We start from the raw sequence: 102,404 nt of genomic DNA, 5'->3' as shown, positions 1-102,404 counted from the left end.
GAGGTGACGGTAGGTGATGCCATCATGACCAGGGGCAGTGTTTCGTTTGGAGCGGAGGACGAGTGTGATGTCTTGCATGGTGATGGGAGTGTTGATGTCGGAGGGGGTAGCCGATCCAAGTACTGGAAGCTAGGGGCGAGCGGGGGGACAGAGGTGTCAGTGCGGTCAAGGACAGTGGGGAAGAGGGAGTAATCAAAATGGGGATCGTCAGGAATGGAGAAGACCTCGGACAGGTGGGAAGCAAAATGGTTAGCCTTACTGAGGTTGTCAGGAAAGGGTGATCGTCATGGAGGATGGGGTAATGTGGGGTGGGATGGCTACCAGTAAGGCGGTGGAAGGCTGACCAGTACTTGGAGGAGTTGACAGGGAGGGTGGAGTTGAGGCGTGTGCATGTCTGACGCCAGTCCTGGCGTTTCTTTGCTGTAAGGAGGTTCCGGATATGCCGCTGTAATTGCCGGTGGCGGGTGAGAGTATCCCGGTCACGAGTGCGGAGGAAGGAGCGGTAGAGCCTGCGGGATTCACGCAGAAGAAGGACGGCCTGTGGAGGAAGTGTAGGGCGGTGAGGGTGGATGAGTTTGGTAGGGACATGAGCCTCCACAGCGTCAGTGATGGTCTTCTGAAGGAAGGAAGAGGCATGGGTGATGTCATCGGGGTGGTGGAAAGTGAGGGGGTGGCTTTCGACCTGTAAGGCAATGGATTCCCGGTAGGCATCCCAATTGGCACGGTGGTAGTCATGGACAGATTTTGGAGGGGCAGGTGGGCGGGTGGCTGCAGTGGCAGGACGGGTAGAGGAGATGGTGAGAAGGACAGGGAGATGGTCACTACCGACGGGATCGAGGACATCAACGGCAATGCGACCAAGGAGGTTGGGGGAAGCGAGGATAACATCGGGGGTGGAGTTACTTTCAGGACGGGTGGGCTGTGGGAGAGGAACAAGGTCACCATGGAGGGTGGCAAGGAACTGATGCCACCGCCGAAGGGTGGCAGGGTCACGGCTGTGGATGTTGAGGTCAGTGGCGATCACATAGGTGGAGAAGGTACGGTCAACATGGGAAATGAAGTCAAAGGGGAGAGGAGCTGCGGGGCGAATATAGATAGTGGCACAGGTGACGGTGAGGGAGGGAAAAAAGAGGCTGAGGAGAAGGTGTTCGGTTGGGTCATTGAGGAGGGGTTGTGGCCGAACAGGGAGATGCCTGAGGTGGCCGATAGCGACCCCGCCTCGAGCTAGGGGAAGGGGATTGTCAGTGCGGTGAAGGAGATAAGGGGAGATGCGGACCACATGGTGGGGTTGGAGGAAGGTTTCATTAAGGTAGAGGAGACGATACTGTTGACGAGCCATGGGGTTGGGTATTGGAAGGGTGTGGGAAGGGGAGAGAGGGGCTTAAACGAGGGTGTCTAGGCGGGTGAAGGTAAAGTGGGCCTGGTTGTGGGAGTATGTGGCGTAGGTGTTTAAGTGGAAAACAGAGTGGGCAGCGAGGGAAATCTGCTGGAGTGTGTGGGGGCGCTGGAAGGGGTGGATGTTCTGCAGGACGACGGTGAGGAACCGGATGATGTCTTCTGCTGTAGGGGGAGGGCGGAGGGAATTGTTAGGGTGGATAGGTGGGTCAATGGGGCGAACGGGGACAGTGAGTTCAGGGTTGGTGGGAGGGGGGCTTGGCTTTGCATTTGGAGGAATAGGTGGGGTGAGGTTCATTGCAGGTGTTGCAGGATGGGGGGGAGGCGAGGTTGGGACACTGTTTGAGGAAGTGGGAGGCTTTACAATGGGGGCAGGTGGGTGGGTTCTTGCAGTTTTGGGTGAGATGGTCATTGTACAGAAGACAACACTGGCAGCGGTAGGTTTGAGGAGGGGAACGGGACGGTACAGAAGACAACACTGGCGGCGGTAGGTTTGAGGAGGGGAACGGGACGGGTCAACAGGGTGGCGGCGGTTGAAAATCAGAGCTCCCTGTGTGAGGAGGTGGTCGATGGAGCAGGCAGACTCTGTAAAGATACACATGACGAAAGTAGGGCCAGAGGAGTTGTAAATACGGCGGGCAGAGCGGACTTCCAGGGAGGGGTGGGCATTCAGTTCCGCCAACACCTCAGTCTCCGTGACCACAGGGCTGAGTTTTGTGATGACGGCAGTGAGGGTCGGCGGACGACGAGGCGGTTGGGGTTGACGAGGAGAGGAGGATGTAAGGAATGGGGTGAGGGATGCGTGGGGCCCAAAGGTGATGCGGGGAAGGCGCCGGAGGAGATCAGTATGGAAGGACGGAGAGGAAGACTTGATGAGGACAGAGTCTCTGCGAGGGATAAGTTGGATGATGGGTGCACTGGGGATGTACTTCCGGATTTCAAGGGTGAGGGTGCGGGCATCCAGGAATTTCGGATCAGGGTTGGCTAGGACAAAGGTATACAGGGAGGGGGCTGGAGAGGAGGGAGGTGGGGTGGTATCCATAGCAGGGTCAGTGGGAGGTGGGGCGGGCAGTGGCTTTTTGGAGGAAGGAGTAGAGGAGAGGTCGCCACTGGGCCGTTTGGAAGATTTTTTGGCGGGTGTTGGCTGGGATGAGGGATGAGGGACTGGATGGATGGGGAGGTGGTGGGCGGCAGGGCCCTCCTGTGAGGCAGTAGCACCGGATGAGAGGGTAGGGCGCTCTGTGGCGGCGAGTGTGGCGCGGCGGGCGGAGACTCTGGCAGGGGAAGCAGCGGTAGTCGCAGGGGGGAGAGGGGGAAAGTCGTCGCGGCGGGCGACAGGAGGGGGAGGGGGGGTTGGGAGCAGGGACAGAGGCAGGAGCGGGAGAAGCAGCAGGGGCAGCAGCAGGGGTAGGAGCCGGAGTGACGTACAGGTGGGGATACATCGATGGAGAGGAGATAGATGGGGAGGAAACTGTGAGTAGGGGTGGTGCATGAGACGGGTGAATCCCAGAGGAAGCACTCCATGACGTTACAGTGGGGGCACGTGAAGGAGAGGTGTAAATGATGGTGGTAGTTGGGGCCTCCATGATCGCAGGCGGCAGCGAACACCGAGAGACGGCGGCACCGGCGAGCACCAAGAGACGGCGACAGCGGCTTAAGAAGCGGCGACCAGGTGGCGGCGGCAGAAGAGGAAGCGGCGAGCACCGACAGACGGCGACCAAGCGACGGCGGCGGCGGCGGCGGCGGCAAGCACCGGGCGGCGGCGAACAGACGACGACGACGGCGGCGGCGGCGGCGGCGGCAGCGGCGGCGGCGGCAGGCAGCAGTGACGGCGCGCAAACGGGCAACAACGCGACAAGCACGGTTGGAGCTCTTCCACGTCGAAGATACACCCTGAGAGTAGCCCAGGCAGGGCGAGTCCTCGATGAGGAAATGAGGGAATCCAACCCTCGAATGAAAGCAGCAGTTTTTTTTTTTAACTTTATTGTTATTTTAAAACCTGTACAACAGGCAGGCTGTCAGCAGCACACTACGCCGCTCTTCAGCCATAGAAGACACAAGCAGCAAAAACAGTGAGAAGACACATAAGTCACAGAGCGGTGGGCAATAAAACAGGAGACACATAGAGACAATCACGGAGCCGTTCACACTTGACGATAATCCACACTGCTAGCTGATGAGACGACGCACAACCACTGAAGATGATGATGGCACTGGTGAACGATGGAGGGGACGGTGAACACTAAACACTAAACACTAAACACACAAAACACTGATGGCGGCGACCTCCGGCGCGCGAATGTCCACGTAACGTGTGCGAGTCCGGGGACCTGCCAAGAGGGGTAGAAGGGGGAGGTGGGGGAGAGGGGAGAAAAAGAATGCCAATGGCTGAGGAGTCGGGGGCAGGAGGAGAGGAACAGGGAGGGGAGGCCCGGGGGAGGAGGGGGGGGAGAAAAGGAGGAGGGAGGGAAAAGGGAGAGGAGGCAGGGAGGGTGCACGGAGGAGTAAGTACAGGAGGAGGGCGGGAGGATCAAAGTTGGTAGGAGGGGTAGATGGAAGGGAGGAGGGCATCATCAGGGAGGGGGAGCTGGCGGAAGCCACCTTGGGAGAGGGTAAGGAGGGTGGAGAGGTGGAGACCAGGTGGGACGTGCGAATATAGGCGCGGCAGCGGGCGGGGGTGGGAGAGGATCGGGGAGACGAGCGGGTGAGGAGGATCGAGTTTGCGGGAGGTGTACAGGATCCGTATCTTTTCAAGGAAAAGGTGGGGGAAGGGGATGAGATCGTAGAGAATCCGCGTGGGGGAGGGGAGACGGATGCGATAGGCGAGGCGGAGAGCATGGCGTTCAAGGATTTGGAGGGATTTATAAAAGGTAGGGGGAGCGGAGATCCATGCTGGATGGGCATAACAAAGGATAGGGCGGATGAGGGATTTATAGGTGTGGAGGATGGTGGAGGGGTCCAGACCCCACATACGGCCGGAAAGGAGCTTGAGGAGACGGAGGCGGGAACGTGCCTTGGCTTGGATTGTCTGGACATGGGGAGTCCAGGAGAGGCGACGATCGAGGGTGACGCCAAGTGTAGTGGGACGAAATTAAGCGTCACCCATACACCAAAGTCAGCCCAGTTTGCAGGTGACTATAAGTTTAATTTAGTTTTGTTTATGTGTTTTCTTATTATTTGTAATAAATGTGAATTATCTAAAAGTTTGTATTTTTTTATGTGTTTCATGTACGGAGAGGTCGGCGCAACGAACGGGGACAGCATCTTCGTTGCCGCGACCAGAGAGGAAATTGCTGGCCGCTATACGTCGCGGGTCGACAGCCAAGGAGCAACAGAAGATCCTGGAACCGAGTTGTTGCGTCGTGCTTCTAAAAATTAAAAATGGAGTTGTATACTCTTTTTGTACAACAATGACATCATATAGATCTTAATCTTATTGAAATGTTAGTCACTGTCTGTCAACGCTCAAGTTCACATCTGTATGTGGAGGAAGCTAATAAAATAGTGTATGCTACTAAAGTTGAAGCACGTGTCTTGAAGATTTATTTATGAAGAGTTATGTGAACGGATTAATAATATATTTGACAAGATTATTGATTCAGACAGCGTTGGCCGAAACTTTGAATCTAAAAAGTTTATTTAATGTGTGATTCTGATATCGATTAGATCAAGATAACGTGTGTCGATATAATTTTCTGAGGAGAAACAAACGAAATTTAAATTCGAAAAAGTTACGAAAACCAATTGGCCCAAGTGATGTAATTCTCTGCACACGACTCGACTGATGTTTTACAGTTTCGTTCAAGAATCATTCTATGACAATTTAAAAAGAATATGAATCATTTTTGAAGTGGGCTGTAACTGACGTAGGTGACGAAGTCTGCACATGGTCATATATCAAACGAAAACCTAAGGCGTCGTTACACCGCACCGTGGCGACCGTGACAGGACTATCAATAACATGTCATGTGGAGTGTTCTAGATGTCAAAGATGGGGACATTAAACTGCTGCTGTACTACCAGCTTGTTTCACTGGTTGTCATTGCTCTACTCTTTACTATTTTTTATTGTTGTACATCAGTCAAGTATGAGTGAGCAAAATAAAAATGTTGGTTGATGAAAAAAAAAAAAAAAAAAAAAAAAAAAAACGGTGCGGTGTAACGACGCCTTAGGTTTTCGTTTGATTCGTTTGATATATGTATGACCATGTGCAGACTTCGTCACCTACGTCAGTTACAACCCACTTCAAAAATGATTCATATTCTTTTTAAATTGTCATAGAATGGTTCTTGAACGAAACTGTAAAACATCAGTTGAGTCGTGTGCAGAGAATTAGATCACTCGGGCCAATTGGTTTTCGTAACTTTTTCGAAACTAAATTTCGTTTGTTTCTCCTCAGAAAATTATATCGACACACGTTATCTTGATCTAATCGATATCAGAATCACACATTAAATAAACTTTTTAGATTCAAAGTTTCGGCCAACGCTGTCTGAATCAATAATCTTGTCAAATATATTATTAATCCGTTCACATAACTCTTCATAAATAAATCTTCAAGACACGTGCTTCAACTTTAGTAGCATACACTATTTTATTAGCTTCCTCCACATACAGATGTGAACTTGAGCGTTGACAGACAGTGACTAACATTTCAATAAGATTAAGATCTATATGATGTCATTGTTGTACAAAAAGAGTATAAAACTTCATTTTTAATTTTTTAGAAACACGACGCAACAACTCGGTTCCAGGATCTTCTGTTGCTCCTTGGCTGTCGACCCGCGACGTATAGCGGCCAGCAATTTCCTCTCTGGTCGCGGCAACGAAGATGCTGTCCCCGTTCGTTGCGCCGACCTCTCCGTACATGAAACACATAAAAAAATACAAAACTTTTAGATAATTCACATCTATTACAAATAATAAGAAAACACATAAACAAAACTAAATTAAACTTATAGTCACCTGCAAACTGGGCTGACTTTGGTGGATGGGTGACGCTTAATTTCGTCCCACTACATACCCCACCCACAAGCTCAGTTTGTCAGGTTTTAACCGAAATTAAAACTGTTCAATATACAATATTTAACTGTTAATCCATTTTCCTCACATTTTACGTAACCTAGAGTCCTTGCTATTAGATAGATTTAATCCTTTTAATACGATATCGTTGTGACTATTTGTCATTTACTCTTAATTGTGCTCTTATGGTAATTCGTAACCGAATATAGGGAGATTGCTCCTCTTCAGTTAATAGTTGCTAATAAATACTAATTTAGTACGTTCTTTAACGTTGTACATTAGGACAGAGCGTTCAAATTGTGATAGATTAGTTTCAGTTTCATTTATTTACTAGAGTGATTCTTTTCAAGAATGTATATTACTAATAAGTTTCTCACAATAACTAATAGTACTATTTACTTTACGTCATCCTCTTCCCTAATGCCTTATTTATGCCTGAGGTCAAGAAGAAATCAAGCAAAACTTTCTTTGGAATCTCGGCACGGCTTTCTTTACCTTCGGACACCTTGTTGGGTAATGGCCATTTATTTAGGAGAAACAAGCGAGAGAGCCCCATTTGGTGTGTTCTATATTAACACTATTACAAACCTCTATTAAAGGCACTCTGCTATGTTCTCGTGAGCCATATAGCTCTGGACGCCCATGGTCCCTAAAACTATTAACCATCCCCTTTGGTTCCTACTATCCGAGTAAATTTAAAATACGCAAAATTCCTTTAGACCTAAGAGCAAAGTTTCCTCCATATAAATCCCCCTTTTGGTTATCTTTCTCTTTTTGAAGTACCAGTAGATTATTGTAGAACACATGTTTAAGCTTTCTGTCATTTATTTAAAATAACACGTAACTATCACGAAAAACTTCACATGAATAAACTATGAACGCTCTTCCGTGTGTAACATATACTAAATATTAACTTATTTAGGAATGAAGGGTTTCATTTGATCAACACTATATAATCCTTTAATTACACCTGATGAAGGTTCCATAAGAAGTAATGCTTTGGGATGTACAATCTTATGTACAACATATGGACCTTCAAAGATCAAGAAGAATTTTCTACATTCCTTACCGATCTTAGAACTTTTAGGATGAGATCGTACTAACACAAGATCTCCTACCTGAAATGAGGGTTCTATAGCCTGTTGATTATAACTTTTAATTCTCCGTTCGGCATTTTTTTACAATCTGTTCGCAAACTTTTTCGTCTGGGATACATTGTTGGATCTCATTTACTGGTGGCCAAGGTAAAGCAGCTAGTAAAGGCTCACCTATAATTCGTTTGCCTAAAATTTCTATAGGTGATAATCCCGTCGTTAGGTGAGGCAATTCATTTAATATCTTTTCGAATTCAGGCATTAGTTTGGCCCACCGAGTATGTTTATGTGCACAATAAGTTCTACATAATCGTCCTAATTCTTTCATGACTCTTTCTACTAAATTACTTTGAGGGTGATATTTCGAAATTAAGATATGTTTGATTCCATATTGTCTTATCATATCTTGAAATCTTTGACTAATAAAGGCACTACCGTTGTCAGACATAAGTCGTTTAGGAATGCCCCAGTTAACAAAGTAATTTCGGGTGAGGCAGCGTATAACGCTTGCTGTATTCGCTCGTTTCAAAGTATATAGTTTCACATGTTTGGACCAACATTCCATTACAACAAACACATATGTTAATCCTCCTGAACTCCGAGGCAGAGGGCCGAAAAAATCTAATGATAGTAGATCCCACAAACCTCGAGGAATTACAGCATATAATTTATAACGCTTGGATTTGTTATTAACTTTAACCTTTTGACAGGTTTCACAAGCCCTCATAATACTTCTCACAATACGTGACATATTTTTGAAATAATAATACTTCATTAGATGTTTAATACATTTATGAATTCCAAAATGCCCGTAACCTTCATGAATATAAGTAATTAACTCGTCCACAACAGGTTTCGGAATGCAGATTTTCCATCTCTGGTGTTCCCTCTGTGCTTTCCAATACAACAAGTCGCTAAAATATAACCACACACCCCGGGTGTTAACTGTTTCGTCCCCATTATTAAGGTTTTGTATAATTCGTAGAATAACATTTTTCTTTCCTTTATGTAATACGGTAATCCACTAATTAGGACTCGCATTAGATGACTTTCAATTAATTTAGCACGGTTTAAATTCCATTCAAAATAATTCCTATAACCTCTCCACCGTTTAGAATATGGAGGAGGGGCTAACAACTCTAAAGTTAAGTGTTGTTGTTTTCGTCTTGACCAATAATTTTGTTTAAACTGCTTAACAAAATCATCCCAATCCCTGAATTCAGTTCTATGCAGTACTGCCCATTCCGCAGCTTCTGCTTCTAAATGTCCTATTACAAATTGAATGCGTTTTTCATTACTCCATTTAGGAGATAATTATGTTTCAAAAGCTTTTATAAAGATTATAGGGTGAAGTTCGCCTCCTGGTTTAAATACAGGAAATCGACTTGCTACATTTGAATTTGTCGTTATGTCATCCAGACATTCTGCGAGAGAAATTGTCGGATTTTGTTTAGATTGCAGAGACGGAGTTGCATCGGATTGGCTTGCCGTGATTGTTTTATTCATATTGTTGTCGTCCGAGCTAGCAAATTCGATGCGACTGTTGTCTCTGATTATGTTATTACCTCTGCTACCTGAAATGTTCTCGTTATTATCTAATTCCGATAACCGTCTAGTAATTTCCTGTATCCGCATTTCTATATTGGATACGCGATTAGCTAATATCGATTCTTCACTGTGCTCACGATGTGAACGCTCTGTACCTTCATCAATGTTATTATCTTTGGCAGTCTCAAGGTTACTGCATATTTCAGTAATTAAAAATTTCATGTTTTCGATTTCGGTATGGTCCTTTTCTACTTGATGGGTTAATGTCTCTAATTCTACATTATCTATTGAAGAAATCTCTACAGGTTTGGTAGAGACCTCTTTAATAGATTTCAATAATTCTCTGCGAACAGTTTCTGTTTGCATAGAAAATTCATCTCGTAACATATCGTTATTTTTCTGTATTTCATTTACAACTAAGATATTGACACTATCTAGTCTCTCGGATAAGTCAGTAATATCGTGTCGCATGCGAGCTTTTTCCTCGCGCGATTCCTGGATATGTTCTTCTAACCTTTTACAATTATCAGCAATCTTATTACTAAGTCCTACTAATTTTTCCTGCATTTCAACTTTAGAAGACTCTATTTTATCCCTTAATTCTCGACTGGTTTCATTAAGATATTCCTGCAACCTGTCTGTTGATTTTGTTAGCTCCCCTTTAAGTCTAGCAGTAGATTCCTCGTTAGACTGTTTTAATTCCTGTTTTAGTTCCTCTTTCAATCTAGCAGTAGATTCCTCGTTAGACTGTTTTAATCTAGCCATAGATTCTTCGTTAGACTGTTTTAATCTAGCCATAGATTCTTCGTTAGACTGTTTTAATCTAGCCATAGATTCTTCGTTAGACTGTTTTAATTCCTGTTTTAGTTCCTCTTTTAATCTAGCAGCAGATTCCTCGTTAGATTGTTTTAATTTAGCGATCGCCCTAAAAAGGGCTCTCATGCTCCTATCGGACATAGATTGCTCTTCGTCTGACATTTCACTTCCCGACATTATTGTAAGATATTAACTATTTACACACGCAGACTTGTAATCAACAATCCTGTAAAGCACACTCCCTATGTACAACACTCCACTTCCAACTTGAAACAAACTCACCGGACACTAATATTGTAATTTGTAGTTCTCGATGATTAGTGTGCTGCTATGGGCTGCAGATGTAACAGCCGTCGATGCAGCCGCTGAGATGCTGCGACCCCGCTTCCGCAACCGGCAGGACGCTGAGTCGAACACCGGAAACGTCGCTAGCTGCAACCACGCCCGGCACCGCCGTAGACAGTCGAAGCCCTCAGCAACACCTCTAATACCAGCCGGAGGAACGTCCCGCAGCTGACGTACTGGGCCTATTAGTTTAGGGGGAAAAAGGGTTGTCGAGGTTTGCAGCGTTCAGCTGCTGCCCAACAGATGCGCCTTCTCGTGGAACAACTGCGTGACCGTACTGCTTGGCTGCACTCCGTCAGATGCCCACACCCACGAAGTCGCCGCTGGCTGGCGAAGGCTCCACGAAAACTCGCGTTGACTTCCGAAGGACTCTTGATGTTTTGTTTCGTACCTGTGTGCCTTAGTTGCACACAAGTCCTGTTTCTAAGGTCGCCACGGTGCGGTGTAACGACGCCTTAGGTTTTCGTTTGATATATGACCATGTGCAGACTTCGTCACCTACGTCAGTTACAACCCACTTCAAAAATGATTCATATTCTTTTTAAATTGTCATAGAATGGTTCTTGAACGAAACTGTAAAACATCAGTTGAGTCGTGTGCAGAGAATTAGATCACTCGGGCCAATTGGTTTTCGTAACTTTTTCGAAACTAAATTTCGTTTGTTTCTCCTCAGAAAATTATATCGACACACGTTATCTTGATCTAATCGATATCAGAATCACACATTAAATAAACTTTTTAGATTCAAAGTTTCGGCCAACGCTGTCTGAATCAATAATCTTGTCAAATATATTATTAATCCGTTCACATAACTCTTCATAAATAAATCTTCAAGACACGTGCTTCAACTTTAGTAGCATACACTATTTTATTAGCTTCCTCCACATACAGATGTGAACTTGAGCGTTGACAGACAGTGACTAACATTTCAATAAGATTAAGATCTATATGATGTCATTGTTGTACAAAAAGAGTATAAAACTTCATTTTTAATTTTTTAGAAACACGACGCAACAACTCGGTTCCAGGATCTTCTGTTGCTCCTTGGCTGTCGACCCGCGACGTATAGCGGCCAGCAATTTCCTCTCTGGTCGCGGCAACGAAGATGCTGTCCCCGTTCGTTGCGCCGACCTCTCCGTACATGAAACACATAAAAAAATACAAAACTTTTAGATAATTCACATCTATTACAAATAATAAGAAAACACATAAACAAAACTAAATTAAACTTATAGTCACCTGCAAACTGGGCTGACTTTGGTGGATGGGTGACGCTTAATTTCGTCCCACTACACAAGGTACTTAAGGGTGGGAGTGAGGGCGATGGGACGGCCATAGACGGTGAGATAGAAATCAAGGAGGCGGAAGGAAGGGGTGGTTTTGCCTACAATGATCGCCTGGGTTTTGGAAGGATTGACCTTGAGCAACCACTGGTTGCACCAAGCGGTGAACCGGTCAAGATGGGATTGGAGAAGGCGTTGGGAGCGCTGTAGGGTGGGGGCAAGGGCAAGGAAGGCGGTGTCATCGGCAAACTGGAGAAGGTGGACGGGGGTGACGGCGGCGGCATGTGCGCCGTGTACAACAGGTACAGAAGGGGGGAGAGGACGGAGCCTTGGGGCACACCGGCGGAGGGGAAAAAGGTGTAGGAATCGGTGTTATGGATGGTGACATAGGAAGGACGGCGGGAGAGAAAGGAGCCGATCAGACGGACGTAGTTAATGGGAAGGGCGAAGGTTTGGAGCTTGAAGAGGAGACCGGAATGCCATACGCGGTCATATGCACGTTCGAGGTCCAGGGAGAGGAAGATTGCGGAGCGACGGGAATTAAGCTGTTCGGAAAGGAGATGAGTGAGGTGAAGGAGAAGGTCGTCGGAAGAGAAGGACGGCCGAAAGCCACACTGGGTGACAGGAAGGAGGCGGTGCTGGCGGAGATGCTGGTGAAAGCAGCAGTTTCTGGTGCCTGCTTTAATAGCACCATTCGCACTATTCATTTGCGAGAGCATTTCTTAAATACCGCACCCCTTCATCAATCTTTTTATCCTTGACCGCTTTCTTCGAAAGGGCTACTGTAGGAGGGGCTGTTACAAAATTCATTTGCCTCCTGTGAGGATCGAACTCAAGACCTCTGGTTTACTAGACCAGCGCTCTGCCACTAAGCTAAAGAGGCGCCGCCTAGCGCATTTTTCGGGTACTTTGTTCTTATGGAATAGTGAATCGGAGCCCTTCAGCTGCAAACACACCGCATTAGCGACCATTATTTGCATTTAGTTAGCACAGCTGCTGCTTTCCTACACATCTCACACGATATCGATGTACACCTAAAATTCCAAAACAACACATTTATTTCATTTCAGAATTACTTTCAGCTTCAAATACCATTCCTCTGATATTCATACGAAGCTAGGCATCGTCGTAACCCGTTACTTTCATTACGCAAGGCTCACGAGAGGGGCGCAGGTTGCATCCGCGTAGACACAAAATTTTGCGCCGCCCAGTGTGGGGCTAGAACCCACGACCCTGAGGTTAAGAGTCTGATGCTCTACCGACTGAGCTAGCCGGGCTCCACACAACACGTCACGAGCCATACAATACTGATGAGACCTGGGACCATCTTTGGAAGATCCTTTTGACTACAGCTTATTTCCTGCTGCCACAAATGAGCTACAATCCTTTTCAATGAAAAATTGACTCCGAAAGGCATCAAATCTACTTGAAATGATACGTGGCTATCAGCACCATTGTTCAACACACATGCTCGACTGTGCGCAGACGCCTGTGGCGTAGCTCTTGGGTCCTGAATCAGACGCAGTAGTTCCAACAAAAACTCTCCTAATCGGCACTGTGCCGAAAATTTCGCTACCGATCACCCTTGTCTTGCTTGTGCTTCAGGTAGACGCCCGTTTGCAGCCAGGAAGCGGACAGCAGCAACTTTCAACTAGTTTTTCAGTACTCAAACAACACAGTAAAACAGCATGCATCTTCTGCAGAACTGGAAAAACGCGACCGTGACAGGATTCGAACCTGCAATCTTCGGATCCGAAGTCCCACGCCTTATCCATTAGGCCACACGGTCACTGGCGCAATATCCTTCCCCACACACACCTCATTTTCGCCATTTGTACACTTGCCGGAATGAATTTCCCATCTTTGACGCAATTCTCCATCTCCAATTTCAGTACTAAAAATGCGACGCTACTTCTTGCTGTGTCCCATCTCAAGTTACATTCAAGCCCTTATGACGCTGATCAAACAAGAGGTTGCAAATCAGCTTCAATCGCTTACTGCCATATCCGTCGGTTGCAGAAGGTACCTCACGCTATGTGATACAATGGCGAGTTGCCGCTATTACCAAAGTGGCGGGGGCGCCGACGACGACGACAACTGCGAGGGTCTCTATCAGGGGTAGAAAATACATCACAAGAACTAAGTATTTCACGTCGGCATTCTCCGGAGACTGCCAAAAGCAGCAGTTTCTGGTGCCTACTTTAATAGCACCATTCGAAATATTCATTTGCGAGAGCATTTCTTAAATACCGCACCCATTCATAATTTTTTTTATCCTTGACCGCCTTTTTCGAAAGGGCTACGGTAGGAGGGGCTGTTACAAAATTCATTTGCCTCCTGTGAGGATCGAACTCACGACCTCTGGTTTACTAGGTCAGCGCTCCGCCACTTTTTTTTTAATTTACTTGTTTTCCCGCATGTACGAAATTGGTAGTTTTGGAATATTTAAAATGCATTGTCAGATGTGGGGTACGAACCCTCGCTCCCCTTAGGGAACCAGAGCTTAAATGTGGCGCCTTAGACCGCTTTTTTTTTAGTCAGACGCCTTAACCACTTTTTTTTTTATTTGCAATCTTCGGATCCGAAGTCCGACGCCTTATCCATTTTTTTTTGCATTACCAGTGCTTTACCACTTTTTTTATTTTCAACTTTTTTTTCCGCCTTAACCACTTTTTTTTGTGTGTCTTTTCGGAAGCGTATCAGTAGGCGCATGACGGGACAAAGAGGGCAGGGGTCAAAGAACTTGAGGCCTGGCCACGATGCCCCCGCCATTACTCCCACCGAATGGTTCCTTCAGTACATTTTACATGTTATAGAAAAGCCGTTGTAGTCGTGTGTGGTCTTTGCCTGCTCTTTTTATTATTGTGCTGAGCACTGGTTGTACGACGTCTGGGTGGAGATCTCATTGGAAGGCTGTCATTCGAGTTATCATTCAACAGTCATTCGAGTAGGAAACATGTTATTTTACCGCAATATACATCGAACATTTATGAGACACATATTGGGGGGACCGACATAACAGAAATGTATAAAAGAAGAGGCATTTCCTTCATCTTGAACATAGATCTCATACTTCATTCCTTCAATACCCCTAAAATAGTAACTTTAGTGTTAGACTGTGCTTTTTAACCAACACCTATTCTTTCGAATAAAATGATCATCATTTTTCCATACATTTTCCTGTGGTCTGCATAGTGCTTAACTTTATTGTACTCCATTTTCATAAAAAGCTTGAATTCCGTTTCATCGTCACCACCTATTTTATTGATAATGTACTGGACAAACTGTCCCATTAACCAGTGTATTGCATTATTTTTGGTTTTGGGGTAATACTTAATTTCAGGCCTAAAAAGCATCATAGGAGTAATAGAATTGGGTGACGTTCGTTGCAGTAGTGCAAGACTTTTCCTGAGCCAAATCCAATTGTTGAAATTTCCACCACACGTGAATCTATGAATCACGGTGTCAACCAGTTTACATGTCTGACATAAGGGGGTTTCAGCTTTCCCAATTTTATAAAGCCGTTCGTTGGTGCTGACAATATCATTGACGGCTTTGTACCATGCCGTTACCACATGTGAATTGAGCCCGTTAAAACTAATATTCTCCCAAATTGCATCCCAGTTGTAATTTTATATTTCGTGGCAATTTTATTTTGGCCTTCGTATTGTTGTGTTTCTCTCATGATATCTCGGGCTGTAATGTGCAGTGAAGTTCTGAGTTTCTCGTTAACATAGCTCAATTCTGTGTACAAGATCTTAACGTATCGCAGTCGGGGGTTAATCTTTTGTACGTCTGCCGGTGGCTGAAGGCTTTCTGGTTGGACACATTGAAACAATTGTGTAGTAATACTGCCTGGGTTGGCGTGAAATATGTTTAAAGACCGTTTTATGAAAAGCGCAGAAGCTTTATTGCGTATATCCACCAGTCCGAGGCCTCCATTTCTAGGATGTAAGGTCGCAGTTTTTAGGTTAACCCTGTAGATTTCCCCCTTCCATAAGAAATTTGCAACTCTCGAGATTATTTTCTGAGCTATCAACTTTGGCAAGGGAAAAACTTGTGCCATATAGAATGCCTTTGAGAGAATGCATAAGTTAATGAACTTGACCCTCTGAACCTGGTTCATAACTCGTTGTGAGTTCTCAATGAGTCCCCCTTGAATCTTTGTTGAAACTTCTTTCAAGTTGAGGGCCGTCATCCTCATGGGACATGCCGTCAGGATTGTTCCCAGGGTGTTATGGGTGGTAACTGACTTCGCCCAATCGATGTGTATCCATTCAAGACCCCGCATTCCCAAGATTGTTCTTTTATTTTCGTTCTTTGTCGCACCCGATGCGCGGCAGTAGTTTTGAAGAATGGCCCCTAGTCGAATTACATCATCTTGCCCTCTTATGACGACACCAACATCGTCAGCATAGGCTCTCACTACAGTTTTCCTGCCAGTTATAGTTATGCCCTTTAACCTTTCATGAACACTTCGTAAAAAGGGCTCTAACGACACAACAAACAAAAACATAGATAAGGGACTTCCCTGTGGGATGCCGCGCTTTATTGGAATTTGCCGCGACAGCTGACAGTTGACGGCTAATTTAGCGTGCAGACCAGTAGCAATGTTTTTTATAACATTAACAGTTTTGTGGACGAATCCCATTTTCGTCAGTACCTCAAACAGGAAACGGTGATTCACCGAGTCGAAAGCCTTATTAAAATCTATAAAGAGTAGAGCACATTTGAAATTGGAAACTGATGCTAAGGCGATGAAGTCTCTATATTCAGAAATTGTATTAAAAATATTTCTATTTGCCGCACATGACTGATGTTGACTAATTAATTTGTCGGTCAGAGGGGAAAGTCTCTTTTTTAAAATCCGGCATACTATTTTGTAGTCAGAGTTTAAAAGTGAAATAGGGCGGTAATTGTTTAATCTTTTCGTCCCTTTGTTTTTCGGTATAAGTACAATTTTGCTATCTTTAAAATCTTCAGGTACCGTCTGCTCTTTAAAAATCTCATTGACAATGCATGTAAAAGTGTCACCAATTAAAAACCAGAATTTTAAGTAAAATTCTACAGGCAGTCCGTCGGGTCCAGCAGATTTATTTAACGGGGACTTGGTTATTATCTCACGAACCTCTTCGTTACTGACTTCAGAAAGGATATCGTCGTTTTCAGAACTCGTCAATTGTGGGGATAAAACACTGAGAACCTCTCGCAGAGACCCCTCGTGTGGTGGGCTGGAAGAATATAATGCATGGTAGTATTGGTATACTGCATTGAGAATCTCCTTCTGAGACGTTAGTGTTGTCCCATTGGATGTTTTAATTTCACTAATGACAGTTCGTCGCCTATTCTTTGCATGCCGAAGCAGATGGTATAAGGATGTTGTTTCATCCTCTACCATCGACTTCGCCTTGGACTTCAGTTTTAAGCCTTCCATCTGTTGTCTTTTAAAGGCGAGTAATTTCGCTTTGGTGTGTTTGATGTCGTGTAATCTAATGGTTGACACGTTTGCCTGTTCATAGAGGTCCCGCAACAATCTGTAATAAAATTCCATACTGTTTTTTAACTCCCGCGCTCTTTCTCTGCTGTATCTGATACACACTTTTCTCAGTCTCGGTTTTGCAACCTTAATCCACCAATCTAATACTGTGGGGTGCCTGTCGATCGATCGCAGACATAAGGTCCACGCTTCCGATACTGCGTCTGCCAAATCTTGCTCTTTTAAGAGAGAGACTTTTAGATGCCACTGGTTCCTAAAAATCTGAATCGGCTGTGGAGCTAAATTAATGCACGCTTTCATACTGCAGTGGTCACTAAAATATACAGGTACGATTTCTGAATTGAGTAGACATCGTTCTAAGTTGTGCGAAACATAAATTCTGTCTATTCTACTGCGCAAAGTCTGTGTTATATACGTATATTCAACATTCGTTGGATATTTTAGTTCCCATGCGTCCTTAAGTTGTAAGTCGGTTACTAGGCGTTTAAGTTCCAACGAACCGTTAAAATGTGGTTGTCGATCTTTACGATTTAACACACAGTTAAAATCACCGCCCATTATAAAACTGTTCGGATTTCGACGTAATAAATATATAATTTCCTCTTTATAAAATGCTGCCCTGTCCTGTCTATTACTATTTCCTGAGGGCGCATATAAGTTAATCAATGTGGTACCTAAAACGTTTATACTAATGGCCCTTCCAGATTCCAAACGCTCTACTTGAGACACGGGAATTCCTTCCCTGAGCAGAAACGCTGTTCCTGTATGTGTTTCACAAGATACGTTAACAATGGCGGTGTATCCTGGTATTGCAAGTGACGTCGTTACAACCTCCTGTAGCAACGCGATATCGGTTCCAGAGTCATACAAAAAATTCCTTGAGAGCAGCTAGCTTTAATGAGGTTCGAATTTTATTTATATTTATCGTTGTGATAGAGTATGCTTGCTAACTGGCTATTGGCCACCTACAACCTTGGTCAAAAACTGTTGTACTTTTGGTATGCTGAAATCCGTTGTAGAACTACAGTCGTTTAGAGTTCTGCATTATTCCTCGTAACACGTTGCTAAACATTAGCTTGTCTTCCATTGTCATCCCGTACCTTAGTACTGAGGGGCTGTTCGACATTGAGTGTATCAGGAGGCTCAGCTGGAGCACCTTCTCGGACAATGTCATATCGTATATTTTTCTGCGATTTTACATCTGACTTTTCGGCTTTTTGTTTGGCTGGGGTGCGAGAAACAGTAAGATTCGGTTGTGGTTTTAGCGTACGGCGGTGGACGCCCTGAAAACCCTGACCTGATTTTGTTGTGGCAGCACTCGGCGTGGCTGCTTCAGCAACAGTGTCTCGAGAGATCTGGTTTGTAAACACTGCCTGCTGTTTACATGCTACCTTCGTTTGTTGTGATGCTGGCGACGGTGTTTGCTTATTGTCCGGTTCAGAAGTAAACACTTCTTCTTGTTTACACTCTGGTGCCGGTTGCTGTGCTGTTGCGGTGCCGCGGTGTTGTTGTTCTACCGCTTCCGCGAACTTCCCGTCTGTAAACAGCTGATTATCACTGTTCACAGCTGGGCAAGTTGTCACTGCCTGGGGAACTTCTACTTTCTCGGTGTCGGCAGCTGCCGTTTCATTTTCTGGCAATGAGCGAGATGTATCAGAAACTGTAATTAAATCCACTTGCATTTCGTCTTGGGGCACAGGCAGATTTTCATGGCTAGCTTTCTGTTTACGTACAGTAGGAGATTGTCGGGAGGTTTCATCATCGGAATGATCATCTGTATGTTCAAGTGGTCGTTTCTTGTTTAGTACGTCCAACTCTCGGGCAGAGGAATCACAACTGAAGCGTGTTATCAGGGGTGGAAAATCACTACCATCAACAGCAATATTTACAGAACTAGGTACAGGATCCGAACCCTCACCCTGTTTGGCTGTACTATCAGTTGCCAAAACTTCGCTCAAGGCCATCTTGCGGCGTTGGACTAAATTTGTTTTTAGTACAAAAACACGACGGGGACAGTCCTGCCTTAAATGACCCTATTCATTGCATATATGGCACGTAGGGGTTTGACCAGTATAAATCACGTGTGCTTTATGCCCGTCAACAGTTATATGAGATGGGATATTCGTCTTTACTTCCATCTCTACCGAACGAATACCATTGAAGCTCTGAATTTTAAATTGCTTCGACCAACGTTCGTTAACTATATCCTTAACCTCACCATATTGAGAAAGGGCAACCTTGATTTTCTCATTATCTATCTCGATAGGTAAATTTAACACCCGCTCAGATCTATAAAGAGCATCAGCTCTCCTGATAGCCACTTTACTTGTAGTGCCGTCTCTATGCAAAAATTCTACATGATACCCGAATTTTCCAATAATTTTATCTACCGAAACGGGGCTCAAAAATTTTACGAAAACACAGTAGTTGTCAGTATCTAGCTGAGTGGTATGCACCATATCAGAATTAATGCCAAGTACCTGATCAAGCCAATCATGAATTTCCAGAGCAGTCGGCTGAACACGTCGTGTTTCCTTGGCGAAAGCAATAACCAGCGTATTCTTGCTCACAGTTGTAGTCATGGTATGCAGTAATCAAGGGGAGATTCCGGTAATTACCGAAAACTCCACAAACGATAAATAATCGTCTGTAGAAAACACAAAAACAGAACACAGTAGGCAGAAGAAACACAAGTTACACACGAAGAAAATCACAAAAAGCAAAGACACCGAAACGCAATGTAAACACTGGCGAAGCACTGACTACGCGCAGCAAACGGTGGCACGTCCGTACGCGTCGGCAGCTAGAGCCAGAATGGCCACTGAGCTAAGGAGGCGCCGCCTTGTGCACATTTCGGGTAATTTGTTCTTATGGACTCTTGAATCGGAGCCCTTCAGCTGGAAACGCACCGCATTAGCGACCATTATTTGCATTTAGTTAGCACAGCTGCTGCTTTCCTACACATCTCACATGATATCGATGTACACCTAAAATTCCAAAACAACACATTTATTTCATTTCAGAATTACTTTCAGCTTCAAATACCATTCCTCTGATATTCATACGAAGCTAGGCATCGTCGTAACCCGTTACGTTCATTACGCAAGGCTCACGAGAGGGGCGCAGGTTGCATCCGCGTAGACACAAAATTTTGCGCCGCCCAGTGTGGGGCTCGAACCCACGACCCTGAGGTTAAGAGTCTCATGCTCTACCGACTGAGCTAGCCGGGCTTCACACATGCGTTACGAGCCATACAATACTGATGGGACCTGCGACCATCTTTGGAAGATCCTTTTGACTACAGCTTATTTCCTGCTGCCACAAATGAGCTACAATCCTTTTCAATGAAAAATTGTCTCCGAAAGGCATCAAATCTACTTGAAATGATACGTGGCTATCAGCACCATTATTCAACACACATGCTCGACTGTGCGCAGACGCCTGTGGCGTAGCTCTTGGGTCCTGAATCAGACGCAGTAGTTCCAACAAAAACTCTCCTGATCGGCACTGTGCCGAAAATTTCGCTACCGATCACCCTTGTCTTGCTTGTGCTTCAGGTAGACGCCCGTTTGCAGCCAGGAAGCGGACAGCAGCAAGTTTCAACTAGTTTTTCAGTACTCAAACAACACAGTAAAACAGCATGCATCTTCTGCAGAACTGGAAAAACTCGACCGTGACAGGATTCGAACCTGGAATCTTCGGATCCGAAGTCCAACGCCTTACCCATTTTTTTTTTTTTGGAAAGGAAAATTTTCTAATTGGAATTATCTACAAAATAACATGTTACTCTAGGAAAATTACACATTTTTGTAGCCAAGAAAGTGGAACTACAAAACTAAAACAATGGAATTTTGACAGGATTACATTTTAACATCTTAACATTTTAGAATATGATCTTTTCAATACTGATAACTTTTTTCTGTTTATTTCAGAGTTGAGAATGTGGGGTTTTCAAGTAATGTATGTCAATACTAAAACAACTGATTGTTAGCGGAGTCGGAATTTGAAGATCACGTTGTTTTCAGTGAATCGTAAATTTAGAATATTTCGTCAAAGGAAAGATTCCTTCATGTTGTTATCATCACTCGTCTAAAAACTATACATGGAATAGTAAAGGTTAGTGAATTAGAGCACGGATGGGAATTTAACAATTTCACGTATTCATGGCATATGCATAAAGTGTAAAACAGAAAAGAAAAGGAAAAGCACTTATTTAAGGAGTGGAAATGTAACAAGTGTAGCTGCTCTACCTTGCTCCGTTTCACGATTTTTGGTAAGTCAGGAACATGGTACTGAATAATTCTACAAACTAGAAACTTCAGTATGTACTTAGTCACAATGAATGTCCTTTTTGTTTTTAAGGCGCTGACTATGTTATAAGTTTTTAATTCAATGTGGTCATTGTGTAGTGTCTACTGGCACTGTTGCTAAACCCGAATGCGTGCTGCACTGTTTTCTTGTTCCAAGCAGAACTTCACACTTATGATGGCTCTGCCAGAACCTACTGTGATTGTGCTTCATTCTTAGCCGAGACGTCACTACATGCTAAATGTAAAAGTAAATGTCGTGTCACTAGGACCTCCCGTCGGGTTGACCGTTCGTTTCGATGTGACGCCACTTCGGCGACTTGCGCGTCGATGGGGATGAAATGATGATGATTGGAACAACGCAACACCCAGTCCCTCAGAGGAGAAAATTTCAGACCCAACCGGGAAACGAACTCGGACCCTTTTTTTTGTTTTTTCGCTTACCGTTACGCTACTTTTTTTATTTTCGATGACAGAGTTGCCAAACATACCTTGCCTTTTTTTAATGAACTTTTTTTAATTTTTTTATTTAATTTCCTGGACCTCTTCCACTTCAGGCGTTGGCCCCTATCATCCATATCACCCCCAAAATCCTATCTAACCTAAAAAAAAATTTAAAAAAAGAAAATAATAATAAAAAAATCTGTTGCCACCGCCACTTTCACCCTAACTTAACCCACTTTTTTATTTATTTTTTCATTATTTTTTTCTAAATAATATATAAAGGAACTGAATAAATCTTCTTGCCGTGACAATCTGTCCAATACCCGTGAAACAGAAGAACACAAAATCAATCAAGCACTTCTGATTTGTTTTATGTTACGGCTTCTGGCAAAATGAGTTTTCCTGGGGCACTTTCACCTGCTGTACTATAAAAATAAATAAATGAATAAATGCCAACTTAATTATAATGAAGCACAATTAGTATCGACTCGCTGTAGTGTTATTCACCAACCCCCCCCCCCCCCAAAAAAAAAAAGAATTACCTCTTCATTATGGCAAAGTGTGAAGTAAGAAATTTTGAAACAAAGCTTTGTATTTACGACTCGTTTTAAGGTTGTGGTGCTCTTCCATTATATACTGTATGTACTCGTCTATACTCGCATGTGTATTCGTAACTGCAAAATATGCAAACTGGCCGATAATCCAGGCATAGCTATTGTGCTTTGTTGCAGGAAAGAAATGCCAGTCTGGTTGAAGTACATCTTTAAGTGTTATAGCAGAGTCTGCAGTTCTAGTAATTATTGCGAGTTTTTTTCTAGTCCAGTTCCATATGTGGTATTGGTCGCGGCAGATGAGAATGTGTGCCAAGGTATCTACAGTATGGCAATGATCGCAGTACGGACTCTGCTTCATTTTGATATTGTGCAACTTTTCACCTGTGGGGACCTTCTCGTTCACAATGTCATACCACGTGGACACTACTTTGGAGTGAAGGATGGGATTGTTAATGTTTTTCCAGACGTTACTCCAGTTGACCGCTGGATATTTCGCTTCAATTGGGTTTTGCCTATGGTGTCTCGTGAGGTGGTAATAGGTCCTTCTGGTGTTAAGCAGCTGTGAAGTATCTTGAATATAGCTCATTTCCAGGTAATAAGTCCGGACGTGATCGAGTTGAGCGCTGATGCGACCAACATCGACTGGGGCCTTTTTGTTCGTTGGGGCTAACCTGTTGAATAACGTTTTCGTAATTGTCGGATGGGGTGACTGCAGTATTTTGCGGATTCGGTCCATGTATACGGCAGTGCATTGGTTCTTGATGTCTTTGACGCCCAAACCACCAGCGGCGCGGGTTAACACTATGGTTGGCATGGCGACTTTAAAGATGTTTCCGCTCCATATGAACCAATACGCTGCAGCTAAAAGCTTTTGCGCTGTATCCTTAGGTACTGGTAACACTGCTGCGATGTGATATATTTTGCTTAGCGCATAGCTGTTAAGCAATAGAGCTCTCTGTATCCGATTGAGCGTTCTAGTTTTGTGTTCACGGAGAGTAGCCCTGAATATATGTAGTTTATGGTCCCAGTTGGCTACTGTCATCTCTATTGGGTTGGCCATTAGAATCATACCTATGTGGTTCGTCTTCTCTGTTCTTTGTAGCCACGTTCTTTGAATGGTCTCCATATGGGGTCCGACAGGTAAAATTTTCGATTTTTGTTCATTGAGTTTGGCTCCGGAAGAAGTGGCGTAAGCATGGATTATTTGATGAACGACTTCCATTTCTGAGTGCGTGTTAACTACTACACTGACGTCAGCATTAGCGTGACACACGGTTTTTGTACCCAACACCTGTAGACCTTGTATCCTGTGATGCAGGTTTAACAGTAACGGTTCTACGGCGATTGCGTATAGTGCCATAGAAAGGGGGCAGCCTTTTCTCACTGATTGCTTGATCGGGACTGGTGAACTTAGCTGACCATTAATTTTGATTCGAGAGGAAGTGCCGACTATACATTTGCGTATGATCTGAATAAAATGAGCACTGAATCCCAACCGTTGCATTACAGTTAGTAGAAAGTGGTGGTTGATGTGGTCAAAAGCCTTATCGAAGTCTAAAAACATGAGACCAACATTGCATTTGCATAGCCACGACAAATATATTATGTCTCTATATTCACATAATGCATTCGACATTGATCTCCCTGGGACAGCACTCATTTGATAAGGGCCAAGTACTTTCGACAGTATCGTCTTCAGTCTACAGTTTATGAGTCGGGTGAAGATTTTATAGTCGGAATTGAGGAGTGTTAGTGGTCGAAAATCCTTCAGCGTAGCGCTACGTGGTTTTTTGGGGATCAGTACAATCATTCCTTCGGTAAACTGAGATGGCATCTGCACGTCTCCCAATAATTCATTGCATATTTTGGTAAATTCCGGTCCTATGATGTGCCAAAAACAAGCATAAAATTCTATGGGTAGGCCATCTAAACCAGCAGATTTCTTTGTAGGCGAGTCTTTGATTATGGCACATACTTCTTCCTCAGTTATGTGGGCTACAAGGTCGGCGTTGTCAGTCGGATGGACCGTGGATTGAATGTTGGATAAAAGCGGCTCACTTGCCGTAGCGTCAGTCGCCGATGCGGAGTAAAAATCTGTATAATGTTGCACCACGTAGTTTTTTACTGTGACTTGTTGATCGTATTCGTTCCCCTGTTCATCACTGAGAGTGTGGATTAACTTTTGTTTACCTCTCTTGGCTTCCCGTATCACGTGATATACGGACGTATTCTCCTGCGTCAGTTCAATCGGAGGACGCGATCGAACTTTTTTCCCGTCTAGTGATTGTCGTACCAACGCCGTTATTCTTGCTTTAGTGCGTTTTATTCTAGAGCTGTTTGCTACTAATCCCATGGGGTCATCATATAGTTCGCGGAGGCAAAGAAAGTGATACTCCAAGGTGCGTTTTCGCCAGTACGCTTTCATGCGACCATATCGTGCGATGCATTTTTTTATCTGCGGTTTCGCAGACTGTAGCCACCACATGATGCGTGTTGGATATCTGGATTGCATCCGAATACAACGCTGCCATGTAGCATGGACCTCCTGTTTCAGTACTGCGTCCTCCAAAAGTGACACGTTTAGCTGCCATACACCCCTTCCCAGGAATGTTTTCTGTTTAGTATGCTTCGCGGTTATATGAAATGCGCAGTGATCCGAGAAGTTAAGAGGCCAAATTTCACAGTCAGTTACATTATCGATAAAACCTTTCGTTACATACAGCCTGTCTAGTCTGCTTGCCGAATTACTGGATACGTAGGTGTATCCTCGGGTGTGCGGGCGAAGGTGGCACCAAGCATCTATCGTATCTAGCCCGTTAATTAACAGCAACAGCTTCTCACAAAAGTTGAAGTTCGGGATTTGATATTCGGGACGCAATACGCAGTTAAAATCTCCACCCAAAATTATGTGCAGTCTAGGATCCGTTATTAATGGGACAATTTCGTCCCGGAACAGGTTGCCCCTTGCTCGTTTTCCGCTGGATCCAGAGGGAGCATATATATTAACAAGAAGCAGATCATATATTTGTGCAGTTATGCCTCGTCCAGATTCAAGTATTGCTTTTGCTGTACATGGTATGCCGTGTTTGAACAGTATTCCTGTTCCACATTCATTGCCTATGTTTAAGATCGCCTCATATCCGTACACATCCGCTATTTTGGTCGTAACTACCTCTTGTAACATCGCTATGTCAATGTCGGCGGCATATAAGTAGTCCTTCACAGATTGTAACTTTACGTCCGAAATTATTGTGTTTACATTGAGCGTGGCGATTTTATACGCCTGCGCCATTCGGTAGTCCAACTAAGCGCATTCAGTGTCGTCAGACCATGCTGTTCCCGTATCAGTTCAGCAGCGGTCAACAGTGTCCATTGGTTCTTCAATTGGAGGGGCGAGGTTCATCTGTACGTCCTAATTCGGGTTGGGCATGTCTGGTTTTCCGATGTCTACCACGCCTTGCTTTCCGCTTCGATCTGTTTTAAAGAATTCTTTTGGTATGGGAGAGTTTTTTCTCTAGTTCTTGAATCTCTTCAGGGCTCTGTTTTCGTGTTTGCCGTTTAGGTTTCACCGGCTGCTATCTGGTGTTGTCTTCCTCAGCATTCTTCAAATCTTCTAAGCGGGTGGTGTTTCGAGCTAAATTGTCGACCGTGCCCTTGGTGGATGATGGTGTCAATAGAGAAATCGGTTCACTATGAGGTTGCTCATTCCGGGATGGTTCTTGCATGTCATTCTCAACAGCGGAGGAATCGGAGAATTTGCTGTGGCTCCCAATATCTTTCGGTGTCTGTTGTGTTGAAACCGTTACAGCTGTCACGATTTCCTTAGGTTCGGGTAGTCTAGCTTCTGTTGTGTCAGTGGTGGCAATCTGGGCTTCTTCTCGGGTTGCATGGTTCTCCGAATTCACATCAGGGCTTGGGGTCAAGACTTGGCCGCGGGCAGCCGTAGCGTAAGTCGCTGGCAGCGCAGTCATTGCCGGCGGTCGCGGCGCCTCGCCAGCCGGCAGCTGCGCCACTCGCCGCTGTAAACACTCAGCGCGACCGTGGCCGGGAGAGTTGCACGCCGCGCACGTCCTCGGCTGCCCGTCGTATATAACGATACCTCGGAAACCACAGACGCTGTTGTATGACGAAACATGTTTGTGCAAAACGACCTTTAATTGCCTCGACGATCTAGAGGGTTGGATCCCCTCCTTCGAAAGCGTCAGATTGCAAAGCCTGGGCTACTCTCAGGGTGGAATCTCCGTCTTCGAAGATTGTGTGTGTCTGTCTGTCTGTCTGTCTGTCTGCCCGCTGCTGTCGCTGTTCGTTCGTTCGTCCGTCCGTCCGTCCGTCCGTCCGTCCGTCCGCCTGCTGACTGTCCATTGCCGTCGTCGTAACCGCTGCCGCCGCCGCCGCCGCCGCCGCCGCCGCCTGCTGTTCGTCCGTCTGTTCGCCGCCGACGCCGACGCCGCCTGCTGTTCGCCGCTGCCCATCGCCGACGCCGACGCCGCCTGCTGCACGTCCGTCTGTCCGTCGCCGTTCGTCTGCAATGAGTACTCCCACCTCCACCGTCATCTACACGTCCCCCTCCCCCTCTCCCACAGTCACTTCCTGGAGTGCCGCCTCTGGCCTCCCTCCTTCCACCTCCCCTTCCCATCCTCCACTTACCCACCCCCCTATCTCCTCCCCTGCTGTATACCCACACCTCTACACCCTTCCTCCTGCCTCCGCACCCTCAACAGCTCCCACTACTACCCCCGCCCTCACGTACGCCTCTGTTGCCGCCTCTGCTGCCGCCCCTCAGGTGGTTGGCTTCCCCTCTCTCACCGACCCCGTCGCTTCGTCTTCTGCATCTCCCGCACGCATCACGTTGCGCCGAGCCACCATCGCCACCACTGAACCAGCTGCTTCTCCCGGTGCCTCCACTACGCCACAGGGATCTGCCACCCGCCACCTCCCTCTCCTCCCCGTCCCTCTCCCCTCCTCCCAGCCTCCAGTCTCCAAAAAACCCCAAAAGCGCGTCCTTACCGACTCTGCTCCCGCCACTTCCCACAAAAAATCAACGCCACCTCCCCCTCCCCCTGCCGTCACCATGGACACCACCCCTCCTCCTGCCACCCCTACCTTGGCCCCCACCCTCCACACCTTTGTCCTGTCCACTCCCGATCCTAAGTTCCTCGACGCTCGTACCCTCACCAAGGAAATACGAAAGTACTTACCTGGTGCTCCCATCTCCCAACTCATTCCCCGCAGGGACTCAGTCCTTATCAAGTCCCCGTCCCCATCATTTCACACGGACCTCCTGCGAAAACTCCCACGAGTTATGTTTGGCCCCCACGCCTCTCTGACACCCTTCCTTTCCGCTTCCACTCCTCGTCAGCCCCAGCCTCCCCGTCGCCCCCCCACCTACACCGCTGTGATCACCAAGCTCAGCCCGGTGATCACAGAGGATGAAGTGTTGGTAGAACTGAACTCCCACCCGGACTTGGAAATCCGCTCTGCTCGCCGTATCCACAATGCCTTTGGTCCCACCTACCTCATGCGGGTATTCTCAGAGTCCGCCCCGTCCATAGACCATCTCCTCACCCAGGGTGCCCTGATATACCACCGTCGCCACCCTGTTGAATCCTCCAAATCCCCTCCCCAATCCTACCGTTGCCAACGGTGCCTGATGTACAATGACCACCTGACTCCCGACTGCAAAAACCCCCCCACCTGTCCCCATTGCAAGGCCTCCCACTTTCTCAAGAACTGCCCCAACCTCGCTGCTCCTCCTTCCTGTAATACCTGCAATGGCCCCCATCCCACATACTCCCACAAGTGTAAAGCTAAACCCCCTCCAGCCACCCCTGAACTTACAGTCCCAGTTCGTCCCGTCGATCCTCCTGTCCATCCTAACAATTCCCTCCGTCCACCCCCCACGGCCGAGGACATCATCCGGTTCATTACCATTGTACTCCAAAACATTCACCCTTTCCAGCGCCCGCACACCTTCCAACAAATATCCCTTGCTGCTCGCTCTGTTTTCCACCTGAACACCTTCGCCACTTACTCCCACAACCAAGCCCACTTCACCTTCACCCGCCTCGACACCCTAGTTTAAGTCTCTTCCCTTCCCTCTCTTCCCCCCCTCCTTCCCGTCATGGCGCGGCACGAGTCTCGCATCCTCTTCCAGAACATTCGCTCCTTCCGCTCCAACAAATACCTCCTCATGCACACCCTCTCCCACTACCAGGTCGACACCTTCCTCTTGAACGAAACCCTTCTCCAGCCCCACCATTCTATCCGCTCCTCCCCCCTATATCCTCCACCGCACTGATGCTCCTGGTCCTCGTGCGCAGGGTGGAGTCGCGATTGGCCACCTTAAGCATATCCCCGTCCGGCCACAACCTCTCCTTAATGACCCCACTGAACACCTTATCCTTAGCGTCTTCTTCCCCTCCCTCACCATTACCTGTGCCACCATCTATGTCCGCTCCACTGCTCCTCTTCCTTATGACTTCATCTCACACATTGACCACACCTTCTCCACCTATGTGATTGCCGCCGACCTCAACGTCCATAGCCGCACTCCTGCTGCCCTTCGGCGGTGGCATCAGTTCCTCTCCACAATCCAGGGTGACCTTGTTCCCATTCCCCAGCACACCCGACCCGAAAGTAACACCACCCCCGATGTTGTCATTGCCTCCGCCAACCTCCTTGGGCGTATCACTGTCGCCGTCCTTGACCCCACAGGTAGCGATCACCTCCCTGTCCTTCTCACCATAACGTCTGCAAACCGCCCCCCTCCAGCTCCGCAACCTGCACCCCCTCCCAAGGTCGTCCATGACTATCGCCGTGCCAACTGGGATGCCTACCGGGACTCCATCTCCACCCAGGTCGAAAGCCACCCTCTTACCTATCGCCATCCTGACGACATCATCCGCGCCTCGTCCTTCCTTCAGACGGTAATTACTGACGCCGTGGAGGCCCATGTTCCTACTAAAACCATCCACCCACACCGTCCCACTCTCCCTCCGCGGGCTGTCCTCCTCCTCCGTGAATCCCGCCGCCTCTATCGCTCCTTCCTCCGCACTCGTGACAGGGATACACTCCAACGCCACCGGCAAATACAGCGACACGTACGGAACCTTATTACAGCAACGAAGCGCCGGGACTGGCGCCAGACCTGCACACGACTCAATGCCACCCTCCCTATCAACTCCTCCAAGTACTGGTCTGCCTTCCATCGTCTTACTGGTTCCCTTTCCGCTCCCCACTACCCCCTTCTCCATAACGATCGCCCCCTTCCAGACAACCTCAGTAAGGCCAACCACTTCGCTTCCCACCTTTCCGAGGTCTTCTCCATCCCCGATGATCCCCACTTTGAATATTCTCTTTTCCCCACCGTCATGGAACGTGCTGATACCTCAGTCGCTCCACTTGCTCCTAGTCTCCAGTACTTGGGGCAGTTGCCCCCCTCCGACGTCAACACTCCCATCACAGCACAAGACATTAAGCTTCTCCTCCAGTCCAAACGCAACACGGCCCCTGGTCACGACTGTGTCACCTACCGTCACCTTCGAGAAAGCCCCTATTCCTTCCTAACTGTCCTCGCCCATCTCTATAATGTCATCCTCTCTACTGGCTTCTACCCTGACCTGTGGAAGACCTCCCGCATCCTCCTCTTCCTCAAACCCAACAAACCCCCTTCTGCCGCCTCTTCCTATCGTCCCATCTGCCTCACCTCTGTCTTCAGTAAGGTCCTTGAATCCATCCTCTCCCACCGTATCCATCGGCACCTTGCTCAACACCACCTCCTCCCCCTTACCCAGTGTGGCTTCCGACCCTCCTTCTCTGCTGACGACCAACTCCTCAACCTTGTTCACCTTCTGTCCCTCCAGCTCAACTCCCGTCGCTCCGCCATTTTTGTTTCCCTTGACCTCCAAAATGCCTATGACCGTGTATGGCATCCCGGTCTCCTCTTTAAACTCCAAACCTACGCCCTGCCTATCAATTTTGTCCGTCTGGTCGCTTCCTTCCTCTCGCACCGTCCTTCCTATGTCACCCTCCACAACACCAACTCCCGTATCTTTTATCCCACGGCTGGCATCCCCCAGGGTTCTGTCCTCTCCCCTCTCTTTTATCTCTTGTATACAGCTGATATGCCCAAGCCACCCCCACCAGTTCACCTTCTCCAATATGCTGATGACACCGCCTTCCTGGCTCTCTATCCTACCCTTCAACTGTCTCAACGTACCCTCCAAACCCACCTTAACCAGTTCACCACTTGGTGTAACCAGTGGCTCCTCCGTCTGAACCCCTCCAAAACCCAGGCAATCATCATAGGCCGTACCACTCGCTCCTTTCGCCTCCAAGATTTCTACCTCACCCTTTATGGTCGTCCTATCCAACTCACCCCCACCCTGAAATACCTTGGCCTCACCCTTGACCGACACCTCACCTGGACCCCTCATCTCCTGACCATCCAGCAGAAAGCCCATTCCCGCCTCCGCCTGCTGAAACTCCTGTCCGGCCGGACATGGGGATTGCATCCTTCTACCATCCTCCACACCTACAAATCCCTCATCCGTCCTATCCTCTGTTATGCCAGCGTCGCCTGGATCTCTGCCCCCACCCGCTTTTACAAGGCTCTCCAAATCCTTGAACGCCATGCGCTCCGCCTTGCCTTCCGTATCCGCCTTCCTTCCCCCACACGGCTCCTGTATGAACTGATCCCCTTCCCCCACCTCCGCTTGTTCCTCCAACATCTCCGCATCCTTTACATTGTTCGCAGGGTTGATCCCCCCCACCCTCTGGTTTCCTCCTTCCTCTCCACCCCTCGCCCGTTGCCGCGCCTCTATCGCTGTATCCCTCCCTCTCTCCACCTCCACACCCTCCATCTCCTTCATCAGGGCAATTTCCAACGCCTCCCCCTCCCGGATGACGAACTTCGCCGTGACATATACCCTTCCTTCCAACTATAACCCGGCCTTGTTCCCCCCCCCCTCCCCAGGGCCCCCTTCTCCTCTTTCCTCCTTCTCCCAGAGCGGATTTTCCTCCATCCCCCCCTCCCCTGAGACCCTGCACCCCATACTTGCCTCTCTCCTTCCCACATCCCTCCCTACCTGGCCCTCTTCCGAGCGCCCCCCATTCCCCTCCCCCATCTCTTCCCCTCCCTCCCTTCTTCAGGTCTCCCTCATCTCCTTGAACCTGGCAGATCCTCTGTATTGATCATCATCAGTGTTCCACGTCAGTGTTGTTTCGTGCTGTTTCTCGTGTGCGTCCAGAGGTGTGATTTTAATTGTGTACTGCCTTGAGGTTCGCCGTCAGTGTTACGTTGTGTGCTATGCCATCCGTCAACACCTTTATGCTCCAGTCATACTGTGCCTTGTGCTCTTTTAATCGTCGCAGAGTGTGGCTTTTTGTGTGTGCTACTTTTAAACAGTTTTTTTTTTTTATCTCCATTTTACAGTCACCCCGTTTTTTTGTATATTGCCTTCCATGATGTTCTCCCTTTTTTATATCTATGTTCGCCTTCTTCTCTCCTTTGCTGTTTTTAAATGTCTTCTATTGTTTTGTTCTATGTCTTTCGGCTGAAGAGCAGCGCATATGCTGCTGCCAGCCCGCCCCGATGGGGAATTGAAATACAATAAAGGAAAAAAAAAAAAAAAAAAATTAATTGCCTCACTCCGTTGAGAACTTGGAATTTGCGCGCGTTGGACCACCGTTCGGCAACATTGCTGAGAACTTTACCGTACGGCGCTATCACTGCGTTTATTTGTTCCGCCGGTACTTCGAATGATAGTTCGAATATCCTGATAGTTCGTATTCCAAACCCTGCATGTGTTACGGTGACTTCACCTACGTTTCCATCACAATGCTTAAATTTCATAATTCCTCCGCAAGACTCAACTACACTCCTGGAAATGGAAAAAAGAACACATTGACACCGGTGTGTCAGACCCACCATACTTGCTCCGGACACTGCGAGAGGGCTGTACAAGCAATGATCACACGCACGGCACAGCGGACACACCAGGAACCGCGGTGTTGGCCGTCGAATGGCGCTAGCTGAGCAGCATTTGTGCACCGCCGCCGTCAGTGTCAGCCAGTTTGCCGTGGCATACGGAGCTCCATCGCAGTCTTTAACACTGGTAGCATGCCGCGACAGCGTGGACGTGAACCGTATGTGCAGTTGACGGACTTTGAGCGAGGGCGTATAGTGGGCATGCGGGAGGCCTGGTGGACGTACCGCCGAATTGCTCAACACGTGGGGCGTGAGGTCTCCACAGTACATCGATGTTGTCGCCTGTGGTCGGCGGAAGGTGCACGTGCCCGTCGACCTGGGACCGGACCGCAGCGACGCACGGATGCATGCCAAGACCGTAGGATCCTACGCAGTGCCGTAGGGGACCGCACCGCCACTTCCCAGCAAATTAGGGACACTGTTGCTCCTGGGGTATCGGCGAGGACCATTCGCAACCGTCTCCATGAAGCTGGGCTACGGTCCCGCACACCGTTAGGCCGTCTTCCGCTCACGCCCCAACATCGTGCAGCCCGCCTCCAGTGGTGTCGCGACAGGCGTGAATGGAGGGACGAATGGAGACGTATCGTCTTCAGCGATGAGAGTCGCTTCTGCCTTGGTGCCAATGATGGTCGTATGCGTGTTTGGCGCCGTGCAGGTGAGCGCCACAATCAGGACTGCATACGACCGAGGCACACAGGGCCAACACCCGGCATCATGGTGTGGGGAGCGATCTCCTACACTGGCCGTACACCACTGGTGATCGTCGAGGGGACACTGAATAGTGCACGGTACATCCAAACCGTCATCGAACCCATCGTTCTACCATTCCTAGACCGGCAAGGGAACTTGCTGTTCCAACAGGACAATGCACGTCCGCATGTATCCCGTGCCACCCAACGTGCTCTAGAAGGTGTAAGTCAACTACCCTGGCCAGCAAGATCTCCGGATCTGTCCCCCATTGAGCATGTTTGGGACTGGATGAAGCGTCGTCTCACGCGGTCTGCACGTCCAGCACGAACGCTGGTCCAACTGAGGCGCCAGGTGGAAATGGCATGGCAAGCCGTTCCACAGGACTACATCCAGCATCTCTACGATCGTCTCCATGGGAGAATAGCAGCCTGCATTGCTGCGAAAGGTGGATATACACTGTACTAGTGCCGACATTGTGCATGCTCTCTTGCCTGTGTCTATGTGCCTGTGGTTCTGTCAGTGTGATCATGTGATGTATCTGACCCCAGGAATGTGTCAATAAAGTTTCCCCTTCCTGGGACAATGAATTCATGGTGTTCTTATTTCAATTTCCAGGAGTGTATTTTGTCACATAAGTTAGCATTCCTCAATTTCACAAATACAACGCTGCTCACTATCGAAAGATGCATTCCAATGACATCCTCTGAATCAACTTTCACATCGTATTCCAACCAATCTTCGATTTCGTGCAGTTTAGGTCGGGCGAAATTACGATCAAACGAGAATTTCAAAGTATCTTGTCTGTTCAAATGGGCCATCACGGATTCATATTTCAAATTTCAACATGCGTAGAAGTTATGGAACGATGCAAGAAGCACTGCGACTTACCACGCCAAAGCACAGCAGACCGCGGCGCACGAAACTCAGCACACGTCCGCACAGCACGGCTGACGCGGCGAGACTGCGTCCATTAGGCCACACGGTCACTGGCGCAATATCCTTCCCCACACACATCACAATTTCGCCGTTTGTACACTTGCCGGAATGAATTTCCCATCTTCGACGCAATTCTCCATCTCCAATTTCGGTACTAAAAATGCGGCGCTACTTCTTGCCGTGTCCCATCGCAAGTTACATTCAAGCACTTATGACGCTGATCAAACAAGAGGTTGCAAATCAGCTTCAATCGCTTACTGCCATCTCAGTCTGTTGCAGAAGGTAACTCACCCTATGTCATACAATGGCGAGTTGCCGCTATTACCAAAGCGGCGACGGCGCCGACGACAACCGCGAGGCATTCTCCGGAGACTGCCAAAAGCAGCAGTTTCTGGTGCCTACTTTAATAGCACCATTTGCACCATTCATTTGCGAGAGCATTTCTTAAATACCGCACCCATTCATCAATTTTTTATCCTTGACCGCTTTTTTCAAAAGGGCTACGGTAGGAGGGGCTGTTACAAAATGCATTTGCCTCCTGTGAGGATCGAACTCAAGACCTCTGGTTTACTAGACCAGCGCTCTGCCACTGAGCTCAGGAGGCGCCGCCCAGAACACATTTCGGGTATTTTGTTCTTATGGACTCTTGAATCGGAGCCCTTCAGCTGCAAACGCACCGCATTAGCGACCATTATTTGCATTTAGTTAGCACAGCTGCTGCTTTCCTACACATCTCGCACGATATCGATGTACACCTAAAATTCCAAAACAACACATTTATTTCATTTCAGAATTACTTTCTGCTTCAAATACCATTCCTCTGATATTCATACGAAGCTAGGCATCGTCGTAACCCGTTACGTTCATTACGCAAGGCTCACGAGAGGGGCGCAGGTTGCATCCGCGTAGACACAAAATTTTGCGCCGCCCAGCGTGGGGCTCGAACCCACGACCCTGAGATTAAGAGTCTCACGCTCTAACGACTGAGCTAGCCGGGCTCCACGCAACGCGTTACGAGCCATACAATACTGATGGGACCTGGGACCATCTTTGGAAGATCCTTTTGACTACAGCTTATTACCTGCTGCCACAAATGAGCTACAATCCTATTCAATGAAAAATTATCTCCGAAAGGCCTCAAATCTACTTGAAATGATACGTGACGAAGGTGACGGTAGGTGACACGATCGTGACCAGGGGCGGTGTTGCGTTTGGTGCGGAGTGTAACAATGAGATCCTGTGTAGTGATAGGGGCATTGAGTTCCGTGTGTGTAATGTTGTCCAAGTACTGGAAACCAGGAGCGAGGGGAGGGACAGAGGTGTCAGTTCGATCGCGGATATCCGGGAAGAGGGAGTAATCGAACTGGGGATCGTCGGGGATGGAGAAGACATCGGAGAGGTAGGAGGCAAAGTGATTGGCCTTACTAAGGGTGTCAGGGAAGGGGTGATCATCGTGGAGAAGAGGATAGTAGGGGGAGGGCTTAGTTCCGGAGTTGGATTCAGGACGGGTATGCCGGGGGATGGGGACGAGGTCACCTTGAAGGGTGGAGAGGAACCGATGCCATCGCCGTAACTGGGCAGCGGAACGACTATGGATGTTGAGGTCGGCGGCGATCACGTAGGAGGAAAAGGTACGATCGACGTGGGAGAGGAAGTCGAAGGGAATAGGAGCGTTGGGGCGGACATAGATGGTGGCGCAGGTAACGGTAAGGCCGGGGAAGAAGAGACTAAGGATCAGGTGTTCGGTGGGGTCAGGAAGGAGAGGTTGGAGCCGAACGGGGATCTGGCGGTGGTGACCAATGGCAACTCCGCCACGCGCAATTGGGAGGGGATTATCGGAGCGGTGGAGGAGGTAGGGCGAAGTGTGAATGGTGTGGTGGGGTTGGAGGAAGGTTTCATTAAGGAGGAAGGCATCCACGCGGTGGGTGGCAAGGGTGTGCAGGAAGAGGTTCCTGTTGGTGGCTAGGGAGCGGATGTTGTTGAAAAGGATACGTTGCTGTCGCGCCATGATAGGGATTTAGACGAGGGTGTCGAGGCGGGAGAAGGTGAAATGGGCCTGGTTGTTGGAGTAGGTGGCGTACATCTTGAGTTGGAATATGGAACGGGCGGCGAGGGAGATCTGTTGGAGGGTGTGTGGGCGCTGAAAGGGATGAACATTCTGGAGGACGATGGTAAGGAACCTGATGATGTCCTCAGCGGTGGGGGGTGGGACGAAGGGAATTGCCAGGAGGGGTGGGGGCGTCCAGGGGACGGACAGGGACGGTGAGTTCAGGAGTGGTTGGAGGGGGTCGGGCTTTAGACTTTTGGGAGTAGGTGGGATGGGGGAGATTGCAGGTATTGCAGGAAGGAGGGGATTGGAGGAAGTGCGCTTGCCGACAATGCAGGCAGGTGGGGGCCTCGCGACACTCAGCTGTGGGGTGCGCGTTGTAGCGCAGACACCTCTGGCAGCGCAGGGATTGAGGAGGGCAACGGGAGGGGTCGACCTTGTACCGCTGGATAAAAAGGAGGGCACCCTCCTTATGGAGACGGTCAATGGAGGGGGTGTGCTCAGAAAAAACCCGCATAAGGCGGGTGGGGCCGGCAGCGTTATGTATGCGGCGAACCGCACGCACCTCCAAATGGGGATGCGCCTGGAGCTCCGCCAACACCTCCTCCTCCGTGATCACTGGACTAAGCCGAGTGATCACGGCGGTGAGAGTTGGCAGGCGACGCGGAGGTTGGGGTTGGCGGGAGGGAGGTGGTGAAGGAGCTGGGGTGAGAGAGGCATGAGGGCCAAAGCGGGTGACAGGGATGCGGGAAAGGAGGTAGGTGTGGAGGGTTGGGCTGGGGGAGGAGATGAGGACCGAATCTCGGCGAGGAGTGAGGAGGGAGATGGGGGCACCAGGACAATGCTGGCGAAGGAAGAGGGTGAGGTTCCGGGCTTCAAGGAGAGAGGGATCAGGACGGGAGAGGAGGTAGCGGTAGGAGGAAGGGAGAGAGGAGGAGGATGAGGGGGCAGGGACAGGCGGGGAGACTTCCATGGCATCATGGGTGGGGGAAGGAGGACGAGGCGCAGCCTTTTTGGAAGCAGAGGAAGCAGGAGTGCCACAGGGGCGCTTGACGGCGGAGGAGGATGTGTGGGGGACAGGAACAACGGGAAGGTGGCGGGGAGGGGCAGGTCCCGGGGCCGGAGTCGGCGCCGGAGATGGTGACGGTGACGGTGAAGGCGAAGGCGACGGCGGCGATGACGATGATGGTGGCAGTGGCGGCGGTGATGGCGAAGGTGACGGGGAGAGCTGGGAGTGGGCAGTGGCCCGACGGGCCACCACCCGAGCCGGAGCTGCAGTGACAGGCTGGGGGAGTGGGGGGAAGGGATCAGAACGAGAGGAGCGGGAGGAAGAAGCGGGAGAGGGGGCGACAAAGATAGAGGGTGAAGGGAGAGTGAGGAGAGGCGGAATGGAAGGAGGGGGGTGGGACTGGGCACACCAAGTTATAGTGGTGGAGGCGGCGGAAGGGGAGGTATAGACAATGGCGGTGGTGGTAGTAGTGACAGTGGTGGTGGGGGCGGACATGACGGGAGAGAGAAACAAGAACGAGCAGAACGAAGAGGAAAGGATAGAAACTGGGGACAGACAAAGATGAAGACGGATGAAGACGAAGACGGCCGTAGACCAGGGTCAGGACGGCGGCGATGGCGGCGACCAGGCGGCACCGGATGGCGGCGGCGGCGGGCACCGGCGGCGGCGGCGGGCACCGGCTGGCGGCGACGGCGAGCACCGGCAGGCGGCGACCAGGCGGGGGCGGCGAGCCCCGGCAGGCGGCGACGGCGGCGGCGACCAAGCGGCGGCGAGCACCGGCAGGCAGTATGGACGGCAAGCAGACGACACGGCAGGGAAACGGCGGGGATCTTCCACGTCGAAGGTGCACCCTCAGAGTAGCCCAGGCAGTGAAACTCTTCGATGAAGAAGAGAGGGAATCCAACCCTCAAATGAAAAGCAGCAGTTTTTTTTTTTTATTGAATTTCAATTCCCCCCCAAAGGGGGCGGGCTGGCAGCAGCTTAGGACGCTGCTCTGCAGCCTACAGATTTTCTGACAAAGAGCAGGAGAATAAATAATAATAAAAAACAGGCGATAAAATCGGGGACTTAGTGAGTAACAAGGTGAAAAGAAAATGGGGAAATTAAAACAAGCAACAGAGGGATGATGAAGCGAATAAAAATACATACGGAGCAGACAGGGAAAACAATAGACAGTTAAAAAAAACACAGCGACAGTCTGGAGTCTGTTCGCAAAGTATATAAAATTCACACCCAGCGACAGCATGGTTTCTGTTCGCAACACAACACTGAATAGTCACTAGAACACAGCACGAAAAAGTCGGCAAAGGTGACACCACAGTCGAGAGCAGGTGGGGGGAAACTGGACAGGAGATGGGAAAACAAAAAGGGGGGGAAAGGAGAGTAAAAGCGAAACGGGGGGGGGGGGGGGGGGGACCGGGAAAGGAGCTGATGGAGGATGACGACCCATAAGAGGGGTACTGGGCAGACGCGACAGGGAGGGGGGTAGGCAGAGGAGGGGAATACAAAAGGACTGGGGGGGAGAAGGGAGGTAGGGAGAGCTGTAGTGGGGAGGAAACAGGATGGAAGGGGGGGGGGAAGAGGGAGCCCAGGGAAAGGACAGAGGAAAGGAGGGGGAGGGATGATCAGAGTTGATAGGAAGGATAAATGGAGGGAGAGAGGGCATCATCCGGGAGGGGAAGCTGACGGAAGCCACCTTGGGAAAGGAGATGGAGGGTGTAGGGATGGAGGGTAGGGGGGACACAACGGTGAAGACGTGGCAGGGGGCAAGTATGGGAGAGGAGAGGAGCAACCAGGGGGTGAGGGGGTTCAAGACGGCGGGAGGTGTAGAGGATGCGGATATGTTCGAGGAAGAGGAGCAGATGGGGGAAAGGAATGAGATCATAGAGGATTCGCGTGGGGGACGGGAGGCGGATATGGAAGGCGAGGCGGAGTGCATGACGCTCAAGGATCTGGAGGGACTGATAGAATTTGGGGGGGGCAGATATCCAGGCAGGACTGGCATAACAGAGGATGGGACGGATTAAGGATTTGTAGGTGTGGAGGATGGTAGAGGGGTGCAACCCCCATGTCCGGCCAGAGAGGAGTTTGAGGAGGCGGAGGCGGTTGTGGGCTTTGGATTGGATGGATCGGAGATGAGGGATCCAGGTGAGGTGACGGTCAATGGTGAGGCCAAGGTAGGTGAGGGTGGGGGTGAGACGGACATGACGTGCGCAGACCTACGATGATTGCCTGGGTCTTGGAAGGATTTAGTTTCAGGAGCCATTGGTTACACCATGCAGCAAAAAGGTCAAGGTGATTCTGGAGAAGGCGTGGGGACCGTTGGAGGGTAGGAGCGAGGGCGAGGAATGCGGTGTCATCAGCATATTGCAAGAGGTGCACTGGAGGGGGGGGGGGTAGCAGCAGTTTCTGGTGCCTGCTTCAATAGCACCATTCGCACTATTCGTTTGCGAGAGCATTTCTTAAATACCGCACCCTTTCATCAATCTTTTTATCCTTGACCGCTTTTTTCGAAAGGGCTACTGTAGGAGGGGCTGTTACAAAATTCATTTGCCTCCTGTGAGGATCGAACTCACGACCTCTGGTTTACTAGACCAGCGCTCTGCCACTGAGCTAAGGAGGCGCCGCCTGGCGCATTTTTCGGGTACTTTGTTCTTATGGACTAGTGAATCGGAGCCCTTCAGCTGGAAACACACCGCATTAGCGACCATTATTTGCATTTAGTTAGCACAGCTGCTGCTTTCCTACACATCTCACACGATATCGATGTACACCTAAAATTCCAAAACAACACGTTTATTTCATTTCGGAGTTACTTTCAGCTTCAAATACCATTCCTCTGATATTCATACGAAGCTAGGCATCGTCGTAACCCTTACTTTCATTACGCAAGGCTCACGAGAGGGGCGCAAATTGCATCCGCGTAGACACAAAATTTGGCGCCGCCGAGCGTGGGGCTCGAACCCACGACCCTGAGATTAAGAGTCTCATGCTCTACCGACTGAGCTAGCCGGGCTCCACACAACGCGTTACGAGCCATACAATACTGATGGGACCATCTTTGGAAGATCCTTTTGACTAAAGCTTATTTCCTGCTGCCACAAATGAGCTACAATCCTATTCCATGAAAAATTGTCTCCAAAAGGCATCAAATCTACTTGAAATGATACGTGGCTATCAGCACCATTATTCAACACACATGCTCGACTGTGTGCAGACGCCTGTGGCGTAGCTCTTGGGTCCTGAATCAGACGCAGTAGTTCCAACAAAAACTCTCCTGATCGGCACTGTGCCGAAAATTTCGCTACAGATCACCCTTGTCTTGCTTGTGCTTCAGGTAGACGCCCGTTTGCAGCCAGGAAGCGGACAGCAGCAACTTTCAACTAGTTTTTCAGTACTCAAACAACACAGTAAAACAGTATGCATCTTTTGCAGAACTGGATAAACTCGACCGTGACAGGATTCGAACCTGCAATCATTGGATCCGAAGTCCGACGCCTTATCCATTAGGCCACACGGTCACTGGCGCAGTATCCTTCCCCACACACACCTCATTTTCGCCATTTGTACGCTTGCCGGAATGAATTTCCCATCTTTGACGCAATACTCCATCTCCAATTTCAGTACTAAAACTGCGACGCTACTTCTTGCTGTGTCCCATCTCAAGTTACATTCAAGCCCTTATGACGCTGATCAAACAAGAGGTTGCAAATCAGCTTCAATAGCTTACTGCCATCTCAGTCGGTTGCAGAAGGTACCTCACCCTATGTCATACAATGGCGAGTTGCCGCTATTACCAAAGCGGCGGCGGCGCCGACGCCGACGACGACGACGACGACGACGACAACCGCGAGGGTCTCTATCAGGGGTAGAAAATACATCACTAGAACTAAGTATTTCACGGCGGCATTCTCCAGAGACTGCCAAAAGCAGCAGTTTTTTTTTTTTTTACTTTATTGTTATTTTAAAACCTGTACAACAGGCAGGCTGTCAGCAGCACACTACGCTGCTCTTCAGCCATAGAAGACACAAGCAGCAAAAACAGTGAGAAGACACATAAGTCACAGAGCGGTGGGCAATAAAACAGGAGACACACAGAGAGAATCACGGAGCCGTTCACACTCGTCGATAATCCACACTGCTAGCTGATGAGACGACGCACAACCACTGAAGATGATGATGGCACTGGTGAACGATGGAGGGGACGGTGAACACTAAACACTAAACACACAAAACACTGATGGCGGCGACCTCCGGCGCGCGAAAAAAAGCAGCAGATTCTGGTGCCTGCTTTAATAGCACCATTCGCACTATTGATTTGCGAGAGCATTTCTTAAATACCGCACCCTTTCATCAATCTTTTTATCCTTGACCGCTTTTTTCTAAAGGGCTACTGTAGGAGGGGCTGTTACAAAATTCATTTGCCTCCTGTGAGGATCGAACTCACGACCTCTGGTTTACTAGACCAGCGCTCTGCCACTGAGCTAAGGAGGCGCCGCCTAGCGCATTTTTCGGGTACTTTGTTCTTATGGACTAGTGAATCGGAGCCCTTCAGCTGGAAACACACCGCATTAGCGACCATTATTTGCATTTAGTTAGCACAGCTGCTGCTTTCCTACACATCTCACACGATATCGATGTACACCTAAAATTCCAAAACAACACGTTTATTTCATTTCGGAGTTACTTTCAGCTTCAAATACCATTCCTCTGATATTCATACGAAGCTAGGCATCGTCGTAACCCGTTACTTTCATTACGCAAGGCTCACGAGAGGGGCGCAGGTTGCATCCGCGTAGACACAAAATTTGGCGCCGCCCAGCGTGGGGCTCGAACCCACGACCCTGAGATTATGAGTCTCATGCTCTACCGACTGAGCTAGCCCGGCTCTACACAACGCGTTACGAGCCATACAATACTGATGGGACCATCTTTGGAAGATCCTTTTGACTACAGCTTATTTCCTGCTGCCACAAATGAGCTACAATCCTATTCAATGAAAAATTGTCTCCGAACGGCATCAAATCTACTTGAAATGATACGTGGCTATCAGCACCATTATTCAACACACATGCTCGACTGTGTGCAGACGCCTGTGGCGTAGCTCTTGGGTCTTGAATCAGACGCAGTAGTTCCAACAAAAACTCTCCTGATCGGCACTGTGCCGAAAATTTCGCTACAGATCACCCTTGTCTTGCTTGTGCTTCAGGTAGACGCCCGTTTGCAGCCAGGAAGCGGACAGCAGCAACTTTCATCTAGTTTTTCAGTACTCAAACAACACAGTAAAACCTCATGCATCTTTAGCAGAACTGGAAAAACTCGACCGTGACAGTATTCGAACCTGCAATCTTCGGATCCGAAGTCCGACGCCTTATCCATTTTTTTTTTTGTCCAACGCCTTAACCACTTTTTTTTTTTATCCGAAGCTTGACGTCTGATCCATTTTTTTTTTTTTTTGCTCTGCCATTTTTTTTTTTTTACGCCTTAACTACCTTTTTTTTCCGGTATGAAACGCGTGAATGAATAAAAATAAAAATAAGTAAAAGGAAAAGGTGGAGTCGAAACTCGACTCAGCTAGATTGGTTTCTACACCAAGATTCCCTTGAGAAAATTAGCATATTGCAATCTATAATCTCGTATTTGTTCAAGCTGATGATGCTGAATGCGCAGAAATGTCAAAAATTCTTCTTCGCTCCGGTCTTCTTGTGTGAGAATATAGAAATCTGAAAGTCCCATTAACCAATTGGCAGCATTTCTTTTAGTATTGGGGTAGGGGACGCCCTCAGGATTGAGGAGGTTAGTCGGTGTGATGGTATTATCGGAAGTTCTGAGTATAATTGCTAGCATGCGCCGAATGCAGCACCATACGTCGTCGATCGTATCACATGTAAACCTGTGTTCCTCGGTATCGAGGACGTTGCAGGTAGTGCAGTTTGGCGTTTCTGCCAGATGTACGGCGTGCAACTTAGAATTCGTCGGCAGTTTCCTATTAACAGCAAAGTACCATACGGCTCTCACCTTAGTCGGTAATCGGGGATCATGAATATTCTTCCAAATCGTATTCCAGTCATACTGTTGAAGTTTCCCCTTGATGCTGTTTCTGGGTTTTCCGTCAATCATGGTCTGGTTCAAGTCTTTTACTGTTAGCGTACCGTTGTGGAAAAGCGTTCTCGGAATGTAGCTGTATTCAATGAGAAAATGTTTGAGGTGCGAAAGGTCCGTCGGGAGGTGGTGCACGTCTATAGGTGGATCCAGACTGGGCGGGATTATTTCATTCAGAAGATGACCCACTAGATTACCCGGCGATTCTTTCCACAGTCGGTATGTCTTGCAAATATACAGTGCTTGTGCTTTACAGTAGATATCGGTAAGATTGAGACCACCTTTGTTGTCTGGTAACGTCAGCGTTTCATATTTAATTTTGAAAATATGACCCCTACTAACATAATGGCCGAGCGCTGCTAGCATTCGTTTCGCTATTGCTCGTGGTAATGGCAATATTTGGGCGACGTAGTTCACTTTGGACGTGATATAGGTATTGGCGAGCTGTACCTTCTGCATTGCGTCCAGATTCCGTAGACTGTATTGGTGGAGGCACGCTCGCATGTTCGTCAATATGCGTCTGTAGTTGAGAACAACTGTTCGTCGGATATGGCGCGTGTATACTATGCCGAGGCTTTTCAGTGTGTCAAGGCGTTTCAGGTGTTCTCGAGCTCCAATGTCATCTCCGCGGCCGATCGGCAAAATTCCTGACTTCGCCATATTTATTTTAGCGCCGGAAGCAAGTTCATACTTCTTCGTAATTTGGAGCGCAGTGTCTAGTTCTTGGTCACTCCTGACTAGGAAGCCGACATCATCAGCGTATGATTTACACGTTATTTTGTGGTCGTGTATGTGTAATCCTTGCAGAACCTGGTTTAAATTGAACAGGAGCGGTTCGATTGCTATTGCAAACAATACCATGGACATTGGGCAACCTTGTCGTACCGAGCTACGAACCTTGATTGGGCTACTGAGTTGTCCATTTATCTGGATTTTAGAGGTACCATTCGTGAGCACGGAGTTGAGCATGGCTAGAAAATTCGGAGGAAAATTCATTTTCCGCATTACACTGAAAAGGTATGAATGGCTCACTCTGTCGAATGCTTGTTCGAAATCAAGTGATACGATGGCGCATCGGAGTCTGCAAGTCGCCGCTATGGGAATGACATCCCTGTAATCACTTAAGGTCTGATATATCTTTCTATGCCTGCCAACACACGATTGGTAGGAACCTGTAACTGTGGTAATTACGGAGTGCAGCCGTTGCATGATGACGCGGGCGAAGATTTTGTAATCGCTGTTCAATAAGGTGATAGGTCGAAGATTACCAATGCCCTTGCCTCCTGGCGTTTTGGGGACCAGGACCACCGTCCCCTCATAGAACTCTTCTGGGAAGGGGGCACTGGGATTCATGAGTTCATTGCATATGCACGTCAGCTTCGTTGCCATTGTTTGTCGAAAAATTTGATACAGTTCGACAGGTAGTCCATCAGGTCCGGGTGATTTGTTCTTTGGACCTCTCAGTATGGCGTCCACCACTTCGTCCTCCGTTATAGCGGTAGTGAGGGTGCCGGCTTCATCCGAACTGAGTCTACCTGTTACCCCGTCGATGACTTCCCTTTGCACCACGTCATCCGTTGGTGTGGTGGCCAACAATTCTGTATAATGCTTGTAGATTTCGTCCTTGATCTCGCACTGTTTGGTCAATAATCGACCATCAGTAGTTGTCAGTTTAGTAATTATTTTCCTATTGTTCCGTTTATTTTCGTGTATCACATGATACATGGAGGTCGCTTCGTTCGGAACGGTGTGTTGCAAACGGGTCCTAATACGGCAACCCTGAAGTTGTTGTCGTTTTAAAGTCAATATTTTTGCTTGTATTCGTTTTATTTGTGAATAATTGTCGATTATCGTCACATCCGGCTTATGCAAGTCACGGAGGCACTGAAAATAAAATTCCACAGTTGCCTTTTGCCAGGCAGCCTTCTCGCGAGAGTAGCGTTTCAAAGTTTTCGTTATAGCAGGTTTGGCGCACTTGATCCACCAAATGAGCGGCGAGTTGTACTGCGGGAAACGTTTTTCACAGTCGTCCCACGTATTGTTAAATGCTACGCGGCACGCCGGATCTAATAAATGAGCAACATTAAGTTTCCACTGTCCCCTGGCTTTGTAGGTTCCTTGTTTCGCCAAATTGATGGTACAAATATACGCGGCATGATCAGAAAATATGGTGGGCCAGATTTCGGAGTGTAGAACATTTGACTTCAAACCAGCTGTTGTATAGATCCGGTCTAAACGGCTCGCAGAATGGCTAGTGACGTGTGTGAAACCGGGCGCGTCACCATGCTGATGTTCCCACGTGTCAATAAGTCCCAACTCAGTGATGATGGTTTCAAGCTCCAGTGATTTAGTAAAGTTCGGCGTTTGGTCTTTCGGACGGATAACACAATTAAAATCCCCGGCAAATATTATGTGATCATGACCCGTTCCGAACAGTGGAACTATCTCTTCTTTGAAGAAGACGGCTCGCCGCTGTCTGTTACCAGATCCGGAAGGTGCATAAATATTAATGATTCGGGTGTCATTGACGGTGCCAGCTATACCTCTACAGTTGGGTAGTTTCTCAACGTTGCGGATTAGTATACCTTCTTTATATAATATAGCCGTTCCAAGTTCGTTATTGCTACTGGGGTTAACAATAGCGTTATAGCCCGGTATGTGCTCTAGGTCAATATCTGTCACTTCTTGTAACAATACGATATCGATGTCGGCTGCATAGACAACGTCCTGGAGATTCCGCAAATTCAGTGCACTCCGGATCTTATTAATATTTAATGTTGCAATCCGGTAAGCTTGTAAGCCCGCCAAATTTGCTTGAACGTAAGGGTGTAAAAGAACTGACTGCCTATCGTCCTAGCGATCTAGATATATTTTGCCTAAGCTAATGATCGCATGTTCAGTTAATAGAAATCTGCGTCATCATCGGTGCCTGTTCCTCGTGATGGGGGGCGTCGCTGTTGGTTAGAGTCCCCTCCGCTAAGTCTAAGGTCCGGTGCAGCATTGTCGTCCGTCATGTCTTGATCTTGATCCTCATCGTCGTGATCATCAGCCCAGTGTGGGGAACGAGTGTCGTTTCGGTTCTCCTTGAGTCGTGGGCAAGCGTCTGTAGGTTGCGGCTCAGGTACCATGGCACTCTTTGGAGTCGGCTGTGTAGACGCGGAGAACACAAGGTCGTCAGTTCCATTTTCGGATGATGCTCCTGTCCTCGATTTCTTCAACGGTTTGCGATTGCCGTCCTGTGGTGCTGGTGGTACGTCGGTCATTTTTTGTCTCACCTGTTTGATCTTGTCTCCCATGACAGGGGCAGTTTCGGCCGCTCCCTGGTGAGCAATCCTGCGCTTCTTAGTGTCCTTGGTATGATTGTCGATTTGTCTATCTGCTGCTACTGTACCGTCGAGACCAGCTGCTGAATGGTTCTCACCAGCGACAGTTATGTTCAGGGAGCCTGCCGGAGAGCTGTTACGCGCAACGTCGGCTGAGGGGCAATGTTCTTGTTGTGCTGGTTGTGCAGGAACGATGACCTCCTGGCCGGCTTCCGGTTCGGTGATGGCCATTTGACAGTCAATTAATTTGCCCTCGGAAGCAGGTCTCTCGGTCGCTTTGTTCGTGGACGAGATCGTGCGCACCGCCGCAACGTATGTCAGCGGTAGCTGTGACATGGCGTGTGGGACTCCTGCCTCTCCGGTCGGTATTTGTGTTACGCGCCTTTGCAGGCACTGAGCATGAACGTGTCCTGCAGAACCACAACCCGCGCATGTTCGCGGTTGCCCCTCGTATATCACGATAGCTCTGTAGCCACAGACACTGACATAAGACGGGATATGCTTGACCATATCGATTTTGACCTGTCGAACACCATTTAAAACTTGAAATTTATGTGCAGAGGACCACCGCTCGGCAACATTACTAATGATAGTTCCATAAGGCTTCAAAACGGAATTAATTTGTTCAGCAGTTATCTCAAATGGCAGTTCGAAAACGCGATCGGTCCTCACACCAAAACCAGCATGAGAAACTTTGACCTCGCCCACATTGCCATCAGAATGCTTAAACTTGAAAGTACCTCCACAGGATTCAACAAGTTGGTCGCATTTAGTCGCACTCCTGAGCTTCAAATACACCGTACTACTGCAGATCGATGAATGAATGCCAATAATATCATCACCCGTTAACTTTACTGTCTCCTCAAGAAATCTCTCTATTTCAAATGAAGTAGGTCTCCCGAAACTGTTGTCGAAGACAAATTTCAACGTATCTTTTCGTACTAGTTCAGCCATTACCACTTTCAAAATGGAATCGTCGACAGATAGAAGAGAAACGCTCTACAGCGTTTAACTCACCACAAACAGCGCTCGGCCACCAGCAGCAGCGACGTAAACACAGCACATCCGCACGGCACGGACGCCGAGGCCAGACTGTCCAGTAGGCCACACGGTCACTGGCGCAATATCCTTCCCCACACACACCTCATTTTCGCCATTTGTACGCTAGCCGGAATGAATTTCCCATCTTTGACGCAATACTCCATCTCCAATTTCAGTACTAAAACTGCGACGCTACTTCTTGCTGTGTCCCATCTCAAGTTACATTCAAGCCCTTATGACGCTGATCAAACAAGAGGTTGCAAATCAGCTTCAATAGCTTACTGCCATCTCAGTCGGTTGCAGAAGGTACCTCACCCTATGTCATACAATGGCGAGTTGCCGCTATTACCAAAGCGGCGGCGGCGCCGCCGCCGCCGCCGCCGACGACGACGACAACCGCGAGGGTCTCTATCAGGGGTAGAAAATACATCACAAGAACTAAGTATTTCACGGCGGCATTCTCCAGAGACTGCCAAAAGCAGCAGTTTCTTTTTTTTTTTTTTTTTCTTTGTTGTGATTTCATGCCCCTGCCCCATATGGGCAGGGGAGGGCTGTCAGCAGCACAATCCGCCGCTCTTCAGCCGAGTGACATGACAACTAAAACAAGAATAAAATAATACATATATAAGGAGGTAAAAAAAAGGGGAACATAAAACAGAGTAAGGGGAGAAAATGGAGGTAAAAATCACTGACATGTAGAAGTTCATTGGGGACAGTTAAAATAGTCACCAGAAAGTTTAAAAAAAACACAGTTTGCGATTCTTAAAACACAGAGAAGACACTGGATGCGCATGCACAGTTTAAAAGTTGGCCACAGAATTAAAAACACTACGAAAACAACACACTTAAAACCCACTTGGAGCACACACGACGAAGAGTAAAACTACCAGGCGGGACCTGCCGAGGGAGAGGGCAGAGAGGATGGAAAAGGAGGGGAGAGCATGGGGCAGCTGGGGAAGCGGCGGGATGAAGAGAGGAGGGGCAACCGTGGGTGCACGAAGAGGCAGGAGACACATGGGGCGGGAGAGGGAAAGGGAAGACAGGGCAGGAGGGAGCGCAGAGACACTGAAAGAAGGCACAAGAGATGGGCGGGGAGTAGGAGGGGAAATCCGCTCAGAAGGAGGGAGGGGGAGGAGAGGGAGCCCTGAAGAGGAGGCAGGAAGAGGGGGTTAGAGTTGGTAGGAAGGGTAGATGTCAGGGCGAAGCTCATCATCCGGGAGTGGTAGACGGTGGAAGTTGTGTTGGGAAAGGAGATGGAGGGCGTGGATATGGAGAGAGGGAGGGACACAACGGTAAAGGCGCGGCAACTGGGTGGGAGTGGAGAGGAAGGGAGACACCAGGGGGTGAGGGGGATCAAGGCGGCGGACAATATATAGTGTGCGGATGTGTTCAAGGAATAGGAGAAGGTGGGGGAAGGGGATGAGGTCATAGAGGATGCGCGTGGGGGACGGAAGGCGGATGCGGAAGGCGAGGCGGAGTGCATGGCGTTCAAGGATTTGGAGGGCTTTATAGAACCGGGGAGGGGCGGAAATCCAAGCGATGCTGGCATAACAAAGGATGGGGCGGATCATAGAGTTGTAGGTGTGAAGGATGATGGAAGGATGCAGACCCCACGTCCGGCCGGACAGGAGTTTCAGGAGGCGGAGGCGGTTGTGAGCTTTGTTTTGGATGGTAAGGAGATGGGGAGTCCGGGTGAGGTGGCGGTCGAGTGTGAGGCCAAGGTATTTGAGGGTAGGAGTGAGGTGGATAGGACGGCCGTAAATGGTGAGGTAGAAATCATGGAGGCGGAAGGAGCGGGTGGTGCGGCCTATGATGATCGCCTGGGTCTTGGAGGGATTAACACGGAGGAACCACTGGTTGCACCAAGCGGTGAATTGGTCAAGGTGGGTTTGGAGGGTACGTTGGGACCGTTGAAGGGTAGGATAAAGGGCTAGGAAGGCGGTGTCATCAGCGAACTGGAGAAGATGAACAGGAGGGGGAGGTTTGGGAATATCAGCAGTGCACAGGAGATAGAGGAGAGGGGAAAGGACAGAACCTTGGGGCACGCCGGCAGAGGGGTAGAAAGTACGGGAGTTGGAATTGTGGATAGTCACATAGGAGGGACGATGAGAGAGGAAGGAAGCAACGAGACGGACGAAGTTGATGGGGAGAGCATAGGTCTGGAGTTTGAAAAGGAGCCCGGAATGCCAGACACGGTCATAGGCGTTCTGGAGATCAAGGGAAACAAAGATAGCAGAGCGACGGGAGTTAAGTTGGAGGGAAAGAAGATGGGTAAGGTTAAGGAGCTGGTTGGCAGCAGAGAAGGAAGGCCGGAAGCCACATTGGGTAAGAGGAAGGAGGCGGTGCTGGTGAAGGTGGAGGTGGATACGGCGAGAGAGGATGGCCTCAAAGACCTTACTGAACACTGAGGTGAGGCAGATGGGACGATAGGAAGAGGTAGCCGAGGGGGGTTTGTTAGGCTTAGGGAACAGCAGGACACGGGAAGTCTTCCACAGGTCAGGGTAAAATCCAGTGGAGAGGAGGACATTGTACAGCGTGGCAAGGACAGACAGGAAGGATGGAGGGGATTCCTTGAGGTGACGGTAGGTGACGCCATCATGACCAGGGGCGGTGTTTCGTTTGGAGCGGAGGACGAGTGCGATGTCTTGCATGGTGATGGGAGTGTTGATGTCGGAGGGGGGTAGCCGATCCAAGTACTGGTACTGGAAGCTAGGGGCGAGCGGGGGGACAGAGGTGTCAGTGCGGTCAAGGACAGTGGGGAAGAGGGAGTAATCAAAATGGGGATCGTCAGGAATGGAGAAGACCTCGGACAGGTGAGAAGCAAAATGGTTAGCCTTACTGAGGTTGTCAGGAAAGGGTCGATCGTCATGGAGGATGGGGTAATGTGGGGTGGGATGGCTACCAGTAAGGCGGTGGAAGGCTGACCAGTACTTGGAGGAGTTGACAGGGAGGCTGGAGTTGAGGCGTGTGCATGTCTGTCGCCAGTCCCGGCGTTTCTTTGCTGTAAGGAGGTTCCGGATATGTCGCTGTAATTGCCGGTGGTGGCTGAGAGTATCCCGGTCACGAGTGCGGAGGAAGGAGCGGTAGAGCCTGCGGGATTCACGCAGAAGAAGGACGGCCTGTGGAGGAAGTGTAGTGCGGTGAGGGTGGATGAGTTTGGTAGGGACATGAGCCTCCACAGCGTCAGTGATGGTCTTCTGAAGGAAGGAAGAGGCATGGGTGATGTCATCAGGGTGGTGGAAAGTGAGAGGGTGGCTTTCAACCTGTAAGGCAATGGATTCCCGGTAGGCATCCCAATTGGCACGGTGGTAGTCATGGACAGATTTTGGAGGGGCAGGTGGGCGGGTAGCTGCAGTGGCAGGACGGGTAGAGGAGATGGTGAGAAGGACGGGGAGATGGTCACTACCAACAGGATCGAGGACATCAACGGCAATGCGACCAAGGAGGTTGGGGGAAGCGAGGATAACATCGGGGGTAGAGTTACTTTCAGGACGGGTGTGTTGTGGGAGAGGAACAAGGTCACCATGGAGGGTGGCAAGGAACTGATGCCACCGCCGAAGGGAGGCAGGGTCACGGCTGTGGATGTTGAGGTCAGTGGCGATCACATAGGTGGAGAAGGTACGGTCAACATGGGAAATGAAGTCAAAGGGCGAATATAGATAGTGGCACAGGTGACAGTGAGGGAGGGAAAAAAGAGGCTGAGGGGAGGTGTTCGGTTGGGTCATTGAGGAGGGGTTGTGGCCGGACAGGGAGACGCCAGAGGGGGCCGATAGCGACCACGCCTCGAGCTAGGGGAAGGGGATTGTCGGTGCGGTGAAGGAGATAAGGGGAGATGCGGACTACATGGTGGAGCTGGAGGAAGGTTTCATTAAGGATGAAGGAGTCAACCTGGTGCTGGGAGAGGGTACGCATGAAGAGGTATTTGTTTGCAGGGAGGGAGCGAATGTTGAGGTAGAGGAGACGTTACTGTTGACGAGCCATGGGGTTGGGTGTGGGAAGGGGAGAGAGGGGCTTAAACAAGGGTGTCTAGGCGGGTGAAGGTAAAGTGGGCCTGGTTGTGGGAGTACGTGGCGTAGGTGTTTAAGTGGAAAATAGAGCGGGCAGCGAGGGAAATCTGCTGGAGTGTGTGGGGGCGCTGGAAGGGGTGGATGTTCTGCAGGACGACGGTGAGGAACCGGATGATGTCTTCTGCTGTAGGGGGAGGGCGGAGGGAATTGTTAGGGTGGATAGGTGGGTCAATGGGGCGAACAGGGACAGTGAGTTCAGGGTTGGTGGGAGGGGGCTTGGCTTTGCATTTGGAGGAATAGGTGGGGTGAGGTTCATTGCAGGTGTTGCAGGATGGGGGGGAGGCGAGGTTGGGACACTGTTTGAGGAAGTGGGAGGCTTTACAATGGGGGCAGGTGGGTGGGTTCTTGCAGTTTTGGGTGAGGTGGTCATTGTACAGAAGACAACGCTGGCAGCGGTAGGATTGAGGAGGGGAACGGGATGGGTCAACAGGGTGGCGGCGGTTGAAAATCAGGGCTCCCTGCGTGAGGAGGTGGTCGATGGAGGAGGCGGACTCTGGAAAGATACGCATGAGGAAAGTAGGGCCAGAAGAGTTGTAAATACGGCGGGCAGAGCGGACTTCCAGGGAGGGGTGGGTATTCAGTTCCGCCAACATCTCAGCCTCCGTTACCACAGGGCTGAGTTTTGTGATGACGGCAGTGAGGGTCGGCGGACGACGAGGCGGTTGGGGTTGACGAGGAGAGGAGGATGTAAGGAATGGGGTGAGGGATGCGTGGGGCCCAAAGGTGATGCGGGGAAGGCGCCAGAGGAGATCAGTATGGAAGGACGGAGAGGGAGACTTGATGAGGACAGAGTCTCTGCGAGGGATAAGTTGGGTGATGGGTGCACTGGGGATGTACTTCCGGATTTCAAGGGTGAGGGTGCGGGCATCCAGGAATTTCGGATCAGGGTTGGCTAGGACAAAGGTATACAGGGAGGGAGCTGGAGAGGAGGGAGGTGGGGTGGTATCCATAACGGGGTCAGTGGGAGGTGGGGCGGGCAGTGGCTTTTTGGAGGAAGGAGTAGAGGAGAGGTCGCCACTGGGCCGTTTGGAAGATTTTTTGGCGGGCGTTGCCTGGGCGGAGGGATGAGGGACTGGATGGATGGGGAGGTGGTGGGAGGCAGGGCCCTCCTGTGAGGCAGTAGCACCGGATGAGAGGGTAGGGCGCTCTGTGGCGGCGACTGTGGCGCGGCGGGCGGAGACTCCGGCAGGGGAAGCAGCGGTAGTCGCAGGGGGGAGAGGGGAAAGTCGTCCCGGCGGGCGACAGGAGGGGTAGGGGGGTTGGGGGCAGGGACAGAGGCAGGAGCGGGAGAAGCAGCAGGGGCAGCAGCAGGGGTAGGAGCCGGAGTGACGTACAGGTGGGGATACATCGATGGAGAGGAGATAGATGGGGAGGAGGCTGTGAGTAGGGGAGGTGCATGAGACAGGTGAATCCCAGAGGAAGCACTCCATGACGTTACAGTGGGGGCACGTGAAGGAGAGGAGTACATGATGGTGGTAGTTGGGGCGTCCATGATCGCAGGCGGCAGCGAACACCGAGAGCATTTCTTAAATACCGCACCCACTCATAATTTTTTTTATCCTTGGCCGCTTTTTTCGAAAGATCTACGGTAAAAGGGGCTGTTAAAAAATTCATTTGCTTTCTGTGAGGATCGAACTCACGAACTCTGGTTTACTAGACCAGCGCTCTGCCACTTTTTTTTTTTTTTTTCGCGCTTTTCCGGTACCGGGAATCGAACCCGGGCCTCCTGGGTGAGAGCCAGGTATCCTAGCCACTTTTTTTTTTTTTTTTTTTTTTACAGTACTGAAATTAAAATCCTAAAACATGACTATATAATGTAGACTGCTGACTGAAATAAAGATTAAAACACGAAAACTTCAGTCCTGGTGTAGAGAAGAAACATATATAAAGGCGGCAAATCCAGAAACAGTATAAAAGAAAATGGCTCACACAGGTGACCTTAGCCAACACCCTCTCTTTCAAATGTCAGGCTAAGCATATTGGCAAAATCATCTCGGAGGCCTGGCAATCGCAAGCGCTGCCAGTAAGCAGTAAGCATGTACTGCCGAAACGCTAGGTGTCCATCCTCTTCATGACAACTGTTGACAAAATGTACGAAATGGCCAATCAACCACATGACGGTATGGAGCTTCGTCCGCGGAAAAAAGGAAGAATCGGGCCGGACGATGATGTCAATAGTATAAGCGGCTTCAGCAGACCTAGTGACAAAAGCAAGTTGTTTCCTGAGCCAACGCCAATTAGCAAGGTGCCCACAGCAGGTGAATCGATGTTCAAGGGTATCCAGGAGACCACACCGAGTACAGGTGTCCGTGTCAGAAAGACCAATACGGTGCAGTCGTACATTGGTGGGAACCAAATTATTTATTACCCTATACCACGTGGACGCCACGGCCATAGAGTGGATCGGCAGACTAACGTTCTTCCAGACGTTCCTCCAGGACACGGATGGAGACGCCAGTTCTATTGGATTGGGACTGGCCAGCCCCTCCCAGCGGGCAATCAAGCTCTTGGTCGTTGGCACCGGTCGCCGCAAGAAGACGTCACCGAGGTAACTCACCGCAATGTAAAATTCCCGAATGTGTTTCAACTTAAAATTTAGGCGTCCGACATCGACAGGTGGAGCAAGGCTCGCCGGACGCACAACAGTAAAAAGCCTGGATGTAATTGAAGTCACTTCTTGCGTAACAATTAGAGTCGTTCGGCGGACGTACAAAGCAGACGCCTTGCGAGTAATGTCAGAGAGGCCCAAGCCTCCGGAGATACGCGGTTTCGTCATTACCTCGTAACGTAACTTGAATAGATGGCCCTTCCATATAAACCTGCTAGACAATTGGCGCAACCTTTTCGCCACCATCATGGGAAGTGGGAACAGCTGAGCAACATAATAAGCTTTACATAGGACGTAGGTGTCTAAAATTCGGACTTTTTGCAAAATGGTAGCAGAGCGCTGCTCATGGACCATCAGAGCCCCCTGTATCTTCTCGGTGACAGATTTCCAATTGAGAGCCGCCATTTTTAGAGGACACCGATCAATGATAATCCCCAAGGACGTATGGCGATCGACAAAAGTGGCCCAAGGGACGTCAGCATCGCGAAATCCTCGAATATCAAGGAACTTACATTTACCCTGATTGAGACGCGCTCCAGAGACACGACAGTATGCATCAACTGCCCCTTTCAACAACGGGATATCATCTCGTTGACGGAGGAGAACAACGACATCATCCGCATATGCCTTAACCGAGAGCTTCCCACCAGAGAGGGACATACCCTGAAGCTTGAGAGCAATAGTCCGAAGCAGCGGTTCCAGGGACAAAACGAATAAAGACATAGAGAGCGGACTACCCTGAGGCACTCCGCGGCGGATAGCAATGGGCGGCGTCAGCTGCCCATTGACTGACACCCGAGCTGTTATTCCCCTGTACAAATTGCCAAGAACACCACGTGATGAAGCGTTAAAACCTATTGTACCTAAAACACGATCTAAAAACACATGACTGACGTGATCAAAAGCCTTATAAAAATCAAGGAAGGCAAAGGCACAATGTACGTTTGTAACCGCCGCAACCGAGACAACATCCCGATATTCGGCTACTGGTGTCAGAATAGATCTATCATGAAAACAACATTGATGTGCACCAATCACACCTCGAAGCAGAGAAGACAGCCGGCTATTGAGCGCTCTAGCAGCTGTCTTATAGTCAAAATTCAGCAATGTGAGCGGACGAAGATTGGCAGCAGATAAACGACCAGAGGACTTCGGAATTAAAACAATTTTCCCTACTTTAAAATCGGCAGGCACATCCATCCCTCTGACAATCTCATTTAAAATCTGCGTAAAAATGCCACCCAAAAGAGGCCAAAAACGGAGATAAAATTCTTTAGGCAGGCCGTCTGGACCCGGCGATTTACTGGACGGAGAGCGAGCAATAAAATCGAAAACATCATCTACCTGGAACTCCCGGAGAAATTCGCCGTTCGCGTCAGGCGCGATCGTCGCAGTTAGATCCCCAAAGACATCATCCGAAAGAGACTCACCAGAATCATCGGCAGAATAGAGACTAGTGTAATACTGATGAAGAGCACGAACCATTTCCTCCTGTGCACTAAGCTGTCGCCCATCATCCACCGTAAGAGAAGAGATGAAGGAGCGACGACGACGAGTCTGATGCCGTAGCAGGTGGTACAAGGATGTCAGTTCACCTTCAACAAGAGAGTGAGGTTTCGACTTAACTCGCAGACCATCCATCTGTCGTCGTTTAAGGCTCAAGAGCTTGGCTTTAATACGACGAACATCATGGATCCGCAGTGGAGAGGTACCCGCCGCGTCATATAGTTCACGCAGGACAGAGTAGTAATATGCATACGTGTTCTTAAAATCACGCGTGCTAGCAGCACAGTAGAAAATCAAAGTCTGACGAACCTTGGGCTTGGCAAACGCAGTCCACCAAACCAGCAAGGAGGGGTATCGCGGGACAGAGCGAAGACATCGCTCCCACACGCCACTTATAACATCATCCATAGCACTGTCGGCAAGGTGGGAAACATGTAACATCCACTGGGAACGAGAAAGTTTTGCAGGTTGGCGACTAAGATTTACAGTTGCAGTAAAAGCACAATGGTCAGAAAAACTAGTAGGAATAACATCGACAGAAAGAATTTTATCACATAAAAAATCAGATAAATAGAATCTGTCGAGTCTACTGCATGAGGACGCGGTAAAAAACGTATATTTCACCAGGGTTGGATATTTGTGTTCCCATACATCACGCAGATGCATCGTACGAACTAAGTCATGTAAATCACGGCAATAATTAAAATTGGGGGACTGGTCTGCAGGGCGTAAAACACAATTAAAATCGCCTCCGAGCAGGAGACTCCGAGGACTCTGGCGCAAAAGATAAATAAGCTCTTCTTTATAAAAGCGCGATCGAGCCACAGTGTGACCCGAACCAGAGGGGGCATACAAAACAACGAGGCGGAGATCAAAAAGACGACAACCAATCCCACGGCCAGAGTCAAGGAATTCAATGTCAGTAATAGGAATGCCCTCTCGAAAGAAAAGAGCAGTTCCTGTTGAATATTCCGGCGCGACATTAAAAACAGTTTGAAATCCAGGTAGAGAGAGATCAGAAAACAACACTTCCTGCAAAAACACTACGTCCGCACAGGCGTCGTAAATAAACTGCCGCAAAGAGTCAATGCGAACGTCGGACTCAATACGGTTAACATTTAAGGTAAGAAAGGTGTATGCTTGAACCATAGAGAGAAAAGCGAGAAAACAAATCACCTACACCGACGCACCAGCGTCACAGTCCATAGCAGGGGTGACGGAGGCATCCGAGGGAGGGGGACTGCTACCCCGTTCCGCGGATCCCTTACGTTTCGGTTTTTTACGAACAGCATTAACGTTCGGCTGAACGCGTAACTTGCGTCGGCTGACGGGCAAGGAAACTTCAGCCGCCGGTGACGTAGGAGGGTCAAGTTCTGTATCCGACACCACCCGCGCCGGTCCACATGCGGGATCCGGGGTCGTGGGGGAAACATCCGACAAAACGGAATGGTCAACACCTGCACTAGCTTCCGGCAAACATGGACTGCACGGAGGCGAAACGTGAGCAGGAAGGTCCGAGGCCGCAGAGTTGGAAGGAAGCGGAGCAGCTCCGCTGGCAGAGGTATGGGGCAGCGAAGCAGGAAGTTGTCGCGGCTCCACTTGTTGTGACATCGAAGTCGGTTCGGAAGACGGCGCCAACAGGCCCGACCGACGACCCGACTCGAGAGAAGCTGCGTCGGAGGCCGGAGGGGCGCCAGCAGCCGCCACCGGAACCGCTACCTCAGGAGGGCAGGGAGCAGCTACAGTACACAGTGGCTCGGAGGATGCCGGTCGCTCGGACTGGGGCATCTCAGGGAGATCCTCATCCGTACTATTTCCATCGTGTGGGCGACGCCTCTTATTATTCAAAAGTGGCACACCCACCTGAGGGACAGACGGAACAACATCAGATTTAGCACGCAAAGGAGGAAATTCTGTATCAGGGGTGCGCAAAACCTGTGGCGGGGCGCTACTACCACTGGACTGTGCTACACCAAGAGCAGAACCACCTGCAACGAGGTCAGCGACCGTTAACTTGCGACGCTGTTCGAGAGAATTTTTTAAAACAAAAACTCTCCGCGGACAGTCGGTACGCACGTGACCACTTTCATTGCACAAAAAACAGGTGCCAACCTGACCACTATATGTTACATGGACACGATATCCACCGATCTGCAGGTGAGATGGAATATTCTGCTTAACGTGCATTTCGACTGAACGAATACCACTGTAACATTGCAGGCGATGTTGGCTTGACCAGCGTTCAAGGCGAATGCTCTTTACATCACCATACTTCTGTAGACCCTCCTTAAGATAGACATTATCCACCTCCGGTGGAAGGTTGTAAACACGAACATTGGTATACGTGATGGAAGCATTGGAAAGCAGCACGGTACTTACAGAATCATCCCGATGCCGAAAGAGAACTTGATGACCATATTTAGAAAGAATTTTATCAACCTGAAGTGGGTCCATAAACTTAACAAAGAAAACATACAGTTCGGTATCAAAATAAGCAGTGTGCACCTGATCCGAATGAACACCAAAGGTATCTACCAACCAATCATGAATCTCAAGAGAACTAGGTTGCACATGGCGGGTTGACTTGTCAAAAGCAAAACTAACTGTAGCCTGACGAGGAATAACCTGGGACGACATTTTCAAAATATGCGGTCGAAACCGCTACACAAAAAACACTGAAATAAGGACAGAAAGTAACACAAGGTACGAAACAACGACGGAGAAATACTCTCAGAAGTTGCAACACAACACGTAACAAAAACGATAGTCCACTATACGTAACGCTACGGCGGAGCGGAAGACTAGGCACGTCCACACTGCACGGCGTCTAAAGCGGAACTGACACTGAGCAAAAGGGGCGCCGCCTAGCGCACAATTCGGGTACTTTATTCTTATGGACCAGTTAATCGGAGCCCTTCAGCTGAAAACGCACCGCACTAGCGACCATTATTTGTATTTAGTTAGCACAGCTGCTGCTTTCCTACACATCTCACACGATATCGATGTACGCCTAAAATTCGAAAACAACACATTTATTTCATTTCAGAGTTACTTTCAGCTTCAAATACCATTCCTCTGTTATTCATACGAAGCTAGGCATCGTCGTAACCCGTTACTTTCATTACGCAAGGCTCATGAGAGGGGCGCAGGTTGCATCCGCGTAGACACAAAATTTGGCGCCGCCCAGCGAGGGACTCGAACCCACGACCCTGAGATTAAGAGTCTCATGCTCTACCGACTGAGCTAGCCGGGCTCCACACAACGCGTTACGAGCCATACATTACTGATGGGACCATCTTTGGAAGATCCTTTTGACTACAGCTTATTTCCTGCTGCGACAAATGAGCTACAATCCTATTCGATGAAAAATTGTCTCCGAAAGGCATCAAATCTACTTGAAATGATACGTGGCTATCAGCACCATTATTCAACACACATGCTCCACTGTGTGCAGACGCCTGTGGCGTAGCTCTTGGGTCCTGAATCAGACGCAGTAGTTCCAACAAAAACTCTCCTGATCGGCACTGTGCCGAAAATTTCGCTACAGATCACCCTTGTCTTCTTGTGCTTCAGGTAGACGCCCGTTTGCAGCCAGGAAGCGGACAGCAGCAACTTTCATCTAGTTTTTCAGTACTCAAACAACACAGTAAAACAGCATGCATCTTTTGCAGAAGTGGAAAAACTCGACCGTGACAGGATTCGAACCTGCAATCTTCGGATTGAAGTCCGACGCCTTATCCATTAGGCCACACGGTCACTGGCCTAATATGCTTCCCCACACACACCTCATTTTCGCCATTTGTACGCTTGCCGGAATGAATTTCCCATCTTTGACGCAATTCTCCATCTCCAATTTCAGTACTAAAAGGGCGACGCTACTTCTTGCTGTGTCCCATCTCAAGTTACATTCAAGCCCTTATGACGCTGATCAAACAAGAGGTTGCAAATCAGCTTCAATCGCTTACTGCCATCTCAGTCGGTTGCAAAAGGTACCTCACCCTATGTCATACAATGGCGAGTTGCCGCTATTACCAAAGCGGCGGCGGCGCCGACGACGACGACGACGACAACCGCGAGGGTCTCTACCAGGGGTAGAAAATACATCACAAGAACTAAGTATTCCACGTCGGCATTCTCCGGAGACTGCCAAAAGCAGCAGATTTTTTTTTTTTTCTTTATTGTGATTTTAACACCTTATACGAAGGCGGGCTGGCAGCAGCACAATACGCCGCTCTTCAGCCTTGAGTGTTACAACAAGTAGTACAGAAAGGTGGCACAGAGTAGACAGTAATAACGATGGGCAAAAAAAATGTAGACACTAAAAATCGAAAAAACATGTAGCCGTTCACGCTGGACGAGAAACATCACTAACACTGGGCGACACGATGCAGAGAACATGGATGATGGCGACGGTACGTGAACGGTGGGGGCGTGACGGCGAACAACACTACACACAAACGAAGGCACACACACGAAACACTGACGGCGATGATCTCCGGCGCGCGAATGTTCACTGAGCGTGTACGAGTCCGGGGACCTGCCAAGAGAGGAGGTGGAGGAGGAGGAATGGGAAGGGGAATGGGAGAGGGGGGAGCAGAGATGCAATGGGCAAAGGAGAGAGGAAGGGGGAGGGGAAGCCCGGTGGAGAGGGGAGGAGGGAGGGGGGATAGGAAAGAGGAGGGAAGGGAAGGGAGTGAGGGAGGGTGCCTAAAGGAGAGGACATAGGAGGTGGGGGGGGAGGATCAAAGTTGATAAGAGGGGTAGATGGAGGGGACGAGGACATCATCAGGGAGGGGGAGCTGGCGGAAGCCACCTTGGGAGAGGGTAAGGAGGGTGGAGAGATGGAGACCGGGTGGGACGTGGGAATACAGGCGCGGCAGCGGGCGGGGGTGGGAGATGATCGGGGAAACGAGTGGGTGAGGAGGATCAAGTTTACGTGAGGTGTACAGGATACGTATCCTTTCAAGGAAAAGGAGGAGGTGGGGGAAGGGGATGAGATCATACAGGATTCGCGTGGGGGAGGGGAGACGGATGCGATAGGCAAGGCGGAGAGCATGGCGTTCAAGGATTTGGAGGGATTTATAGAAGGTAGGGGGGGCGGAGATCCAGGCTGGATGGGCGTAACAAAAGATAGGGCGGATGAGGGATTTATAGGTGTGGAGGATTGTGGAGGGGTCCAGACGCCACGTGCGGCAGGAAAGGAGCTTGAGGAGACGGAGTCGGGAACGTGCCTTGGCTTGGATTGTCTGGAGATGGGGAGTCCAGGAGAGGCGACGGTCGAGGGTGACGCCAAGGTACTTAAGGGTGGGAGTGAGGGCGATAGGACGGCCATAGACGGTGAGATAGAAATCAAGGAGGCGGAAGGAAGGGGTGGTTTTGCCTACAATGATCGCCTGGGTTTTGGAGGGATTGACCTTGAGCAACCACTGGTTGCACCAAGCGGTGAACCGGTCAAGATGGGATTGGAGAAGGCGTTGGGAGCGCTGTAGGGTGGGGGCAAGGGCAAGGAGGGCGGTGCCATCGACAAACTGGAGAAGGTGGACGGGGGGTGACGGCGGCGGCATGTCCGCCGTGTACAACAGGTACAGAAGGGGGGAGAGGACGGAGCCTTGGGGCACACCGGCGGAGGGGAAAAAGGTGTAGGAATCGGTGTTATGGATGGTGACATAGGAAGGACGGCGGGAGAGAAAGGAGCCGATCAGACGGACGTAGTTAATGGGAAGGGCGAAGGTTTGGAGCTTGAAGAGGAGACCGGAATGCCATACGCGGTCATATGCACGTTCGAGGTCCAGGGAGAGGAAGATTGCGGAGCGGCGGGAATTAAGCTGTTCGGAAAGGAGGTGAGTGAGGTGAAGGAGAAGGTCGTCGGAAGAGAAGGACGGCCGAAAGCCACACTGGGTGACGGGAAGGAGGCGGTGCTGGCGGAGATGCTGGTGGATGCGACAGGAGCTTCACGAAGGTGACGGTAGGTGACACGATCGTGACCAGGAGCGGTGTTGCGTTTGGTGTGGAGTGTAACAATGAGATCCTGTGTAGTGAAAGGGGCATTGAGTTCCGTGTGTGTAATGTTGTCCAAGTACTGGAAACCAGGAGCGAGGGGAGGGACAGAGGTGTCAGTTCGATCGCGGATATCCGGGAAGAGGGAGTAATCGAACTGGGGATCGTCGGGGATGGAGAAGACATCGGAGAGGTAGGAGGCAAAGTGATTGGCCTTAATAAGGGTGTCAGGGAATGGGTGATCATCGTGGAGAAAAGGGTAGTAGGGGGAGGGTTTAGTTCCGGTAAGGCGACGGAAGGCCGACCAGAACTTGGACGAGTTGATTGGTAGGGTTGCATTTAAACGGGTGCATGTCTGTCGCCAGTCCCGGCGTTTCGTAGCCGCGAGCAAATTACGAACGTGTCGCTGGAGTTGTCGGTGGCGTCGTAGTGTGTCCGGGTCACGCGTGCGGAGGAAGGCACGGTAGAGACGATGGGATTCACGGAGGAGGAGAACGGCCCGTGTGGGTAAGGTAGGACGGTGGGGGTGGATGGCGACAGTAGGAACGTGGGCCTCCACGGCCTCAGACAAGGTCTGCTGGAGAAAGGAAGCGGCATGGGTGACATCGTCAGGGTGGTGGTAGGTGAGAGGGTGGCTATCGACCTGGGTGGAAAGGGTATCCTGGTAGGCATTCCAGTCGGTTCGGGAATAGTCGTGGACATACTTAGGGGGAGGGTCAGTACGAGGGTCGGGGCGAGGGCGACGACCGTCTGAAACGGTGAGGAGGACAGGGAGATGGTCGCTACCAATAGGCTCCAGGATATCCACCGTTATGCGGCCAAGGAGGTTGGGGGAGGAGAGGATAACATCAGGAGTGGAGTTGGATTCAGGACGGGTATGCCGGGGGATGGGGACGAGGTCACCTTGAAGGGTGGAGAGGAACCGATGCCATCGCCGTAACTGGGCAGCGGAACGACTATGGATGTTGAGGTCGGCGGCGATCACGTAGGAGGAAAAGGTACGATCGACGTGGGAGAGGAAGTCGAAGGGAATAGGAGCGTTGGGGCGGACATAGATGGTGGCGCAGGTAACGGTAAGGCCGGGGAAGAAGAGACTAAGGATCAGGTGTTCGGTGGGGTCGGGAAGGAGAGGTTGGAGCCGAACGGGGATCTGGCGGTGGTGACCAATGGCAACTCCGCCACGCGCAATTGGGAGGGGATTATCGGAGCGGTGGAGGAGGTAGGGCGAAGTGTGAATGGTGTGGTGGGGTTGGAGGAAGGTTTCATTAAGGAGGAAGGCATCCACGCGGTGGGTGGCAAGGGTGTGCAGGAAGAGGTTCCTGTTGGTGGCTAGGGAGCGGATGTTGTTGAAAAGGATACATTGCTGTCGCGCCATGATAGGGATTTAGACGAGGGTGTCGAGGCGGGAGAAGGTGAAATGGGCCTGGTTGTTGGAGTAGGTGGCGTACATCTTGAGTTGGAATATGGAACGGGCGGCGATGGAGATCTGTTGGAGGGTGTGTGGGCGCTGAAAAGGATGAACATTCTGGAGGACGATGGTAAGGAACCTGATGATGTCCTCAGCGGTGGGGGGAGGGGACGAAGGGAATTGCCAGGAGGGGCGGGGGCGTCCAGGGGACGGACAGGGACGGTGAGTTCAGGAGTGGTTGGAAGGGGTCGGGCTTTAGACTTTTGGGAGTAGATGGGATGGGGGAGATTGCAGGTATTGCAGGAAGGAGGGGATTGGAGGTTAGGGCACTGCCTGAGGAAGTGCGCTTGCCGACAATGCGGGCAGGTGGGGGCCTCGCGGCAGTCAGCTGTGGGGTGCGCGTTATAGCGCAGACACCTCTGGCAGCGCAGGGATTGAGGAGGGCAACGGGAGGGGTCGACCTTGTACCGCTGGTTAAAAAGGAGGGCACGCTCCTTCAGGAGACGGTCAATGGAGGGGGCGTGCTCAGAAAAAACCCGCGTAAGGCGGGTGGGGCCGGCAGCGTTATGTATGCGGCGAACCGCACGCACCTCCAATTGGGGATGCTCCTGGAGGTCCGCCAACACCTCCTCCTCCGTGATCACTGGACTAAGCCGAGTGATCACGGCGGTGAGAGTTGGCGGGCGACGCGGAGGTTGGGGTTGGCGGGAGAGAGGTGGTGAAGGAGCTGGGGTGAGAGAGGCATGAGGGCCAAAGCGGGTGACAGGGATGCGGGAAAGGAGGTAGGTGTGGAGATTTGGGCTGTGGGAGGAGATGAGGACCGAATCGTGGCGAGGAGTGAGGAGGGAGATGGGGGCACCAGGACAATGCTGGCGAAGGAAGAGGGTGAACTTCCAGGCTTCAAGGAGAGAGGGATCAGGACGGGAGAGGAGGTAGCGGTAGGAGGAAGGGAGAGAGGAGGAGGATGAGGGGGCAGGGAGAGGCGGGGAGACTTCCATGGCATCATGGGTGGGGGAAGGAGGACGAGTCGCAGCCTATTTGGAGGCAGAGGAAGCAGGAGTGCCACAGGGGCGCTTGACGGCGGAGGAGGAGGTGTGGGGGACGGGAACAACGGGAAGGTGGCGGGGAGGGGCAGGTCCCGGGGCCGGAGTCGGCGCCGGAGATGGTGACGGTGACGGTGAAGGCGAAGGCGACGGCGGCGATGACGATGATGGTTGCAGTGGCGGCGGTGATGGCGAAGGTGACGGGGAGAGCTGGGCGTGGGCAGTGGCCCGACGGGCCACCACCCGAGCCGGAGCTGCAGTGACAGGCTGGGGGAGTGGGGGGAAGGGATCAGAACGAGAGGAGCGGGAGGAAGAAGCGGGAGAGGGGGCGACAAAGATAGAGGGTGAAGGGAGAGTGAGGAGAGGCGGAATGGAAGGAGGGGGGTGGGACTGGGCACACCAAGTTATAGTGGTGGAGGCGGCGGAAGGGGAGGTATAGACAATGGCGGTGGTGGTAGTAGTGACAGTGGTGGTGAGGGCGGACATGACGGGAGAGAGAAACAATAACGAACAGAACGAAGAGGAAAAGACAGAAACTGGGGACAGACTAAGACGAAGACGGATGAAGACGAAGACGGCCGTAGACCAGGGTCAGGACGGCGGCGATGGCGGCGACCAGGCGTCACCGGATGGCGGCGGCGGCGGCGGGCACCGGCGGCGGCGGCGGGCACCGGCTGGCGGCGGCGAGCCCCGGCAGGCGGCGGCGGCGGCGAGCCCCGGCAGGCGGCGACGGCGGCGGCGGCGGCGGCGGCGGCGATCAGCAGGCGGCGGCGGCGGCGGCGGCGGCGGCGAGCACCGGCAGGCGGCGACCAGGCGGGGGCGGCGAGCCCCGGCAGGCGGCGACGGCGGCGGCGGCGAGGACCGGAAGGCGGCGACCAAGCGGCGGCGGCGGCGGCGAGCACCGGCAGGCAGTATGGACGGCAAGCAGACGACACGGCAGGGAAACGGCGGGGATCTTCCACGTCGAAGGTGCACCCTGAGAGTAGCCCAGGCAGTGAAACTCTTCGATGAAGAAGAGAGGGAATCCAGCCCTCGAATGCGAAAAGCAGCAGTTTTTTTACTTTATTGTAATTTTGATACCTGAACAACCAGGTAGGCTGGCAGCAGCACAATACGCCGTTCTTCAGCCGAAGAGAGTACATGGAGATAAACAAAGAAGAGACATCACATAGAAAAACGGCGGGAAAAAATAGGAGACACAAGAATATAAAAGCACAAGAAGCCGTTCACACTTGATGACAATCCACACTACGAACTGGAGACCCGACGCACAAACACTGAAGAAGACGATGTCACTGGTGAACAATGGAGCGTGATGGCGAAACTGAACACTAAACAGGACGGCACACACGATACACTGATGGCGGTGATCTCCGGCGCGCGAATGTCCACTGAGCGTGTGCGAGTCCGGGGACCTGCCAAGAGGGGAACAGGGGAGAGGAGGGGGAGAGGGGAGGAAAAGAGGATGCCACGGCTTAGGAGACGGGGACAGGAGGATAGGGACAGGGGAGGGGAGGCCCGGGGGACGAGGGGCGAGAAAAGGAGGAGTGAGGGAAAAGGGAGAGAAGGGGGGGAGGGTGCCCAGAGGAGTAAGTACAGGAAGAGGTTGGGAGGATCAAAGTTGGTAGGAGGGGTAGATGGAGGGGAGGAGGGCATCATCAGGGAGAGGGAGCTGGCGGAAGCCACCTTGGGAGAGGGTAAGGAGGGCGGAGAGATGGAGACCGGGTGGGACGTGCGAATACAGGCGCGGCAGCGGGCGGGGGTGGGAGAGGATCGGGGAGACGAGCGGGTGAGGAGGATCGAGTTTGCGGGAGGTGTACAGGATCCGTATCCTTTCAAGGAAAAGGAGGAGGTGGGGGAAGGGGATGAGATCGTAGAGGATCCGCGTGGGGGAGGGGAGACGGATGCGATAGGCGAGGCGGAGAGCATGGCGTTCAAGGATTTGAAGGGATTTATAAAAGGTAGGGGGAGCGGAGATCCATGCTGGATGGGCATAACAAAGGATAGGGCGGATGAGGGATGTATAGGTGTGGAGGACGGTGGAGGGGTCCAGACCCCACGTACGGCCGGAAAGGAGCTTGAGGAGACGGAGGCGGGAACGTGCCTTGGCTTGGATTGTCTGGAGATGGAGAGTCCAGGAGAGGCGACGGTCGAGGGTGACTCCAAGGTACTTAAGGGTGGGAGTGAGGGCGATGGGACGGCCATAGACGGTGAGATAGAAATCAAGGAGGCGGAAGGATGAGGTGGTTTTGCCTACAATGATCGCCTGGGTTTTGGAAAAGCAGCAGTTTCTGGTACCTACTTTAATAGCACCATTCGCACTATTCATTTGCGAGAGCATTTCTTAAATACCGCACCCACTGATAATTTTTTTTATCCTTGGCCGCTTTTTTCGAAAGATCTACGGTAAAAGGGGCTGTTAAAAAATTCATTTGCTTTCTGTGAGGATCGAACTCACGAACTCTGGTTTACTAGACCAGCGCTCTGCCACTGAGCTAAAGGGGCGCCGCCTAGCGCACAATTCGGGTACTTTATTCTTATGGACCAGTTAATCGGAGCCCTTCAGCTGAAAACGCACCGCACTAGCGACCATTATTTGTATTTAGTTAGCACAGCTGCTGCTTTCCTACACATCTCACACGATATCGATGTACGCCTAAAATTCCAAAACAACACATTTATTTCATTTCAGAGCTACTTTCAGCTTCAAAAACCATTCCTCTGATATTCATACGAAGCTAGGCATCGTCGTAACCCGTTACGTTCATTACGCAAGGCTCACGAGAGGGGCGCAGGTTGCACCCGCGTAGACAGAAAATTTTGCGCCGCCCAGCGTGGGGCTCGAACCCACGACCCTGAGATTAAAAGTCTCATGCTCTACCGACTGAGCTAGCCAGGCTCCACACAACGCGTCACGAGCCATACAGTATTTATGCGACCTGCGACCATCTATGGAAGATCCTTTTGACTACAGCTTATTTCCTGCTGCCACAAATGAGCTACAATCCTATTCAATGAAATAAATTTTCAGAAAGGCATCAAATCTACTTGAAATGATACGTGGCTATCAGCACCATTATTCAACACACATGCTCGACTGTGCGCAGACGCCTGTGGCGTAGCTCTTGGGTCCTGAGTCAGACGCAGTAGTTCCAAAAATCTCTCCTGGTCGGCACTGTGCCGAAAATTTCGCTACACAACCCCTTTGTCTTGCTTGAGCTTCAGGTAGACGCCGGTTTGCAGCCAGGAAGCGGACAGCAGCAACTTTCAACTAGATTTGTAGTACTCAAACAACTCAGTAAAACAGCATGCATCTTTTGCAGAACTGGAAAAACTCGACCGTGACAGCATTCGAACCTGCAATCTTCGGATCCGAAGTCCGACGCCGTATCCATTAGGCCACACGGTCACTGGCCTAATATGCTTCCCCACACACACCTCATTTTCGCCATTTGTACGCTTGCCGGAATGAATTTCCCACCTTTGACGCAATTCTCCATCTCCAATTTCAGTACTAAAAAGGCGACGCTACTTCTTGCTGTGTCCCATCGCAAGTTACATTCAAGCCCTTATGACGCTGATCAAACAAGAGGTTGCAAATCAGCTTCAATCGCTTACTGCCATCTCAGTCGGTTGCAGAAGGTACCTCACCCTATGTCATACAATGGCGAGTTGCCGCTATTACCAAAGCGGCGGCGGCGCCGCCGACGACGACAACCGCGAGGGTCTCTATCAGGGGTAGAAAATACATCACAAGAACTATTTCACGGCGGCATTCTCCAGAGACTGCCAAAAGCAGCAGTTTCTGGTGGCTGCTTTAATAGCACCATTCGCACTATTCATTTGCTAGAGCATTTCTTAAATACCGCACCCCTTCAACAATCTTTTTATCCTTGACCGCTTTTTTCGAAAGGGCTACTGTAGGAGGGGCTGTTACAGAATTCATTTGCCTCCTGTGAGGATCGAACTCACGACCTCTGGTTTACTAGACCAGCGCTCTGCCACTTTTTTTTTTTTTTTTTTTTTTTATTCAGGCCTCTATCCACCCCTTCTAGCCCGTCCTCACGCTCGCCAAAAGTGCATTCATCGGCTCGGCTTCTCCGCCATTAGCAAAAATCTCCGTTGAAATAAAAAATTAATCGTGAAACAAATGGATTCTCTTCAGTATCCATGTGGTTATTTGGTGTACCACTATATGTGATGTGGAAAATGAAGCAAATGAAATATTCTGCAGGAATGTTAGAAAACTCATCACTTTCCGAGGGAGACTGAATGTGTGAAAATAAACTTGTGATGCTGGAGTCTTCCACAGCAAGAAGGAACAACTCTTCTCTTCCTCTGACAGGAGAAGGTCAAACATAACATCAATACGTCTTCTTTTCAATAAACGAATCTTACTAATTGAATAAACAAGAAACGAATAATTTATAATTTGAATATTAGATCTACAAAATTCGACGGGGATCTCGTAGAACAGGCTCGCAGAGCTCTCGACAGGAGAGGCATCATCCCCCAAAGCGTCACCACTGTCGGGGTGGTCCGTTTCATATTCGTGGCCGTTCGATCGCCGCAATCCGAATCCTAATTGCGACTATCATAGTCGTGAAAGGGCCATCCATCAGAGTTTCCGGACTGCGACGGCGCCCTGGAGGAATATCTCTCTACGTCAACGTTCGGAGGAGAAAGGAAGCATATTTTTCTCTATATTTGTCGATTCGTTGAAGTTTCTGGTGTTGAGTTATTAGGTATAGCCAATAGTCTTCTTTATTTTTTTCTGGCGCCGATAATATATAATACACCGTCTGACCTTGAAGCCAATTGACTGCTCGTCGTGTTGCCGGAGGGTATGGAACGGCATCAGGAGTGAGGAGTCCAGCTGGAGTAATCATCCTAGGTGCAGTACGCAGCATACTTGAGAGCTTCCGTGCAAAGAGAAGCCAGATGTCCTTCACATTGTCGCATAGAAAGCGATGTTCGATGGTATCTAGTAGAGGACAGTGAACGCAATTCGGAGTGTCTGCCAAGTGGATCATGTGTAGTTTTGAATTTGTCGGTATGATCCTATTGACCGCCATGTACCATGTAGACCGCACCTGCGATGGTAAGTGTGCGTCATGAATGTTTTCCCAGATCTTGGCCCAGTTGCAGTCTCTATACTTCACTTCTATTCTGTTGCGCGGCTTACTGTCCGTCAGGCAGCTGTAAAGTGCTTTGACCCTGTAAAGAACATTCTCAGGTATGTTGCTTTGAATATAGCTGTATTCGAGGAAAAAAGTACTAAAGTGGCTAAATGCAGTCGGGATGTGACTTACGTTTACCGGAAGCGTCATGCTGGCAGGTGCAATTTCATTGAGAAGGTGGGCCGTTAAGGAATTTGGTGATCGTTGCCATTGTTTATACATGTTGCTGATATATAATGCTTTCGCTTTGTGGTAAACATCAGTCAGATTTAGGCCGCCCTTTCCCAAGGGGAGCGTCAAAGTTGCAAATGGGACTTTGAAAATGTGTCCCCTACTGACAAAGTGTCCGAGCGCTGCAAGCATTCGTTGTGCGATGACCTTTGGTATTGGTAGGATTTGTGCGACATAATTCACTTTAGAAACAATGTAAGTATTGACTAAAAGCACTCTTTGTATGGCGTTGAGATTTCGCAATTGATGTTGCCGTATGCCGGCCCGAATTTGTGCCAATAATTTTCGATAATTAAGAGCAGACGTGCAGCGGATGGTGCGCGTGTATTCAATGCCGAGACATTTAAATGTTGTCATTCTTTTTAGTGATTGGCTATTGCCAAGTTCGAGTCCTCTACCAAGTTCCATAATGCCAGACATTTTACAGTTGACTTTCGCTCCTGATGCGGCTGCATAAGTGGATATCAGCTGAAACGCGCGTTCCAAATCGTCAGCTTTCGTCACCACGAAACTGACGTCATCCGCAAATGCCTGGCATACGATCTTCTGGCCATGTATGCGTATTCCCGGAAGGTCTTGCGCCAGGGAGAACAGTAAGGGTTCAAGAGCAACTGCAAACAAAGCCATTGACATCGGGCAACCTTGTCGTACCGACCGAGCGATGTTAATAGGTTTACTGAGTTGTCCGTTGAGACAGATCTTGAACGTACCGTTTCGCAGCAGGAGTGTAACAGTGTCAATAACTTTCCGTGGAAAATTCATTGCTGCCATCGCGCACAGAAGATATGAATGACTGATTTTATCGAATGCTTTCTCAAAATCTAACGAGACAAGAGCGCATCGCATGTCGCAAGCGGCGGCTGTAGCTATGATATCTCTATATGCACTTAACGTCTGCTGTATGTTTCTAGTGTTCCCAACGCTCGTCTGGTAGGCCCCCGTGACAGTACTAAGTACCGTACTGAATCGCTGCATCATGACCCGCGCGAATATCTTATAATCGGCATTAAGTAATGTAAGCGGTCGGAGATTGTCGACTGTCTTTCCCGCTTGGGTTTTGGGTACCAATACCACTATGCCCTCACAGAATTCCCTTAAGATATCACTTCCAGCATTTAAGATATCATTACAAACCAAGGTCAGCTTTGGAACTAAATGGTGACGAAAGGTTCGATAAAACTCAGCCGGTAATCCGTCGGGGCCAGGCGATTTATTCTGTGGGCTCCCTCGAATGGCGTCCTCTACTTCATCTTCAGTTATGACTGCAGCGAGGCCGTCTGCTTCTGCCGTGCTCAATGTCGCAAAACGGCGTGCCAGAAGAACTTGCTGCGCCGCCATATGCACTGGGTGTTCCGTGAACTGTGCTGTGAAATGTTTGTAAATCTCGTCTCGTATGTCGCGCTGTTGGTTTATGAGTCGACCATTTGCAGTGTGCAGTTCTGTCAATATCTTTCTGCGCCCCCTTTTCTGTTCACGAATAACATGGTACATTGATGTCGTTTCGTCCTGTACAGCGTTTTGCAGACGCGTCCTGACTTTACAGCCTTCCAATTGCTTCCGTTTGAGGGTGAGAATCGTAGCCTGTATTCTTTTAATATGCATACGATTTGCTATTACTGTTGCATCTTCTCGATATAAATCTCTTAAACACTGAAAGTAAAATTCCAGGGTTTGCTTCTGCCAGGCACATCGATCTCGGGAATAATTCTTCATCGCTTTTGTTAAGGGGGGTTTCGCACATTTTACCCACCACGTAATGGTAGAATCGTACGCGGGAAACTTTCGTTCGCAGTCTGCCCACGTATTGCGGAAGACTGTGTGACACCCGGGTTCTGGTAAACACGCTACATTCAGTTTCCAGGGTCCCCTTGCCCTGTACGTCCCTTGTTTGGCTAAATTGACGGTACATATATATGCCACATGATCTGTGAAGACAGTCGGCCATAGCTCTGCCTGCAAAACATGTTCCCTCATATTTGATGACACGTAGATTCTATCGATGCAGCTAGCTGAGTGGCCTGTAACGAAAGTGAATCCGGGCCTGTCACCGTGTCTAAGCTCCCAAGAATCTATTAAATTTAACTCTTCAATAAGAGTCCGAAGCTCGGCGGACGGATTGAAGTTCGGCGTCTGGTCTTTGGGAGTGAGGACACAGTTAAAGTCACCAGCGAATATAAGTTGTTCTGAAGGTGGTGTAAAAAGTGGCACAATGTCATCTTTAAAAAACTCTGCTCTCTGTCGTCGTCTCCCAGAGCCGGATGGGGCGTAGAGATTGATAAATCTAGTAGTATTGATAGTGATCGCTATACCTCTGCCAGACGCCAGGCGCTCGATATGTGACATCACTATCCCTTCCTTAGCCAAGATCGCGGTCCCTGGATCAGTGCCATGTCCAGGATTAAAGACGGCATTGTAGCCCGTGATACGGTCAAGGTTAATATTGGTCACTTCCTGCAGCATGATGAGATCAATATCGGCGGCATAGAGAAAATCTTGGAGATTTTTTAAGTTTAGTGGGCTACTGATATTATTAATGTTCAATGTCGCAATTCGGTAAGCTTGCAAGGACGGCATGAGAACAGAGATATAGGTGACAAAAAGCCGAGTATGGATGTTAATGGCGAACATCATCTAAAAGAAGTCTACGTCATCAGCCACTGCGCCGCCGTCGGCGGTAGCCGTTTGTTGCTGGTGGGACACATCAGCTTGAGCTTCTGATAACGGACTACCTATACGTCGCCGATCCGTTACGAAATCGGCTTCCCGACCGCCCTCTTCCATGTCATCCGACCAATCACACACGAACCTGTCCGCTTGCATACCGCAATCCGAGAGCTTGGATACGTCAGACAACCACTGAGCTAAGGAGGCGCCGCCTAGCGCATTTTTCGGGTACTTTGTTCTTATGGACTAGTGAATCGGAGCCCTTCAGCTGGAAACACACCGCATTAGCGACCATTATTTGCATTTAGTTAGCACAGCTGCTGCTTTCCTACACATCTCACACGATATCGATTTACACCTAAAATTCCAAAACAACACGTTTATTTCATTTCAGAGTTACTTTCAGCTTCAAATACCATTCCTCTGATATTCATACGAAGCTAGGCATCGTCGTAACCCGTTACTTTCATTACGCAAGGCTCACGAGAGGGGCGCAGGTTGCATCCGCGTAGACACAAAATTTGGCGCCGCCTAGCGAGGGGCTCGAACCCACGACCCTGAGATTAAGAGTCTCATGCTCTACCGACTGAGCTAGCCGGGCTCCACACAACGCGTTACGAGCCATACAATACTGATGGGACCATCTTTGGAAGATCCTTTGGATTACAGCTTATTTCCTGCTGCCACAAATCAGCTACAATCCTATTCAATGAAAAATTGTCTCCGAAAGGCATCAAATCTACTTGAAATGATACGTGGCTATCAGCACCATTATTCAACACACATGCTCCACTGTGTGCAGACGCCTGTGGCGTAGCTCTTGGGTCCTGAATCAGACGCAGTAGTTCCAACAAAAACTCTCCTGATCGGCACTGTGCCGAAAATTTCGCTACAGATCACCCTTGTCTTGCTTGTGCTTCAGGTAGACGCCCGTTTGCAGCCAGGAAGCGGACAGCAGCAACTTTCACCTAGTTTTTCAGTACTCAAACAACACAGTAAAACAGCATGCATCTTTTGCAGAACTGGAAAAACTCGACCGTGACAGGATTCGAACCTGCAATTTTCGGATCCGAAGTCCGACGCCTTATCCATTAGGCCACACGATCACTGCCGCGATATCCTTCCCCACACATACCTCATTTTCGCCATTTGTAAGGTTGCCGGAATGACTTTCCCATCTTTGACGCAATACTCCATCTCCAATTTCAGTACTAAAACTGCGACGCTACTTCTTGCTGTGTCCCATCTCAAGTTACATTCAAGCCCTTATGACGCTGATCAAACAAGAGGTTGCAAATCAGCTTCAATAGCTTACTGCCATCTCAGTCGGTTGCAGAAGGTACCTCACCCTATGTCATACAATGGCGAGTTGCCGCTATTACCAAAGCGGCGGCGGCGCCGCCGACGACGACGACGACGACGACGACGACGACGACGACGACGACGACGACGACGACGACGACGACGACGACGACGACGACAACCGCGAGGGTCTCTATCGGGGGTAGAAAATACATCACAAGAACTAAGTATTTCACGGCGGCATTCTCCAGAGACTGCCAAAAGCAGCAGTTTCTGGTGCCTGCTTTAATAGCACCATTCGCACTATTCATTTGCGAGAGCATTTCTTAAATACCTCACCCCTTCATCAATCTTTTTATCCTTGACCGCTTTTTTCGAAAGGGCTACTGTAGGAGGGGCTGTTACAAAATTCATTTGCCTCCTGTGAGGATGGAACTCACGACCTCTGGTTTACTAGACCAGCGCTCTGCCACTTTTTTTTTATTTTTTTTTTTTTTTTTTTTTTTTGGGCCTCCCATCTCCCCATACAGCCCATCCATTCGCTCACCTTTTTTGCCTTCTTCGGCTAGCTTCGATGCTATACTCTTGTTATGCTATTTCACTGTGGATATTTTGAAATGTATAGTTGATATATTTTGATTCCTTTTTGTTTGAAGTGATATTGAAAAATTTTATTTATTGTTGTTTTTGTTTTATTTTTGTTTTTTTTTGTTATTTTTTGTTTGTTCTTTTTTTTTATTTTTGTTTCTGTTAATATTGTTTATTTGATTTTACTGCATGCGGAGTTGCAGGTTGCCGACGTCATTCAAAGCTCGTCTTCTCGAAAGTTTGTTATGCCTTTGGCTTCCCCAAGCGATGGCTTGGACTAGTCTGATATATTCCATTTTTGCTGTGTGGTTTCCCAAGTCTCCTTCTCTTAGCTCCGAACGACTCAGCCGCCAAAAACTGCGCTCTGCATACGAATGTGGAAAAGAGAAATGATGAAATCCATGTTGTCGCGGAATGGTTTGAAGAAGAAGGAAAGAAAAAATTGAAGAAATAAATCCTGTTTCATCTTCCCTCGTCGACGTCAAATAAATAAAGAAGCAAGTAATGTTCGCAGTTGAGTGAAACGGATACATCTTCCATGTAAGTTTGCAAACATAAAACATAAACGAAAAACCCAGTGGACACCACGTCCAAACGAATGGTCAGCTTCACCATCCATGTTGGGAGAATGTAAATCAAATTCCTGCTGAATTAACGGAGACGAAGGGCTAGGTTAAACAAGACAGTTAAAACACCAAGCATGAACATTCCCACTCAGTGACTACTGCAGACACCATGAGTGTCGACTTTGTTCCTTTTCTTCTTTTTCGTTGTTTCATTGTTTTCGTTGGACATATTTGTTTTTTTTTATTTGTAATTTATTTATTGAGACTTTCATTTATATTTGATAAGGTGGATGTATACGTGGCCGTGGAAGAAACCTTACTGAATTCGTTTACAGGGTCGTGATTTGGAGCGCTAAGATATAATTTGCAAACTTTTGCCTATGTTTGACATCCTGCATTAGCAGTTGTGCCTGTGTGGCGAGGTATAATCTGTAGTCCAGGTATGAACGCCCCTCCTGGGCGTCAAGTAAGTAACATAGGGTGTGTCCAGCCAACCACGTCCAGGTGTTTGCCTTGGTTGTGGGGTAGTACGCGTCGTCGGGTTGGAGCACGGACGTAAGAGAGATGTGCTGGCGCGCCGTGCGGCAGATCAAGGCCATGGTCATTCTACACCATTCCCAAATAAGACTGTTCGCACCACAAACACATCTGTGTTGCAAAGTGTCGACAAGGCCGCACTCCCTACATTTGTCAGTAGCTGACAAATGTATTTTATGAAGTTTTTCGGCTGTGGGTAGAGTTTCATTAACAACTTTATACCACAGTGATCGAATACCGGTATCTAGCACTTTGTTATGTATAGTCTTCCATATTAGAGCCCAGTCTTTAGAGGGATACTTCAGTTCCATGCGGTTGACCCTGCCTGTGTCGTTCAGTAGCCGGTAGAGGTGGGCAGTGGTAAGGTCACGTAGCGGGACTCTCGATTTCATTTGGAGATAACTACTTTCTAAAAGAAACATCCTAATGTGGTTTGCTTTGAAATGCGTTTCCCGAAGGTTGATGGGGATGTGCATAGTCTGAGGCTGAAATGTGCGTATGGCCATACTCAGCGCGCTGTCAGGATATTCGTGGCAGAGCTGCAGTGTACGCCGGATCAAGAGTGCCTTACATTTGGTTTGAACATCCGTCAGGCCGAGGCCGCCTTTGTCTGGTGGGAGAGTGATGACATTGATGCCCACCTTGAAGATGTCACCCCTCCAGATGTACCAACCTACTGCCGACATAATTTTCCTCGCAACACTGTCGACCACAGGAAGTATTTGCCCGACATACCAAATTTTCGAGAGAATTATGGTATTAACGAAATGAACTCTCTGCAATAAGTCCTGTTCTCTGCCTTTATGATGCTGTAAGCAGCCCCGAGACATAGCCAAAAGATGTTTCCAATTGTCTACCGTTGTTCGTAGGGGGCAACTGCTCATCTTGATACCAAGAAGTTTGAGAGTTGCACATCTTCTGTACGGCAAAGGGGCGTCTGTGCGAAATCCACTGCCTATAGGCAGGAGGCAAGTCTTTTCATAGTTTAGCTGAGAACCGGATGCTCGCTCGTAATCGGTGATACTATTCCTAACGGCCGTGAGGTCTTGTTCCGAACGCACAATGACACCCACATCGTCGGCGTACGCAATGCATTTGAGGGTGCTGGAATACAGGGTTAAACCTTGAAGGTTACAATTCAGCATCCTTACAAGTGGCTCAATTGCGATCACGAAGAGACACATGGACATGGGACAGCCCTGTCTGATTGACCGCTGAATCGGAATCCGCCGGGTGAATTGACCATTGACGATGATCTGAGAAGTGGCCGAGGTGTACATGTTGCTGACCATTGCAGTAAAGCCGTCACCAAATCCTAAGTGGTTCATGCTGTGGAAGAGGTAGCGATGCAGGATCCGATCAAAGGCCTGACATTGATCTAAAGCCAAGATTGCTGCTTCCGGGCGTGTGATTGCAGTAAACGAAATGAGCTCCCTGTAATCTGCAAGACATTTAAAGATCGTGAGGCCCGGGACCGCTGCCGCCTGGCTGTGATGTATAATTTTTGCAAGGACATGTTTAAGTCTACCTGCTATGACGCGGGCCACAATCTTGTAGTCAGAGTTCAACAGGGAGATAGGGCGGAATTTGGCAATATCCTGATGGGGGTATTCTTTTGGGACCAAAACGATCAGGCTGTCATTGAAACCATCTGGTAACTGTTGGCCGGCGCGCAGTTCATTGCAGATGCAAACAAAACAATGTTCGAGGAGGTCCCAGAACTGCTTATAAAATTCAATCGGCAGACCATCAATGCCGGGCGATTTGTTGGCCTGAGCCCTGCTCAGTGCCTCCCGAATCTCCACCGCGGTGACATCACTGATTAACAATTGCCTGTCGTCCTCATCGAGCGTTGTCGGAAGATATGCATGCATCGCCGCGATTGCCGCATCATCGGCTGGTTGTGCCCTGTATAGTCGCCCGTAATAGGCCGTTAGAGACTCCTTAATTTCAGCCTGGGTCGTCACAAAGGTACCGTCTTCAGTTCGTAAGCGGGTAATCAATTTTTGTCGTGCGCGGCGTTTCTCTGTCCCTAGGTGGAAGGCGGATGGTTGTTCGTCAGAAGTGCCGGCGCTATCTCGCGAACGGATTTTAACGCCTTCCATTTGCCTGCGTTTGAGGAGCGTCAACTTTGATTTGATCCGTTTAATCTGAAGAAATTGTTCCTGCGTGACATGTGCTTCAGAATACAAGTCACGGAGACAGCGAAAATAAAATTCAAACGTCTCTTTCTGCATCCGGCTCCTGTCAGAACTATAAGCCTTCAAACAACGAATAAGCCTAGGTTTTGCACAACGGCACCACCACTGCGTTACCGATGGGAATGTTGGTCGTCGATGTAAACAAATTTCCCAGGCTTCTTGTAGACGGTCTCGTAACTCCTGTTCCCTGAGAATACTGACGTTAAGTTTCCATCCTGTCCGACCACGGAAAGTTTGCTGGAGCGCCATACGAATGATACAATGGTAAGCTAAATGGTCGGAAAAATACAGGGGCCACGTTTCCGAGGAAGATACCCGCTCACGCAGGTTTTTCCCCACGTAGATCCTGTCGAGGCGGCTGGCCATTTGTGGAGTATGGTACGTGAAGCACCGTTGTTCCCCGTGTGTTATTTCCCACGTATCCTCCAGCTCTAATTGACGTACTGTTTCGCCGAGAGCGGCACATCCATTAAAGTTCGGCCATTGGTCCTTTGGCTTCAAAACACAATTAAAATCGCCTCCGATAACCACGTCCTCCCGGCTGCGGCGCAAAAGATATAATAAGTCAGTGGCAAAGAACTGAGCTCGTCTCGTTCTATTCTGATTCCCGGAAGGGGCATATACATTAACAAATCTAATGCCGTTGATAAGGCACGCTATACCCCTGCCATTTTCGAGTCGTTCAACGTCGGAGACGGCCACGCCCACTTTGGTTAATAGAGCGGTACCTGAAGAACTGTCTGGGGTGGTGTTTTTGAGTAATTGGTAGCCAGGAATGTCAGGCTGAAATTTATCATCGACCTCCTGCAACAGCAAAATATCAGCATCGTAGCTGTATAAATAATCACGAAAGCTAGAGAGCTTCTGTACAGAAGTAATTCTATTAACGTTAATTGTAGCTAACTTATAATCCTGGTAGGACTGCATGAACTGCTAAATGTTGGCAGAAAGAGAAAAAAGCAAAGTAGATATGCAGAATCACAGAAAATTATAACCTTTAGTAGGTATCAGATAGGTAATCATCGTCCCCCGTCGGGTGTTTTGAGACAGGTCGTGTCGTACTTAAGTCGCCGACCGGTAATGCGGGTAAATTTCCTGGAGATGGCCCTACCACAGACAGGCTCTGGTCCATTATTACATCGTCAGTGTCATCTGCCCAATTGACCACATGAACAGCGGCCACCTCGCCAATTGAGCCCTGATCATTTTGAGATTGATGTTCGGGGGTATCCCTGAGGTCCGCACGAGGGTTCTGTTCCTCGTTCGCAGCGACCTGGCCGTCACCATCGGGGTGGGGCACGGAGACGTCCGAGACCTGTGGGGTCTCATGCAGCGGCTGTTCAGTGGGGTGGTCAAGAGAGACGTCAGGCAAGGAACGGGCAATTTGCGCCCCTTTTTCGCGCAAAGGTGGTGCGGTGTGGGCGGCATCTTTGTTGGCGATCCTCCTTTTCTTGTGTTTCTTGGGTGAAGTTTCGACTCTTTGAAGTTCTGCAGCCGATGAGGAAGAAGTGGAGTCCTGTGCAGGAGGAAGTGCATTCTGAACTGAAATGGGATCCATATTGCTGTTAACGTGGCGACCAGTGTGAGCTTCCTGGGAGTTAGCAACCTCTTGGTGGCTGTCTAAAGACGGAACCGCCGGGATGCTACTGGCCACCGGTACTTCTGTAGTAGGAACAGCGATGCCGTCCAGACTGTAAGTGTCCATGGGCGTATCTAGAACAGTGTCCGAAGCCCTGGGATCTGTGACCACGTCAGGTTGCACCGCCGCGGCCGTGGTCGAGCGGACTGCCGCTACATAAGTGAGAGGCAGTGTCGACATCCTGTTAGTTTCCGTCCTTTCGCCAGGTGGTAATTGCGTCACTCGTCGCTGCATACACTGAGCGCGAACGTGATCAGTGGCACCACAACCTGCACAAGTTCTAGGTTGACCGTTGTACATAACGATCGCCCTGTATCCACAAATAGTGAGATATGACGGGATGTGTCTCTTCAACTCTATCTTGACCTGACGAACACCGTTCAAAACAGGGACTTTGAAAGACAACCACTTTTCGGCAACATTGCTAATGACCTTACCATAGCTGTCCAAAGCAGCGTTGATGTGTTCCGCGGGTACTTCAAACGGTAGTTCGAATATTCGAACGGTGCGGACACCAAACCCTGCATGAGACACGAGAACCTCTCCAACATTCCCATCACAATGCTTAAACTTCAAACGACCACTAAAAGAGTCAATGATTTGGTCACAGATTTCGGCAGATTTAAACGTTATATAGGCAGTGCTGCTAACTATCGATAAATGGACGCCAAGAATGTCATCAAAGGATCGTTTCAAAGCTTCCTCAATCCACGATTCTAATTCAAACGATTTTGGTCTTGCATAGTTTGAATCAAACACAAACTTCAAAGTACCCCGTCGTGTTAATTGACTCATGTTGGAATCCTACACATATTCCAAACAATAACACGTTACTGTGTACAGCAAAGGCGGCACTCACCAAAACAGCCAGCAGCAGCGGCGACGTAAGCACCACACGTCCGCTCACCACGGCCGCCGAGGGCCGACTTGTATGCCACTGAGCTAAGGAGGCGCCGCCTAGCGCATTTTTCGGGTACTTTGTTCTTATGGACTAGTGAATCGGGGCCCTTCAGCTGGAAACACACCGCATTAGCGACCATTATTTGCATTTAGTTAGCACAGCTGCTGCTTTCCTACACATCTCACACGATATCGATGTACACCTAAAATTCCAAAACAACACGTTTATTTCATTTCAGAGTTACTTTCAGCTTCAAATACCATTCCTCTGATATTCATACGAAGCTAGGCATCGTCGTAACCCGTTACTTTCATTACGCAAGGCTCACGAGAGGGGCGCAGGTTGCATCCGCGTAGACACAAAATTTGGCGCCGCCCAGCGTGGGGCTCGAACCCACGACCCTGAGATTATGAGTCTCATGCTCTACCGACTGAGCTAGCCGGGCTCCACACAACGCGTTTCGAGCCATACAATACTGATGGGACCATCTTTGGAAGATCCTTTTGACTACAGCTTATTTCCTGCTGCCACAAATCAGCTACAATCCTATTCAATGAAAAATTGTCTCCGAAAGGCATCAAATCTACTTGAAATGATACGTGGCTATCAGCACCATTATTCAACGCACATGCTCGACTGTGTGCAGACGCGTGTGGCGTAGCTCTTGGGTCCTGAATCAGACGCAGTAGTTCCAACAAAAACTCTCCTGATCGGCACTGTGCCGAAAATTTCGCTACAGATCACCCTTGTCTTGCTTGTGCTTCAGGTAGACGCCCGTTTGCAGCCAGGAAGCGGACAGCAGCAACTTTCATCTAGTTTTTCAGTACTCAAACAACACAGTAAAACAGCATGCATCTTTTGCAGAACTGGAAAAACTCGACCGTGACAGGATTCGAACCTGCAATCTTCGGATCCGAAGTCCGACGCCTTATCCATTTTTTTTTTTTTTCAGTAAGTGCGTATTTTCATATCGTCGTCGTACCTGTGATACCTGTAAGCACTCAGAAACGCCAGCTTAGCTCAACTATTACAGCTGTATGTGGTGAGAGTGATTTTGCCCCAGTGAGTAAAACGTGTACCTCTGGTGGGACTCGAACCCACAATCCCCGGTTTAGGAGACCGATGCCTTATCCATTTTTTTTTTTTTTTTTAGGAGACCGATGCCTTATCCATTTTTTTTTTTTGTTTGGATCCGAAGTCCGACGCCTTATCCATTTTTTTTCTATTTTCTTTTTTTTCTCCTTTTTTTCCAACGCCTTAACCACTTTTTTTTTGTCTTGTTATTACTGTGTAATGAGTCAGGGCAGGTCGGCGGTGGCGCGGTGGGCAGGGGTCGAATCCCGAGGCCTGGCCACGACGTCACCTCCTCCCTGCACTGGAGCACAGTGGCACCAATACTATGTAATTGTCCTTGGATCGGAGTCCTATAATACTCATATGTGGACATGCTTCTGAGGAATCGTTGTCCATCCAAACAGGTAAAAGCTTAACAGGAATGCAAAATAACTAAAACTAGCGGGAAGGTAGATCAGTATGCCATTATACCGGTGGAATTAGTGAATCTGGCACAGGAGCGATCAATAGAAATGGCAACTTAACCAACCCCCTGTTTTTCGAAAACAATACTAAGCATATTCGCAAAGTCCCTCTTAAGATGTGGGAAAGATTTCTGCGTCCAGTACTCATGAAGCATGTAACCAGTAAACGAAATAAAATCGGAAATACCATCACCATCAACCACTGAAAAAATGTAACGGCCAAGAAGCCACATAATGGTGTTGTTCTTGGTCCGGGGATAAAAAACCGTGTCCGGCCAGCAGAGAATATCAGTTGTAAATGCCGATTCCGAGCTCCTGGTGAGTAAAGCCAATTGTCGCCGCAGCCAGTACCACATGCGAAGACGGTCAACGCAGGTAAACCGGTGTTGGAGTGTATCAACACAACCACACGTGTGACAAAGCGGAGAGACACTTAAACCTATACGATGAAGTCGTTCGTTCGTAGGAATCAGCTGATTAACTACCTTATACCATAGGGAGGCAACAGTTGCAGAATGAACGGGTAAGCTAATATTCGTCCATACGTTACGCCAATTAAAGCGGGGATATTGCAAAACAACCGGGTTGGAAGAAGAAGACCTGTGCCATTTTTCAAGCAGTGTTCGCGTAGTAAAAACAGGACGACGTTGTAAGTGGAGATCTAGATAACTAATCTCAATATAGAAGTCCCGAACATGCCGTAGCTTCGCATTTAGAGGCCCAACGTGAATTGGCGGTGACAAGCTTGCAGGACGAACGACATGGAATAATCGCGAAGTAACAGTCGGGGACTCAGAAAATAAAAGATGGAGGGTTCGCTTAACATAAAGGGCAGCAGCCTTGACACGGACATCGGTGAACGACAAGCCGCCCTCAAGACACGGCTTCGTAAGAACATCACAACGTAATTTAAAAATGTGCCCCCGCCAAATATACCTGTTAAGAAGCTGGACCATTTTTGCACCCTGCAGTCGGGGAAGCGGAAACAACTGAGCAACGTAATATATTTTACATAAAACATAAGTGTCTAATACACGCTTTTTTTGCAGTAGCGGTATCGAACGCCATGAGTGTTCTAATAAAACACCTTGAAGCTTGGAAATGGCCACTTGCCAATTTTTTGCAGCCATACGAAGAGGACACCGGTCAAGATAGATACCCAAATGTGTATGCTGTTCAACAGCCGCAACGCACGGAACAACCACACGTTCAAAGCCCCGCAAATTCAGGAGTTTGCTTTGACGGGGGTTGATACGAGAACCTGAGGCCGCAGAAAATTTATCTACTTCCATTTTCAACTGCGGCACTTCTGCTGCGGAACGAAGCAAAACAACCAAATCATCAGCATAAGCTGTTGCTGTCAGGGTAACCCCAGAAATCGTAAGACCACGAAATGTCGAGTTGAGACGAGAGAGGAGTGGTTGAAGGGAGAGAGCATAAAGGGTCATGGATAAAGGGCTACCTTGCGGGACGCCACGTTTAATATCAATGACCTTCGTTAGCTGGCCATTAATGTCAATCTTAGCAGAAATTCCAGTCGTCATATTCTAAAGTATCAGCAGCGCCTTTTCATTAAAACCGAGTCGGCGCAGCAGAAGCTCTAAAAACGAATGGGACACACGATCAAAAGCCTTACTAAAATCAACAAATAAAAGCGCACAGGAAATATTGGTGACAGCGACAATCGACACGACATCACGATACCCCGCCAGAGGAGTCAATATGGAGCGCCCTGGAAAGCAGCTTTGACAATGAGTTATCACAGGTGTAAGCAAGAGGGATAGACGTGCATTAACAGCCCGAGCAGCCGTCTTATAATCAAAATTTAAAAGGGTTAAAGGACGAAAGTCACTAGCTGTCTTCAAACCAGCAGATTTTGGTATCAGGACAACCGTACCTCTCTTGAAATCGGCTGGAATTGTGCCACCATTCAAGATTTCATTTACAATATCCGTAAAAACAGGCCCTATAATAGTCCAAAAGCGAACAAAAAACTCCTTAGGAAGGCCATCCGGACCAGGAGATTTGTGAGATGGTGAACAAGCAATGAAAGCTGAAATTTCGTCTGCAGTAAAAGGAGCTAAAAATTCCATATTATGGTCCTCTGTTAAAACGGATGGGATAGCAGTTAAAATCTCGTCAACATCAAGCGGATCAGAATCAGCCACAGAATATAAGGTCTCATAGTAGCAGGTAAGTACATGGGTTATTTGATTCTGTAAGGTAAGCCGGCGACCATCAGCTGCCATAAGGTCGTCAATCAATACACGTCGACGGTTCTTGTGGTGACGAAACAGATGGTACATAGAAGTCATTTCATGTGCTAAGGTGGACGGCGGTTTAGATTTAATCTTCAATCCTTCCATCTGAAGCCGTTTGATACTAAGGAGCTTGGCTTTAATTTTCCGAATCTCAGAAAGGTGGGCACATGTCATTCGAGAAGTATCATAAAGTTCGCGAAGCACCGAATAATAATACTCAAAAGTCAGTTTCAGATCTCGCGCTCTATTATAACTGTAGGACATTAAAGTGCGACGTAGTTTTGGCTTCGCACAGTGGATCCACCAGTGAAGCTTAGACGGATAGTATCGCAGAGAACGGAAACACATGTCCCACGCCGTCTGTATTAGAGGTTCGATGTCAGGGTCATCGAGCAAGGAGACATTCAATTTCCACAGCGGCCGATAAAGTTTAAGAGGCTGACGCTCCAAATTAATTATAACCGCAAGGGCACAATGATCCGTAAAACTGGCTGGAATAACATCTACATTTAAAACAGAAACACTAAGGGGATCAGAAATATACAATCGGTCCAGTCGACTACATGACGTGGCAGTAAAAAATGTAAATTTAACTAAAGTGGGGTGTTTAACCTCCCACGCATCGCGTAGTCGTAGTTGACGTACAAGAGAATGTAGCTCGAAACAATAATTAAAATGAGGGGATTGGTCCTTAGCTTGTAATACACAATTAAAATCACCCCCCAATATCAAAGCCGCAGGATTTTTGCGTAAAAGATAAATCAGATCCTCTTTATAAAAACGAGACCTTTCCTGCCGTTTGCTGGAACCAGAGGGGGCGTAAATATTAACCAAGGTTGTGTCAAATAACCGACAACCAATACCCCTTCCCGAGTCTAAGAGCTCAACTTCGGTAACGGGGATACCGTCACGAATTAATAAGGCAGTACCTGTGGAAAACTCAGGTGCAAAATTTATAATAGTGCGAAAGCCAGGAACAAACAGGTGTGCAACGGAGACTTCCTGCAGGAAAACAACATCAGCTGCAGAGTCATAAATGAACTGCTGCAGAGACGCTAACTTCAGAGCAGATTGAATGCTATTTATATTTAAGGTAATAAACGTGTACGCCTGCAACATCAACAAAAAAACTGAAAATGAACCCTAATTACACCACATTAGAAGCAACTACATCCAGATCATCAACATCAGACATGGCAGAGGGTGATTGCCCGGAATCAACGGAATCAGAGTCATCCTTTGCATGCTTGTGTTTTTTCCGCACCGCGTGAAGATTGGGGGGCACTTTCACCCGACGGCGTATCTGATGCACACCAGATTCAAGAGCAGGAGGAGTGGGGGGTTCGAGATCAGGCACGTCAACCAAGGCATCCGAAGGATTAGCAGGGCGAGAGGAATCAGAAGAAGGAGCAAGCAAGGGGAAAACTGCATCAGGAACATCGGCACCGGCATCAGAAGGTGTAGGTATTGGAAGTGTAGGAGGTGGAGAGATAGGTTTGGAATCCGCTGAAGCGGAGCGCGCAGTTCTAGAAGAGATTTTCCGACAAACAGCTGTCTACACCGAAGTGTCGTCAACATGTTGTGATGCCTGTGTCGGGGGGGATGTCAACACCACCCCGACCGAATGTTGGGGCTCTTGCGCCGACGGCGTGGCAGCAAGTTTGACGTCATCAGGCAAAGCAGGAGACACAGTGGGAACAGAATCCAAAACAAGCATGGGAGATTCCGGAATTCTCTCGTCAGATCCGCAAACCGGCTGCGAAACAGCAGCTTCGTCATCAGTGCTACCGGTATCACTAGCACGACGGCGTTTGTTATTGGAAACAGACGGGATCGGTGTAGAAGCAGCCGATACATCTGGGCGAGTGGGTAACGGGGGAAAAACTGCATCAGAGGAAGGTGTCACCCGTTGTGAAGAATCTACCGTAGGAGGCTGACAGGAGACAGTGGAGGAAGCTGCTGGCACAAGATCGGCAACCGTTAATTTGCGGCGTTGTGCTAGCCCATTTTTAAGCACAAACACCCGCTTAGGTCAATTAGCACGAACATGACCATTTTCATTACATAGAAAACACGTACCAACTTGCCCCTCATAAGTAAGATGAACACGATAACCACATACAACCAGATGGGACGGTATATTCGACTTAATATGCATTTCAACCAATCTGACACCATTATAACATTGCAGCTTATGTTGTGCAGACCAACGTTCATTTCGAATTGACCGAACGGTACCATAACCAAGCAAAGCTTCCTTGAGATAACTGTTTTCAACTTCAGGGGGTAAATTATAAACCCGAACTGTGGTATACGTAATTTCCGCATTTGAAACAGTAACACTGCTAACAGAACCATCTCTATGACGGAACGACACTTGCTCACCATGTTTAAGTAAAATCTTATCTAGCAAAACCGGGTTCAACAATTTCACAAAAAAGCAGTAAAGTTCGGTGTCAAAATACGCCGTATGTACCTGGCCCGATGTAATGCCAATCGTATCCACAATCCATTCGTGAATTTCCAACGAAGTTGGTTGAACATTCCTGGTGGCCTTGTTAAACTGAAAACTGAGAGTACACTTCCGCGGAAACAACCGGGAAGCCATAACACTTAATTAATGCGGCAAAAGCCGCTATACAACACAAGACACAACACAAACACTAAGGTGACGAAACAACGAAGAAAAGAAGACAAAGAAACGTCACACACAGAAAGTAAATAGTCACAACCCGAGGGAAACGGCGGATCGAATACACAGCACGTCCGATCGCTGTCGCGTCTCAAGCGGAACTGTCCATTAGGCCACACGGTCACTGGCGCAATATCCTTCCCCACACACACCTCATTTTCGCCATTTGTACGCTTGCCGGAATGAATTTCCCATCTTTGACGCAATACTCCATCTCCAATTTCAGTACTAAAACTGCGACGCTACTACTTGCTGTGTCCCATCTCAAGTTACATTCAAGCCCTTATGACGCTGATCAAACAAGAGGTTGCAAATCAGCTTCAATAGCTTACTGCCATCTCAGTCGGTTGCAGAAGGTACCTCACCCCATGTCATACAATGGCGAGTTGCCGCTATTACCAAAGCGGCGGCGGCGCCGCCGACGACGACGACGACGACAACCGCGAGGGTCTCTATCAGGGGTAGAAAATACATCACAAGAACTACGTATTTCACGGCGGCATTCTCCAGAGACTGCCAAAAGCAGCAGTTTTTTTTTTTACTTTATTGTTATTTTAAAACCTGTACAACAGGCAGGCTGTTAGCAGCGCACTACGCTGCTCTTCAGCCATAGAAGACACAAGCAGCAAAAACAGTGAGAAGACACATAAGTCACAGAGTGGTGGGCAATAAAACAGGAGACACATAGAGACAATCACGGAGCCGTTCACACTCGTCGATAATCCACACTGCTAGCTGATGAGACGACGCACAACCACTGAAGATGATGATGGCACTGGTGAACGAGGGAGGGGACGGTGAACACTAAACACTAAACACTAAACACACAAAACACTGATGGCGGCGACCTCCGGCGCGCGAATGTCCACGTAACGTGTGCGAGTCCGGGGACCTGCCAAGAGGGGTAGAAGGGGGAGGTGGGGGAGAGGGGAGAAAAAGGATGCCAATGGCTGAGGAGTCGGGGGCAGGAGGAGAGGAACAGGGGAGGGGAGGCCCGGGGGAGGAGGGAGGGAAAAGGGAGAGGAGGCGGGGAGGGGAGCAGCAGTTTTTTTTTTTTTCTTTATTGTGATTTTAACACCTTATACAAAGGCGGGCTGGCAGCAGCACAATACGCCGCTCTTCAGCCTTGAGTGTTACAACAAGTAGTACAGAAAGGTGGCACAGAGTAGACAGTAAATAACGGTGGGCAAAAAAATGTAGACACTAAAAATCGAAAAAACATGTAGCCGTTGACGCTGGCCGAGAAACATCACTAACACTGGGCGACACGATGCACAGAACATGGATGATGGCGACGTCACGTGAACGGTGGGGGCGTGACGGCGAACAACACTACACACAAACGAAGGCACACACACGAAACACTGACGGCGATGATCTCCGGCGCGCGAATGTTCACTGAGCGTGTACGAGTCCGGGGACCTGCCAAGAGAGGAGGTGGAGGAGGAGGAATGGGAAGGGGAATGGGAGAGGGGGGAGCAGAGATGCCATGGGCAAAGGAGAGAGGGGGAGGGAGGAAGGGGGAGGGGAAGCCCGGCGGAGAGGGGAGGAGGGAGGGGGGATAGGAAAGAGGAGGGAAGGGAAGGGAGGGAGGGAGGGTGCCGAAAGGAGAGGACATAGGAGGTAGGGGGGGAGGATCAAAGTTGATAAGAGGGGTAGATGGAGGGGACGAGGACATCATCAATGAGGGGGAGCTGGCGGAAGCCACCTTGGGAGAGGGTAAGGAGGGTGGAGAGATGGAGACCGGGTGGGACGTGGCAATACAGGCGCGGCAGTGGGTGGGGGTGGGAGAGGATCGGGGAAACGAGCGGGTGAGGAGGATCAAGTTTACGTGAGGTGTACAGGATACATATCCTTTCAAGGAAAAGGAGGAGGTGGGGGAAGGGGATGAGATCAAACAGGATTCGCGTGGGGGAGGGGAGACGGATGCGATAGGCAAGGCGGAGAGCATGGCGTTCAAGGATTTGGAGGGATTTAGAGAAGGTAGGGGGGCGGAGATCCAGGCTGGATGGGCGTAACAAAGGATAGGGCGGATGAGGGATTTATAGGTGTGGAGGATGGTGGAGGGGTCCAGACCCCACGTACGGCCGGAAAGGAGCTTGAGGAGACGGAGTCGGGAACGTGCCTTGGCTTGGATTGTCTGGAGATGGGGAGTCCAGGAGAGGCGACGGTCGAGGGTGACGCCAAGGTACTTAAGAGTGGGAGTGAGGGCGATAGGACGGCCATAGACGGTAAGATAGAAATCAAGGAGGCAGAAGGAAGGGGTGGTTTTGCCTACAATGATCGCCTGGGTTTTGGAGGGATTGACCTTGAGCAACCACTGGTTGCACCAAGTGGTGAACCGGTCAAGATGGGATTGGAGAAGGCGTTGGGAGCGCTGTAGGGTGGGGGCAAGGGCAAGGAGTGCGGTGTCATCGGCAAACTGGAGAAGGGGGACAGGGGGTGATGGCGGCGGCATGTCCGCCGTGTACAACAGGTACAGTAGGGGGGAAAGGACGGAGCCTTGGGGCACACCGGCGGAGGGGAAAAAGGTGTAGGAATCGGTGTTATGGATGGTGACATAGGAAGGACGGCGGGAGAGAAAGGAGCCGATCAGATGCACGTAGTTAATGGGAAGGGCGAAGGTTTGGAGCTTGAAGAGGAGACCGGAATGCCATACGCGGTCATATGCCCGTTCGAGGTCCAGGGAGAGGAAGATTGTGGAGCGGCGGGAATTAAGCTGTTCGGAAAGGAGATGAGTGAGGTGAAGGAGAAGGTCGTCGGAAGAGAAGGACGGCCGAAAGCCACACTGGGTGACGGGAAGGAGGCAGTGCTGGCGGAGATGCTGGTGGATGCGACGGGTGAGGATAGATTCCAGGACCTTGCTGAAGACCGAGGTAAGGCTGATGGGACGGTACGAGGAGACGGCGGACGGCGGTTTGCCAGGTTAAAGGAACATGAGGATACGGGAGGTTTTCCACAGGTCGGGGTAATAACCGGTGGACAGGACTATATTGTAGAGCCTGGCCAGGGTGAAGAGGAAAGAGACAGGAGCTTCACGAAGGTGACGGTAGGTGACAAGATCGTGACCAGGAGCGGTGTTGCGTTTGGTGCGGAGTGTAACAATGAGATCCTGTGTAGTGATAGGGGCATTGAGTTCCGTGTGTGTAATGTTGTCCAAGTACTGGAAACCAGGATCGAGGGGAGGGACAGAGGTGTCAGTTCGATCGCGGATATCCGGGAAGAGGGAGTAATCGAACTGGGGATCGTCGGGGATGGAGAAGACATTGGAGAGGTAGGAGGCAAAGTGATTGGCCATACTAAGGGTGTCAGGGAAGGGGTGATCATCGTGGAGAAGAGGGTAGTAGGGGGAGGGTTTAGTTCCGGTAAGGCGACGGAAGGCCGACCAGAACTTGGACGAGTTGATTGGTAGGGTTGCATTTAAACGGGTGCATGTCTGTCGCCAGTCCCGGCGTATCTTAGCCGCGAGCAAATTACGAACGTGTCGCTGGAGTTGCCGGTGGCGTCGTAGGGTGTCCGGGTCACGCGTGCGGAGGAAGGCATGGTAGAGACGACAGAATTCACGGAGGAGGAGGACGGCCTGTGGGGGTAAGGTAGGACGGTGGGGGTGGATGGCGACAGTAGGAATGTGGGCTCCACGGCCTCAGACAAGGTCCGCTGGATAAAGGAGGCGGCATGGGTGACATCGTCAGGGTGGTGGTAGGTGAGAGGGTGGCTATCGACCTGGGTGGAAAGGGTATCCCGGTAGGCATTCCAGTCGGCTCGGGAATAGTCGTGGACAGACTTAGGGGGAGGGTCAGTACGAGGGTCGGGGCGAGGGCGACGACCGTCTGAAACGGTGAGGAGGACAGGGAGAAGGTCGCTACCAATAGGCTCCAGGACATCCACCGTTATGCGGCCAAGGAGGTTGGGGGAGGAGAGGATAACATCAGGAGTGGAGTTGGATTCAGGACGGGTATGCCGGGGGATGGGGACGAGGTCACCTTGAAGGGCGGAGAGGAACCGCTGCCATCGCCGTAACTGGGCAGCAGAACGACTATGGATGTTGAGGTCGGCGGCGATCACGTAGGAGGAAAAGGTACGATCGACGTGGGAGAGGAAGTCGAAGGGAATAGGAGCGTTGGGGCGGACATAGATGGTGGCGCAGGTAACGGTAAGGCCGGGGAAGAAGAGACTAAGGATCAGGTGTTCGGTGGGGTCGGGAAAGAGAGGTTGGAGCCGAACGGGGATCTGGCGGTGGTGACCAATGGCAACTCCGCCACGCGCAATTGGGAGGGGATTATCGGAGCGGTGGAGGAGGTAGGGCGAAGTGTGAATGGTGTGGTGGGGTTGGAGGAAGGTTTCATTAAGGAGGAAGGCATCCACGCGGTGGGTGGCAAGGGTGTGCAGGAAGAGGTTCCTGTTGGTGGCTAGGGAGCGGATGTTGTTGAAAAGGATACGTTGCTGTCGCGCCATGATAGGGATTTAGACGAGGGTGTCGAGGCGGGAGAAGGTGAAATGGGCCTGGTTGTTGGAGTAGGTGGCGTACATCTTGAGTTGGAATATGGAACGGGCGGCGAGGGAGATCTGTTGGAGGGTGTGTGGGCGCTGAAAGGGATGAACATTCTGGAGGACGATGGTAAGGAACCTGATGATGTCCTCAGCGGTGGGGGGGGGGGGACGAAGGGAATTGCCAGGAGGGGTGGGGGCGTCCAGGGGACGGACAGGGACGGTGAGTTCAGGAGTGGTTGGAGGGGGTCGGGCTTTACACTTTCGGGAGTAGGTGGGATGGGGGAGATTGAGGTATTGCAGGAAGGAGGGGATTGGAGGTTAGGGCACTGTCTGAGGAAGTGCGCTTGCCAACAATGCGGGCAGGTGGGGGCCTCGCGGCACTCAGCTGTGGGGTGCGCGTTATAGCGCAGACATCTCTGGCAGCGCAGGGATTGAGGAGGGGAACGGGAGGGGTCGACCTTGTACCGCTGGTTAAAAAGGAGGGCACCCTCCTTCAGGAGACGGTCAATGGAGGGGACGTGCTCAGAAAAAACCCGCATAAGGCGGGTGGGGCCGGCAGCGTTATGTATGCGGCGAACCGCACGCACCTCCAAATGGGGATGCGCCTGGAGCTCCGCCAACACCTCCTCCTCCGTGATCACTGGACTAAGCCGAGTGATCACGGCGGTGAGAGTTGGCGGGCGACGCGGAGGTTGGGGTTGGCGGGAGAGAGGTGGTGAAGGAGCTGGGGTGAGAGAGGCATGAGGGCCAAAGCGGGTGACAGGGATGCGGGAAAGGAGGTAGGTGTGGAGGGTTGGGCTGGGGGAGGAGATGAGGACCGAATCGCGGCGAGGAGTGAGGAGGGAGATGGGGGCACCAGGACAATGCTGGCGAAGGAAGAGGGTGAGGTTCCGGGCTTCAAGGAGAGAGGGATCAGGACGGAAGAGGAGGTAGCCGTAGGAGGAAGGGAGAGAGGAGGAGGATGAGGGGGCAGGGAGAGGCGGGGAGACTTCCATGGCATCATGGGTGGGGGAAGGAGGACGAGGCGCAGCCTTTTTGGAAGCAGAGGAAGCAGGAGTGCCACAGGGGCGCTTGACGGCGGAGGTGGAAGTGTGGGGGATGGGAACAACGGGAAGGTGGCGGGGAGGGGCAGGTCCCGGGGCCGGAGTCGGCGCCGGAGATGGTGACGGTGACGGTGAAGGCGAAGGCGACGGCGGCGATGACGATGATGGTGGCAGTGGCGGCGGTGATGGCGAAGGTGACGGGGAGAGCTGGGCGTGGGCAGTGGCCCGACGGGCCACCACCCTAGCCGGAGCTGCAGTGGCAGGCTGGGGGAGTGGGGCGAAGGGATCAGAACGAGAGGAGCGGGAGGAAGAAGCGGGAGAGGGGGCGACAAAGATAGAGGGTGAAGGGAGAGTGAGGAGAGGCGGAATGGAAGGAGGGGGGTGGGACTGGGCACACCAAGTTATAGTGGTGGAGGCGGCGGAAGGGGAGGTATAGACAATGGCGGTGGTGGTAGTAGTGACAGTGGAGGTGGGGGCGGACATGACGGGAGAGAGAAACAAGAACGAACAGAACGAAGAGGAAAGGACAGAAACTGGGGACAGACAAAGACGAAGACGGATGGAGACGAAGACGGCCGTAGACCAGGATCAGGACGGCGGCGATGGCGGCGACCAGGGGGCACCGGATGGCGGCGGCGGCGGGCACCGGATGGCGGCGGCGGCGGCGGGCACCGGCGGCGGCGAGCCCCGGCAGGCGGCGACGGCGGTGTCGGCGGCGATCAGCAGGCGGCGGCGGCGGCGAGCACCGGCAGGCGGCGACCAGGCGGGGGCGGTGGGCACCGGCAGGCGGCGACGACGTCGGCGGCGTCGGCGAGGACCGGAAGGCGGCGACCAAGCGGCGGCGGCGGCGGCAAGCAGACGACACGGCAAGGATCTTCCACGTCGAAGGCGCACCCTGAGAGTAGCCCAGGCAGTGAAACTCTTCGATGAAGAAGAGAGGGAATCCAACCCTCGAATGGGAGCAGCAGTTTCTGGTGCCTGCTTTAATAGCACCATTCGCACTATTCATTTGCGAGAGCATTTCTTAAATACCGCACCCCTTCATCAATCTTTTTTATACTTGACCACTTTTTTCGAAAGGGCTACTGTAGGAGGGGCTGTTACAAAATTCATTTGCCTCCTGTGAGGATCGAACTCACGACCTCTGGTTTACTAGACCAGTGCTCTGCCACTGAGCTAAGGAGGCGCCGCCTAGCGCATTTTTCGGATACTTTGTTCTTATGGACTAGTGAATCGGAGCCCTTCAGCTGCAAACACACCGCATTAGCGACCATTATTTGCATTTAGTTAGCACAGCTGCTGCTTTCCTACACATCTCACACGATATCGATGTACACCTAAAATTCCAAAACAACACCTTTATTTCATTTCAGAGTTACTTTCAGCTCCAAATACCATTCCTCTGATATACATACGAAGGTAGGCATCGTCGTAACCCGTTACTTTCATTACGCAAGGCTCACGAGAGGGGCGCAGGTTGCATCCGCGTAGACACAAAATTTGGCGTCGCCCAGCGTGGGGCTCGAACCCACGACCCTGAGTTTATGAATCTCATGCTCTACCGACTGAGCTAGCCGGGCTCCACACAACGCGTTACGAGCCATACAATACTGACGGGACCATCTTTGGAAGATTCTTTTGACTACAGCTTATTTCCTGCTGCCACAAATGAGCTACAATCCTATTCAATGAAAAATTGTCTCCGAAAGGCATCAAATCTACTTGAAATGATACGTGGCTAACAGCACCATTATTCAACACACATGCTCGACTGTGTGCAGACGCCTGTGGCGTAGCTCTTGGGTCCTGAATCAGACACAGTAGTTCCAACAAAAACTCTCCTGATGGGCACTGTGCCGAAAATTTCGCTACAGATCACCCTTGTCTTGCTTGTGCTTCGGGTAGACGCCCGTTTGCAGCCAGGAAGCGGACAGCAGCAACTTTCATCTAGTTTTTCAGTACTCAAACAACACAGTAAAACAGCATGCATCTTTTGCAGAACTGGAAAAACTCGACCGTGACAGGATTCGAACCTGCAATCTTCGGATCCGAAGTCCGACGCCTTATCCATTTTTTTTTTTTTTTTTTTTTTTTTTTTTTTTTTTTTTTTTACGGTACCGGGAATCGAACCCGGGCCTCCTGGGTGAAAGCCAGGTATCCTAGCCACTTTTTTTTTTTTTTTTTTTTTTTTTTTTTTTTTTTTTTTCTTATATATGTATCTTTTTTCCCGGGCCGCCCGCGTGGCAGGCGAGCATTCTACCACTTTTTTTTTTTTTTTTTTTTTTTTTTTTTTTTTTTTTTTTTTTTTTTTTTTTTTTTTTTTTTTGGTGTGCTTTAAGTGGTATCAGGCAGGGAGAGGCAAGGAGGGCAGGGGTCATGCAATCTGAGGCCTGGCCATCTTGTCTCCCACCGTAACTGTCACCACGGCACCCTACCTCATCGGCGCACTGAAGAGATGCTGCGGCTTGACTCCGCCGCCAGTAACATAAAAACAGAAATTAGTCCGGAGACGAAATGTTGCATCCATTTGCAGTGTAAATGAATTTGTCCATTTTCATATGTATTCAGGAGAGCCGGGAATCCGTGCACTTTGCACCGCATGAGTGCGTCTCACCCCACAAATCAGAGTTAGTATTGAAATGAAAAATATAAATTAAAAGTCTTCTATCGTTGTTTCTCTCCATCGGATCGACTGTTACAATTAAGAAACTAGGAAACTCAGTTCTGTGCAGGGCATCCGCCAATGATACGGAACGCGCTACTACAAACATTCTGTTAATTTCTGAACGTGACGAATGATCCAAGTGACGCACTCGTAAATTAGCCTGTCCCGCCCTTACTTCTTTGGACTTCACTTCGGGCGTCCGAAGGAAGAGTGGAATCCACCATGTCGGAAGAAATGGCTTTAAGCACTCCATCCTATATTGGCTGTGAAATGATCGTGTGACTTAAAAAGTTTGCAAAATGAGCTTTATAGTTTTTAGTCTTCTGTAGTCGGTGGTGCTGTATCATTAAATACAGGAGAAAGTCTTCTTTACTCGTTTCGTTCACATTGAAAAGATAGTAAACTGTGTGGCCTTTAAGCCAGTTTACTGAATTTCTTTTGGTCTGCGGGTAAGGCACTACCTCCGGAGTGAGGAAGTCAGCTGGCGTTATGGTCGCAGGGCATGTTCTAGTGATGCTCGCCAACAACTGTCGTATTACCGCCCAAACATCTCGCACTTTTTCGCAGACAATCGGTGTTCCTCGCTATCTTGTACCTGGCAAGTGTTGCATAAGGGTGAATCGGCCAGATGAATGGAATGGAGTCTGGCATTGGTAGCTATTTTGCGATTCACCGTGAGATACCAAGACGCTCGCACGTGAGACGGTAAATGGCGTGAATGAATATTATCCCAAATCACCCGCCAATTGTGAGCTGTATATTTGTCTTCGATGTTATTCCTGGAGGTGGACTCGATCAAAGTCTTATAAAGTTGCTTCACCACCGTTATTTCCTTCGCCGGAATTCTTGTTCGAGCATAACTATATTCAAGCAGGAAGTATTTTAAATGATAAAGGTCGTGTGGAATATGATGTACATCAATCGGGGGGTTGAGGTTCGCTGGGGAGATTTCGTTGAGAAGGTGAGCAGTGAGACAGTGTGGAGATTTTGTCCATAGCTTATACATACTGCTTAGATAGAGCGCCTGTGCCTTTTTATAGACATCTGTGAGGTTCAATCCGCCCTTCCGAGGAGGGAGCGTCAACGTAACATATTTAACTTTGAAGATATTGCCTCTGGTCACAAAATGGCCCAGGGCAGACAGCATTCTATGTGCAATGCCACTGGGAAGAGGCAACACTTTGGCGACATAGTTAATCTTCGAGAGGATATAAGTGTTGACCAGTTCAATTTTTTGGAGAGCATTCAGTTTCCTCATGCTATGCAGTTGTACACATGCCCTAACTTTATGAAGTAAAGCTCTATAATTAACAGCAATGGTATTCTGTATCTTCCGCCGAAACTCAAGGCCTAAGCACTTTATACTGGTAATTTCTCGTAATCGGGTATGATTGGGTAGATTTATTCCCCGTCCAACATTCATGAGTCCGGATTTTTGCCAGTTCACCTTCGCCCCAGATACCGCCTCATATCGTTGAAGTATTTGAAGTGAGGACCGCACTTCTTGCGCGTTCACGACAAGAAAGCCGACATCATCGGCGTACGCACGGCACACAATCTTCTGGCTATTGATTTCCAATCCCTGCAAATGTGCAGTTAGCGTAGCGAGCAGAGGTTCTATGGCGATGGCAAAGAGAGCCATCGACATCGGACAGCCTTGCCTCACCGAACACTCGATATCAATAGCGCCACTGAGGCGACCATTAATTTGAATCCGCGACGTACTATTACGGATCAGATTGTCGAGTACTTGGGTGAACTGGTGCGGAAACCCCAATTCCTGCATGACGCGGAAAAGGAAACGATGGCTCACCCTGTCGAACGCTTTTGCAAAGACTATCATGACGAGGGCGCATTTTAACTTGCAAGCCTCCGCTACGGCAATGACATCTCTGTAATCCGTGAGCGTGTGGTAAATAGATCGATCTCTACCGACACTCGTTTGATACTGTCCTGTGATTGTGGTCATGACAGTTTTGAGCCGTTGGCTCAGAACACGGGCGAATAGTTTATAATCACTATTTAATAACGTGAGAGGTCGCAGGTTAGTGAGGTCGTTACTGCACGGGGTCTTGGGCAGTAAGACAACAATTCCTTGTCGAAATTCCTGCGGAATAACGTTTTGTGGGTTCATTAGTTCTTTACATATTGCAAGGAGTTTCGATTTCATCTGCGGCCAGAAGGTTTGATATACTTCTGCAGGTATTCCATCGCAACCAGGAGATTTATTCTTCGGACTCCTTAGGATAACGTCTGTTAATTCGTCTTCTGTCACCTCTGTCATCAGCTGAGTCGCCTCTGTGGGGCTGAGTTTCCGTGATAAATTTGTCGCAAACTCCGCAAACACGGTATCATCTGTCATTTTATTGGACATCAGGTCTCGATAGTACTCTTCAATCGCACGCATAATGTCACTTTGTTTAGTAACTATTGCCCCGGTGCTGGTTCGGATGTGTGTAATGATTTTCCGACTGCCTCGTCGACTTTCACGTAACATGTGATACATGGCAGCCTCTTCTTCTTGCACCGTCTTAGGAACTCGCGCCCGAATTTGAAAACCTTCCAACTGTTTCCGTTGCAGCGTTAAAAGTTTCGCCTGAATTCTTTTGATCTTTGCAAAATTGCCGATAACGGTCGCGTCACATTTATACAACTCCCGAAGACACTGAAAGTAAAATTCCATGGTCCGTTTGTGCCACAGACTTTTCTGACGGGAGTAAAACATTAAAGTTTTCCTAATTTGTGGTTTGGCGCATTTGAGCCACCACTCGATCGCGGAGTTGTAGGATCTGAATTTGCGTTCACATGCCGTCCAGGTGGACAGGAAGGCTTCTCGACATGCAGGATCATGCAAATGTGCGATGTTGAACTTCCATAACCCTCGACCCCGGTATGTTTCCTGTTTTTGCATGTTGACGGTGCAGATATAGGCAGCATGGTCGGAAAATACAGTTGGCCATATTTCGGTGTGTAGCAGGTGTTGCGTTAAATTACGCGATATGTAAATTCTATCTAACCTACTTGCCGAATGATTGGTAACATGCGTAAAGCCCACTTCCACTCCGTGCATGTGCGTCCAAGTGTCAGTGAAGCGGAGTTCTTGAATGATCTGTTCTAATTCGACACACCGATTAAAGTGAGGAGTTTGATCGATTTGACGAAGCACACAATTGAAATCGCCGCCAAAAATGACATCACTGTAGTTGGTCCCGAAGAGCGGAAGGATCTCGTGGCGAAAAAATTCTGCACGGTGTTGCCTATTACTGGACCCAGAAGGTGCGTAAATATTAATCAGTCTGATGTTATTGACAGTGACTGCTATCCCTCTGCCGGTCACCAGTTTGGCCTCACAATTTGCAATGATCCCTTCTTTTAACAGTAATGCTGTTCCAAGTTCGAAACCGTTGCCAGGGTTCACGAAAGCGTTATACCCTGCTATGTGGTCTAACCTGATCTCACTCACTTCCTGAAGCATGGCTATATCGATGTCGGCTGCGTATAACAAGTCTTGTAAGTTCTTCAGATTCAAATCACTGCGTATCTTATTGATATTGAGAGTCAGGATCTTGTAGGCCTGCAAGGTGGTCATAGATGTTTGGTACGAAAGGAGCAAACGATAGGGTGCGTCATACAGCCTTCAATTGGAGGCGCTGACCGTGTCGGTCGTTTGAGTAGCCATGGCCACGTGGACGTTGTGTCCATCAACCGCTGATACGGGGGGCAAGGAGCCGGTCGAGGGTGTGGAATCCTCCTGCATCTCTACATCAGCTTCGTTCGTTTCAAACTCGTCCGCCCAATTGGGAGAGCAAAGGGTGCCTACTGGCTCAGAAACTGGTGGATTCGTATTCTGTGGCTCAGTTTGCTGAGTGGGCGTCTCATCTGGTCCGCTGTCGTACATCGTGGGAGTCTCCGACATGGTGTCGTCTGATCGCGTTGTGTCCCGCGAGCGCGAAGGCGAGGCGGCAGCGTCTGCGGGCCCTTCTTTTAAATTCTGACCGATTAATTTAGCCTTTCCCCGCAAGCTCGGTGCTGTATCTTCCGCACCTTGGTGAGCCATCCTCCGCTTTTTATTTTTCTTCGGAGATCGATTACCACGTATTACTGTGTCGGAGTTGGGCATCGTTTCAGCGACTCGTTCAGACATGGGAGCAGGAGCCATGGACACCTCCACCAACTCGGCACCCCGTGAGGGCTGGTCCACCGCCATCTCACTGGTCCTGTTAGTTTCATGTGTTTCAGAAGCAGCCATCTCGGACGCGACTGGCGTGTCCGGAGACGTCACATTAACGACGGAACTGGGTCCGGCAGGTTTATCGCGAATCAGTTGTATGGACGGCTCACCGCGGGCAACCGACACGTACGATGGCTGTAATGTTGACATCGCGGGAGGGCTAACACTCTCTCCGGTTGGCAGTTGAACTACACGACGCTGTAAACATTCCGCACGAACATGTCCCGTCGAGTTACATCTGGCACATGTTCTAGGTTGGCCATCATACATTACGACGGCACGGTACCCACAAACCGTGACGTACGACGGAATATGTCGTTGCAAGTCAACTTTAAGCTGCCTGACGCCATTCAGTACCGGATACTTATGCGCCGGAGACCAACGTTCGGCAAAGTTGCTCAAAACTTTGCCATACGGCGATATCGCAACGTTTATCTGGTCTGCTGGGACCTCAAACGGTAGTTCAAAAATGCGAATTGTTCGAAGTCCAAGCCCGGCGTGAGAAACAGTAACCACACCCACATTGCCATCACTATGCTTAAACTTCAAACCAGAACTAAAGGAGTCAACTAGTTTGTCACAAAACTCGGCATCTCTCATCTTGATATAAACGATGCTAGACAGAATCGACAAATGTATACCGATAATCTCATCGAGGCCAATTTTCATCACTTCTTCGAGGAAATCCTCGATTTCGAAGGATGTTGGTCGGGCAAACGTGTTATCGAACGTTAACTTCAAGGTGTCTTTCCTCATAGTATGTGCCATCACTGAATTATCATCGTCATTCCACAAACGCAAGAATAACCGCTGCTAGCGAGCGACTTACCCCGCAGAAGTAAACAAGCCAGCCGCAGCGCGGAGCACAGACAACCGCACGCCACGGCCGCTGCAGGCAGACTGTACGTCCATTAGGCCACACGGTCACTGGCGCAATATACTTCCCCACACATACCTCATTTTCGCCATTTGTACGCTTGCCGGATTGAATTTCCCATCTTTGACGCAATACTCCATCTCCAATTTCAGTACTAAAACTGCGACGCTACTTCTTGCTGTGTCCCATCTCAAGTTACATTCAAGCCCTTATGACGCTGATCAAACAAGAGGTTGGAAATCAGCTTCAATAGCTTACTGCCATCTCAGTCGGTTGCAGAAGGTACCTCACTCTATGTCATACAATGGCTAGTTGCCGCTATTACCAAAGCGGCGGCGGCGCCGACGACGACGACGACGACGACAACCGCGAGGGTCTCTATCAGGGGTAGAAAATACATCAGGAGAACTAAGTATTTCACGGCGGTATTCTCCAGAGACTGCCAAAAGCAGCAGTTTTTTTTTTTACTTTATTGTTATTTTAAAACCTGTACAACAGGCAGGCTGTCAGCAGCACACTACGCTGCTCTTCAGCCATAGAAGACACAAGCAGCAAAAACAGTGAGAAGACACATAAGTCACAGAGTGGTGGGCAATAAAACAGGAGACACATAGAGACAATCACGGAGCCGTTCACACTCGTCGATAATCCACACTGCTAGCTGATGAGACGACGCACAACCACTGAAGATGATGATGGCACTGGTGAACGATGGAGGGGACGGTGAACACTAAACACTAAACACTAAACACACAAAACACTGATGGTGGCGACCTCCGGCGCGCGAATGTCCACGTAACGTGTGCGAGTCCGGGGACCAGCCAAGAGGGGTAGAAGGGGGAAGGTGGGGGAGAGGGGAGAAAAAGGATGCCAATGGCTGAGGAGTCGGTGGCAGGAGGAGAGGAACAGGGGAGGGGAGGCCCGCGGGAGGAGGGGGGGAGAAAAGGAGGAGGGAGGGAAAAGGGAGAGGAGGGAGGGGGGGTGCACGGAGGAATAAGTACAGGAGGAGGGCGGGAGGATCAAAGTTGGTAGGAGGGGTAGATGGAAGGGAGGAGGGCATCATCAGGGAGGGGGAGCTGGCGGAAGCCACCTTGGGAGAGGATAAGGAGGGTGGAGAGGTGGAGAACGGGTGGGACGTGCGAATATAGGCAAGGCAGCGGGCGGGGGTGGGAGAGGATCGGGGAGACGAGCGGGTGAGGAGGATCGAGTTTGCGGGAGGTGTACAGGATCCGTATCCTTTCAAGGAAAATGAGGAGGTGGGGGAAGAGGATGAGATCGTAGAGGATCCGCGTGGGGGAGGGGAGACGGATGCGAAAGGCGAGGCGGAGAGCATGGCGTTCAAGGATTTGGAGGGATTTATAAAAGGTAGGGGGAGCAGAGATCCATGTTGGATGGGCATAACAAAGAATAGGGCGGATGAGGGATTTATAGGTGTGGAGGATGGTGGAGGGGTCCAGACCCCACGTACGGCCGGAAAGGAGCTTGAGGAGACGGAGGCGGGAACGTGCCTTGGCTTGGATTGTCTGGAGATGGGGAGTCCAGGAGAGGCGACGATCGAGGGTGACGCCAAGGTACTTAAGGGTGGGCGTGAGGGCGATGGGACGGCCATAGACGGTGAGATAGAAATCAAGGAGGCGGAAGGAAGGGGTGGTTTTTCCTACAATGATCCTCTGGGTTTTGGAAGGATTGACCTTGAGCAACCACTGGTTGCACCAAGCGGTGAACCGGTCAAGATGGGATTGGAGAAGGCGTTGGGAGCGCTGTAGGGTGGGGGCAAGGGCAATGAAGGCGGTGTCATCGGCAAACTGGAGAAGGTGGACAGGTGGTGACGGCGGCGGCATGTCCGCCGTGTACAACAGGTACAGTAGGGGGGAGAGGACGGAGCCTTGGGGCACACCGGCGGAGGGGAAAAAGGTGTAGGAATCGGTGTTATGGATGGTGACATAGGAAGGACGGCGGGAGAGAAAGGAGCCGATCAGACGGACGTAGTTAATGGGAAGGGCGAAGGTTTGGAGCTTGAAGAGGAGACCGGAATGCCATACGCGGTCATATGCACGTTCGAGGTCCAGGGAGAGGAACATTGCGGAGCGACGGGAATTAAGCTGTTCGGAAAGGAGATGAGTGAGGTGAAGGAGAAGGTCGTCGGAAGAGAAGGACGGCCGAAAGCCACACTGGGTGACGGGAAGGAGGCGGTGCTGGCGGAGATGCTGGTGGATGCGACGGGTGAGGATAGATTCCAGGACCTTGCTGAAGACCGAGGTAAGGCTGATGGGACGGTAGGAGGAGATGGCGGACGGCGGTTTGTCAGGTTTAAGGAACATGAGGATACGGGAGGTTTTCCACAGGTCGGGGTAGTAACCGGTGGACAGGACTATATTGTAGAGTCTGGCCAAGGTGGAGAGGAAAGAGACAGGAGCTTCACGAAGGTGACGGTAGGTGACACGATCGTGACCAGGAGCGGTGTTTCGTTTGGTGCGGAGTGTAACAATGAGATTCTGTGTAGTGATAGGGGCATTGAGTTCCGTGTGTGTAATGTTGTCCAAGTACTGGAAACCAGGAGCGAGGGGAGGGACAGAGGTGTCAGTTCGATCGCGGATATCCGGGAAGAGGGAGTAATCGAACTGGGGATCGTCGGGGATGGAGAAGACATCGGAGAGGTAGGAGGCAAAGTGATTGGCCTTACTAAGGGTGTCAGGGAATGGGTGATCATCGTGGAGAAGAGGATAG

The 102,404-nt window shown here is 49.8% G+C and overlaps 20 non-coding genes across 20 annotated transcripts; all 20 read right to left on the bottom strand.

The window, feature by feature from the left end:
* Nucleotides 1-12,314: 12,314 nt before the first annotated feature.
* On the bottom strand, nt 12,315-12,386 carry Trnat-agu. The gene has a single exon. It is a non-coding gene; the product is annotated as a tRNA-Thr (tRNA).
* Nucleotides 12,387-12,707: 321 nt separating this feature from the next.
* Trnak-cuu lies at nt 12,708-12,780 on the bottom strand. The gene has a single exon. It is a non-coding gene; the product is annotated as a tRNA-Lys (tRNA).
* Nucleotides 12,781-13,219: 439 nt separating this feature from the next.
* Nucleotides 13,220-13,292, bottom strand: Trnar-ucg. The gene has a single exon. It is a non-coding gene; the product is annotated as a tRNA-Arg (tRNA).
* Nucleotides 13,293-20,157: 6,865 nt separating this feature from the next.
* Trnak-cuu lies at nt 20,158-20,230 on the bottom strand. The gene has a single exon. It is a non-coding gene; the product is annotated as a tRNA-Lys (tRNA).
* A 14,221-nt stretch (nt 20,231-34,451) lies between these two features.
* On the bottom strand, nt 34,452-34,523 carry Trnat-agu. Its single transcript has one exon. It is a non-coding gene; the product is annotated as a tRNA-Thr (tRNA).
* A 321-nt stretch (nt 34,524-34,844) lies between these two features.
* On the bottom strand, nt 34,845-34,917 carry Trnak-cuu. The gene has a single exon. It is a non-coding gene; the product is annotated as a tRNA-Lys (tRNA).
* A 4,609-nt stretch (nt 34,918-39,526) lies between these two features.
* Trnat-agu lies at nt 39,527-39,598 on the bottom strand. Its single transcript has one exon. It is a non-coding gene; the product is annotated as a tRNA-Thr (tRNA).
* A 320-nt stretch (nt 39,599-39,918) lies between these two features.
* Nucleotides 39,919-39,991, bottom strand: Trnak-cuu. The gene has a single exon. It is a non-coding gene; the product is annotated as a tRNA-Lys (tRNA).
* Nucleotides 39,992-40,423: 432 nt separating this feature from the next.
* On the bottom strand, nt 40,424-40,496 carry Trnar-ucg. The gene has a single exon. It is a non-coding gene; the product is annotated as a tRNA-Arg (tRNA).
* Nucleotides 40,497-41,397: 901 nt separating this feature from the next.
* On the bottom strand, nt 41,398-41,469 carry Trnat-agu. Its single transcript has one exon. It is a non-coding gene; the product is annotated as a tRNA-Thr (tRNA).
* Nucleotides 41,470-41,790: 321 nt separating this feature from the next.
* Trnam-cau lies at nt 41,791-41,863 on the bottom strand. Its single transcript has one exon. It is a non-coding gene; the product is annotated as a tRNA-Met (tRNA).
* A 16,939-nt stretch (nt 41,864-58,802) lies between these two features.
* On the bottom strand, nt 58,803-58,875 carry Trnak-cuu. The gene has a single exon. It is a non-coding gene; the product is annotated as a tRNA-Lys (tRNA).
* Nucleotides 58,876-66,503: 7,628 nt separating this feature from the next.
* Trnat-agu lies at nt 66,504-66,575 on the bottom strand. The gene has a single exon. It is a non-coding gene; the product is annotated as a tRNA-Thr (tRNA).
* Nucleotides 66,576-66,896: 321 nt separating this feature from the next.
* On the bottom strand, nt 66,897-66,969 carry Trnak-uuu. Its single transcript has one exon. It is a non-coding gene; the product is annotated as a tRNA-Lys (tRNA).
* Nucleotides 66,970-67,406: 437 nt separating this feature from the next.
* Nucleotides 67,407-67,479, bottom strand: Trnar-ucg. Its single transcript has one exon. It is a non-coding gene; the product is annotated as a tRNA-Arg (tRNA).
* A 5,194-nt stretch (nt 67,480-72,673) lies between these two features.
* Trnak-cuu lies at nt 72,674-72,746 on the bottom strand. The gene has a single exon. It is a non-coding gene; the product is annotated as a tRNA-Lys (tRNA).
* Nucleotides 72,747-73,178: 432 nt separating this feature from the next.
* On the bottom strand, nt 73,179-73,251 carry Trnar-ucg. Its single transcript has one exon. It is a non-coding gene; the product is annotated as a tRNA-Arg (tRNA).
* Nucleotides 73,252-80,251: 7,000 nt separating this feature from the next.
* Nucleotides 80,252-80,324, bottom strand: Trnam-cau. The gene has a single exon. It is a non-coding gene; the product is annotated as a tRNA-Met (tRNA).
* Nucleotides 80,325-93,018: 12,694 nt separating this feature from the next.
* On the bottom strand, nt 93,019-93,090 carry Trnat-agu. Its single transcript has one exon. It is a non-coding gene; the product is annotated as a tRNA-Thr (tRNA).
* Nucleotides 93,091-93,411: 321 nt separating this feature from the next.
* Trnam-cau lies at nt 93,412-93,484 on the bottom strand. The gene has a single exon. It is a non-coding gene; the product is annotated as a tRNA-Met (tRNA).
* Between the last annotated feature and the right edge of the window lie 8,920 nt (nt 93,485-102,404).

The sequence above is a fragment of the Schistocerca piceifrons genome, chromosome 7 (assembly GCF_021461385.2).
Source record: "Schistocerca piceifrons isolate TAMUIC-IGC-003096 chromosome 7, iqSchPice1.1, whole genome shotgun sequence".
Classification (NCBI taxonomy): Eukaryota; Metazoa; Arthropoda; class Insecta; order Orthoptera; family Acrididae; genus Schistocerca; species Schistocerca piceifrons.
Note: the sequence above shows the minus strand (reverse complement) of the source record. Positions and strands in the feature narration are given on the sequence as shown.